The 144179-nt window shown below is 37.3% G+C and overlaps 3 long non-coding RNA genes across 5 annotated transcripts; 1 reads left to right on the forward strand and 2 right to left on the reverse strand.

Annotated features, from left to right (window-relative positions):
* Positions 1–13750: 13750 nt before the first annotated feature.
* On the reverse strand, positions 13751–74605 carry LOC132654687 (uncharacterized). 3 transcript variants are annotated; one of them, XR_009592367.1, is made up of 9 exons: positions 74353–74605; positions 29574–29993; positions 24066–24256; positions 23310–23464; positions 20214–20298; positions 19922–19968; positions 16116–16243; positions 14609–15728; positions 13751–14115 (listed from the first exon to the last, which is right to left on the reverse strand). It is a non-coding gene; the product is annotated as an uncharacterized LOC132654687 (long non-coding RNA). The 3 variants fall into 3 exon arrangements; XR_009592366.1 differs by lacking the exon at positions 29574–29993; XR_009592368.1 differs by lacking the exons at positions 19922–19968; positions 29574–29993.
* LOC132654688 (uncharacterized) lies at positions 66663–70667 on the forward strand. Its single transcript, XR_009592369.1, has 3 exons — positions 66663–66869; positions 67921–68157; positions 69231–70667. It is a non-coding gene; the product is annotated as an uncharacterized LOC132654688 (long non-coding RNA).
* Positions 74606–112051: 37446 nt separating the features above from the next.
* LOC132654510 (uncharacterized) lies at positions 112052–123341 on the reverse strand. Its single transcript, XR_009592145.1, has 3 exons — positions 123205–123341; positions 115649–115684; positions 112052–112256 (listed from the first exon to the last, which is right to left on the reverse strand). It is a non-coding gene; the product is annotated as an uncharacterized LOC132654510 (long non-coding RNA).
* Between the last annotated feature and the right edge of the window lie 20838 nt (positions 123342–144179).

The raw sequence follows: 144179 nt of genomic DNA on the forward strand, positions 1-144179 counted from the left end.
AGAACTTTTCTTGAGAATATACCTTGTTTTCAAGTGAACATGAGCATGTATGAACATGATCACAGTATGTTAACAGCCTGCAAAATTTTTATACATAGAAACACAAACAGCATTGATGGACTACAATATTATAACTATTCCATCAGTACTACTAGTAAAGAAAATATAATTTTCATCAGAAAGACTTCATTTTGTAACTTCCTGAATCAAAGGGATAATATCACTTTAAAAAAATCTCCAAATTTATAATAAAAAAATAATAGTGAAATCAATTGGCTACAAATAACTGTCATAAAAAGTTGAGCTTGTGTTTGAGAAAAGAATTTTTTTGTATTTGGGAAAGTCTTCCAAACAAAGCTGTCCTTAATAATTGAAGAACAAGAAATAGCTGTCCACGATAAGCACTACCCAAAGGGATTCATAACCACTAAGCCAGTACTGCAGAAGATACTTGAAGAAATCCTACCAACTGGAGAGAAGGATAAATATATCCATGAGGCCATTAAATAAACTTTGCTAGCATAGTAAACAAGGACATGAAGATTAGGCAAATACCAAACATGACAAAAACAAAAAATAACAAGAATTAATACATACCTTTCAATAATAACCCTGAATTCTGTCTCAATTCCCCAGTAAAAAGACACAGACTAGCACATTATAATAAAAACAAAACAACACAACACAACCCCAAGGACCTGTCTATTTTTTGCATAAAAGAAAGAAAACCCTCATTTGTAAATACAAACACAGCCTTAGGGTAAAAGGCTGAGAAAAGTTAATCCAAGTTAATGGAAATTGACAGCAAGCAGGCATTGCAATTCTAATTTCTGGCAAAATAAATCTTAAACCAAAATTAGTCAGAAGAGATTAAAATAAAATCACCACTGCATATTAAGGGAACAACCCACCAAGAGAATATTACAAATCTAAACACGTATACAAATTTTATAATACAAATTCTATGTGTGTAAAGATAGAACACATAATAGTGGGTTATTTTATATTCATACATAGATCATTCACACAAAAACACAATAAGAAAACATCAGAGTCTAATGACATTATATATCAAGTGGGCTTAATAGACATCTACAGACTACTCCATCTAAATACTTCAGAATACTCAGCAGCACATGAAATGTATAATGTGTTTTCGTATATTTAGTCTACTCCCTTCAAAATCTAACCCCCTTTTCTACCGACCCAACTTCGTATCTCCTTGACTTTTATATCCTTCAAGCCCAGTTTGTTCTGCCCATGTGTTCTTGAATGTATGACCTTCCAGTGGAGCACGGATGACTTACCAGGAGGTACATTTTTTTAAAGAAAAGTGACACTCTCTCTCCCAGTGGTTATCAATTGTCAATATCTCCTCAATGGGGAAGTGAAACTGTTGGGGCTGCTTTTCCGTTCCATGTATAGCTAACACATATTGTGCACGTCTTGTCACAGCCTCTGTGAATCCATGTGTAAAGATTCCTGATTTGTCCAGAAGACACTTTTCTTGTAGTCATCAAGTGCCTCTGAATCTTAACTCTTTCTGTCTCCTCTTCCACAATGATCAAGGCTTCTTAAAGCCTTGGCAAGAAGGGGTGTGAAAGAGATGTCCTATTTCAGACTGAGCATGCTGCAGTTTTGTTCTCTGAAACTTGACCAGTTGTGCATCTCTGTGTTAATCACCATCTGCTGCAAATAGAAACTCCTCTGATGTGGGTTGAAAAATGTATTAGTCTACGAATAAAACAATAAACAACTAGGAGTCAAACTATGCTCCTTTAACATAGTTTTATGTTCTACCCTAGGGCTCATGATCTGCCACAGGGTTTTGGCCTAATGACAGTGCCAGATATGGGCTTCATCTTGTAAAGAGGATTTAATTGCAAGGAAAAATAGTTGGTTACTCCCATGGTGTTCATAACTTTAGTGTACCAGTGGGCATGTCTTCCGGTGCCAATCATTACTGTAGTTCAAAAAGTTTACAGCTGATAAAGACTAATGAGTACTTTATTCCTCTGGTAGTATGCATAATACCGGCCTGCATTATGGAAGATAGCTAGGAGTCTGTAGGTTAGTGTCCTACCTTGATGCCTTCATGGTCTAACACACAGGCATGTGATGTTTTCTCTTACCATCATGTTCCAGATGGTAAACAGGAGTACTGGCAATAGCCTTTAATCTATGGAAGTCTAAGAATGTTAGAAGCCAAAAGATCCAAAAGATGTAATCCATTCTTGAAACCGTGCTTTTGTTAGTCTTCGGTGTCGAGGAGAGTCTTTGTCATTCCATTATAGGGTAAATCCTCTCTGTCTCTGTCTCTGTCTCTGTCTCTGTCTCTCTCTCTGTGAGTGTGTGTGTTTGAGTTAGAAAGTCATTAATATTACTGATCTCTATTCTTCTTCCTTCTCTCCTCCTATCCTCTCATTCTTCACCATAATGTAACCCTTTCTGTTCCATTAGCCCATTATAACACTGCATTCTATCTCCCCTCTTGAAAACCTTCCAAATTTTGCCCATCACTAGTACCCTGGCCTCAGTATTACTGCAAATGGAACACACATATCTGAGGATTCAAGACTCAAAGCTAGCGTCCACAAGAAAGAGAAACATGTGACTTTTGTCTTCCTGGGTGTGGATTAACTCACTCAGAATGATTGTTTCCAGCTCCATCAATTTATCTGTGAATTTCATAATTTTTTCTTTTCTTTACAGCTGGATAACATTTCATGTGGAAATGTATTTCATTTCCATCATCCAGGCATCAGTTGTAAGACACCTAGATTGTTTCTGTTTCCTAGCTATTGTGAATCGGAGTAGGAACGAACATGGAAAAGCTGCTATCTCTAGAGTCAGAAAAGCCCTCTTTGAGTTTATCTTTGGGAGTGACATGGTTGGATAATATGGTAGATACATTTATGACTTTTTGATGAACCTCTATACCAGTGGTTCTCAATCTTGCTAATATTGGGACCCTTTGCCACAGATCTTTATGTTCTGGTACCCCTGGTTGTAAAATTATTTTATTGCTACTTTAGAACTGTAATTTTTCTACTGTTATGAATCATAGCATGAGTATCTATGTTTCCTAATGACCTAGGTGACTCCTGTGAAAGGGTTGTTCAACTTCCCAAAGGGCTCATGATCCACAAGTTGAGGACCACTGCTCTGCACTGGTTGCCACAATGACTGTAGCAATTTGCACTCCCACAAAAAGTTTGCACACACAATAAAGTTCCCCTTTGTCATCATTTTTTAAATTTTTTAAAAATTAATTTATTCATTTTTACATCCTGATCATAGTCCTCTTCTTTGTCGTCCTAGTCCCACTCACCCTCCCTCTTCCCCTCTATTCCCACTCCCTAGTCCTCAGAATGAGGGAGCCCTCCTCCCTTACCAACTGACCCAGACTATCAAGTCTCTTCAAGACTGTCTGTATCCTCTTCCTCTGTGGTCTGGTAAGGCTGCCTAGCCCAGGGGAAAGTAATCAAAGAGCAGGCAACAGAGTCTATGTCAGAGACAGCCCCTATTCCCTTACTAGGAAACCCACATGGAGACTGAGCTGCCTATTGGCTACATCTGAGCAGGTGTTCTCTGGCCTCTCCATGCACGGTCCTTGGTTGGTGCATCAGTCTCCACAGGACCCTCTGGGCCCAGATTTGTTGGCTTTGTTGGCCTTCTTGTGGAGCTCCTGTCCTTGTATTCCCCCATTCCCTGATTCTTCCATAAAGACTGACTGTGCTCTGCCCAAAGTGTGGCTATGAGTCTCAGCATCTGCTTCAATCCCCTGCTGGGTGAAGTTTTTCAGAGAATATTTGTGGAAGGCTCCAATCCTGTTCCCTCTTTTCAACCACATCCAGTGTCTATTCTATTTGCCCTCCTGAATAAGAATTAAGCATCCTTCCTAGGGTCCTTTTTGTTACTTAGCTTCTTTGGGTTTGTGGATTGTAGAATGGCTATCCTGTATTGTATGACTAATCACTTTAAGAAATGTTCAGAGTCCTTAGTCATCAGGGAAATGCAAAGCAAAATGACTTTGAGGTTACATTTTACACCCATCAGAATGGCATAGTGCTTCCTCAAGATCCAGCCATACCACTCCTAGGCATATACCCAAAAGAGGCTCAAGTACACAAAAAGGACATTTGCTCAACCATGTTTGTAGCAGCTTTATTTGTAATAGCCAGAAGCTGGAAACAACCCAGATGCCCCTCAACTGAAGAATGGATGCAGAAACTGTGGTACATCTATTCAATGGAGTATTACTCAGCAATGAAAAATAAGGAAATCATGAAATTTGCAGGGAAATGGTGGGACCTGGAAAGGATCATCCTGAGTGAGTTGTCCCAGAAGCAAAAAGACACACACGGTATATACTCACTCATATAAACATACAACATAGAATAAACCCACTAAAATCTGTACATCTAAACATACTAAGCAAAAGAGAGGACCCTAACTAAAATGTTCAATCCCATCCTGAAAGGCAAAGAGGATGGACATCAGAAGAAAACGAAAACAGCAAACAACCTAGGAACCTGCTACAGAGGGCCTCTGAAAGCCAGAAGAAGAAAACAGGAAACAACCTAGGAACCTACCACAGAGGGCCTCTGAAAGCCTCTGCCATGCAGACTGTGAAAGCAGATGCTGAGCCTGATGGCCAACTGTTGGGCAGAGTGAATGGAATATTATGTAAGAAGTGGGAAATAGTAAGAGCTGGAGAGGACAGGAACTCCACAAGGAGAGCAACAGAACAAGAAAATTTGAACACAGGGAACTTACCAGAGACTCATACTCCAACCAAGGACTATTCATGGAGATAACCTAGAACCCTGACAATGTAGCCACTTCTGATGAGAACTGATAGACTAAGATCAGAAAGAAGGAGAGGAGGACCTCCCCTATCAGTGGACTTGGGGAGGGGCATGCATGCAGAAAGGGGAGGGAGGGTGGGACCGGGAGGGGAGGAGGGAGGGGCTTATGGGGGAATACAAAATGAATAAAGTGTAATTAATAAACGTTAAAAAAAAAAACCCTCAAGTGACAGCTCATGCTGGAGAGGTTGTGGAGAAAGGAGACCACGCCTCCATTGCTGGTGGGATTGCAAACTTATACAACCACTTTGGAAATCAATGTGGCACTTCCTCAGAAAATTGGGAACAGCTCTACCCCAAGAACCAGCTATAACACTCCTGGGCATATACCAAAAGATGCTCCAACATACAATAAGGATGTTTGCTCAACTTTGTTCATAAATGTTTTTTTTTTATACTTAATAGCCAGAAACTGGAAACAACCCAGATGTTCCTCAGCTGAAGAATAGATAAAGAAACCTTCCCCTGGGGCAGGGCAGCCTTACCAGGCCACAGAAGAAGACAATGCAGACAGTCCTGATGAGACCTGATAGGCTAGGGTCAGATGGAAGGGGAGGAGGACCTCCCCTATCAGTGGACTTAGAGAGAGGCAGAGAGGAGATGAGGGAGGAAGGGCAGGATTGGGAGAGGATGAGGGAGGGAGCTACAGCTGGGATACAAAGTGAATAAATTGTAATAAATAAATGAAAGAAAATTTTAAAAAAGGAAACTGTGGTACATCTACGCAATGATATTCTGTTCAGCTATTTAAAACAAGAATATCATGAAATTTGCAGGCAAGTGAATGAGATCATCTTGAGTGAGGTAACCCAGAACCAGACAGACATGCACGCTATATACAATTATAAGGTTTTTGTTTTTTAAATCTTACTCATTCTGACTACGGTAATATGAAATCAGTTTTCATTTCTCTGATGGAAATATGTTTTAAAATGTTTCTCAACCATTTATATTTCACCTTTTGAGATTTTTTTTGCTTCATATCATTTTTAAGAAAAATGTGTTATTCTTTTTCTTGATCTTTAGTGTTTTTCATTCTTTGAATATTCTAAATATAAGTTCTCTGTCAGAAGTACAGCTAAGAAATATTTTTTCCACTCTGTAGGCTGTCTTTGCTCAAATGATATTGTCTTTTGCTGTAAAAAACCTCTTTATCTTCATAATGGTCCCTTTATTAATTGCTGGTTTAAAAGTCTGCATTACTTGGGCTCCTCTTCAGGAAGTCCTCCCCAGTATCAGTGGGTTCAAGTGAATCTCCTACTTTCCCTTCAGTAACACTCTGTGTACCATGTCTTCTGTAAAAATCCTCAGTCAACTTTCAATTGAGTTTCATAAAGAGCAAAAGAATGGAATACTACTTCAGCAATTAAAAACAAGGAAATCATGAAATTTTGCAGCAAATGGTAGGATCTAGAAAAGATCATCCTGACTGAGGTATCCCAGAAGCAGAAAGATACACACGGTATATACTCACTTATAAGTGGATACTAGACCTACAATATAAGATAAACATACTAAAATCTGTATACCTAAAGAAGATAAACAAGAAGGAGGACCCAGGATAAGAGGATTAATTCTCACTTAGAAAGACATAGGGGAAGGACATTGGAAGAAGGAGAAAACAAGAAATAGGACAGAAGCTTACCACTGAGGACCTCTGAAAAGATTCTACCCAGCAGTGTATCAAAGCAGATGCTGAGAATCATAACCAAACCTTGGGCAGAATACAGGGAATCTTATGAAAAAAGAGGTAGTTAGTAAGACCTGGAGAGTACAGGAGTTCTACAAGGAGAGCAAAAGAACCAAAATATCTGGGCAAGGGGGTCTTTTCTGAGACTGATACTCAAACCAAGGTCCATTCATAGATATAACCTAGAACCCCTGCTCTGACGTAGCCCATGGCAGATCAGCAACCAAGTGGGTACCCTAATAAGGGAAACAGGGACTGTCTCTGACATGAACTCAGTGGCTGGCTCTTTGACGACCACCACCCCACCTCGCATGAGGAGCAGCCTTGCCAGGACACAGAGGAGGACATTGCGGCGAGTCCTGATGAGACCTGATAATCTAGGGTCAGATGGAAGGGGAGATGGACCTCCCCTATCAGTGGACTTGGAGAGCAGCATGGAAGGAGATGAGGGAGGGAGGGTGGGTTTAGGAGGGAATGAGGAAGGAGGCTACAGCTGGGATGCAAAGTGAATAAAATGTAATTAATGTAAAACAATAAAAATTTAATTTAAAAAAAGAGTAAAAAAAAGAGAGAGAAGACTGGGTGTATTTTTCTACAAGAAGCTATTCAGTTTGACCAGCGCTAAGGACTGAGGATGATGATTCTTTTCTCCAATGTGTGCTGTTGGCCTATTGGTCGAAAATCAGGTGTAGAAATGTGTTTATATGTCAGTCTTCATATCTCCTTCAGTCATCAATGATGTCTGAATGCCAGTAACATGCTGTTTTTATTACTCTAATTCTGTACTAAAATTTAAAATTTGTGATGATGAGACATCAGCAGTTCTTATATTGGTTAGGAATGCTACTCTCATGTGAAATTTAAGATATTTTTTTTTAATTTCTATGAAGATTTGCATTGAAATTTTGTTGGAGACTGGTGTTGAATCTGTAGATTTCTTGTGGCTATTTTCATAAAATCAATCCTGCCAATTGGGTACTGTTTTAGCGTTTTAAGGTATTCACTGTGTCTTATCACTTTCTGGGTTAGGTTTATTTTCAGATTTTTTTGAGGTTATTGTGAACATATTGTGAGGTTATTGTTAAAATACATTTTAACAAATATAAGAAATTTAAAATAATTTCTTGTGTAAAATCTGCTCTCAAAGTAATGAAGCTCATGTCAAAAGCAAAGAAAAGTATAAAACTTAAAGGAAAATTAGAAGAGAGGTTAAACACAGTGTGTTAAATGATGAATGGGTTAGTGAAAAAATATCAAAGAGAATTCAGATTTAGTCATTGAATGAAATCGAAAACACAATTTACCAGATCCTTTAAAATACAATGAAAATCAGTGGATCTTGGGCTTTCTCGTGGCCTGGGGCAACAGCACATATCACAGACACCAAGATGGCCTCCAGTGACATCACAGACTACACTGGTCCTTCAAGGATGTCCAGTTCCGAAAGTGAACGGTTCCTCATCTCGGGCCTCCATAGCTGCCCAGAGCCATGGCAATCTAGCAGCCAGGAGGGCTGATGGGTGGGATTGGGGGTGGGGGTTGTGAGTCTGTGTCTGACTGAACTCCAGGCTGCCCACCCTGCTGGGCAATGATAACATGACCTCAGCCCTCTCTCATACCTGTCACCGCCTTGGCATCTCCAGTTCTGCCTCTCTCCACATTGCATGTGCCCTATCTTTCCCACCTTTCCATCACCTATTTATTCACCGCAATGGTGCCCACTGCCTGTGCTGTGAGGAAGGGCATCCTTTAACTACTAATTTTAAAGAGAAAATGATAAACTAAGTATAATTTAATTACAAATTCAGTACAATTATAAGTATAAATAACAATATAGATTTTAATGTTCAGTAGGATTTGAACTTGAACCTTTTTCTTGAAGATGCCATTGGCTTTATTTCTGCATATTTACACTTACAGTTTTGTGGAAATGAGACTCTGTGAGCTAAATGGACACAGAGCTCCCAATGATTTATTAGTTACTGTACTTATAGTTTTTTTTATATTATATTTTATTTTGTTTTATGTACACGAGTATTTTGCCTGCATGCAAGTATGTGCAGCATGTGTGTCTGGTACCATAGAGGTCAAAAGAGGGTATAACAGCCTCTGCAATTAAAGTTATGAAGAGTTGTGAGCCACGAAGTAGGTGCTGGAAATGGAACCCAGGTCCTCTCCAAGAGCAGAAGGCTATCTTCACCATTGAGCCATCTCTCCAGCTCCTAGTTGTTTTAGCATCCTTGTTACTTTTTCAGTAAAATTATGTTGTGTCCAGGAGGCCCATTAATTCATTTAACTAAATTACTGAAACTGTAGCTTTTAGTGATATGTAGCATGTACATATCACTGTCAACAAGATATAGTCATATTTCTATTTAAGAATAATTTTAGAATACAAAGGCAATTAATTATGATAATGCTCCCATATCTTTAGGCGGGACGGAGGGAGTTTTCATAGTTTGAAATGAGAATTTGATGAGTGATGCATAAGGTAATATTTTGATTGGTATTGCGTCTATATTGAGTGAGCTGTTGATTTCTTGGCCAGCTAATTTTACTTAAAATCTCATTGTTAAAGTATCCAGCAAAGCATTGATACTGTAATGATGGCCAGGCTCTCCCATATGGCATTTGTATTTCATTTCTCCAGCAGGTGTAGAAGGCAGGAGGTAGTCTGTAAGGAAGGTATCATGGGCATTATTGTCCCCTCTTTCCCCTTCAGTGCTTATGACACTTTCTTATAAAATATTTGTGAAATAAAATTATAAAATAAAAATAAACAGCAACTGTATAATTTTACACCGATTTCATAGTGAGAAAAATGAGTAGAGCTTTTAATTGCATTCACTTTTTCTCTAATATTGACACATTAATAAAAATTAGCTATCATCTATGATTAACAGAAAATACATGCATTTGTATACTCACAATAAAAAAAATTGTAACTATATACACAAAACAATTACATAGTCACACACACATTTTTTAAAAAGTGGTATAAAAATGTAATGTCTTTTCAGAGCCCTCAATAGCAAGGAGATTTACCTCATACTAATCCATATTTTAGCTTTGTGGGGGCTAGATTATTTTCTTGCCCAGTGCATTAAAGGAGAAAAAAAAAGACTAATTTTCTCAGCCACATAGCCTGGCCCCACTCAACCTATTTCAGGTTGTAAAAATGCTGAATAGGAAAGACGAGAAAAAAATTTTGAGCACTTTCCTAGGACTATAAAATTTCTAATAGAATGTAGATTCTTTTCTTGAGGCAAGTATTCTTATATGTAGGTGTGGTAAAATTCACATGCATAAAATATCCATATTATAGAGTTGTATAGACCTCACTGTTTACATTATAAGACACGGCTTCGATATGGTCTTAAAGTAATTCTCTCAGTCATACACTCTTATTATATCTGAAACCATTATGTGCCTTGAGCACTCGGTTAATCTTTAGCTTAAATTCTGCATCAGCCAGGTGTCCTCCTAAGGTTCACATAAAAATTGAGCCTCGTTTAAGTGTGAAATAATCCTGTTGCTTCTATCTGAAAGTGAATGACCCCAGGATTAGATCAGATAAAACACACTCAAGCTAACGTGCACAAGGTGGATTATGCAAGAAAAGAGGATTTAGGGAAGAATGGATCCACAACTTTTTGTTAACACAGAGAATGGCGCCTTTTGTAAGCAACATTGGTGGAAACTCAACTGGAGCTTTAGAAGCCCTGCCTTTGTTGTGCATTTCTCTGCATACATTTGCTTTGTAGTTAGGCATGCTAACTTCGGAAGCCATGCTGGGCCGGGACTCACGCTCGTTTTGCCTAATGAAAGGCTGAGGATGTACTTTTGCTCACGCGTTCTTACTCTGTCTCCTTTGAAGTTTATTAAGCTCTCCTGCAAGACCTGAAGTTCATTCGGTTGTTATTATCATGACCACAAATTAAGTATCTGTTCCCTGGGGAGTGATAAGCTTCAAATAAGCTATACTTACTATAACATTTACTTAATTACTAACATACTGCTCCTGACTCTTCAGATAGAAAACATAGGGCACCTATAAATGTCTATTAAGGTACATCTTGAATGTAATGATATACTTGCGTGGTTATTAATGAACTATTGCACTTGCACAAAGTTACAAATTTGTAGATAAACCCATGTTCACATACCCATTAATAATGATAATGAGAAACAATTGACAGTTGTATAGGCAAGAATAAGCAGGAAATTATTTAAACATTAGAGCAATGTTTTCCGTTAGAATTTACATATTAAATTTCTATGTACCTTTCGGAGCTAAGGTTTTCCCAGTATTTAAGGAGTGATCATTCACCCCTGACCTGCCAGGTGTCGTGCTGAGATGACATTACGTGGTTATATTTGTTTAGGTCTACTATCTCTAACATATCAGTCTTTTAAGTGAAGAGCGAAATAGACTTTTAACTGTTTCTGTCGATGTCCGTTCGTAACACAATGACTCGGAGACTATCTACCTATCCAGAAATTAAAGTATTTTCCACTCAGTCACCTTTATCTTATTAGAATTAAGTTGTTGCCCAGCTATGTATTTCCGTATCTAACAAATTTCTCACTATTAGATATCAGTGTTAGATATCAGAGAGCTCCTCTCATATATGTTCTTTTAACTGTTTTTGAGAATATTGTAGTTGAGAGAAACAATATAGCAGGTATTACCAAAAACACAGGCAGTGGTTGAGGTCTTTGTACACAAACTACTACTTAGCTTAAGAAAAATTTTGTAGTACTAGTGATTGAACCTATGGCCTCATGGATGTTACACAATCACTCTTCGATTGAGTTATAGCCTAGCTTTTGAGCTAGTTAAGTTTTGATGGAGAATCTTTTATCACAACTGAAGTCTCAGTAAGAGCCTAACAAATGCAAACGTTTCAGAATTTTGTTTTGCTATAGTTTGTCACTGTGAAGAAAGATTAAATATTTGCCTTCCAAGAATAATTGTATGTGCATACACTGGAAGAGAAATTTCTGTACTATGTACAGAATAAAACATGACTCAAGATTTAATGAAAGATATAAATATGGAAAACAGCCCTTTTGACCACCACAAATATATAACTTTACCAATATAATATTTGATTTTATGTGTGCACTTTATCCCTTACCTTAAATGCCTTAACATTTGAGCAATAAACTTAAGATTTAGAAATTAAGATATTAGAGGATGATAACATAAATAATTCCTTCAAAGTTAATTACTTATTACATACAATATTTTATTAGGTAGAGAATAAATAAGTTTTTCAAAGGCATATAGAGATCTAAATGTTCATGTGTCTAATAAAATTTATAAGTATGAGATAGAAAATACGACCTGAGTTTGAGTCCCAGAGCACATGTGGTAGAAGGAGAGAAATTGAGGGAGGTGACATGAAAGTATGGCGAGGAAGACAAGCACCCCCAGAGGCAAATTGTTGCTTAACCAGAAAAGCTGAAGGGCCGACGTCTCTCTGTAGGAGTGAGACTGTGTATACATAGCACGTGGTGCGGAATGATTGTTTGTTTGTTTGTTTTGTTTAGTCTTCCCACATATATTACATCCCAACCACAGTTTCCCTCCATTTACCCTTCCAGCCACCCCTCCCCCATGTCAACTCCTCCTCCATTTCCCTTCAGAGAAGGGCAGGCCTCCCAGGGATATCCACCAAATATGGCATATCAAGTTGCAATAAGACAAGGCATCTTCTCTCATGAAAATCAGTAAGAGGCAAAGGCTCCCAAAAGCAGGCAAAAGGGTCACAGACAGCCCCCCTACACACACACTGTTAGAAGCCCCACAATAAAACCAAGCCATGCAACTGTAGCAGGTATACAGAGAGCCTAGGTCAGTCCCATGCAAGCTCTGTGATTTTCATTCTCTGTGAGACCCCGTGAGCCCAGGTTAGTTGATTCTGTTTCGTTTTCTTGTGATGTCCTTGACTCCTCTGACCCATAAAATCCTTCTACCCTTCTTCTGCAGGATTCACTGAGTTCCACCTTTTGGCTGTGAGATCAGTTGCTGGACTAAGCTTCTCTGATGACAATTGGGCTAGGCACCTGTCTAGGAGTATAGCAGAATATCTTAGGAATTGTTTCATTAACTCTTTTTTTTTTTTCTTTTTGCCACTCATGTTTGGTTCTATTTTAGGTCTCTGGGATGTCCAGCCTCTGGTTCCTATACTTCCAGGTAGTGCCAGGGGTGGGCTTCCACTTAGGCATGGGTCTCAAACTGGACCAGACATCAGTTAGACATTCCCACAATTTCTGCTCCACCTTTAGCTCAGCACATCTTGTAGGCAAGACAAATAGTAGCTCTAATTTTGTGACTGGTGTTGTGTCCCAGTCCCTCCACTGGAAGTCTTGCCTGGTTACAGGAGATGGCTAGTTCAGCCTTCATATTCCCCATTACGAGGAGTCTCGGGTAGCGTCATCCTCCTCTACTCTGAGGGGCTCCATTGCGCTAGGTTTCCAGCTCATCACGGTTTTTTATAGGATGGAAAAGGGGGAGTGGAGAAGTGGTGATGAAAGTCCACCTGCGGGTCAGATCCCCTGCCGTCCGAAAGCGGTGGACACCAGCGGGTTTCTGTGTGTGGAGCTCCAGGTGAGAAGCTCCCCAGGTTGCTCAGTCAGTTTTCCTGCTGAGAGCTTCTCCACCCACGTGAGGCTTTCGGTTGGAATTAACCCTTCAGACATGGCTTCTGCAAGTTGTCCACTGACCTCCACACGTGTTCTATAGCATACACACACATCCGTGTGCACATGGGCATGCACACACATCTATACAAAATGAATGAATGAGTATTAAAAACCATTTAAAGCAAATCCTGTATCAAAAAAAAAGAAATTAAAATATCTTTGAAGATTTATTGAGTGAAAATGGAAATGCAACATATCAAAATGTATAAGATGAAGGTAAATTTATATTGCAAAATATTTTATTTGAAAATAAAAATGTTCAAACCAATACCTTCGGTTCTTCTAATATAAAATAGAATAGAAACATGCTCTCAAAGAAAGCACACAAATTAAAATAAAATAGATCAAAGAGGAAGTCAATGAAGTAGGTAACAGAAAATCAAAAGAGAAAAATCAATATGACCAGAAGCTGCTTCAGTCTTGAATGATCATAACAAATGAAAGAAGACATAAATTAAATAAGTTAAATGGGTGAAAACAGTATTTAAAAGTCTAAAATGTCAAAATGATGGCAGAATATTGTGAGTAACTTTTTGATAATAAGATAAAAAGTAAAACGGAAGTACTGTATCAGTGTACAATGGCTCTGGGTGACTAAAGAAACGAATATTTCCCTACTAATTTTTGTGACCAATGGTATTTTGAAATTAAAATAACAACAACAAAAACAGAAAAACAAACAAAATTACAAAGGGAAAAAACCTACCAGCATCCTTCTTGAAAATGAATTAATTTTTTTAGAAAATGGAGTTCAACCATACATAGAAAGATTTTCTATCATATGACCAGTTAGGGATTACCCAAGCAATGCTTTAACATTTAAAATCCAATCGATGCATTTCACTGTATTAACAGAGAAAATAACAGAAGCCATATGATCCATTTTAATGAGCGCTGAGAATGTATTTCATATATCATCCCCTATAGGCTTAAGGTAGGATTGAAAAGAAAACTTTATCCTGAAATAAAATAAATAAGAATGACAGTTAACATCACAGTTAATGGTGAAGAGTTAAATGATTTCATCCAAAGTCAAGAAGTCAATGATATTAATTTTTCTCTCTCTCTTTATCTCTTTTAACCATTAAACTGGGTTTAAAGCAAAGGATCACAAAAAATAAACAAATCAATAAATCAATAAAAATTAATCAAGATTCAGAAAGAGAAAAAGGCTCTAATTTACACATCATATGACAATTATCTCTATAGGAACTTTACTATAATGTGTAGTTTAAAAACTATGTGACCAGTAATTTTTTTTTTCAAAAAATGAAAATGTGAAAAGTATAAAATGTTAAATACCAGGTTAAGTTGGTCTTGTTGATAGAGCACTTACCTAGCATGCTCAAGTTCTTGGGTTCAGTTACCAGCGTTACAAAGCAAAGGGTAATTTACTTTTTCTACATAGTAGAAATTACCTTTAAAAAGAATAATACAATTTTAATTACTTAAAGTATATAACACTCAGGAATTAATATTACAAAAGCTACAAAATACTGAAAATATTCCTGAGAAAAACTGAAAAAAAGAAAGTATTAAAAGGAAAAGACATTCTCTCCCCATAGATTAAAGAATTAATTTTTTATTCTGATGAGCCTGCCAGATGGTTCCGCAGGGAGGGATATTTTCTGCTGTTACAGAGGATCCAGCTTTGGTTTCCAGCTCCTACTTGGTGGCTCACCAAAGTCGTGCTATTGGCAGTCTTGTGCTTTCTTTTGGCCTCTGAGGACACTAGGCATCCACATGGTACATGCAAGTACATAGTTTCATGCACTTGTATACACAAACAAGCAAAATAAATATAAATTTAAAAAATTAAGATGTTGACTGTAGTTAGATAAATGGCTCAGTGCTTAAGAGCACTTTTCACTTCTTTCCAGAACCCATGTACAGATTTACAAACATCTGTACCTTCAGATCTAGAGGACCCAAAATTATCTTCTGGCCCCAATGGGGACTGCATATATGTGATACACAGACATTCAGTCAAAAAAACTACTCAAAAACATAAAATACAAAGAAATAAAATTTAAATAATGCTGGCATTCGGTTTGGTGCAATTACAGAGTAGGGCAGGGAATACAAGTATAGTTGTGGGAGAACTTAATAAGATTTCAAAGTTCTTAGAGAAGTGAAAATAATCATAGGTACAAATTCTTTTTTTTTTTTTTTTCAATGCAGTTTATTCAGGAACCTTGAACAATCCTCGGACCCTGGGGAAAGCCAGCCCACAGCTTAAATAGCCTCTGGGTAGCCAACCCAGGCGTGCCACGTGGGCAATGCAGATAGGTCCACATACATGGAAGCAAGCCAGATCCTCAGCCTTAGCCAAATGTGGAATTGTTCGTGACAGAGAGCACTCACCATCGGGAAGGTGGAAGGCGGAAACCAAAAGAGAATAACAAAATTTGAGCAGCAACATTTTCCAACTTCAGTGCTATTGTAAATCTGTTTCCCTGTCAACATCCCCAGACAAACACACAATAAAAACAGGAGACAATTGAAAGATAGCTCTTTACAGATACAGACATTTTAATTTCAAGGCAGGCACAAAAACAACTTAGTAGAGAAAGATGCATATTTTTTTTCCTTAATTAAACTGGACTCACTAAATTTCCACAAACAGAAATTTTAACTCAAATTCATATTTCATACTGTATGGAAAATTCAATTTAAGTGAATAATAGGCTTTCATACATGATCTAAAATTATATTTGAAAATATAAATATTTTTATATTTTAAAAATACAGTAGAGGATAAAATACAGTAGTGAGTAAGAATTTTTAGATGGAGCACTTAAGTGCTTATAGACAAAAATCAAACATTAATAAATTGTACTTACCAGCATTAAGAACATCTGTTCCTTGGAAGGGGAGGAGGACCTCCCCTATCAGTGGACTTGGAAAGGGGCAGGGTCAGAGATGAGGGAGGGAGAGAGGGATTGGGAAGGAATAAGGGAGGAGGCTAAGGCTGGGATACAAAGTAAATAACCTATGATTAATATAAAAAAATAAAAATTATAAAAAAAGAACATCTGTCCTTAAAATAGTCTAAGAGATATAAAACTTTAGCAGAATGTTTGTAAAATAAATGAAGACAATCATGGAAAGATATCCCTAAAGTTGCAATAGCAGCACTCATATCTTAGAGATAAGCAACAGCTCTATAAATGAACTGAAAGCCTGCTTAGCAGGAAAGAAATTGTTCCTGCAAACCGAGCTGGCCTAGTTGAGGTCATGGATTTTAGAGGAGAACTTACTATAATCACTTTCTTAAAGCAGCATAAATTGTAACTGCTATCAAAATTCTCATTTGAATACCCACAGATAAGTGTAGATGTCACCTCTCATCAAACAAACAAACAAACGATTAAGCAGAAAGAAACTTTTACGGAAATACACAACTAGTCAAAATGGAGAGAAATGATCATGGGGTACCCCACCTCATCTGACACATCTACGACACAACTCCTCCACCTAAGACTCAGGGAACATGATGGAACAGAGGTCAAGAACACAGTAAGAGCACAGCCCACAGAACCAACTAACCTGGGCTCATAGGGGCTCACAGAGACTGAACCAATAATCAGGGAGCCTGTATGGATCTGTCCTAGGCCCTTTGCATATATGTTACGATTCTGTATCTTGGTGTTCTTATGGGACTCAAAACAGTGGGAGCACAAGCTGTCTCTGACTCTTTGGCCTGCTCTGGGGACTCTTTTCCTCCTACTGGGTTGTCTCATCCAGCCTGGATATGAAGGTGTGTGGGAAGTCTTATTGTAACTTGTTACGCTATGTTTATTTGATATTCCTAGGATGCCTGCTCTTTCCTAAGTAAACAAAGGAGGGGTGGCTCTGGGGGAAAGGGAAGATGAGGGAGGACTGAAAGAAGAGAAGGGAGGGGAAACTGCAGTCAGGATGTAATATATGTATGAAAGAAGAAGAGAAGAAGACGACGAAAAAGAAAGAGATTGTAAGAGCCAAACAACTAATTGACTGGGAGACAGTATCTTCTAGCACAGGGAAACAATACCAATAAAAGCTCAACAACATGGCTTTCTAAACAAGGCTTGATCACTTCTGACACCAGTTGACATCCCAGAATATGTAGGAAAAGTCGCACAAGGCTCCTCTCCTAGCTGCTACAAGAAATAAACAATTGTGAGAAAAGGAAAATTCGTGTTCCACAGGGATTAGCCACGGACTAGTTATCCAACACCCACAGGTCAGTACTAGAAACACGCATACAGGCAATACTGCCCGGACTCAGCAGACTGTATTTATGTTTATTCATTGATTTGAAAATATAATAACATTTGAAGAAGCAAGGCACAGAGATTGGGGGTGGCAAACCTAGGAGGGTAAAGGTAAAAGAAAGGGAGGGTGAAATGATGTAATTATATTTTAATTAAAGAAAAAGGAGGGCTGGAGAGATGGCTCAGAGGCTAAGAGTACTGGCTGCTCTTCCAAAGGTCCTGAGTTCAATTCCCAGCAACCACATGTTGGCTCAGAGCCATCTGTAACGAGATCTGGTGTCCTCTTCTGGACTGCAGGTGAACATGCAGACAGAACATTGTATACATAATAAATAAATATTTAAAAAAAAAAAAAGAAAAAGGAGTAAAAGAAATTTAGAAGGATTGTGGATGGGTTAAGTATCTTGGTTATGGCACTGGTTCATGGGAGCATTCAGATGATATTTTAAGACTATTAACAATTTAATCTATATTGATTGTATCTGTCCAAGCAGCTGTCCAAGTTGGAAAATTCTTGCTGTCAATGATTTTCTAATCATGAATATTTGGGGTAATGGAGTACACAGTTCTGCTAGGGCCTTTAACCAAAAGACATTCTAGCTTAAACATTATGGCACTTGAGGGACATAAAAAAAGCGTTTCAGTGTTACAAAAGATCCATTTTCATTTACTTATGTATACAGTCTGTCAGAACCTTTTAGGTACATAGTGTTCCTAATGAAAATAGGACTGGTCTTCCAAGATGAGCATGTACAAAGGTGAAATCTGTGACATCATGCCCTGAGGTCAATTCTGACTTTTCCATAGGAGACAAAGTTCTGTGTGGCTCACCTCCCATGAATTTCACAGAAGACTTAACAATTGGCCTGTTGAGAATCTGTTATAGAACAAAATGTGACAATGTAGTGTGTTTAAATCAAGGAAGAACAGCAGATAAATTGTATTAGCTTATTGTGGATTTATATTCTATGTGGAAAGTCCCAAGTTCATTTCATCAAAAACAGCAACGTATTAATTTGCTTTACTTACTCACTTTTTATTTCCTTAATAAACTGCAAAAAAATATGATTTTCAACATCTCCCCTTGATGTCAGTTTGTGTAGAAATTTCTATTATTGTCTGTGGGTATTTCTGCCTGTTCTTAATCTCCCTTCACTTTTTTCTCTACTTTGTGGCCCTCACCAACATTGTACATACCATAACTGATTATGTAATGGGCAGTGCATGAAGATATGGTTAATTGTTGTAATATACATTGAAAAAAAATACAGATTCAGACATATCAAAGTATAAGTTTACTTTCAAATCTTATCAAATTAGTTTAAAATCAGTTCACTAAAACCAATGTTTTTCTCCCCTGGAAATACTCAGATCTGTAAATGTTCTTATTCCAGGCACAGTCTCCATTCTCTAATGAGACAGTGTCCAGCTGATGGACAACTGACACATCAATAGCTCTCCAAAAATGTGCCACTTTCCCCCTTTCACGAGCCAAATCCACAGTTAATATTTGCCTGCGCCATCGCACAAGGATGGGTCAGTTTCCTCACTTTTTTTCTTTAATTACGTTCTTCTTTAATGAAAAGCTGTGTTAGGTTATTTCAAGTTCTAGACACAAATGGAAGAAGGTGTGAGAGACAAACTTTCTCTAGTTCAGCTGAGCGGGTTTCCATCCTCTGACAGGTGGTTTAGATTCAGCCCTCACTAGAGGTTGAGAATCGTTGGAAACACCTATCAAGGACAATTCTAGAGAAGCTTTACTAAAGATGGAGACTCTTCTATACCTCCTAGTCCATTACAACTTGTTCTCCAGGCTCTGAAGGTTACATTGCCTCCAGCTTCACACTACAACCATTAGGCCCTTCTTTGGGCCAAAACCCACAAATGCACTGTGCTCATTCACTTCCTTGAAAGTTCATTGGAAGCAAGAGAAACTTTGAAACTGCTATGTGTTCCTTGAACCTATATGGAAAAAAAATCTCCCTTTGAAAAATTGTCTTCTATGCATTCTTCTCATATTTACTGCAGAATGTCACCTCTTCCATACAGGTTTTTGAGTTCAAATTTCAATATTGAAGCCAGTTTAAAAAAAAAAATCGGTTTAAAATTTTGTATGAGTATTAGCACTTTAGAAGTAATATGACATTAAGATGTTCAAATTAACTGATAAAAAATAAAATTAAAAAAAGATGTTCAAATTAATCTTTGACTGTATTTTTTCATCTTAATAAATTAAAAATGTATACAACCCATATACTCACACAGAGAGAGACACCAAATCAAAAGAAATGTTTTCTGGAAACCTTTCTACAAAGACAGCTTTAATAAGCTTTATGTGTACTGTTTATCCAAGAGCAGCTTCATAGGCTTGAAAAGTCAGTAAACTTCCTCACCTCTCCTTAGGATTCCGCTGGCCTTTAAAAACCATTTGTTCTTCACCCTTCAACAAATTATGGCATGAAACAGGTTATCATTTGACTTACCATTGTCTTCCTTGGAAAAAGGAAAGACATATCAGGTAGAAACAGAACCCTTATCAGAAGCAGGAGTCTCCATGTAGTAGAACCCCCCTCTCTAGGAGCATGGCATCGCCAATTGTCCCATTTAAGTTATACCAGCTTCAACAGTCTACACAAGAGCATGTCTATTAACATTCCCTCATAGAGTGGAAGGTGTTTGCCATACCTTCAGCTGAGACTTCGGACCCTTGCTCACTCTTGCCTCAATCTGTACGTGGCCCCGCCTCTGCGGCACGTGATCTGGGAGGATGCTGATGAACACAGGGGGTAGAATGCTGATGGAATCAGAACTCCAGTTACAACAGTTTTGAGTCGTTGCCCTTACTGTGGTGGAGCACTGAGTGAAGCAGCTGCCTGAGTCATCCATGCTCTTTTAAGTAAGTAACTTCAGTAATGTCATTGATTCACCAAATTGAACCAGACGGCACACTTTCTTTGGTTTATTGATAGCCTATCTAAAGTAAATAAATGTTTCTATGCATCTAGCCATTGGTAAAACCAAACAAAAACATGCCGCGTAACATTAATTGAGGGGATGGTAAGGTGACATTCTGAACAAACGTGCAATATAGAGCAGGAGATAAGACACATTCAGAGCCATCAGTTGGCTATGATTTAGACACTATGGTTTAGACACTAATCTTCTTTCGCATGCATATGGGATACAGTGAATCAAAATGAATATTTTAGAAGGAACAAAGGCTGGTTTCACACACTCACAGACAAATGTGAGAAATGTTGAAGATGACACGTGAAAGGAAAAAGATGATACAGAAGTCACTCAGTGTTCAAAGTTTCTGTTTAAGTAATATGTATTAATTAAGAGAGCCTTGTTTTGGCTCATGCTTTCAGAGTTTTCAGTCCATGACCACTTGTTCCCATCCCGTTGGCAAGATATCATTGTAGTAGGAGTATGTGGCAGAGGAGATCTGGCCACATCATGCCAGGAACAAAGTAGAAGGCATGGAAGGAAGTGGCCAAGGATAATGTACCCTCAAGGACTTACTCTCCCAGGCAGCTCTGACTTCCCAAGTCCCCACAACTTCCCAAAATTAGCATCTGTACCTATAGAAAAGGTTTCAAAGCATGCATATGTTGAGGAAATCTTTGGATTCAAATCATTATAGAGTGCTAAGTAATTAGCAAAATACATATCAAGAGCAGGGCTTTGAATTCTCGTTTAGGAAAAAGAAATCCTACTAATAGGCAGCTTTATAGTTATCCATCATTGTTGTGAACCAGAAGGAAAATTTAACAATTTATTCACAATAAGTTCATTTGGGCCAGCTGAGATGGTTTAGTGGGTAAAGGCTCTTGCCACTAAGGCTAACAACCTGAGTTCAATACGCAAAGACCACGTGATGGAAGAAGAGAACCAACCCCTACAAACTGTCCTCTGACTTACACACACACAAACACATACACACACAAACACACACACACACATACACAAATATAAATTATGTAAGTTCAATTGAATTACATCCTTAAGCGGAATATTTAAAATGTCCTTTCCAATTCTATTTTACTGGTTCAAATTTAATTTTTATTTAGTATTAGAAAAATTGAGAGGATTTTGTCTGATGTAAAATTGACAAAATTTTACCAATAATGCCCAAAATGTGTTAGCAGTGATGATTTGCAAGTTCCTCTATAGAGTAGAAAGGTGCCACTATTGTGCTGACATCCTTTGTAGATCAGTAAAAACAAGTACGGATAAAAAAAAAAATTAAAAAAAATGCTACCTAAATGGAAGTATGCTATATATGTTTAAATTATCCTAAGTATGGGAGATCTTTTAATGACACGTATGCTTTCATAAGAACTGCCTTAAACTTTTGAGAAAAACAAGGTTGGAGGAAGGTAATAAATTATTTTCCTAGCGTAGACCCTACTTATTTGGGAATCCCTTACAGAGCAACTTGCCAGACATTTGTATTCATTTTCCTACTGTTCTGGCTGCAGTCTGACCAGCCTAAGCAACTGGAAATGGCATCTTGTTTCTTGTCTTTTTTCCCGTTCTTAATCCAGAGCTAGACATGTACAAAATATACTATAAAAGCAGTTTTCCTAGTGCTATTGGAAGGTCAAGACAAGGACCCTACATATAAATACTATTAGCACTAATAAAGCATATGACTATAAAGTATGTAGTCCATTCCTTCCTCACTCTCCATTTCCAGTACTCAGTTCCTCCGTATTTCAAAAGCCAACCAATTATTTAAGTGGTCATGGAATGATTTGGACCCAAAGTTGAGTTCTAGAACTGCTGTATATTCTCTGTCTTCCAACATTATAGACTCAAAAGCCCTTCAGCTTAGTTAACACATATATTATGTGAAAGAAGAAACTGTGACGCCAAGGAGTGACGCATATACAAGAGTTCAGTGTAAGTACACATGCAGCAAAGCTTTCAATCCACCGGTATGTGGCCCTCCACCACATCAAACCCTAATTAGCCATCTTATGATACATGCAAAACATTCAAGACTACGACAAATATGATTCTCTGCATCTCTTTCCACTGTTAAAATTCTTGAAAAACTTTTCTGTAACATCTATTTCAAGCAGGTCTGGCACATGCATTGATTGTAAATATTTTTGGAAAATGAATGTAATATTTAAAATACAATTTCCAAAGGTCAAAAGCAAGCCACTGGATATTGAATAACATATCTGAAACGATCTTAAGAATACATATACTTAGGCACCACATTTTAATTTAGCTTCCTGTTATTACAGTAACTAGTCACAAAATGGCTCCCTATTTATGCAATATGTTAGCTGCAATGTTACTTAAATTGAACAGATGAATGTCTTCTAATAATGTATGTTTACTTCATGAACTTGTCGGCAATTACATTGTAATTATGCCTCTGTAGGTGCTTTTTACTGACATATAGAGCACCAGTGCATTTTAAATGTAATTGCAGTTCTCTGTACCATTTAGCAAGGCTGAAAATTGTTAAAGGTTTGTAAATTACCTACATTTAGACCATAGGCAACTAGGCAAATTAAGTGACACTGTCAGTAATGTTACAACATAAATTGGTACCAAGTATAAATTCATGGTACACTTTCTTTTCTAAATTGAAATGTGGGATATGGAATGCCTTCTGAAATATTTTTAAAAATAAATGGGTTCTTTTCTTTCATCGTAGTCACATAACAGTGGCCAGTCTAGAACAATTAAAACAGTGGAGCTGTTTAATGCTTGGGATTTGGAATGGTTTTATAGTACTCAGAAAAGATTAGTTCTTACCCTCGAGACACCCATGAGGTCCAAGAGAAGATAAATTTTGCATAGAAGTCACTTCTAACTGTGCAGCAAAGTGAGAATTTAGCATTTACACTTGAATATTATTCTCTTCATCTTCATGGTCTCATCCAAATTACTTAATTCTTGAGCTTTATAATCTAAAAGGTAATGACAATAATATCAGCCTAAAAGAGCTACTATAAATTAAGATGAAATGGTAATTGTGAGCTCTTAAAAATATGAATTTCCTTTGTGGCTTCCTCAACTGATGGTCATCTGGCCTATTTAAAGCAGAGACAAGAATTTGAAAAAAAAATTACCCCTTTGTTTGCACAGAGCAACCTTTGTAACATTGTATCAGCCAGGTACAGACTGCAGAACTTGTCTAGACTTACATTGTCCTGTGGGACTAAAGAAAGCCAGTGACAACTGTATATTGAAAAATGTTCACTTTTTCTTCTTAGGCAATGTTCCATAGAAGAGACCAGTCTCCAAAGACCAGCAATGCCAGTTAAGGAAATTAATTTTCAAAGTATTACTCTGTCACTTCATGCCTTCAGGCCAGACGCTTATTGATGGCGAGGGTTTAGGTTTAGATAAAACCATTTCACCCATGCAAGCCCTCTCCATTAAATGAGAAACAGGCAGCTAGGCCTGACAGCTCAGAGAAAAACCAGTCTAAAAGGCACATTTTTTTTTTAAGTTTAAGATGTGTTGATAAGGTCATTTTAAAAAGATGTTTCATTTTTATTTACATACATGTGTCTGCAGGTCTGTATCTGAAACTGTGTAGAGCACCTGAGGAGCCGGAAAAAGTCATCAGATGCCCTGAAGTTGGAGTTACAGGCAGTTGTGAGCCACCTGCCATGGAAGCTGGGAAACACCTTTGGTCCTCTGCAAGAGTAGCCAGTGCTCTTCACTGCTGATCCGTTTCTTCAGACCCTATAAGGCTATTAAAAAATAGCAAGATGGTAATAAAGTTAAGTGCATTTAAAATAATCTCATATGACATGCTCCTTTTACTAAGATAAACATTTTTACCCCGGGAACTCCTCTATCTGTGTAAAGAACAAGTGTCAGGTAATGAGAAACAGGTTCCTTTCATTCTGAGACACAAGTTCCTCTCTTACAGATAACAATAATTAAGTCGCCATTCTTCACAGCCTTAAGTTTATAAATTATAAAATACATCTGAAAAGTATCAAATACCTGCATGGTGTTGTGCTTTATAATATATGCATCTTTCTTAGATAATTGGAATAGAAATTTAAATTTCAGAATTTCGATTTCCGTTTTAGATGTTTTAGTTTCATTTCCCAAGTTATCTTCTTTTTTTTTTTTTTTTTCACTTAGAGGTGTCATCATACATTGATTTTTGTATTAGGAAGATCAAAGAAAAAGCCACTACCATATTCATATAAGCAAAGTGTCTGGAAGGTTTTTTGTTGTTGTTGGTTGCTTGGTTGATTGGTTTGGTTTTGTGTGTTTGTTTTTTATAGCTGACACCACACACAGCTTCTCCACACACAGAACCCAGACAGGCTTGGTTGCCTACTTAGAAGGCAGAGCACCTTGTGGGAAGAAGCAAAGACAGGTTGCAGCAAAGAAACGTCTCAGGATGACACAGAGGGAAAAAAATTTTAGAGCAGACTTGGAAGTGCACAGAGCTTAGAAGAACGGAGGATGAGCATAAGGGGGGAAAAAAGGAAAAGAAAAAAAAGAACGTCAGTAGAAAGTTCACTGGAGCATGACAGGGATTCACAGCTTAGTTAGACCAAGCCGTCTGGAGAGTCCCAGCAAGGGCAGTGGTAAGGGGGTGAACATAGGGGTTCAATGAGGGCACCAATCTGGGTCCTGGCCTGAAAGTTGTTCACGTTTGCTCAAAAAAAAAAAAAAAAAAAAAGAACAAGAACACAGGAACAAGATGTTCCAGAACGCTGGGAAGTCTCTGTTGAGTCGGGAGCAGTCCACATGAATGCCTCAGCAAGCAGACAGCAGCTTGTCCTGGCTCTGCCCGCAGAAAGTTCCACGCGTTTGATCCTGTTCCCACCTCGCACCCTGTTACAGCCGGCTTCGGAAGAAAAGCTACTAAACTGAAGTGAGGCTGCTTCCATAGGTGTGAAGTGAGTCAGTGGAGGACAGGAAGTGGGCGAAGAAAATAAAACAGTTTTCAACAACAGCTCGGAGACACTCAAATACAAAAAAAAAAAAAAAAATTCTTTTCTTTTCTTAGTGTACAACAAGAAAAGAAATTCACATTTTACAGAAGAAAAAACACAGGTTAAGAAAGGAAAGCAAGACAGGCCTAAGAGAGCTAGGGAGGACCTGAAGAGACTATTTCAGTGTTCCTATCTCAGTACTGAACAAATTGAACCATTGACCGTCATGAATTAAGCTGATACATTTCAGGTCTCAGAAAGAAGCTAGGACACACAGACCACCAGAAGTCTGAGGCCTACAACCATAGAAAATTGAGTTTATAGATGAGATTATTATTTGTTCAATTATAGAACTGGGCCATTCTTTGTTTTCTTAGTGTGTGTTACTTAAAAATCAAAAAAAAAAATCAAATATATATGCATACATATTTGAATTAGTCAGTTAGACCTATTAGATATTACTAAGGTAAAGGCTCTTAACATAAAAAAATGAATTCAATAAGCTCTTATTTAGATTATATATTCTCTTTTACTCTTTTTTTGAAAATAGATTTTCTTTCATACAATATATTATCTGATTAACCTTCCCCTTTCACTCCTCCCAGACCCTCTCCATTTCCTTAGGCACCAAAATCCACACCTTTCTTCCTTCTCTCGTTAGATCACAAAGAGGCATCTAAAAAAGTATAACGAAATAAATTAGAATAAAAACAAACCAGAGTAGGGCAAAACAACCGGACAGGGGGCTGTGGGGAAAGAGCCAAAGAAGAACTACCAGAAGCATATACAGACTCTGAGACACACACTTGCACACACAGAAGACCCATTTTAAACATTGGAGACCATAGTATGTAAGCAAAAAATCTATAAGGGTTTTTCTTCTTCCTCTTCTTCTTCTTCTTCTTCTTCTTCTTCTTCTTCTTCTTCTTCTTCTTCTTCTTCTTTTGTTAATTAAAGTATATTTACTTTGTATCCCAACTGTAGCCCTCTCCCTTGTCCCCTCCCTGATAAGACATTGTGAGACAGAACAACAACAACAACAACAAAAAAAAAAACTTCAAAAATACTATTGAGTCTATTGAGTCTATTTTGTCTCATAGACGTATGGAAATCAAATGCTACTGTTCTGGTAAAGAAATGTAGCCATAACACGACTCCTAATGACATTCTGCTTTTCTCGTAGATCAGTGTCTTGCTCAGCCACTATTAGAGGAGCTTCTTCCTGTTGTAAATGGGAACAAATACAAAGGCCCACAACTAGACATTGTGCAGAGAATGAGCCATCATAGAACACTCAGTCCTAAACAGGATGTCTCCATCAAATCCCGCCCCTCAGGACTCAGGGAACTTTGAGGAAGAGGGAACAGAAAGACTAAGAGCTGTGGGGTGGTAGATGCCAAGGAAAAAGGCCTTCTACAGGACCAAAGCACATATAAACTCACAGAGACTATGACAGCAGTGTTACTATTGCATAAGTGTGTGCATTGCATTTTGCCAAGACTTGCAACTGAATAAGATCACAGATGTCTTTTCTTTCCCCAACATCCTGTATGGCAACTTTTGGAACTGTGAAAAATAACTGGCAGAGAAAAAGGTCCCAACTCAATTCCGTCTTGGTTCCTTTATGGCATATAAGCAAGAACTGTGGAGTCTTCAGCAGAAGGGACTTACCATTTACCAACAACGAACTTCCCAGCTGAACCAAAAGGGATGTTAGCAACATTGATAAACATCTATCCTAAAGACCTTCTAAATTATTTATGTGCTTTAACTTCCTTAGCACTCTGCCACATGGATGTGTGGATTGTGTCCCAGAACCTTGACAAGGAGCAGCAAGGGAGTGAAGAAATTATAGGCACACATAAAAAAAAAAAAAAAAAAAAAGTGAGATCAGGTGGACAGAGAAGCTGCAGCATCCCAGAAGCTTAAAGGGTTTGTTTGATGCAGTTAGACTGGGAGGGAAGGCTGTCAAGTGTAAAGTAAATGAGGAGCTGGGGTTATTACATACAGATAAACCAGGAAGCCAGGTCATTACATACACCTGAAGAAGGAGGTAGGGTTATTTTATACATATGAAGCAGAAGGCAGGGCTACTACACACGCCTGAACAAGGAGGCAGGCTTAGGTAACCTCTGTAGGAGTAGTCTCTATGGGGAAAAGTTTTCAGGCCATAAACACAGGAGGTAGAGAGAAAGCTATGTACCCACGGTCAACATTTACCCTCTAGGCCCAGAGGAAGGCTTTGTCATCCCTCTGATTGTCACTAGGGAAACACTTTGCCACTCCCATTAGGCTGAGGTATTGGGGTTCTTGACATGCCTCTCCCCACATCAACAGCACACATTCACTCGGGATTTCACTTGGTCCCTACAGACCCAAATGATGGAAGTGCTATTTCCATCTTATGTGCAAGGAAAGTGAGTCATACAGAGTTCAATTTATCCACATTCATCTGTTTGAAACTCTATAAAGGAAAGACATGAGGCACAAAGGCCAGCATTAACCATTGTGTGATAAAAATAAGAACTAGCTATGGTGAGATATCTCAGTGGGTAAAAGCACTGGTTACCTGAGTTCAACTTCTAGGACCTATAAGGTAGGAGAGACCTGAGTCCCACAAACTGTCCTTTCAGTTCTACATGCAAATAGCAGTGCATGAACGTGCAAATACATACATGTACACATAGAAATAAACTACTGTAAACACACACAAAAAAAAACAAAACTGTCAATGCGTTTTAAAATAAAGTTTTATAAAATAAAGTTACAAAACTATACTGGTACATACAAAATTCAAGCAAGAAAAAAAACATTGTTGTCTTAGCAAGAGTTATTTAATGGAGGTTTAGTCTGTCCTTGAGTCTCAAGCGAGAGCAGTGACTTGTTTTTGCCAAGACATAGTTTCTGCTGGGACAGTACTGGGACAGACTGCTCCTTTCCTCATCTTTGTAAGTTTTGAGCAGAGATTACCTAACAGTAGTGATACGGCAATAGTTCTCTTATCTGTGCCTTCTGAACCCTTCCTTTGCCACAGTATGATTCAAACCATTTCCTTCGTCTTCTGGATTGTTTTGGAGTCTCTCGGCTGAGCTGTTTATGTACAGACTTCTGTTAAGTTTTAATGCTTCTCCTGAGACTTCCAGGGTGATTTACATATCGCACATCCAGTTGGGGCTGGTTTTCTATCAGTCACAATGCACCCTTCCTCTGTACTTTCCAGCTTTCTACCATGTTGGCAGATCATCATTACATTAGTACCCTGACTATATTTCTAATTCTTTTCATCAGCTACACCCTATAATTTAAATAAAGCTAATTCCTTTCCTAACCTGGTGGAAAGGTTAGGTTTTACTTTCTCTCAACTCCCCTATTTTTTTTTCTTTCTTGTGCAAAATAATCCATGATTCAAGGTTTAGCTCATGCTCTTGACCATGGCAAAACAATCTCCAATGGACAAGCCTGCAGTTTTCTTTCACTTGAACATCCATATTTCCTATAGTGTGAAATTAAATGTGGGGTTAATTAGATATTATAGAGTTTTGACTATGGTTTCAAGGTTAAAGATGTAAGCCCCTAACTCAGCTACAATCTCTTTGAAGGTAAAAAAGTTTGCTTGACTTTCACCCAATGCCACAGCTAGTCACAAGTCCTATCTACAAACCGCTGATTGTAATTAAGAACTGCATTTGGTTGCAATCATTAATGACTCTGCTATGATGATCTAAATCCATAAGAGCCAATTGTTAATGAAGAAGAAGAAATACAAACACAAAGGAGGGGACAATGGGCAATGGATCTGCGGCTGGTTGGTACCAAAGATGAGTTTTCTGAGGTTTCTGCTTCCTAGATTTTTCCTTGGGGTCTAAGAAAAATTCTGGAGCACCAGCCATTGTGTCTAATTTTCAAAGGAGGAAGAAGAAAGATAAGGAAACTAAATCTTAAAGAACTTCTTCTCAATCCCTACCTCTATTATGTTTGTTTCCTTGAACATTTCTCTTCATAGAAGTCCTCCATTATTAAAAGGAAATTACTAAGTCAAAATATATCAAAGAATAATTACAATTTACACACAAACAGGTTATAGCACAAACTTGACAGACATGCTCACCTTATACATGGCTTTCTCCTTTGTAGGACAAATTAAAAACTCTCAAAGAGTTACTACATCATTTCATTCTTAGCCCAAACACACTTTTCTTAATTGTAAGTCAAAATATCTTCTTTGTAATCAGGATTTTCTTTTCATTGTGCTCCTCATTCTTGGTTCTAAGTTTTCCCTACTGTATTGCTTCCTTCTTCGGCCCCCTCCACAGGAAACCTAAAACATGGCCACCCTGTGTTTGTGGAAATGTTCTTTAGGTATTAGGACCTATGGTTCCAGATGCCACGAGTACAGCTAGCAAATAGCTCTTAGGACTTAGCTCTTTCAAGGACTTCTTCAATAGTGATGGAAGTGAAAGTTGAAAAACTCTGGCCTTCTGGCCCTTCCTGGGGAGACTGGTATAATGTCGTTCCAGCTTTTGTATACCTGAAAGCATCAATGCAAAGGCTGTTATCTGACAGGGGAACATCAACATACCCCCGGAACCCTGACCAACACAACCCACGCCCGCTAAACTCATTCCAGTGATTATTGGAACGCAGGAAGTTGGCCATCCGAGTTCACTTTCTTCGAATTTGGTTACTATTTCAACATAAGCAAATATTTCGTATCAGGTTACTTATGAAAACAGGAATATTCAGTGTCCACTGGGTGGAACGCATTATGGAATATTTTTTTGAGAAAATACTTTTAGGAATGTGACAAATCAGAAATTAAAAGCAAAAATTTTGAATTATGATAACTCCTTCCTGTGGGCACAGAACAAAAAAAAAAAAAACTTACATTATAACTGCTCATAAAAAATGCTGTACAGCAATATAGGTTTCCAACAAATTTGATGACCCGTTTCTGTCTCCCCCTTCCTACATTAAATTGAACTCTCTGAATTATTCATGAGGGCTATTTTAATGGGATAATTTTTTCTTGCAAACGCTGACACTAATACCAAAGAATATCTCTAGGTATTCATCTTGGATAAATAAGGGTCCTCATAACTAGTTTTCTTGATGTTTCACCTTATTCAAATGAACATATATGGAAGAAACTAATGCAGACCATTTTTTAGCACTTAATGTTTTCAATATGTTTGTCTCCATATATGTACAGTCAAACATATGTTTACCCAGGAATTAGCCAGGATGTTGAATTAAATGAAAGTAAAGCAGAAAGTTCAGCAATTCTCAGGTGAACTCAGGCAGGGTATTAAGAGGAAATTTAAAGTCCACATCTTCCAGCTGTGATGACAGCTCAGAACGACTTTGGGGATTGCCCATCCCTCCATAGTACTTTGGCCATTCTAAGCACAAATCAGTCACTTGAATGTGTACATTAGAGGTTTTTAACTCAGAGGAGTGTGGTTTGAGGGATTTGGTGAATTCCTTAAAACCAACTTCCAAATTTTCTGTGTATACGTGTGTGTGTGTGTGTGTGTGTGTGTGTGCGTGCGCGCGCGCTCGCGTTTCTGAAAAGAACGATCATAGCATTTATCAAACTCCCAGAGGTGTGCTTGATTACTGCTACACCTCACGATAGTGAGAATTCATGTGTCACAGGAAAAGTAAGCTTTTTGTAGTCAGATTGTTCCAGACTTCTAAGGTGTGGAATGAAAGACAGTGGTTACTCTCTCTTATTATATTCACTGTTTTGAAATTTCACATACGCATTTACCAGCGTGGAGAAAATTTTAGTTTCATATACTCTTTCAATATAGACTTGCTTTATTGAATTAGTTTTTACCAATAGCAATAAATGTTCTCATGTGTCTGCAGTTTTGCTTATCTTTTCAAAGGATCAGCCCCCAATATTTTGTTTTCTATACAGACACACACTGAGGAAAAACAAGAAAGTACAGAAAGTTGGAAGGGGAAAAGTATTGAGGGGTGCAGAAAGGATAAAGCAGGAACTGGAAGAGAGGGGCTGAAAGCAGATTCGATCAAAACACGTTATATGCACCTATAAAATTCTCAATAAAAAGCAATGAAGTAAAATACTGAGATAACCCCCGTTTTATTTATTAGGGATGATGGTGTCTTCCCACACAGCAGTCAATAGATCAGATATATGGCAAACAAGAGCTGTTGGTAAAGAACTTCAGCTCCCAGACACACAAAAGTGGTTTGTTTTAGTCACATTGTAAAACACCGAAACACACCCCTCATTTGACTTGTAAGACAAAAACAACTCTAATAAACATGACTTTCTAATATTGCTAACAGTGTTCCAGGCAGACTTTCAGGGACAAAGGTGACTGTCACTGCAGGATGTATCCTGTAGGCTCTTCTGTCAGAGAGGATAGTGTCTCCTCCAATGCAGATTAAGCTGGTGTTTACAGAATTACTCTGGGTGTGCATTTTCATCCCGCTGTGATCAAGTAATCCTGTGTGACAAGTGTCAGACAGATCCTTGGATCAGAAAGCTGGAGTGCATCCTTGCATTGCACGGGGCAAAAGCTTTGGTAAAAGTCCGTTTCTTATTCTTTCACAGTGTTGCTGAATAACACTTGTGGGTACAATATCTTCACTCATTCCCTACTGTTTCAGAACAAGTATTGGGTGTGCATCTAAAAGAGGTTCATCATTGCTGTACTGAAACTTACAATATGATTCCAAATAGACAGACTCTAAGAACAAAATCAATCAGTATTAGGGCTTGCATTTGGAGATAGAAGAAAAGATTTATGGGTTAGATGAAAGACATCTAAAAACAAGTGAGTCATTTATTAGTTTCAAATGTTTTGTGCAGAATGTTCACAAACAAAACTTGTGAAACAAGAAATCTTACTTTAGGAGAAAGCACACCAAGTTACAGACTCCTGGAAATGTAAGTCAAGAAGTAGCAAGGTTTTGCTGCCCAGAATCCTCCCCTGAGAAGTAAGGGTCTCTTCAGAGTCCCAGCCCGAAGGGTCACACAGTCTCCTGAGGATCTGTCTGGTCTTTACCCAGTTCACTGGTCATGCTTATAGGAATCCTGTAGCTAGAGTCAGAATGATCACCAAGTTCTCCTATCTCCTCATCAGTTTTTTTAAAAAACATTTTTAATATTAGTAAAAGATAATTGGCTATTGTCATCAGAGACTGAGAGCTAGCTCTGATCATCTCAAATTCTTCCATAACTAAATATAAAATTATTTATTTCTCCCTCCTGACTTCCCACTTTCTGCTTTTCCTTTTCAATGCAGGAGCTACCTATGGACTTGAGAGTGAACAGTTTATTTGGAAAGAAAATAACTATGAGGTTGTAGGGGTCAGGCAAAGATGGGCAGTGGGAAAAGATGTATGTGTGATTGGGTTATTATTGTGAGTGCCTGCCCATCTCCAGAAGACATAATGGAATGTGTGTCAGAGCGTTCCGTTATAATGATGAGAAAGATGGACTAGTCATCAGCCAAAAAGCCCTGCTGATAGCTGCTCCCAAGAAGTGTTACTCACCGTACCCTGTCCATACACAGTGGTACATGCTGTCATCAAAGGAAACCACGAGAGAAAGAGTTGCAGGCATTTGAAGGAAAAAAGCCACAGTAGCACAGGAGAGGTGAGTGTAGGTGCTAGAGTGTACCTATGGCCGCCTACGGAGCTTTGGCTCCCACTTGGTTGGAGAGGACACCTGTTTTATGTGCTGTCTGAAGAGATTTATCTTACCAGTGTACATCACAACAAACATAAAGCAATCAGAGAATATCTGGACCTTTCTGTAGAGAAAAATAAATGTCTACTAGGTAGATAAAATAACGGTCTGGCCTGACCTAGATTGGGAGGAATTTAGGAGTCATGTCTCCTGGGAAAAGAAGTCTTACAGTGTTTACAGCTAGGATGAGATGAGAAAAATCGTAGCACTCTAAAGAATGGGGCAAAACAAAAAGTATCTTTGAGGCTGGAGCTAACAAGATTGAAAATATAACTAGGTTTTGGGGCAACGTGACAGGGGTTTGTAACAACTGAAAAATGAGAAAGTGAGAATGAATAAAATGTATATTTAGAATTTTAGTTTTCACTAAGCTCTAACTGTCTAGTTTTAAGCTATGTCAAAAAGTACAATTTAAGCTATGGCATGTTAGATGATAGAGATTTTTTTTAACTACATTATTTGATATCTGTAATTAGTATTTGAAATACACTCCAAACTGTAGTTTATGTTTTCATGATTTTGTATGTTATGTTGTTCAGGCAATTCCCTTAGGGACCTTTAGGGTCCTGACAGCATACTATGTCAGTACCTGCATCCTATGACATCATCTGGGCCAGGAACATAGTGACCTGTCGGCCACACCCACCTCCTCTTGCTCTCTTGCTCTTTTGCTCTTCCCTTCTCTTGCTTTCTCACCCCTTTCTCTGTCTGGGTACCCCCTCCCCTCACTCTCTCTAACTCTCTCTTTCTCTCTTTCTCCATCTCCATTCAATAAACATCATTGGATTTAACATTGGTTGTGTGCATGGCATTTTTATCTAAATCCTAACATTTGGTGCCGAAACCTGAGAAGGGCTCTTCTAGAACGTCTGAACATCACTTCTTTCAGAATTCAGCTAATTGAAAATCTGGTATTTAACGAGAATTAATTCACAAACAAAATTACATTATTGTATGCCTTCTTCATCAGGGTTGGGAAATTTATGATTTGTATACTTAAATACAGTTTAGGAATATGCAGATCAATATTGATTTTTAAAAAATGCATAATTAACAAAAAATCTCAAGGTGTGCAGTTAGTATTTTACATACAGTTTCAAAGCCAATCTCACAGAAATTTCCAAGCTTTAGCTGGAGTCACATTCACTGAAAGGCCACTGGAAAGAGCAAGACATAGCTTAACCCAGAATTAACAGATGAAAAACAATTAGAGAAGAGAGCAGTTTGAACAAAGAGCCACACAGAAAATGGAGAAATAATATGTAACACAGCCTTTGTTTTCTTTTAAAAAGTGTAGGGAATTTGGTCTAGTAAGAGAGTACATATATCTTGCTTTCTTTCATTTTAAATTAATTATTTTATAGTTTTTGTATTTTTCCCATTTTGGAATATATTTGAAAAAAAAATGGTGAAGCTGGAGGTTTCAGGAATAATTTGTTTAGCTTGTTCTCCCAAAGGTCAAAGGGTACAGTATAGGACACAATCATAATGAGTCATAATCACAACAGAAGAATCTGAAGATTAACATCAAGGCAGATTATAATTATGCACACGACATTTATTTCATTAATCAGAGAATGCAGCAACAGGTATGAGCGACTCAAAAGATTTGATCTGCTTCCCAGGGCTTCTGAGTTCCCTTGTATCTGTTAAGTCATGAGCTGCATAAGCCAATGCATAAAACATACAAGTCCTCCTATGTGAGAAGAAAGAGCAAGCTCTAGCGAAAGTGACAGGCAAAAAGAACATTGAGAGCAGAATTTAAATGGTTTTGATCCATGTTTGTCAAGCATTACACAAAGACAATGAGCTAAAAAGAAATTGGCCAAAGCTGACAAAAATGAAAATTGGAAAAATAATTTGGTCAAAATGACTTGAGAACCATTCTGCAGTGATTTCATAAGTGCCCAAAACACTGTAAGAAAATTACACACACACACACACACACACACACACACACACTTAAATACATGCACACACACACAAAGAAAGACAAAAAAGCTATATAGATGAGGTAAGCAAAGACTGTAAAGACATAAAACTAAAACATCATCCCAACAAAACTTGACATGTGTAATTATCAGTTCATGAAACATGCAACAATCAACAGTTTAAAAGCTTCCTCCACTCTGCAAACAAGTGGCTTCCAGACCTTTGACCTTGACAATTTCCCGATGTAAAGATATATATATATATACATATATATATATATATTAAGCCCTAGGTCCTCTTTAGCTCTTTAGCTCCACTGTATCTCATTTATTTTCATGGTTGTTTAATTTTTCTATGGATTTATTTCTTCTAAACTTAATTTTCAATACAGACCCCAACTAATCCCCACAGTTCTAACTGCATCACTCATATGATACTGGTAATAAAAATACCTTACAATTATCTTTCATTTTTTTCCCCTTGTCAAGGCTTACTGGCTTGTTCCTCGTGACTTCTTAGCCTACTCTCTTTACCTGTGGACCATGAGGACCTAGGAGGGACTTAATACTATTGGTTATCTAAATAGACATGACACTAAACTACCTTGTAAAAATTTGTGTTTTTTAACAAAAGATAAATACTTCTCTTAGCCCTGACTGGAGAAGCTTCTCTTTGCAACAAACTATAAGAGAATGTGGAGACACATGACTGCTTAAGGTAATGAGAATAAATGAGAGTTGAGGACTTGGCATTAAATAAGACAATTTTACTCCACTTTAAGACTTGAAGAACATTATGGGAGAGAGGGTGAAAAGAATGTAAGAGTCAAAATGTAGGGAGAAGGGCTGTGAAATGGGTTTTTTTGTTGTTGTTGTTGTTTTGTTTTTGTTTTTTGTTTTTGTTGTTGTTTTAAAAAGAGAGCCATTGCAGTTGTAAAGTCATAGCAGCTCTGGTTGTCTATAATGGAACCACACAAGACTGGACTTGTCAACAGCTGATAACAAATCAGCTGAGTATTCACGGGGCTCTACCCCTTTCAATTGACCATTTGGCTATAAGAGATGCTGAGAAGACAGTCATTCTTCAGTCATATATACACTGGTGAGTCTACCAGGCTCCAGTGAATAGCCTGAGACCCACGGTCACATAGAGAGTTCTAGTCAAACTCAGTGCTTCACAAAACCAAACAAGAAGACCTGAATGTGGGGAAAGGATTGGCAGGGAGGGTTTGGATTTGTCAGGAGTACATCGGAGGTAAGAGTGTGTGAGAGAGAATAATCAGAATGCATATAAATGTAATGACATCAAATATCAATTTTATTAAAAGGTATAACAAATTATTTAATTGAGGAATAGTCTTATAAATATGCTTAGTAAAATGTCATATTTTGATATATGTTTATATCATGTATAGAATGGTTTAATTTAGCTAATTTACATCTATAAAGAAGAGCTAACTTGAATTATAAGTGTGTGCATGTTCTGATTATGACAAGAATCCTATATTTGATGTGATAATAAGATATGGCTGACTTCACATTTGAGGAAAATTTGCTACAAACTGTCCATTTTCTGGCCCCTTGTCTGCTTTTCTACTGTGGCTTTGTGTTTGTGTGTCTTCCTTCTTGGGAACAATGTTTCAAACATGATTGTCTAAGTCAAGTTTTAGGATTGCCTGTGTGCCATTATGTGTGCTAGGACGTTCATTCATCCTTTTCCTAGAATTACTGCTAAATTTTTATCAAATGTCATTGCCTCCTTCGACCTTTGAAGAGTAGTCCATACAGCGTAAGTCTAATCTCTATTCTGTCCTTCTCCCTATTTTATGTGATATCATTTGTGATTAAGTATTGTCTAGAATTAAAGCACTATAATAAGGACACCAACCTTATTTGTTCCATTGGCCAAGATCTATCTTCATATGTGCAGAGTGAATCAATTAATCTTTCTATTATGCTTCTTCTAAATTACACAGAAAGGATTGTGTCGAGATACTTTTCAGTGTATTTTTTGAATCTCAGACATGAACAGCTATCTCAGTGATGACAGCCAAATCTGATCAAATAAAATGTCTCAGTATGTGGCACTGCCGTTAAGTAAAAGTAATCATTAGTGCAGCTGGGTGGAAAATATGCTTCCAGTTCGGAACCACATATCATTGTTTATACAGAAGATTATTTAGGACGGACTTCAATCGAGACAGGCTTTGCTAGCAGGAAAAGGAGGTTTGGGCAAGAGTGCACAATGATCGGCAGCGATGTCTCAGATTTTCCAACTGAGAGCAGCAGACCCCAGTCCACAGCATAAGGCCGTAAATGTCAACTGGAAGGAAAAGTGGGAGTCGAAGTGGATTACGCTTGTACAGATATTCATATAGAAGAGTTTTTCACTTTGTGATCACTTTTAGTACTCTATGGAAAGCAGTACAAATTTTAGATTTTCAATTAGTTTGCTCTGAATAATATATGAAAAACATACCTTTTCGCGTACTCTATTTTTACTCATCTACTTGAAGCTGTTCTCGAAGAATTATATTTTTTTCAATTAATCAAGTTATTAATTTACTTTACATCTGGATCACAGCTTCCCTTTCCTCCTCTCCTTCCCCTCCCCCCAAACTCCTCTTCTCATTACAAAAGGGGGGTCTCCCATGGATGTCAACCTTGGCATATCAAAGTTCCTGGCAATATCTTACCAACAACTCACTTCAACATGTCAACAAATAGATTTATTTTAAATGAATTATTCTTTTTCTAATAAAACTCGTGCCTCTTCTGTATTAAAATCTTAAGCAAAAGCAAGAGAGTCAACCAAAAGAAAAATCATTGATTTAGATTTTTCAATTGGAATAATATATATTTTTAAAACTGATTTTTAATGACTCTATGGATTTACTCAGTGTCTGTTGTAATGACTCTCTTTTCATCTCTAATTTTATTTGGTTCCCTTCTCCCCTTTTACTAGTTTTGCTAAAAGTTTGTCAATCCTGTGAATCTTTTCAAAGTACCAGCTTTGTTTAATTGATTTTTTTCAACCTTTATTTTAATTCTCTTTTTCCACATTTGGGGGATGTTGTTTTTGTGTATCTAGTTCCTTCAGGTACATCACTAAGCTACTAAGTAAAGAGCTTTCATTTTTTTTTTTAAATAGAAACAGCGCTACAAACATTTCTTATTATGATTGATTTTAGTGTGTTCTATTGGTTTTAGTTATGTCATATTTTTATAAAATTCTAAGAATTTTAAAAATTCTTTCTTGATTTCTTTCATTATGTTTTAGCTAGCTTTTCTAGCTTCCATGAACTTGTTTACTTTCTATCTTATCTTTATCTTTTGTTTGTTGTTAATAACCAGCTTTAGCCTATGGTGGTCAGAGAGAATGTGGGTAACAATTTCAATTCTCCTTTATTTGTTCAAATATGCTTTAAAAAAACTAACTTGTGGTCTATTTTTAGAGTAAGTCCCATTAGCTGATATGAATATTGTATATAATCTAGTATTTGGATGAAATGTTTTTAGGTATATGCTTAATCCATTTGACTTATAATATCATTTAACTCCAGTGTTTCTCTATTTTAGCTTTTTTTTTTTCAGATGACCTGTCTGTTTTTTAGAATGATGTATTGAAATCACCCAGCATGACCTTGTTTGTGTGAATCTGTGGTTTTAAGTCTAATAGTATCTTTTTTTTATGAAACTGAGTGTCCTCCTATTTGGTGCATATATGTTTATGTTTGTAACATTCTTCTTTTGTTTTGCTTTGATGTGGACAAAGAACTTTTTCTTCTATATCTCCCTGATTGGTTTAAGTTTGGAGTCAATTTTGTCATATATAAAAATAGCTACATATATTTGTTTCTTGGTTTCATTTTGAGGGGTAATACCACTTTTCATCCTTTTACAGTGATACTGCATATATCCTTGGTCATAAAGTATGTTTCCTGGAGACAGCAAAATGGATATAGGTTCCCTGTATTAGCTTAAGGGCCTAAGAAAGGGCCTGGCCTGGTCTTGTTCATCAGATTGTGTAGAGGTCATTTGGACTATTAGCCATTTCTGGACCTGGTTGTGAGAGCTTTGGGGCTATCAAGGTAATATAAGGGTCATTTAGACTATTTGGCATCTACAGTCACTGATGTGGGACCCTGGGAGAGCCCCTGCCTATACAGATAATGTAAGGGTCATTTAGACTACTAGCTATTCCTGGTACTGGTTGCAAAAGCTTAATATGACTTCACCCAACAGATAGCAGATCACCAAGCTATTTGTCACCCCCAATTCTCAGTCTTCTGTGCAGAAAAATGGGTTTTATATCTTTCCATAGAAAAGATAACCCTGCCTGCTTAACATTCCTGGTTTTGCTAAGACATCTGGGTGCAAAGGCCTTCATGCTCCCAACATTTTCCCACATCTTCATAACTGCTTTAAAGAAAGAATGGAAAATCCCAGATCAGGAATACTCTTTTATTAAAAACAGCAGTGATAGATGAAATTTTCAAGAGGAAGAAACTATATCAAGTCATGAAGATAGGTAGAAGAAGTAAACCAATCAGTGACAAAAAAAAATCAAATCAAAACAAAAACAAAAACAAAAATACTACCATCAATAAAATAAAAGAAAACGAAGAAGCAAACAAAATGAAGAACGTTCAAGAAACTATGGAAAACTATAAAATAATGACCTTGTATTGAACTGTTTTCATGGTCTTTGACTTAGCAACTGTTTTGGGACTGGAAAGAAATGCTTCAGGAACATCTTAAGTGTCCTCAATGACCACACAAGTTCTCTTTCTTGTTTCCTGTCTCCTTACACAAGGCCCAGTAAAGAGAATGAACATTTAAAAAACAAATACAAGAGCATTTCTTTGGTGAGTTTGCAAACTTAGGATGATATCTAATTCAGAGTTGAAATGTAGGATGTCAGGAATTAAGTATCACACAAGAAGTGTGCCCACACTTGAGTGAGCTTAAGACCTCTGAATGTCAAATGACTTTTAATGTAAACCCCAGAAGGCTACAAAATAGAGAAATGCTATGAAAATGTTTAAATATTATTGGAAATATAGTGATCTATTAAATGAACGTTTCATTTTTTTTCTACTAAATCTTCAGGGCACATGCTCACTGACTGTTTTGCTAATATCAAAGCCTAAATATGAGGTAACTCTCACCTAACCATGGGACTTTCCCAACACACACACATGCACATGCATACACACACACACACACACACACACACACATGAAACTGCACTTGAACAAACAATGTCTCTATATATACACTTATACTTGCTGCTGTGAAAGGAAAAAGCATTCCCGTATACTTCCTGCTTAGAGGTGTTAAAAATATAAAGAAGTGAAAGTTACAGCAATGCCCATCTTCACACATTTTACATCACACACTTGTATCAGTAAACAGGTTTTGAGCGCATACATCAAAATATCCTCACATATTACTGTATCATAATACAGCATGCTACTTTATAAAATACACAGAGAATTAGCATTCATATACAAAAATGACAAAACATGAATTAATTGTGATGATGAATCTTTCAGTTTGATGAAACTGAATATTGCTAATTGTATCATCCAAGAATGATTCCAAGTTCACGTAACAGCAAATAGCAAAAGTTATCAGCATATAAATGTAGGTGGTGATTAATAGTTACTAATAATTATCTTTTAGTAATGCCACAGTTATTCCTAAGCAGCTGTATACCCAAATCACCACACAGAGACTTAGTTAACCTAGAATACAATGCTAGGCAATAGTTACTCCATCCTAAACCTCCAAGCCCTCATAATTTAGATTTTACCCATTATGCTTACGTTTTATGAAATCTTAGGTCTGGTTCATTCTCCACATCATTCAAAGACCCCTCTCTACCTCTCTCCCACCTTTCCCTGTCCTTTTCTCCTCCTCTGCCTCCCACACCTTCCTGTCCTCTGGATCCTCCTTCTCATCCTGCTTACTTTCTGTTGCTCAACATTGTGGCTGGTTGCTTTATTTTGGCATGTTTACACAAATTTGAGACACGTGATGCTTAGAATAAGTATCACAATGCAATGTCCGGATTGAAACTAGAGAGTGGGGGAGAGAAATCAGCATTTGAATGAACAAGGGTAAAGTGTATACATTCCAAAAGAACATTATACCAACACATAAATAAATAAGTTTACATTTATTCTAAGCTATGATCTCAATAAATCTCTTCAAAGTTAACACTGAAACCTAATTTTCATTAAGTTGTGTATTAATTTGGTGTTATCATTAGATGTTACTGGAAAATTGTAAAAGTGTTGAGAAGCTACTGTGTTAGTAAGTGCAGATGGGTTGAACTGTCACTGGAAAGGGGCAAAAATGCAGAATCAAAGAGGAACATGTGCCGGTTTGAAAGGGCAAGACAGGGAAGGTGGAAGCAGGGAGATGTTCAAGAATCGGGTCATAAAAAAAAGAAAGAAAGAAAGAAAGAAAGAACCAGGTCATGTGATAGATGAGCATTTAGCAACCTGGGTGGGCGCCTGCCTGGAATATTTGAGTCGCTCCGTAGATCCTTAGCACCATGAGTCCACGAACCAATAGATATTGTAAAACCCTAATTAATACTGACAATGTTGGAATTTTACTTTCATTGTAAGGAAGAATGCTAATAGCATCTGAGGTCTGTTCTCCTCTAAAGACTGAACATTGATTTACTTCTCATATTACCCAAATCAACTTCTAACCTCAAAGTTTGGACTTAAATCAAAGCTTATGCTTACAATTAAAGAGAGTCTATTCTGTCAACAATAGCACATTTTTACTCTGAAATTTATGAAACAGGAACATACAACAATTCTATACTGACAATCAAAACCTTGTCATATTGAGAACATTCAAGAAAATGGCATTAGAGGATAATTAAGTGAGTTGACTGTACTTACATACTGTGACATATAAACTGAATTATTCTTTTAGCAGAATAAGTACAAATTTTAATTTCAATTTTTTCTATAAAGTAAATATTGAGAAGGGGAGCTCCCTTTCCCACCCACTCTAGCTCATCAAGTTGTATCAGGACAGAATATGTCCTCTTCCCCTGTGGCCTATCAAGGCAGTCCCACCATGGGAAAGTGATCTAAAAGCTAGCAAGTGAATCCCTGTCTGATGCAGTCCCTACTTCCCTTACTAGAGTACCCTCTTGAAGCCTAAGCTGCCCATCTGCTACATCTTTGTAAGGGACCTAGATCCAGTTCATGCATGGTCCTTGGTTGATATCAGCATACCTTGTTGGACCCTGGTTAGTTAGTTGGCTCTGTTTTTCTTATGGAGCTCCTGTCACTTCAGGGTCCTTTTCTATTTCCTCCTACTTTTCTCCAAGACTCCCTAAGCAAGACTCACCCAATGTTAGGCTGTGAGTCTCAGCATCTGTTTTGAGGTGCTGCTAAGAAGAACCTCTCAGAAAACAACTCTGACAGGCTTAGTGGAGAATCATTCATAGCATCAGGGGTTAGAACCCTCAGATAGGGTGGGTGTTTCATTGGGCCAGGCATGGGTTGGGCATTCCCTCAATCTCTGCTCTATCTGCTCCATCTTTATCCCTGCACATCTCGTAGGCAGGGTAAATTTTGGGTCAAAGTTTTGTGGGTGGGTTGGCGTTCTCCACTCTTTACTAGAAGACTAGTCTAGCTAGAGGATGTCCTCTTCAGTCTCTGGCCTCTGCAACTAGGAGTCTTTGTTTGAATTCCTCTCATTTCCTCCCAAGAGGCTACCCTGAATTAGGTAGGTCTCCAGCTTTATTCTTGAGCATCCTTGTACAATTAAGAACAATTGATCTCCAAGAACATAAGAGTAAACTATGTAGCATGTTAAGAAATGGGACTTAACGTTCTCAAGACTGGGTTAATTTGAGCATTCAGACAGAGTTTAATGGGGAAAAATGTCAAGAAGTAACAAATCTACCAAGATGAAGCTGATCATCACTAGCAGACATAAATGAAAAGTTAATCTGATCTTATGTGAAAGTTTTAGCTACAGAGAACAACAGAAGAGCAGAGATGGGTTCCCCCTGTTGCCAGACAGATGTGCTGGGCCTTCCTCAACTCAAGAAACCATTGACAGAAGCTACAGATCCAGAGAGCTGCCACAGATCTGAGAGTGTATGCATGGCGACTGCAACAATGAAAAACAGACTGAGAAATGTCTGTCCACAGTTTTACCCCCTTTGGTGTTGAAGGTATTAGGTATGGGAAGACTAGAAGATGTAAACTAGTTTATCTAACTAAAGCAATAAGATTCTCAAGCCTGTTATTAACAACCCATCCAGAATGTGTAGTTTGTAGTGTTTCGCACTGAAATGACTTGAAACAAAATACTTGAATATGAGCAGTCAACTAGAACATTGTATTGTCTAATATTTAGCATGTGTGTGTATTTATTATTTATTCAAAAGTAGGTTATTTTTGTGGAGGAAAACATGGAGTTAGTCAATTGGCATGGAGCACGTCTCGCCCCTGGGGGCAATGGTCTCCTGAACCTACTCAGACCTCGGACACCACCACTGCTAGTTCTAGAACTGACGCAGGATGTTCCAACGAGGGGGTTAAGGCTTCTCATAATATTTCCTATAAGCCCACACTTGTTTGTCTATATCCCCCATTTTTATTCATTATTAGCCAGATAGAGCCAAGTAATTATGGTAATGATACTTGCTTTTTTGCCCAATGCTGGAATGCTAGTAAATTTAGGTATGCCCGGGTTACTCGCATGCCTCGCTGGGTGCCTGTGCCCGTTGATGCCCTTCACGCTATGACTCTCTTCAGACAGAAAAGGGATCTTGGAACTACAGCCACCATTGTTACTACCATCTCATTGGCGGCTGTTGGAGCTACCACCGGGGCATTAGCCATGAGTCATACTGGGCAGACTGCTCAGACCCTGAATAATCATTTAGCCAATGTAGCTCATGCCTTAGTTGTACATAAAGGAATTAATGCTCAACTAAAAGGAAGCTTGATGGTGTTCAATCAGAGGATTGACCTCGTGCAGGAGCAAATTGATACCCTATGGCAAATCGCTCAACTTGGCTGTCAATGAAAATATGCTGGACTTTGAGTCACTAGCATATAACATGAGAATTTTTCCTGTGCTGTAAATCTGTCTAAACAATTGTCGAGCTATATTTTAGGTAATTGGACTGGAGAATTCGATACTACGATGGAGCAGCTGAGAGTGGCCATTGTCACAGTAAATTCTACCAGAGTGGACGCAGGACTAGCCACAGGATTATCACCATGGATTGCTGCAGCCATGAATCATCTGAAGGAATGGGTGGGCATGGGAGCGTTAGCAGGCCTTCTGGTGGTCTCCTTGGTTTGCCTGTGGTATATATGCAAGATTAGAGTCTCACAACAGTGTGATGCAGCCATGATCATTCAGGCCTTTACAGCCATTGAAGCAGGACATTCTCCCCAAGCATGGTTGGATACCATAAAAAGCTAAAATGTTATGCTCAGGATGCGAGGCTAAGCACTGCACTCAGGGTCAGCTGCTTTGGACCCAGAGAAGAGCATGTCTGATTGCATGCGGGTTGATGCCCCAGGTCCCGCCTCTGAGAAAAAGGTATCAGACAGGTCTGATGCTCTTTGGGTGGATGACACCTAAATGAACATCGGTACAAAGTCCCAATTTATTTCTAATATCAGAAATCAGACCTCTACTCTTGCCTGATGTGTCTAAAACAAAAAGGTAGAACTGTAGAGAGCTGCGGAATGCTATGCCTTAAAGATGGAGCTGGTTTCTACCTTCCACCTTCCTGATGGTGAGTGCTCTCTGTCACAAACAATTCCACATTTGGCTAAGGCTGAGGATCTGGCTTGCTTCCATGTATGTGGACCTATCTGCATTGCCCCCGTGGCACGCCTGGGTTGGCTACCCAGAGGCTATTTAAGCTGTGGGCTGGCTTTCACCAGGGTCCGAGGATTGTTCAAGGTTTCTGAATAAACTGCATTGAAAAAAAAAAGTAGGTTATTTTTAATCCATGAAAAAAAATATAACACAAGGTAAATTTGCTACACATAACAGAAAATCTCATAAGAATTGTTTCTTTTTTAATAACAAACAAAAAAATGTCAACAGAGAATAGACACATTTTAAGCAAGGTGTGATGATTTTACTTGTTCCAGCTCACATGAGTCTGAGTTAGGGGAACTGCTGTGCATTTGGGGTCAACCTGTACTATGTAATTTCCAAGCCAGTCTGAGATAGAGTGTATAGTCCTGTCTGAGAACTATGACATGAACCAAGTACTCCTACTACCTGCCATAGAAATGTTTGCAGAAGAAAACATAATCAGCCTCATTGCCAATCAACTGATGAATGTATGATAAAAATGTGATATATGTGTGTATACATATATATGTATATACAGTGAAAATATATTCATCAGTAAATAAAAACAAAATCAAGTGGAACTGGTCAAATAGGAAAGTTTTATGTTGAGTGAAATAATCCAGGCTCAGAAAGAGAACAAACCTATGTTCCTTCTCATATCTGGATCTTATATTTGAATTTTTTTAATTTCTGTATTTAAGTTGGAGTATCTTTAAAGACCATAAAGCAGCCATGAGGAAAGGGGAGGTTGTTACCTGCACTGGGCTGACACAAGACTAGCAACAGTCAATAGTCAGTCATGGATATGAAAGGTATTTATGGGGCCCTACATCTCCCAGCTGAACTACTAGTACCATTAGATCCTGGGAGGTACAGATTTACTGTTTACGTTGTGCACCCACCAGTAAACCCACAAATATGCTACTCTAAACTCATGGTCACAACAGATGGCCCTAGTTAAATTAAGTGGGTCATAAAACAAAAACTTGTAAATCTGAAACAGGAAATGGTAGGGAATTGGTGGGAACTGATAGGGATGAAAAGCAGATGGGAGAGGATAAGGTGAGAAAATAATCAGAAGGCATTATATCCATACATGACAATGTCAAAGAACAAAGAATAAAAATGGATAAATAAAAATAAAATTTAAAAATTGAGTCAAAAAATCAAATTCAAATTTGGTTAAACACCTCAATGTAAATCTAAAAATCTGAAACAACTACAGAAAAACATAAAGAAACACTTCAATATACAGGCATAGACGAAGCTTTTGTAAAAAGAGTTCCATTAACACAGGAAATTACTCATGCAACTGACAAATGGAACTATGTGAAAAGGAAACACAGCAAGGGAAACAATAAACAAAGGAAAACATAGTCTACAAAACTTAGAAAAAGGGTTTGCCAACTCTACATCACACAGATTAACATTTAGTGTATATAAACACTGTAGAGGTTGAGTAAGAATTGGCCCTGTGGGCTTATATATATTTATATATATGAATGCTTAGGCAGTGGTGCTATTTGAAAGTATTACCGAAAGACTCTACCCAGCAGGGTATTAAAGCAGATGCTGAGACTCATAGCCCAACTTTGAGCAGAATGCAGGGAATCTTATGGAAGAAGGGGGAGATAGAAAGACCTGGAGGAGACTCAAGCACCACAAGGAGAGCAACAGAACAAAAAAATCTGAGCAGAGGGGTCTTTTCTCAGACTGATACTCCAACCAAGGACCATACATGGAGACAACCTAGAACCCCCTGCTCAGATGTAGCCCATGGCAGTTCAGTCCCCAAATGGGCGACCTAGTAAGAGTAACAGGAGCTGTCTCTGAAATTATCTCAATGGCTGGCTCTTTGATCACCTCCCCCTGAGGTGGGTACAGCCTTACCTGGCCACAGAGGAAGACAGTGCAGCCAATCCTGATGAGACCTGATAGGTTAGGGTCAGATGGAAGGGGAGGAGGAACTCCACTATCAGTGGACTGGGAGAGAGGCATGGGAGGAGAAGAGGGAGGGAGGATGGGGATGGAAGGGCATGAGGGAGGAGGTTACAGGTGGGATACAAAGTGAATAAATCGTAATAAACAAACAAATAAATAAATAAATAAAGTGAACCATGAAAAAAGTAAAAACAAAACAAGAATTAGGAGGTGTGGCCTTGTTGAAGGAAGTATGTCACTCAGAGGTAGGCTTTGAGGTTTTCAGAAGGCCAAACAAGGCCCAGAGACTCTCTCTCTTCCTGCTGCCTTGAAGATCTGGAGGTAGGACTCTTAACTCCTCCACTACCGTGTCTGCTGAATGTCACCATGTTTCCCATCATGGTGGTAATGGACTAAACCTCTGAAAACGTAAGCAAGCACCAGTCAAACGTTTTTTCTTATGAGAGTTGCCTTGGTCATATTGTCTCTTCACAGCAGTAGAACACTAAGAACAAACACAAATCAAATGAATTATCTAATCAATAAATGGGCTAATGAACTCCAATAATCTCATCTTACTTGTGGACAAAGATCATACATGTGGAATTGACAAATATATGTAGGCAAAACACTCCTACACACAAAATAAAATAAGTAAACTTAAAAATAAAAAAAAACAAAAGTACAAATCCAATAAATATTGGACCAAATGTTCAACATCATAAACCATCAGAAAAATGCAAATTAAAACCACTTTGACATGCTATCTAACTCCAATCAGAAAGGCTATCATATGTATGTGGTTTGCATATATGTGTTTGCTTGAATCAGGCATGTGTGTATGTGCACGTATGTGCATGTGGAGACCAGAAATTAATGCTGGTTTCTTTCCTGGTCCTTCTATATTTTGTTTTTGAAGCTGGTTCCCCTGCTGAGCCCAAAGTTCACCAATTTCAACTGGTCTAGGTAGCCACCTTAAATACTAGGTAGCCACCAGAAATACTTCAGTTCTATGGGATCCAGTGACTTCTTATGATTTCCCAGCCCACCAGGCATACACATGGTGCACAGACATACATAAAGGTAAAAGGTGAAACATTCAAATACATACATATATATATATATATTTGTATATATATATATGTATATATATAAAGTTTTTTGTTTTTTTTTTTGTTTGTTTGTTTGTTTCTTGAGACAGGTTTTCTCTGTGGAGCTTTGCCTGTCCTGGACTCACTTTTTTCAAACAAGCTGGCCTCAAACTTACAGCCATCTGCCTGTCTCTACCTCCCTGAATACTAGGAATAAAGATGTGAGCCACCACTGACCAGCACTGAATAAATGTCTTTTAAGCAGTGTGGTTGGATCAAGTAGGCCTTCTCAAGTATTTCAACCAAGTCTGTTGTCTCTGATTATCCAGTTAATAAACTTGTCTGTTGTTTCTGATCATCCAGTTGATAAACTAGGGCTTTCCACCATAGAATCTAGTGACTCATCAATTACCGAGAAAATAGAGCCTCAACACACCACAATATTATAAACGTCTACTTCTGTCTCATTTGCTAATCCAGTTAGCACAATAATTCACAGGGCTAAGTAGAGATTTATGAGGGAGACATGTATTCTACCCAAAAATTGAAGGATCTAGTGTCTAGAAAGCACCACTTTTTAAAAATTATAATATACCACATAAGTTCATTTAAGCAAAACTGAATGGAAAGCGTTATAGAGGAAACATAGTTTTTACAAACAAACAAAATAATCCTTTTGGATAGACTGTTTTCATTCTCAAAAAGGTAGCACATGAGGAAAGTGACCACCAGTCATTCTGCAAGACTTAAAAAATGATACAGTATTAGATATTGTCTTGGGTTTTCTATTGTGATGAAACACTGTTGCTTTCTTTCCCAACCAAAGCAAGTTGGGAAGGAAAGGGTTTATTTGACTTATACATCCATATCATCGTCCATAACTGAAGAAAATCAGGGCAAGAACTCAAACAGGGCAGGAACGTAAGCAGGGTGGGAACCTGGAGGCAGGAGGTGATGGAGAGGCCATGGAGGATTGCTGCTTTACTGGCTTGCGATTGTGGTTTGCTCAGCCTGCTTTTATTTTTTTTTATCATAGTCTATATATTTGTTAGTTTGTTTGTTTATTATTATAATTTATTCACTTTGTGTCCTGGCTGTAGCCCCCTCCCTCTTCTCCCTCTATGTCCCTCCCCTAGTCCTCTGTTGGGGGGGTCCACCTCCCTTTCCATCTGACTCTTGCCTATCAAGTCTCATCAGGACTGGCTACATTGTCTTCTTCTGTGGCCTGGCAAAGCTGCACCCACTAGGGGGAGGTGATCAAAGAGCCTGACACTGAGTTCATGCCAGAGAAAGCTACTGCTCCCCTTATTAGGGAACCCACTTTGAGACTGAGGCTATGGGCCACATCTAAGCAGGGGTCCTCTCCATGCATGGCTGTTGGTTGGAGTATCAGTCTCTTCAGGGCCCACAGGGCCTAGTTTTTTGGCTCTGTTGGTCTCCCTGTTGGTCTCCTCCAGGTCTATCTGTCACATCTTGATTCATAAGATTCCTTGCACTCTGCCTAAAGTTTGCCTATGAGTCTCAGTATCTGCTTCAATACCCCAATCAGTAGAGTCTCAGCCTGCTTTCTTATAGAGCCCAGGGTCACTAGCCCAGTGATAGTACCGTCCACAAAGGGCTGAGCCCTCCCCCAAGAATCACTAATTAAGAAAATCCCCTACCGTTTGGCCTAGAGTTATTTTCTCAGTTGAGGTCCCCTGCTTTAAATGATTAGCTTATACCTAGTTAAATTAGACCTAGCCAAAGAGGCAAAGAGGATGGACACCTGAAGAAGAAAACAGGAAACAAGTTAGGAGCCTCCCACAGAGGGCCTCTGAAAGGCTCTGCCCTGCAGACTATCAAAGCAGATGCTGAGACTTATGGCCAAACTTTGGGCAGAATGCAAGGAGTCTTATGAAAGAAGTGGGAAATAATAGTAAGAGCTAGAGAGGACAGCAGGTCCACAAGGAGAACAACAGAAGCAAAATATTTGAGCACAGGGGTCTTTCCTGAGACACATACTCCAACCAAGTACCAGGCATGGAGATAACCTAGAACTCCTGCACAGATGTAGCCCATGGCAATTCAGTGTCCAAGTGGGTTCCACAGTAATGGGAACAGGGACTGCATCTGACATGAACTGATTGGCCTGCTCTTTGATCACCTCCCCCTGAGGGGGGAGCAGCCTTACCAGGTCACAGAGAAAACAGTGTAGCCACTCCTGATGAGACCTAACAGACTAGGATCAGAAGAAAGAAAAAGAAACCCTCCACTACCAGTGGACTTTGGGAGGGAAGTGTGTGGAGATGGGGGAGAAAGGGAGGGGTTGGGAGGGGAGGAGGGAGGGAACTAGAGGGGGGATACAAAGTAAATAAAAATAATTAAAAATTTTTTAAAAAGAATAAAAGAATTGGAAAGGAAAAAAAAATAGACCTAGCCAACATGAATATGTTTTGTGCAAGCCCAAACAGTGATTTATTCTAAATGAGATTATCAGGGAAAATGTCATGGTCAACACAAGAAACATAATGAATAAAAGATGGAATTTTAGATAAATAAATTAAGAAAATACAGGAAGCTTTCACATTAGAAATTATAAAGGTATTATTGACAACTATTTTACATTCTTGATCACAGCAAACCCACCTCGTCCCCACTTTATTATGAATGGTACTTTCTATCCTTTGTGTTATTTTAATTTACAGTGTTAATTTACAGGTATAATAAAATGTGATGCTTTGACATATGCATTCAATTTAGAAGGATTATGTTAAACTAATTAATAGCTCTATTACCTTACTTTTAGTGAAAACTCTTAAAATATATATATATACTCTCTTGGCAATTTTAAAATATTGTCTATCTTCCAATAGATATAGTCACCATAAAATACAGTATTAGATTTCTCATCTAATTGAAAATATTAGGTGTTCTTTGATCAACCCTCCCCATGTGCTGGGTTGTGTGTTGCCAACTTGGTGCTATCACCCCAATTTAAAATAGGATGATAGTTACATTTTCTAAAACATCTGGGGTGTATGTTTCTGTGTTAGAATCCCTCAAAAAAAGAGGCTTCAACAGACATTTGAAAGCTAGAAGGGTGATGGAGGTATTATTCTAAGACCACAGAGACCCCATACAGTGATGGACAAATATTCTTAAGGGGTCTCAAACTCTAATGACTTTTTTCTGATCCAGGTTGTGCCTGGCGTTCTGACTGGACCTGAAGAACAGCTACAATACCAACACTTCCTTTATGTGCTTGACATTACTATGGCACAACCAAAGGGTTCAGAACACACGATTCTGAGATGAGATGCTTTGGCAACTGAGAAAAACCACAGAAATAATTTGTTTCTGCCTGTTGGAGAGAGTTGTTAACAAATAATAAACGTCCTAATATTCCTCAGCTGCAAGTTTGTCCTGAGATCATTCCAGTCCTGTCCTGTCCTGTACTACACTGATTGCTTTTAACTGTCCGGTGGACATAAGATAGAATCACTTGGGAAAGGAGTCTTTTTGTTTGCTTGTTTTTGTTTTGTTTCATTTTGCTTTTCCAGACAGGGTTTCTCTGTGTAGCTCTGGCTGACCTGGAGCTCACGCTGTACACCAGGCTGGTCTCAAACTCACTGTAGATGATCCCCCTACTTCTTCCTCCTCAGTACTGGGATTCAAGATGTGTGGCACCAACACCCGGCTCAGGAAAGAGTCTTAATTAGGAATTATTTAAAGCGTGTTGGCCCATGGACATGTCTACGGAGGGTTGAGTTTTTCTTTTGTTTCTGAAAATACTTTTTTTTAACATATGATATATTATGATCACAGTTTTCCCAGCTTCACCTCCTCACAGAGTCTCCTTACCTCCCAGCCCATCCTACTCTATGTCTTCTTTTCCTCTTTCTCTCTCTTGTTAGAAAATAAACAGGCAGAAAAACAAAAGAAATTAATTTAAAAGAAAAAACATGAGAAACACATCAATAAAAGCACAAAATCATAAACAATAATATAAAAGCAAAAGACCAGTAAGGTTAAAAAAAATGCCCAAACAAAGAAATTTGATACAAAAACAAAAAACAAAACAAAAAAACAACAGCAACAACAAAACCTCCAAAAACACCACTGAGTTTGTGCTGGTCATCTACTGCAGTGTATGGACCTGTCCTTAATTGTGGTTTGTATACATAGTAAAACTCCATTGGAGAAAACTAATTTTTTCCTTTGCAAATGGTTGTCAGTTGGCAAAGGCTGCTTGGATAGGGATGGGACCTCATGTCCACTTCCTCCTTTCAATGCTGGGACCACATCTGTTTTGAACCTGTGCAAGCTCTGTGTGTGCTGTAATTATCTCTGTGAGTCCATATGTATATCAATCCTGTTGTGCCTGGAAGACAGTTTTCTTGGTGTCATTCAGTTCTCTGGCTCTTACAAAATTTCTACCTTCTTTTCAGCATAGGTCTCTGAGTCCTGAGGAAAGGCATTGATGACATTCCTTTCACTACTGAGTGTTCCAAAGTCTCTCACTCTCGGAACATTGTCCAGTTGCAGTTTATACAACATTAGTTTTCATCTACTACAGAAATATAATTAATTATTTTTACTGTGATTTGGTGTAGGGATAAAGAATTCACTGTGGCCTGGCACCATTCTCTAGGGTGGGCTGTAGAGCAATTTAAATCTAACAACCTGGCTACTTTTGCAAAGGATCACATCCAAAGATCTTCTAGGTCTATGTGATGTGGCTGGAATTAGACACACCCTTAGCACATACCTTTAACCCCTCTGGCTAGAATACATACTGTAATCCCTCTGGAAGGAATATAGACACACCTTTAATCTCAATGACTTCTAACTGAGGAGCAGGCAAAGTGATTAATCAGAGGTAGATTTGACAGAATAAGTTAGAGATAGAATATGCCCTACTCTCAGGAGAACAAATGGGAAAAAGAAGATAAAGAAGCTATTTAAGAGCAACACATACAGAGAGAGAGAGGAAAAGAGAGAGAGAGAGCAAGAAAATTTGTGGAAACAGTACAGTAGTGATCCTGAGCACAATACAGTTCAGTGCTGTTGAATTGTTAGGTCACAAAATTGCTGAAGAGGAAAGACCTCAGACTCAGGTAGTATGCAAAAACAAAAAGTGTTTATTCCACAGAAATTTCTAGCATGCAGAAGCCATCATTCTATAGAATGGTGACCCTGAAGTGAGCATGCAGGCTCAATTTAAAGACAGTTAGGGCATTTTCCAGTGTGGTTAGGGAATCTTTATGTTGATTGGTTGGTGATGATCTAGGGGGTATGGGAGAACTCATGATTGGTTCTGCAGTTGGGGAACTTCATGAAGAGTCCACGTAACAAATGGTGCCCAGGTAACAAAGTATTATTTTGATTAGCCAGACAAAGCATCTCTAACTGACCTTTAATTTGATTGGTCAAGTGCTTGGGGACTGATTTTCAGGGAGGTTATTGAGTTATTGTATTTGGTTTCCATTGTAGTTTTGTGTTTCAGAAACAGAAACTCAAGACTGTTCAATCTGAAGCCAATTATGAAGCCTGTCATGGAGTCAGAATGGTTTATTAAAAAATAATTCCCCTCAGAGTTGGCATAGTTAAGTTTGTAGAATTCAGAGGAAATTTTTCCAAGCAGAACAATTCAGTGAGAAACCAAAAGAAGCCAGTTTGAATCAGTCAGCTTAGAGAGGAGTTTTGAGCTAGAGGGGCTGAGTTGAATCAGCCAGCCAGAGTTAAGAAAGAACTAGAAAAGGTGAGATTATTCAGTAGCAAGTCTCAGAGACTGAAACATTTTAGGTCTGGATAGGGTCCCCCACTAGGAGCAAGTGATCAAAGAGCTGGCAACAGAGTCCATGTCAGAGACAGCCCCTGCTCCCTTTTTAGGTGACTCACATGGAGACTGAGCTGCCTATTGGCTACATATGAGCAGGGGGTCTAGGTCCCTTTCATGAGTGGTTCTTGGTTGGTGCATCAGCTTCTGCAGGTCCCAACAGGCCCAGATTTGTTGGTTCTGTTGGTCTTCTTATGGAGCTCTTGTCTGTTCTGGATCCTTTTATTCCCTGACTTTCTCTTATGACTCCTTGTGCTCTGCCCAAAGTTTGGCTTTGAGTCTTAGCATCTGTTTCAATACCCTGTTGGGAGGAGTCTTTCAGAAAAAGAATAGGGTACAGGCAGTCCTAATAAGACTTGATAGGCTGGGTTCAGCTAGGTGGGAAGGAGGGCTCCTCCTTTCTGAGGACTAGGGGAGGAAAAGAGGGAGGAAGAGGGAGAGAGGGTGGGACTGAGAAGAGATGAGGGAGGGGGCAACAATCGGGATGCAAAGTGAATAAACTATAAAAAATATAAATTTAAATTAAAAAAAACAATAAAAGCAAGATATATATATGAATGTATATATATATATATTTTTTTTTTAAACAAAATATTTTAAGCCTAAGTTAGCAGATGGAGGCTGGAAGATGAAGCCTTTAAAGTCAGGACTTGCAGAAATAGATTGTATAGAGGCTGGAAGCTTCTAGACTTAGGCCTAGGAATAACTAGAAATGCTCTGGACCCAGCCCAAGCCATGCTTTTGTAAAGCTTGGGTATGGCTCCCATCTCGTCCCCTCTTCTGAGAAAATAAAAAGAACACTTACAGTAAGCCCTGAACTATAAGAGTGAAAGAAGTTAGCAAACAATGTTGTACCCAGACAGTGAGACCCAAAAAGACCACCAGAAGTTGAGTATTGCAAAACACACGAGGGTTTATTCAATACAAGCACGAGCCCGGGTCGCAGCAATCTCCATGTTGAAGAGGAGGAATGCAGTGGGGATGTCTAGGAGAACAAGGTTTTGAAAGGTCAAGACCGCAAGCAGTGGGGGTGGGGGAGACCTCAAGCATTGGCTTCACATGACTGGGTAAGGGAAACTGACTTTTGAAATGATTGGTTTACTTTAGACACCAAGTCCATAAATGGTTCTGGCCTGGCCATCTGGGGGATACTGATCATGAGCAATGCCTGGAATATGCTGATTAGCTGTTGCTAGGGAAAGGGAACTATTGGTAGGGAGGGGGAGCAAGAGCTAGGGTCTATCAGGGTGGATTGTCAGGAGATGGTATCTCTTAAGTGTTTCCAGCCAGGTCATCTGGGCCAGTTTCCTAGCAACTGTATCTCTAGTGGGCAGGAAAGGAATGCAGTAAGGCTTGTTCTTCCCCTCAGGTGGCTGGACATGTCTCCACCTGGCTGGCCTTCCTTCAGGTTTGTGCTTTAAACTTTAATTCAATAACCCAAATAAAAATTAATTTTTAATTCTTTGTTCTTTCAACAGAAAAAGCATGTCAGCAAGCAAGGATTCAAAACATTATTCACTCTTTGCTCCTGACTGTGGATACTTTAAGTTCCTGTCTAGACATTCTGCAATAATGGATTATTGGAATTGTGTGCCAAATAGGTATTTTTCTTCTCTTGTGCTTACTTTTGGTCAGGGCATTTGCCATAGAAATCAAGACAGAACACCAAGGAAGATCTGAAAAACCTGCCCTTGCTGAGGACTTCTAACACATCACTCACTTTTGCTCACTAAAACTGATATAGTTTTTTAATTTAATTTAATTTATTATTTTTCTTGTCATTAGTGTGGGATATATGGTGCTGTGTGTGTGTGTGTGCGTGCATGCGTGCATGTATGTGGCTGTGTGTGTGTGTTTGAATGTGGCACATGTGAGTCTCACAACACATGTGGAAGTCAGAAGCCAGCCTTTGGGATTTGGTTCTCTCCACCATGGAATCTAGGATTGAATGAAGGTTGTTGGGCTTTCCCAATAAACTTGTTTACCCTCTGAGTCATTTCACCAGCCCATAATCTGTCCTTTTCAAATCAAATCTACCAACTTTCTATGTATGGTAAAACCTAAGCATACAAGCAGTTTCTCCTTAATCTTTGGGTCTTCATTTCTGAAAATTTAGGTGTCATGTCAATGCTTTTTTCTGTTATCAGAATGTCAACCATGACCCTTCTGGTAGATTAGGAAAAGAATTGTTTTTGCCCCTCATAAAAGCAACATGTGCTCCAGAAATTATGATTTCACAGACAAGCCCACAGATTTACTGGCAAATGCTTCTCTGCATGATCTTTCTTACATGCTCTTTTGTGTTTCAAGAGATCATTGCAGATATGATGCTTACAACTGGACCATCATTTCAATAACTATGCTCACTTTCATAACAGAGCTCGTTTCTATTAAATTCTTTGTTACCAAAGTACCAGTATTACCTTTATTTTCTTAATGGATACTGGCTAGTTAGACCTAATATTCTCTTAAGTCCTTTTTCCTTGACTGGAAGAAATGGTTTGTCTTATGTGACACACCAATGTGCTAGGTGTCTAGGGATGATGAGAAAGCAGGCAACTATATCTGAATACTGTTATTATGGTTGGCAGTGAGTCTTACAAAGCCTGTACTTCAGGGACACAAAGCTTTAACGAATTTCTTCTTATATAATCAGACCATGAAGAGCAAAGTCATTAATTATCCCAAGAAAGTGATCATTCATTTTAAAGGTGTAAAAGGAAGTGATTGATTTTAACTTTTCTGGTTTGCCCAATTTAGTCTTAACTTTTAGTTTCTTTTCTTTTCTAGACAGAATAAATAAAATGTGCCATTTCTATAATATTTCTGACCATATCACACCATTCCATTTCCTTCCAAACCAAATCTTTTTCTTTCACATCTGTTTATTTACATGTAAAATATAAGGAAAAAAATCTTTCAAAATCTTCAATCTGGTGAATAGCTATTTTAAATGGCTTTGGAAGTTTCTCAATTTAATCTTCCTGTTTTCACCTACATAAAGCCTCCTTACAGCTAAATATTACATACATATATCTATTAATTTACACAATTTTATTTCTCAGAATTCTTTCATTAGCAGCCAGATAACAAACCAAACTGAAACGTTATAGAAAAGGATCAGTTTTAACTTGAGCTTTTCCTCAAGGTTGAGCAGAGCTGCTCTGCTAGAAGCAGTTCTTTTTGTTTGTAATAAAGTATAAAATGGGGCATTCTAAAATGAATGCATCCTTCTTCATGGTGCTTTCCATCAATGTATAATTAAAAGTGGATTTCCTTTTCCTCTTTGCTTGGAGGGATGGAAAGGCTGATAAACCTGGCTAAAGACGGTAGAACAAAGAGAACTTTCATGAGTTCTTCCGCAAATAGTCTATCAGTTACAATTCCTACTGTTGAAATAGCCACACCATTCCAAAGAAGTTCTGAAATTAAAAAAAAAAAAAAAAGTCAAGCAGGGGGTCCTAGGAAAACTCAACCCCCATGCCAACTAGTGGAAAGAAAGGAAAAAGAACAGGGGGAAACCCCATCTTTTGTTGTAAAGAGAACTAATGAAGCTGCTGTTAGAACTGTCCACAGTGATACAAGGAGGCTTTCCACCCACACACATTGTTCGCATGCCAGTCACCCCAATAATGGGAAGGAAGTGCCGCAGTTTAAAAGAGGTAGTTGCATACATTGCCTTCAGTTTACCTCAGCGAGGGCACACTTTACCCATGTCAGTTCAAGAGCTGGTGCAAAAAATAGGGAGGGTTGTCTGCTTCTGTTTTAAAAGAGAGATGGGCTCATGGTGGGGGTGGTTAAAATCCCATTGTCATTATAAATTGCTAATTAAATAATTATCAATTAGTGGGGCAGACAGAACTCATTCCAGTGTATTCCTTAGAGAGCTGTCAATAAAGAAGGAAAAAAAAGTGCTAGGATTAATATATTGATATATTCTACTTTCAGTATTTTACATAGGCTACTGTGAATTACTGATTAAATATAGTACCAATTACAAGGAGACATGAATTTTCATTAACTGTGGTTTCATAAATTAATTTCTGGCTAACTGATTGACCAGGCTATTTTTTTCAATGAACAGTATACTATATTATGTATTTCTCAATACATAAAAATAACAATACTTAATTCTCAAAAATACTATATACAAAATCTTTTAGAAAACAAAAATATTGGCCATTTATCATTGTTTTCAAATTTGAGATTGTAGGCTGCATTTTTTAACTACAAAATGTTTTAGTTACAACTTTTTTGGCATAGACATTAACTAAAAGAGAGATAACTTAGAAACAGTCATTTCAAAAGTAATTGTGGAGTCTAGAGATGAAGTTCAGCTGTACAGTTCTTGTTTTGCCTTTGTGAGGCCCTGGTCTCAGTGTCTACCCTGTTAAATATGGGAAAAGGAGAAACAAAAAAATAACTAAATGAAAGTGATTAGGAGAAATAGAAATATTTAGTAATATAGAAATATGTACTGTAAACATATACATAACTGTCATATTTTGTATAAAAATTAAATACATATTAAACAGCATGAATTCACATGTTCTTTACAAGTTGATACGTTATAAGACCTTACTTAAATATAAGTATTGATAAGATTTTCACATTTTGCAGTTGGTAGGAGCAGTGTTCAGTGTCAGGGTCTGAGGTTTCTCTGAAGAGCTGTGCGTTAAACAAGGCAGCACAATGTGAAATCTGGGGAAGTGGAGGCTGAATCCCTAGAGGTCCACGTGGTTAGGCACGGCCTTTAGGGCATTCCTCCTGTACATGTAGATCCTTTCTGTCTTTGTAAAATAAATAAATAAATAAACAAACAAACAAATAAATAAACAAAGAGTTCTGGACCTCTCTAATCATTACTTTTAACTGTAAATTTGAAAAGGTTTGCAAACTCGCTAAAAAAAAAAAAAAAAAAAAACTTCAGAAAATGCATTAATTAGCAAGTTACAGAAAGCCACCAAGTAACTTAAAATACATTGGCTTCAATAGCTAGCAGGCATGGGGTGAGTGTGTTTGAGTGCGTATGAGAGAGAGATTTTTGTTCCTACTAAAATGTTGGCTACCACAAATATAAGCATAAGGTTCAATTTTGAATGAAAATAATTGACATTCTAATGTTTGAGTTTAAAAACAGCTATTTACACGACAAACATCTTGGTTACAGACACCCAGCCTTCATTATATTCAACTAATTACCTCACAAGAGATAAAGGGTGTCTCTGGCCAGGACCTGATACCCCACTAGAGAATGGTTGAGTTCAGCAGATCTGGAATCAATTGACATCTCAAAATCTTAAAATAAGCTTCATTATGACCAGTCCTTAATTTGATTTACTTTAGGGAATACTTAACCATTAAAAGTCCTTACTCTGTTGTTTTATTGGATTCTTGTTCACGGTTCAGGATTGATCCACTTCAGCCTTTCAGCAAGAAGCAGTTTTCCAGGGAGGCCCAGCAGGTTCCAAATCAATAAGGTTAATAGATGTGGGGCCACACAGTCAGAGGTAATGTGCCCGCATTTTTGATGCCAGCAAAGAAAGTTCTGATGTCACTTTTGTGCAGGCAACAATGTCATCCCATTACCTGGAGCAGACTAGTTATGTGCTCACAAGACGGTGAGTGGTCCATTAACCTGACTTATTTTAAGGAAACTAGCTAAAGGGCTATTGTTTTAGAAAACTTTCAAAATTACCAGTCTCAATTATTTCTGAGGTGCTCACTACTTCCGCTAAGTTCAAACTTTATGAACAGGAAAGTTTAACTTTATGAATTATATCCCCACCCCCCAAATAACATATAGTGACCAGAGTTTCAAAACTTCCTTTTGTGAAGGAAATGCTATAAGGATGGGAGGTGTAAATAAAATTTTGGAAAGCTAAATAGTTAATCCAGAAAGCTCTATGCTTCTTTACTAGTCTTCATAAAGCAACATGACAGACTGGAAAGCTGGTTAAGAATGGAGAACCAAGGTTTAGTTCAGTTACAACTTAACAGTGTGTCTTGTTTTAAAAGTCTTCTTTAGAAAGTTGGTGTTCTTACCCAAAGTCAGCGAAACCCTGGCATTTATAGCCAGGTAATTCCTGAGCTCATACAGCTACCTCTTTCAAGGTTCCACATTAATCAAAACTAAATTCAATAACTGAAACACATGCAAACTGTGCTGGTAATAGTAATTCATAAAATTTGCTCATATGTGCTTGAGAAAACTTTTACAAGGCACTTTTATCAAATAATTAATGCTGATTTACTGATTATGTTCTGCATCCTTTCAATGATTTCACTCACAGAATCACTTGTTTGCTTATTTCCTACTTTATGAACATATACATATATATATATTTGTTAAAACATACACATATACATATGTATACATATATATATATTTTTTTTTGTTAAAATTTTTAAATAAAGCTCTTATGTGATTTAAAATCTTTAATGCTCCAAGAATTTCTTGGACAAACAAACCAGTGTTCTTACTCCCATTGTGGACATGCACTGCCTTGTGCACTGGTCGACTGGTCATATTCTAAAACAATTATGATTGCTTAAAAAATAAACATTATTGTCTTTCCATACATTTTTCTTTTTTGATACTATATAATGTCCATTTGCTAATAAAGCACCACTGTGTTATTCTTTTTGTATTCTCCTGTACTCATTAACCTCTTAAATAGTAAAATATCCTAGGTTAACTTGCAAATTCATTAAGTCTGGAGAAAACCAGGGTTATGAAAAAGCAAGTAAGCAAGAAAGAACAGCTGTTCTGGATGTCTTGTTAATTGAGTTTTAACCAGTTAGCATTGATCTGGTAGTCCCTTCCTTATGATGAAGATGTTTGTGATCCTGGTAATGACAACTATGCAATGAACACAAAATAATTGAAATATACTCTATTAATATAAAGATTCATTATGTGCCAGCGCATCTAAATTTACCTGGTGGCCTTGTAACACCCACCCGAAAAAAAAAAAAAGGTAAGAGCGAATATTCTGAACTTGTTACTAATATAAAAGGAGAAATTTAATCTTGAATTACCTCTCTAGTTGACATATTTTAAATGCTACTGAAACTGTGCTGAAATGGAAATTAAGAACCCAAATACAATTATTTTTGTAAGGGCTCATTATATTTATCTTTCGAAAGAAAAGCAGTTCTTTTGCCAGCTGTATATTATTTTTAAAAAATCCTGTCTAATTTGAATAAATTAACATATTTACCTTCAAAAATTAATTCTTAGAAAGAAACCATAACTAAGAAAGCAATTTCAATTGCGTATTTTATAAGACGAGGGAAGCAAAACTTTCATTGTTCAGAATGCAGCTCCAGTCAATCTTATGTGCCTTGATACAAATTGGGAGGTTGCATTAATTTCAAAACATATTTTTTTTTCACTTAATAAGGGAGACAAAAGAAACTTTCAACCAGAGCCTCCAGTTTGTTATCCTGGAATGTTTTGGTTTCTCAAATGTGAGAACATGATTGTTTTTATTTCCAGGAGGAGATAATAACACAGAAGCAATAAAAAAGATTCAAGGCAGCTTGCACAGCACAGGAAGTTCACAGCCAGGGACTTAATTTCTCACACAATGTACTGTGCAATGGGCCCATTAACTTAGATGAATAGGCTCTTTAAAGGTTTTTTTCCCCCTTCTTCTTCTTCCAGATATGCAGCTGCCTCTGAATAGTGATATGTTAATGAGGCACACACTTGCCTATTCTTCAGGTACTCTGCATTCTGTACCTAGGCAATCTCTGTATATGAAAAGCTATCAGGGGCCTCTATCTGCCACCACACCTTCAATTATATTAACACCTGCACTGATAATCCGTGTAAGGTAAGCTAGTAGGGGGCCTATGGCCTTAGTCCACCCCTTTTCTCCCTACAATGTTACATCTGAGGCGGGAAAGGAAGAAGCAGGAGAGGAGAGAGAGAGAAGGGGAAAAAAAAAGAAAGTCACTTTTATTACACATCAGTGGGAACCTTCTGAAAGCTTTCATGCCTAGGAAATTGTTATTTCTTCAAACAGCCGACAGCCTGCAGAGGAAAGTCTTAATGGAGACCTAGCTCCTGCATTGTTATGCATGGCCCTCATGTAGATTCAGGGGGGTGGATTAAGTTAGCTTTAAGAGTCTATTGTGTGGAGCATTAATTTGCAGGGCTCTTGATATTTGAGGTTGAAGGTTTACAACTTCAGTGCTTACTTAGATTAAGCTACATCCAAGGCTTGTTTATTTCTGTCTGCAGACTCTTATTTCCTAGTAAACATTACAGTTATACTTGTTAAGAGCAAGATTGTTATGAATTTGAAAAAAATACATGCTTACAATATTCATGCTAAAGTCTTGGTTTAAAGACCCTGGTTTTCCAGGGTCACCCTTCACTGCTAGCTCTTTATGAGATTAAAGAGCAAAATTGATTTCTGAAGAATATTTATGCCACCTAGCTAAATAGCCACAAGAAGAATGAGGGCATGGTTTGTAATGAATGTTTAGTTATAACCTATCCAGAAATGGTAACTTCCTATGAAACGAACATAATTACCCCTTTCAAATTCCATACAGTAATAGACATGGCCTCCCAAATACCAGTGCCTTCTACAGATGAACAAATCTAGAAAACTTTCTTTTGTTACTATTTAATTTCTTTTAAAAGGTTCAATTTTAATTTTCCAATTCTGAGTTTCAGCAAGAAGTGTCTCTTCTAAACTGTTATTTGCAAATAATTTTATGTAATGCTTTAGATACACAAATTTGAAAGTCTTATCTTTCAAGATTAAATTGAAAACGTCCATTCAGAAGTTTTTCCTCGCCCCACTGTTTTCTTTTTATCTACTCAGGGTTGTAGAGTCAATTGTTAACATGAATTTAACATGGCTGTTGAGGTAGGGGGAGGAAACAGACCATTGGAAACAATTCCGATCCTAATCTGGAATGGGAGCTTCCATAAATAGAAGTAGATTATGTTTGAACAATGAAAGCCTCTAGTATTTTGAAACCTTTGCAATAGAAAATGATACCAAAAGAATGCTGAATATTTTATCGCATATTTTCCACATTGGGTTGGCATTTTATAAATTATCCAATATTTGCATTCCTATTTTCCAGGTCTTCTGATACTGTAGTAACATAATTTAATTTCTTAGACATCAGAGTCCAAGGCTTTTACCAACCTTGGATTAGTCTCTTGATCCTTCTTGTAGGTGTTTTTGACCTGTGCACATAGAATTATTAGTTGATTTCTAGACTCTAGGCAATAATGTTCTGATTCACACCAGAACAAATACTTCGCAGCCAACACACACAATACTATTGCAAATTACAGATATGGATATGTAATGTATATACACAAACATTTAAACATATATGTGTGTGTGAGAGAGAGAAAGAAATGGGTCCCACCTTTGTGCAGCTTATTTTGGGGCAGGGCCTCTCATTTTTGTATAGGCAAGTATAGGCAAGAAATAAATGCTTATAAAACAAGTAGGGCATGACTATGTATATGGACACATGCATTAAGTTATCTTTAGCGAGTGTTTGGTTTTTTACTAAGCAGCCAAGATAAATGAGTTCAGTCTACCTAATTTTAGCATAAATTTGTTAGTAGTGTTTGTGTCCCTAGTAGGACACTTGGCTCTGGCAATTTTTATGGGAGTAATAAAATATGGGAAAACATGTAGTTAGCATGGAAAAAAAGCTGTTCTATGTTTCATGTAATAAATACTTCTAAATAGATGTCAGGTCCAACTGCTGTGTGTTGAAGAACTGGATCCTGTTCATTTCATTGAGCATAGATTTGGCCTTGATCTTGAAGTTGTTATGGGAGTTGTCATTAATGACCGTAACATCATCACAAAAAGAATGCGAGAGCTTCAAATGTTCTTCATGAAGTGCACAACGATTTCCATGGCTTAGAGCACTGTGTCAAAGAAAGGAGCGAAAGACTGATTATTAGTAAACATTCAGCTAATAATAGTGATAATGGTCATACAGCTGACAATTTCCATTCATGCTGGACTTAGTAAAACACCAAATGCTGTCCTGAATTTATTCTATTACTAGATTGCATTTTCACAATGGACCATTGAAGTGGCATCATTATCTCCACCTGAGGGAAAAGCAACTTTAGCAGAGAAGGAGCATTTACTCAAGACATGCAGCTGGAAAGCATAGAACTGAAATTTGAAGTCAAGTCTTCTTTCCTCTTAAATTTCTTCTCTTAATAGCTGCATTATTGTTATTCTGTCCTGTGATGAGGTGCTCTAGCTGTTTCAGAAACCCAAGTGGCTAACTTTGTTCTTCTGTAATTCTTTAGGAGAGTGGGGAACAAGCATTATTTGAAACTTAACATAAGCAAAGCTTTTAAGTGCTGTCTGTCAAAATGAATTCTGCTAAGCTCTTGTCCAAAGTCTAGACATACATTTTTCATGGCAATAGCTGTGATAATTTTTAAGACTTTTAGTAAAAATGCAATGTAAATGCCTGCTTCTTAAAGCTAAGAGTGTGTGTGTGTGTGTGTGTGTGTGTGTGAGTGTGTGTGTGTAATAAGAGGTAGCAGGATGGCTCACCTGGGACCCATGTGGTGGAAGGAGAAAACGAATTCTCATAAGTTGTCCTCCCACCCTCATTTATGCCTATGGTAAAGGCATGTCCTCTGCCAGATACATAGACACACACACACACACACATACCAATAGATGTAATTTAAAAAATAGATCATAAGAATAAAAACAAGAAAGCAGTAGTGAATAAAAACTGGGTACAAAGAACTTGCAAAGTGGTCTGTTTAAACAATTACACCTACATGTCATCACTATAACAAGAAATGGGAATGAAGAACATAAGGAAACACACACTTTCCTTTTTCTCCCAGAAGGCAAATATAATACAGGCAGGAAGGATGGGGGGAAGCAGCTGCAAGTAGCCTGGGATTAAATTCTGATCCACTGTTTGACAACTGTAAAAACATATTTGATCACTGATGTCATTGCTGAGAAGCCCGATAAATGCTCTGGGGCTTTGTAGACAATGAAGACCCCCAGGCTCCATTGTGGCTATTGCCTATTTCTGGTACAAGTAGGATTTTATGTTACAGTTTGCATGTGTTCACAGCCACAGCGACAGACTGGTGGTATAAAAAAAAAAAAAAAAAGAAAGGCAGGGGGTGGGGTGGACGGACCTACTTTTGGTCAAGTTTTGATGAAGTTAAGTAAATTGATCCAGAATTTAATTTTAAATCACAAGTTAACACTTATAAATGATACCAAATATTTGATCATTTCTGGTTAAAGCACATTCAGACATTTAGATAATGAAATGTGAGGTCTAACTAGGACCAGGTGAGCATATTTTCTTCTATACATGACAAAATGACTTTTTCTTTCCTTCTTTTTTTCCTTTCCTCTGTTGAGGACCAAACCCTGGGCCTTGTGCATGCTAAGCAAGTACTTCACCACTGATCTACAAACACAGTCCACACCAAATTCCAGTTGGTGCAGTTTTTGTGTGTTTGTTTGTTGTTTGGCTTCAGGAAGTTTCGTTGAAGGAGGAGGTGATTTGGGTTAAGTAGCTCTGTGAGCCAAACCTTACTTATCACAGTTATTTACTCTGTGGTTTTCAGCAAAGACTTAAGTCACTGGGACTCTGTCACCTGTGTGTCAAATGAGAACATCCACCTTTTCAGCACTGCATGCTTTAAGAGCTCAGTAGGATATAAAAAAAATTTTGCATTCAGTTCTTATTCAAAGTGTTGAATCAATGGTAGTTACACTTTAGAATAATGAGGTGCCTAAGAGCATAAGACACCAGGGGCTGTTTGTGATAGGAAAGACTGTGCAAAAGTTGAGAAGATAATTAAAAAGGACAGAACAGGGAAAGAGAGTAAACACATAGACAAAAATCTTTAAATAAATAAATAAATAAATAAATAAAGCCACTTAGCAGCCAAGAAAAAAAAAAACTGTATATAATTCTACTCTGATTTTGGGAATAATGTTTTTATACAAGAATGAAAAAATACATAAAAGCAATATTATAAAAGTATGGGGAAATGAAGTGAAAAAAAACACAAGTAAATTAGATTAAATATGGAACTTTTGTCAAAGAGCAATTGAATAATGCATAGAGAACAATATAATAATCTAAATCTCTGGGAAGTCTTGAGAAGACAAAAGGAAAAACAAAGAAACATGGGGAAAGACAGGGGAAAAAATCAACTACACAAATAGACACTTGGCAATTTAAAAACACAATTGTTTAAGTCAGTAGAACTTTCCATGTTGACAGCAAAAAAGTCATTCCTGGATAGAGTAAAAGACACACAAGTTAGAAAGCTTTTTAAAAATTTCCAGTTAAGACAGTATGTTTATTTAAGCAATAGTGGTGAGAGAGAGTGTGTGTATGCACACACATGAGTCTTTGTTTTCAAAATGGAGAACCTACTTCACTTATTTCGAAACTTCTTTATCTTTATGTGATAGAAACTTGATGTTTATTCATCCACCTAATCGGAAAAGATAAAGATGAAACCAAGAGCTGTAATAGCTGTCTTTGCTAGTAAAAACATAGGTAATCATTTTCTGGCAGCCCAAATCAAGTATTTCCAGCCATTTATAAAGACCTCTAAAATTCACTGAGAGAATTCTTCCCCTCCTAAAACAAACTAGTGCATGTGCAGTGACCAGGGTCGAAAGGCAAGCACACTGGTTCCTACTCAAAGATTGCAAGGAACCAGCTGCTGCTTACCATTTTTCTTTATTGCTCTTTCCTCCCTTTTAAAATTCTACAGCGTCATGCAGCCACATGTAGCAACATGCAGTTACCACATTCCCTGAGTTTGTGTCTGTATGCCTTTGTATTGGAGGAATATCCCATGAGCCAACTTGTCATGCACCCCTAACTCTGAGCCCCGCACCTGCAGCTGGAGGCAGCCTCCTGCTTAGCTTGCTGTGCAGTGACAGGCTGGCGATACTGTCACCAAGCCGTACTCAGAAACAGACAGAGAAAACCTTTTTAGAACCGGGGCAAGCCATGAGGAGCAGAGGTAAAAACCATTTCTGTTTCTGTGCTTTGTTTTGCTTTTTACAAGAAAGATATATGTCCATATGGAAAAGATAGCTGGGCGAAGGGGTTATTTAAGTCTGTGTGTGTGTGTGTGTGTGTGTGTGTGTGTGTTCGTACGAGGGTGTTTCCGAATTTAAATGGGTAAGTCAGGAAATAAAATAATCTACTAGCTAAGGAAAAGGTTAAAAAATAGATGCAGACAGTTAATTGATAGATATATGTAATCTGTATTTTTATTGATTTTATTTTAATTCTTAAATTTATTAGTGTGTATGTGTGTATGTGTGCTAAAGTATGTATGAAAAGGTCAGAGGACAACTTTTACACTTTTTCCTGAGTTCGGGGGATCAAATATAGGTGGTCAGGTTTGTGAAATAAGTTTCTTTACCCTCTGAGCTATCATATCGGTCCAGTATATATTTTAAAAATGAAAGTTTCATGCAAAGTGAATGAAATATGTTTATGTTAGACATAAAAGTACTGTGCTGGTAAAGACTGTACAGGAATTGTTAAGGAATAATCACTAATAGAAAGTAGACTTTTTATCTTGTTTGAAACTCGAACTGTGTAGCATATCTGATGTAAATAATCACTTCTAATATTTTCAATTTTTAAAAAGAGGGTAGTTGGAAATTTTTGGACAAGATCTCTGCAGACAACTGGAAACACAGTGTACCCAGGTGGTGGGTCTCGTCTGTGGCAATATATTTTTCTGTCTGTCCAATTGAATATGGCCATAAAGGGAATAAAACCCCATGTAGTCTCCAGCAGTGACAATTTAATCAATTGTCTAAGACAGAAAAGAAACAGAGTCCCCTAATTTTAATATCTGAATATTTTTTCCACTGGGAAGTAGAGATTGTGTTTATCTATTGCTTTTCATTCTGTTTTTAACAGCTAATTTTTTTTATGGACAAATTTTTTACAATGGTAGGAATGATTGACAAAAACAGATCTAATAGAGAAGAACTCCTATTTCTGAAGGTAAGCATTTTATACAACAGCCTTTCTTATGATATCTTCCCCCACAGAGGATTTATGTGCCAACCATGGCTTGCAAACTCCCAACATGAGCACCTGCTGTTGACACTCGGAGATCCATCCTGAAAACAAATTCAAAGTGACGAGGAGTTCATCAGAATAGGAGCACGATTTTGTTAATATTTCTTAAAATGGTAACTCTGACCAACTACATCTACTTTTAACCAGGGTTTAAAAAAATATTTTTACATACACAAGGGCCATTTTTACAGTGCCATAGTAAAACAGTAAGTATAATTAAATTAATAAAATTCCATGTTTTCCTATAAGTGACAAAATACATTATTGCTTATGATGTAATAATACATTCTGGGGCAAATTTTTAAGATAAATAAGATGCAAGTAATTTGAACTCATCATCAGTGACTGTTCTGTTGCTCCTGTTAGTATATTAAAAATCTCATCAAAACAGTGTTCGGTTTGAATTACTGGAACATGGAGAGCTGTTTTTTTTTTTTTTTGTACCAATGCATGTTAGCCTTCACTTGTGAAAACCCCCAAACCTATGTTGAGTAATTTAAAAAGATAATGATAATGATACTACTCTCCTTGATCAATGATTTAGAATCTCCTAGTAAAAACTGAGTTAAGCTGACAGCTCATCAGAGGAGAAAAATAGTTATTTTAATTCTATAAGCTGTGAGGCAAATGCTTAAGCAAAGGGTTTAAAAGGATTTGTGTATTAAATTCAATTAAGGAATATAATTTTCCAAGTACATAGGTACATGTGTTTTCCAGGTATAAGTCAATGTGTTATAAATGTTGCTAACCAAATCCTATGAAAAATAGCCAAACATGGAACTAAGAAAAGATAGTCACACATTTTACTTAGAAAGAACAGCTTTTGTCCATGAAAAAGCATACCAGGAAAAGAATAGGGCCACCATAACAGAACAGGTATAAACTCCTGTGGGAGTAAGTTTAGGTTAGATTTAGATCCAAGCACATAATATGCTTATATTATAATATACTCTAACGTCGGTTAGAGTAAGTTCTTGTTTATATCTCTATTCAGATGACCATCCTTTCAAAGAGGTCACATGTGAATGGATATACCATCCAAGAGTTACATATTCAACTTAGCCTAGTTTCTTTGAATATCACATAATGACTAACTGATCCCCAGCATGGGGAAACATGGCCATAGGTCAGCATATTTTCTAAAGGCACACATAGGGCTGCATTCCCAAGGTGTGCCTTAGAGTTGGGCGGTTCTGCTTGTCCTTGAACACACAGAGTCTTTAACCATGACGACTAGGTTGACACCGAAGCAATCAACCCTATCTAATTCTTTTCACAGAAAGAAAGCCCAGCCTCTTCCTTAAACCAACAACACTAAATTCAGTCAGAGCCTCAAGCAGCCTCCACTCTCTAAGAGGTCCATACGACACAGCTACAAATGCAGACTAGGACTATGGATCTCCAACCCACTCTTTAAAGTTGTTATTTCAATGCTTCAACTTTAAATAGCCAAGATGAAATGGGCATTCCGTTGAAAAGGAAGAGTTGACCGGTGGTAGAATGAAGGTGGAGACCGCATCGGAATACTCATGTTGATCTAACGGCTTATTTATTTATTTGGGAGTTAGTTACCCATTCTGTTCTTTCAGAGTGGGACTGCATCATGATAATTTTCAAGCTTGAAATGATTGACTTAGAAAAGAAGAGAGATACCAGGTTGCCTAGAGAGTGATATGTGTACTTGGACATACAACCCTAGAGCATGTGTGTGCAGATACAGGTGTGTCTAAGCAGCAGCGCTGCTACCTCTCTTTTGTGATGTCACTGCTTACTGTTGGGCTTGATACTACAGACTAGGTGTGAACGCAAAAATTTTCAGCCTCCTTTTTTATCAGGATTTTTTACTGTTTTTCAAACTCAAAACACAAAACAAAAACAACAACAACAACAAACCCTTAAGAAATGTAGCATCTAAACCATGGAAGTTTTCCAGTGGAAATATTCTTTGTCCATTTTTTCAGCATGCTTTCTTACCATACAAATTATGCCTCACGACAACTAAGATGCAACAGACAAGGGGTCTATCATGCTTCGGTTGCATATTTTCCCATAAACCTAGTGGTATTTATGAGCCCTGGGAGTCTCGCTGGCTGAGCTGTACACCTGTTGAAATAAGAATGCAGGCTCCCAAGAAGATTCTCTTGATTTGAAAAATAACAGTTCATGCTATCATCCACAGTGAAGAAAATTATACTGTGACATTTTAGACTGGATGATATCGGGAATCCATGAAGGTAACAGCACTTGGGTGTTTACAAGGACAATATTTCTTCCCAAATGCAAACAGAGATTTGCTTTGAACCACAAAAAGCCATTAACCATGTTGGTCCAAAATTTTCTCTGAACCTTTTTTTTTTAACTTATTTTATTTTTAATAAAGTGGGGCAGGATGGGGAAGGGGACATATGCAGAAGATGCAGGTGCCCACAGAAGTTAAAAGAAGGTGTCTGATACCCTGGAGCTAGGGTTACAGCTGGTTTTGAAGCACCTCACACCAGTGCTGGGAATGACTTCCACAGTAGCCCTCATTCCTCCTTTTAAGGGGAGCAGGGGCTGTCTCTGGCATGAACTCAGTGGCAGCTCTCCGGTCACCTTCCCCTGAAGGATGCAGCCTTGAGAAGCCACAGAGGAAGACAATGCAGCCAGTCCTGATGAGACCTGATAGGCTAGGATCAGATGGAAGGGGAGGAGGAACCTCCCCTATCATTGGATTGGGGGAGGAGCACAGGAGGAGATGAGGGAGGGAGGGTGGGACTGGGAGAAGACCAGGGAGGGAGACACAGCTGGGATACAAATTGAATAAATTGTAATAAATGATAATAATAATAATAATAAATTAAAAACATAAAACAGAATGCTCTGAGAACCTACATCTGTTAAGAGTGTCTCAGGCACAAGAAGGAAGAAAATCGAATGACAAGGGAAAACACAAATTACTGAAGGAACTAAATTGTTCTACAACCTCTCTCCCTCTCTCTCTCTCTTTGTGTCTCTGTGGGTGTGTGTGTGGGTGTGTGTGAATTTTTTTTTCATCATCTCTGGTTTTGTTGTTTCTATGTTTTGTTTTTGGCGTATGTGTGAATCAAATTACTTCACCACTTCTAGGTTTTCTTGTTATCACTGCTGTTGAAAGAGGGGTGCGGGCATGCATGTATTTATGTGGGCTTTGGATTGTTAGCATGGTACCCTATCGTCAAGTGCTCTGTCTCCATGGTATATTTTGAGATGGATCTTTTATTGAACCTAGAGCATACCAGTTGAGATAGCCTGGCTGGCCAACAACCCCAGGGACCTTCCTACCTCTGCTTTCCAAGTGCTGGATTGCAGACACGTACGCATGTCTTGCTGGTGCTACAGTTTCAAATTCAGGCCCATTTCTTTGTATAGAAAGCACGTTATCAACCAAACCATCTCCCTTACCTTTAACTCATCACTGATGGCTAAGACCAACATAATCAACATAATAGAGTTCAGAACACATTGTTCTTCTGCAAAGGCTCTCCGTTTGTTTTCCCTATATTTGGTTTTATATATAAAAAAAGAGACACATATAAATAAATCAAAACGTAATGGCTGTAAAAAAAATAAAACAAAGAAAAATAAAAGAAAAAACTATTGGCAACGTGGAATGTAATTGCAACCAGTTCAAGAGATGATTAAAAAATAAATGTACTCATACCACGCTCTCAACGGCTGTGTCCCCCACAGTCCACTGCTTGCAGCTCCCTATCATCCTCCGGTCTATTCTTGGTTGTGGATTCCCCTGTGCTCTTTGTGCACTTTAAGTTTAATTTTGCATTTAAAAACTCAATTGGCTCATCTGTTAAGCATTAAGCAGCTCCCTTTTGAGCCACAGGGGGAGCCCTGGGAAAACCCACAGCTGCTAGAACATGGAAAATGGGTTTAAAAAACAAAACCATTTTGGAACTTTAAAGCATTTTAGCAGCCGTGAATTTCCCAGTTCTTACCCCCCAAATGGTTCATCTGTTTAACTTTTATCTGGTATTAGAGAGCACAAACCAGAGCATTAAATAGCCCTCAAATGAGTTTTTGCTTAGTGCAAAATGAAAGTAAAAGCTAAGCAAGCCATGTGGGAAGATCTCTGTGAGAGCTATGGACTGAAATACCTTCAAGCATATTCTCTCTCCAGTCACAGACACAATCCTGAAGCGCAGTCATGCCTGCTGAGGTGTAGCTTTTCTTCTATTCATTTAGACATCCACCCTCACCCCCTCCAAAGGGAAGGAAAAGTCAATCTAATACAAACAGCAAATCCCAGAGTATAGATGAGAATAACAATGATGCAAAGTTAATAGGCTGGGGGTAGTAATGAAATGCTCAATCAGGATTTGTAGTTCTGCAATGAATACTCATTGACTGAAAAATTCATGTTTTCTTACAGTTGGATAGGCTCTAGACAAACATAAGTTCCCATTTTTTTTGTACATATCCTCCAAATCACTCCTAACCAGCCCCCCAAAAGTCTCACTGAGTTACAGCTCCAAGTGTCCTTGTTAGAAGCAAATTTATTTCCATCATGATATAGCACTCCTTGTAAAATGAAAGTGTTTTTTGTTGGATGACGACTATAAAGCCATCATTTACTGTTGATAACTAATGCAAGTAATAGAAGGCAAAGACGAATCATGATAGCCTTGAATGAGCAGGATATGGAGAAGGCACTGGAATCCAAGACTCATAGAACATGCAACAAGAAGCTTAGTGGGATTCAGGAAGACAGACAGAGGTTCTGGGTTATAGAACTGAAAAAAGGATGCTTGTGAAGAGTTCCAATCAAAGTTTATCCTAGCTAAACCTATGTGAGAGAAACCCAAGTAATTCAACGGAAATGAGCACAAGGAATCTAGTAAAATGCCAACGAAATCCTTTAGTTCGTGTTTGTGGATCTGCCCCTGATGTGGCTCACTGAATTCTCCTATGTAATTTGCATTTTAAACTCATAGATACTTTAGTAATTTAAATTAGGTGCATAAATGGAATCTAGAATAAAATTCAGCCAATATTCTTCATCCTATCAACCAATAGCAGATTCAAGAATAAAACTGATAGTTCTTAACAACAGTCTGAAATGTCTTTTACGAGGTGTTAGGTATTGATTAAGGTAGAAGGGAGATAGTTTGTGAAGAATGTGTTCACAGAAAGTTTTCTATGAATTCTAAAATAAAATATACTTGCAAATTCTCTCAAGTTCAGTTTATTTCACTTTCTCCCTTCTTTAATCCTTTAAAGTCTCCAATATTTCTATGAACTGCTTGTATGTCTGAATATCTAGAGACATAGATATGATGTGATTGTGGAAGCATATGGATCGGCCACAACTTATGATGCTAGAAGATAAAATTCAAAATACTTTTTGAATGGTGCATACTAACAAAATATGAAAAATGTACAATGAGCAACTACTTGTATAACATTTTGCCCAAGTTAGACAATTATGAAGGCAAAAAAAATATTTTCATTTGAAAAGATCAGAAAGGAAACTGATGAGACAAGTCATTGGTTTTAAGCAGGAATTAAATCTCTACCACATACACATGTCATCAGCTAGTCAGTCGTTCTCAACTTTCCTCCTGCTGGGGCTCCTCATGCTGTGGTGACCCCGACCGTAAAATTATTTTCATTGCTACCTCATAACTGTAATTGTGCTACTTTTCTGAAATGTAATGTGTCTGTTTTCTCGGGGTTTTAGGCAACCCCTGAGAAAGGATAGACCCACAGGATAGACCCATTGACCACTAATCTAGAGCATTCAGGTTTGCTTCCCCAATAACCAAAGAAGGCAGCTCCCAACCACCTGCAGTTCTAGTCTCAAGGGGTCTGATGCCCTCTTCTGTTCTCTGCAGGCTCCTGCTTGCATCTGGTGCACATATACCCACCCAGCCTCATGCACATACACACTTAAAAAAGCTGAAAGAGAGAGAAAAACAGACACACACAGAGAGAGAGAGTGGTCAGAAAAGATGTCAGTTTTCCTTTTATCCAAAATCAAATAGTAAAATTTGAAAATGAAATGATTAATGACAAAAATATATCTACTGTGCAAGAGAAGGGATTGCCCACCATTTTTACTATTTTTTGGGGGGTGGTGGAAGAGGGAAAACATTTATGAAATATCTACTATGTATACTCCTGGATGAGTGTGCAACATTGTACTGAGTGATATTCATGGGGCCAAGTCTTTCCATTTAGTCCATGTGTCCTGAGACAGAACTGATTTTCCAACATTGGAGAATGAGTGTTCAGCACACATGCATCGATCAAAGAAGAATAAAGTTTAGTGTACCAAAATAAAATTTGCAGCTAGATCCTAACGTAGACACAAAGCATATTCTTCTTTTTTAATCCATTTTAATAAAAATACCAGTTAACACAGTACTTACTTTGAATTATTTCTTCACTTCATGCCAGTGTCTGTATTTTTCTGCTTCTTTCATGTTGCAAGTTCTCCTTTAAATGCCAGATGACCCATGGTTATTGGTTTATCTTTAAAAATGAGGCAAGAGAAGGTCAGACTGAGAGAAAGCAGGATCTGCAATGAGCTCTGCATTTCATAGGATCTACTTTGGAGAGATTAATGTCCTCTTTGGGATTAGGAATTGGTGGCCCAAGAGGAAAGCTCTCTCAGCATGAGCCTTTCCTGCTCCCCGACTCCCTTTTTCTCTTTTACCAAGTATTGATGTTTGGTTAGATCATCTTTTGGCTGTCCATCAAGCAACCTGTTTTATCTTGGTAGCAGCCCCAAACACATGCATCCCAGATTGTGTTTTGTTCAGTTCCAGTTAATTGGTAAACACTTCATTGGTTGCCCATTATTCAACATTTGTTCTGATTTTTTTCATGCCTTTCCCTCACATGCTGTTATTATTTTTAAAAAATTCTTACTCTTGGTTTTATTGGTGTTTAAGAGAAGAAACAGAACAAATAACTAGCTTGTATGAGTAAATTCCCAGGGTAATTTTTGCAAAATGATTAAAATGTATGATTCTGAATTCTAAAATTTGAGTTACACTCACATTTGTTTAATAAATTCAGTTGTTTGAGGTTGTGATAAACTACAATTACTTTGTGTTTATAACCTAATCCAAGTATTAAATTAAAATTTAATCACTTAGAACATTTCCACTTATTTTTAATACAAAATGTGATATATATATATATATATATATATATATATATGAACTGCAAACCACATACTAGCACTCATGTATCATTCTCCTAATGCTGCCAAATTAACATTGTACATGCTCCTTACATTATTTGAATTTGAACGCTAAAACCATTTTTTTCTCCAGAGATAATCACCATCTTGAATTAAAAGTTTATCATTCTTTGTCACGTATTCCTTAAATTATCACAAAAGAGAACAATTAAATAATGTTTTTCTAATATTAATATATAAAGAATCATAACATTTGAGACTTGCTTTTATATCAAAAGTTAAAAATTTTAGTATTTTTCACAAATTCTTATTTTATTTATTTAAACTTATATAATATACACCTATAAAAATAAACTGTTTATTTTTAAAAATCCATTTCCTTCTTGATAGGCATTCAGGTTATTTCCAACTTTTGCTATTAAATTAACCCTGCAGTGTTTGGGGGTTTTGCTTTGTTTTTTAATTTTAAAATGATTTGATTACTTCTTTTAGACTTTCCTACACTGTATTCTGATCACATTAACCCTTTATTCCTCCCATTAACTCCTCCCAGATCCACCGTCAACTCTTTAGTCTCACAGCTTAAATGTCCTCTTTGGTTTTGTTATTTTCCTTTTTTGTTTAATAAACTATTGGCTTCATTCTGTACTGTTCACAGACTTCTGGATGTGGAACCACCAACTGAAGTATGGTTGACCTACCAGGATCTGCACATTTAAAGAAAACTGACTTTCCTTTCCTCAGACGCCACAGCGGTAGCTCCTCAGTTAGGGGTGAGGACACATGAAACCTTGCCTACTCCATGTTACAATATTTCCCAGCTGACCACGTGGAGGTCACGTGCTGTAAGTGCATAAGTGCACCAGTCCTGTTTTGTACAGAAGACGTTTTGTTACTGTTCTCTCTAACCTATGGCTCTTGCAGTCATTTCGTGCCCTCTTCTGCAGTGGTCCCTGAGCTTTGGTGAGGGAGCGTATAATATAGTTGTCCTACTTGTGGGATGAGCCCTCCGCATTCACCTATTCTCCGTATTTTCAGAAGTTCAGAGTTTCTGCAAAACTACTGCCCGCTGCACAACGCAACTTCTCTGATGAGGTCTGAGAGCTACACTAATGTACAACGACAGAGATACAGATTTAGAGGACATGTTGGTATGATGCCCATTTACAAAATGATAGCAGTAGGTTCACTCCTGGAGCTTGTGATCTCCCCAAGCATGTGCTCTTGGCAAGGGGTGTAATATGTTTTTCCTCTCATGCAGTAACTAAAACCAATAAGAAAGCAGTTGTTAACTGTGCAAACACTGGTGCCACTTTGTGCCCATAGGCATATCTTCTATGATGGTTATTATTGCAACTCACAGGGGTTTCAGTTGGATAAGACTATTGATGTCCCCCACTCAGCAGCCTGTGAAAGCTAGTCAGCAGGGAAAAAGTCTGAAAAAAAAAAAGGGAGGCAACCAATTTGAGTTTCCATGACCTGTGAGCAATGTGTGCAGTGTCTCCATCAAGACGGTCTTACTATCAAGTTCTAGTGGGTCATCCAAGGGAAATTACAATAGCATGTATTGTTTTGAGAGTCCCTGGACACATCTACATATCTTACCAACAACTGAAGTTTACAAAATAGTAGTAGTTTTCCATATGGGTTTTTCAAACGTTTTGTTTGTTTGTTTGTTGTTTGTTTTTTTTTTTTTTTGTTTTTAGTTTTTCAAAAGAAGGTAGCACTGGCTTTCCTGTGAAGACTTTCAACTGCGAAGACTGGCCTTGAACTCACGGAGATCTGCCTGCCCCTGCCTCATGACTGCTGGGATTACAGGCATGCATCATAACTGCCCAGGTTCAAACATTCTTAGAGTTAGTCATTTCCCTCAACAATCCCTCCTTTGCCCTATCCTCCTAATCCTTTCCCCACTCACACCAACCTGCCCATTATTCCCAATTTCCCCTTCACCAGTGTTTTACCAAAAAGTAACTTACGTTTTAAACTTTTGTATATGTATACATTATATGTTGAATATATTGCCCCTCACAGATGGTCCTCAGGTGTTCCCCACCTCATTAAACACTTTGTTTATCAAGACAGTTTTACTACTACTTCTGTATCTACATAAATCTAGAAACTCCAAATGAGAAAAGACATGACATTTGTATTTCTGAGGCTGGCATAACTCAGTAAATACATTTATCTCCAGTTACATTGATTTTCTAATTTTGTTATTCTTTCTGGAGGAAAAAAATGTCTAGAGGACAGGAGCCTTCCACAAAGGGCCTTTGAAAGACTCTATTCAGCAGTGTATCGAAGCAGATGCTGAGTCTCATAGCTAAACTTTGGGTAGAGTGCAGGGAATCTTATAAAAGAAGAGGGAGATAGGAAGAACTGGACAGGACAGGAGCTCCACCAGGAGACAGACAGAGTCAAAAAATCTGGAACCAGGAAGGCCTGCAGAGACTGATGAATTAACCAAGGACCACGCATGGAGAGAACCTAAATACCCTGCTTAGAGGTAGCCCATAGGCAGCTCAGTCTCCAAGTGAGTTCCTAGTATGGGGAGCAGGGGCAGTCATAGTCATGAACTTGGTTGCCTGCTCTTTGATCACCTCCCCCTGGTGAGGTGGCCTTACTAGACCATAGAGGAAGAGGATCCAGACAGTAAATCAGATCAGATCTGATAGGTTAGGGTCAAATAGTAGGGAAGGAGGACCTCCCCTATCAGTGGACTAGGGAAGGGACAAAGGGGTAGGAAGAAGGATAGAGGATGAGACCTGGAGGAGATGAGGGAGGGGGCTACAGCTGGGATACAAAGTTAATAAATTCTAATAAATAATAATAATAATAATAATAATAATAATAATAAAAACCTTCATTGTAAGTTTGTAACACATTTTCCTTAGGCATTCATCTGTTGCTGAAAACCCAGTTTCGTTACATAATTTAGCTCCTGTCAATGGTGCTGCAATAAACATTGATATACAAGTTTCTCTGTGATATATTACTTCTGAATCTTTTCGATAAATTCCATGCAGTGGTATAACTAATCATGTAAAAGATCCATTTCTTAATTTTGAAGGCCCTCCATATTGACTTGCATCATTTATGGATTTGCTTATACTCTAACTAGAAGTGTTTAAAAGGCCTCTCTTTTGACCAAACACTTTCCAGCATTTATTATTTTCCTAAAGACTACCATAGTGTGTATATTTTAAGTAATATCTTAAGGATTTATTGTATATGATAGATTATTTTTATAAAAACACATTATTTGTTTAAAAGATATTAAATATATCAGAAAGGTAGTCTGTTCGCTCATTTGTTTTATCATAAATGAATTCAAAGTAGATGTAAAGTGGTATGAATCATTTTATGAAAAAAAATGGGGGGCTAAGAAGATATTTCAGTGGCTAATATCACTAGCTGCTATTCCAGAAGACCCTTGTCAGGCTCTCAGCACCGACATGGCAGCTCATAGCCATCAGTAACTTCAGTTTCAGTGGATTAGGTTTCCTCTTTTGGCTTCACGGGCACTAAGCTCGCAGTTGGTACACAGGCATGTGTAGAAGAGACATGTGTAGAAGCTGATGAAAGTTTCAGAGAAGAAACTTACTGGAATCATCTCCAGTGGAAGCATCAGTTCTTTTGAGTTTGGCTGAATGCCTAGGGAAATTTCAGAGACACCGAAGATGCGGAGAACCAAGACCAGAACAAAAAAAACAATACAGAAGCCTCTAAGACAGCAAATCACAGATATAAAAGCAGCAAGAAACAAGCTAGGAGTCTCTGAGACAGTGAATAACAGTAAGCCACCCCAAAAGACAATGTTTATTATATAAACAGACTTTTCCTGAATTAAAAAAAAAATGTTTATTATATGAAAGGACTTTTCCTGAATTTAAACTCCATTTCGGATCCCTTCAAAGCAAAGGTAAGACTTGAGGGGATAGAAACAGTACTTGAAAAAGCCCCTGCAGTATTTATTGCAGCTGTGATCACACAAGTAAGCCCCTCCCTAAATTCAATTGCAATCTTTATATATTTTCTCTCAAAAAAGATAGAAAAAAAATCACAGTACAACAAGAAAAAATTAGCTATAATAAGACAAAGGCTCAAGTGACAAGAGACAAAGGAAATAAAAAAAAAGGCAGTGCTTAATTGTGAGCCTATGGCACATAATAAAATTTAAGATCAAGATACACAGCCCATTGAACCCACAGCACCACCTCTAAAAGAAATTGGAGAAAGCGACCACCTCCACTGGTTTTTAGGTTACCCAGGAACAAAAGCTAGATAATCATAGAAATATGGGAACTCCTTAAAGGGGTTAGCTTGTACCCCAACAACAAACAACAGCCAGGCATTTCCTGTCAGCAATGAAATAACTCATCCAAACTTGGTATTGGAGACCGAATGCATGCTACAGAAGGAAGCAGTGCCTGAGACTTAGCTATAACTAAAAATCTCACGCTATCACCAAAAATTCAATGCATTCAATATGTTCAAAATACACACTGAATTTCAAGAACCTCTATCCCGAAAGACAGTATGGTATTAGGACAGTAGGTGTTAGACAGGAATGGTATTAGAAAGAAGTAGCCTAGCATCTCAAGGACTCATTGTATATCCAGGAATCACAGAGAATAATGAGAGAGAGAGAGAGAGATTATGGTTTATGTAAAGAAAAATATGCAGTTTAAAGTGAGAGTTAGGGTTGTTCAGCTTTTACTGTTTCCATATGTCAAAGGCAAAGCAGCTCTAACTGAAAGGACAGGAGGATTCAGAAGTACAGGAAGACAGGTTTTTGGCAAAATATTATCAATGATCAGAAATCAAAATTAAAATTAAAAGGTATAGAATCTTGGAATCCACATTGGTCCTTTTAGAAGGCATCTACACAGTTTTAATATTGGAACATTACCCAAGTTAAAAAAAAAAAGTATAAGACAAAGTAAATGTGTGGGACCAGAAGATAAAATAGAAGGATTAAAATTATGTGGCAGATATAGCCATAAACCTATGGGGAAGAGATCTAATTCAACAGTGGAGAGCTCATATTTTATTCTTTCTTAACCGAGATTGTATATTGACATCTTAAGTAATATGACGTGATTGTTTCTGTGTTTAAATGGGTAAGAAGCCCAGCTCACTGGCATTGAGTAGGGCATGGAATGTGAATGCTTATGTGTGGATTAATAAAGATCTAATTGTACCTTGATAAACAGAAAGGGGGACTAAGATTAGCTGAAAGACAGTGGATGGTAGAAAAGAAAACCTGCTAAATTAGATCAATCTGCATACTTTAAATATGTTTTAACATCAGAATGGAAGTCAGGGAATGTGTTCAATTGGGGAAGAGGTTTGCCTATATTTACACAGGTGATGAAAGACTATAACTTCCATAAAAAATTGATAATGATCCAATCTGAGTTATATAACCTTCCATATGAAAGCCACAACTCAAGGAAAAGACACAGAAAGACAGCAATGTAGATGATGCAGAAAGCTGATATCTCTGCATGGGGACAGTTCAACAAACCAGCTGAAGAAGGACAGATCATTCATCAGACTGGCAGACTGGAAAACCTTGAAGCTGAAATGGACGTTTGTTGAAGGACCAATGATGAGGACTGAAGTTAAGAAGGATCATCACATCACCAGATCTTCCTTAAAACATTCAGACTGTTAAATGTGTGTAATTGATACTTGTTTCTGTTATAATAGTCAAACCGTGTATGATTTTTAGCTTAAACAGGAAGTGGGAGGATATAGAGAATTTTTAATCCAGGAACATGGCTGCTATGGCAAGGGATCGCATCCAAAGACCTAGGTCTGTATAATCTGGCTGAAATACAAACACTCTTTAATCCCTTTAATCCCTTTAATCCCTGTGGCTAGAATATAGACAGGCAAACCTTTAATCCCTCTGACTGGAATATAGACACTCCTTTAGCACACACCTTAAGCCCAAACAATGACATCTCATTGAGGAACAGACAAAGTGATGAATCAGAGAAAGATTTGACAGAATGAGTCAGAGATAGGATATGCCCAGCTCTCAGAAGAGCAGGCAGGAAAGAGGAGCAATTTAAGAATAGCACAGAAAAAGTGAGGAGAAAGAGCACAGTACAGGAATACAGCAAAATTTGTGGAGCCAGTACAGCAGAGTTCAGTTGAGTACAACTGAGTCCATGAAGTTCAGTTTATGGAGTTCAGAGGGCAGTTTTTCCAAGCAGAGCAATTTGGTGAGAAGTGGAGAGAAACCAGTTTGAATCAGTCACGTTGGAGAGCAGTTTTGAGTCAGAACAGCTAAGTTGAACCAGCCAGCCAAAGTTCAGAAGAAACTAGAAAGGATGAGTTTATTTAGCAGGAAGTCTCAGAGGCTAAAAACATTCTAAGCCTAGGCTAGCAGATGAAGGTTGGAAGCTGAAACCTTAAAGGCTTAAGCTTGCAGAAGCTTAGATTGTATGGCAGCTAGAAGCATCCAGGCCTAGGCCTAGGGATAGCTAGATAGAAACACTCTGGAGACAGCCCAAGCCATGTATTCATAAAGTCTGGATGTGGCTCTCATCTCATCCCCTCTTTTGACTAAATAAAAATAATAATTATAGATATGCATCCAAACAAATATGCACAGGCATGCATATAAGCAAAACACCCATCCACATAAAAGTAAAATGAATAAATTTATTTTATAAAGATGGTTAGATGATCAAATGTTTCATTTTTGATGATCAAAACTCCTAAATGAATTTTTTTTCCTAAGGCTGATGATGTGGCTCACTGAGTATATATATATATATATATATATATATATATATATATAGAGAGAGAGAGAGAGAGAGAGAGAGAGAGAGAGAGAGAGAGAGAAGAGAGAGGGAGAGGAAGAAAGAAAGAGAGAGAAAGAAGAAAGAAAGAAAGAAAGAAAGAAAGAAAGAAAGAAAGAAAGAAAGAAAGAAAGAAAGAAAGAAAGAAAGAAAGAAAGAAGAAAAAATCTCTTGGAAGCTGCTACAGTGTGTCACAATGTGTCTGTCCCACAGTATACCCTTTTGTCCATACATATTTAATTGCAAATGTTCACTACAATGAGTCATTGGGCTAGTTTGAGGCTTCTGCAACTCTATCAATACTGGATCCTCACCAGGACTCTTCTCGGATTCCTATTATTGCCCTTTGTTATGATGGAGATCCTACAGCTTTGGATCTGCAAAAGCAGCCCTTTTACATGCTCCAGCAGTTCATAGATGAGGTAGATGATGGGTGGGCCAATTTAAAACCCTGGATTTGAGCCTGGGTGGTCACTGAATTGGTCAGTCCACCGGCTCTCTCACATCCACATTGCAGTGCAATATCCTCAGCACTGCTCAGGCTTGCTTACCCAATGTCACACTCAGCAAGAGACAGAGCCAGCTCTCCTGTTCTCATGCCCTTGGGGCCAGCTTACCCTTACCTTGACACCAGGGTCAGCTCTACTGTGCTGCCCAGGGGAGGTAAAAGGCCTGCTTTCCAAAGTGCTGCAGCCTGTGAGGGGCAGGAACATCTCTCCTTCTCTCATAACCTCTGTGCCAGTTCTTCCTTCTGTCACAGGAGGTTAGGAGCCTAAAATGTTTTTTTAAAATACCTTGTATGTCTTTCTGCTTTTGGGACAGCTCACTCAGGATGATCCTTTCCAGTTCCCACCATTTACCTGCAAATTTCATGATCTCCTTGTTTTTCATTGCTGAGTAATATTTCATTGTGTAGATGTACCACAATTTCTGTATCCATTCTTCAGTTGAGGGGCATCTGGGTTGTTTCCAGCTTCTGGCTATTACATATAAAGCGACTACAAACATGGTTGAGCAAAGGCCTTTATTGTGTACTTGGGCCTCTTTTGGTTATATGCCTAAGAGTGGTATAGCTGGATCTTGAGGAAGCGCTATTCCTAGTTGTCTGAGAAAGCGCCAGATTGATTTCCAGAGTGGTTGTAGAAGTTTACATTCCCACCAGCAATGGAGGAGGGTTCCCCTTTCTCCACAACCTCTCCAGCATGTTTTGTCACTTGAGTTTTCTTAGCCATTCTGATGGATGTAAGGTGAAATCTCAGGGTTGTTTTGATTTGCATTTCCCTGATGGCTAATGAGGTTGAGCATTTCTTTAAGTGTTTCTCTGCAGTTTGATATTCCTCTACAGAGAATTCTCTGTTTAGCACTGCTCCTCATCACTCATATAGACATATAATATAGGATAAACCTACTAAAATTCTGTACACCTAAAGAAACTAATCAAGAGGGAGAACTCTGACTAAAATGCTCAATCCCCATCTGGAAAGGCAAAGAGAATGGACATCACAAGAAGAAGAAAACAGAAAACAAGTTAGGAACCTGCCACAGAGGGCCCTGAAAGGCTCTGCCCTGAAGACTATCAAAGCAGATGCTGAGACTTATGGCCAACTCTTAGGCAGAGTGCATGGAATCTTATGAAAGAAGTGGGAAATAGTGAGATCTGGAGAGGATAGGAGCTCCACAAGGAGAGCAACAGAACCAGAACATTTCAATACAGAGGTCTTTCCAGAGACTCATACTCCAACCAAGTACCATGCATGGAGATAACCTAGAACCCCTGCACAGATGTAGCCCATGGCAGTTCAGTGTCCAAGTGGGTTCCATAGTAATGGAAGAGGGACTGCCTCTGACATAAACTGATTGGCCTGCTCTTTGATCACCTCCCCCTGAGGGGGGAGCAGCCTTACCAGGCCACAGAAGATGACATTGCAGCCACTCTTGATGAGATCTGATAAACTAAGATCAGAAGGAAGAAGAGGAGGACCTCCCTTATCAGCAGATTTGTGGAGGGGCATTCATGGAGAAGGGGGAGGGAAGGTGGAATTAGGAAGGGTGAAGGAAGGGGTTTATGGGGGAATACAAAGTGAATAAAGAGTAATTAATAAAAGTTAATATTTTTGTTTTCTTTTATAGGTCATTGGTCACTGGTGGTTTTATGAATTAAATTTACAATCTCTCATTCACTCAGCCACCAGTAGTTCATACTTTTTTTCTAGTTTGACATAAATAAAAGTCCCTTCCCTTCATCATTAGTGAGGTCTTTGTACGTGCAGATGTGAAACCCTGTATTCTCGTTTGCCTCAGATATCTCTGTCCACTGACTGCTGTATAAGGCTCTGAGGCTGCACAGTGAATGCTGAGCTCTGTTGGATATGGTGCCTACTCATGCTTTCTCTTATCATGCTTCTCTGTGATTACTATATTTAGCAAATTTCTTAAATTCCTTTGGGATTTTGGGTTCATATATTTGAAATATATAGAATACTTTTTGTATAATTGCCATAGCTGAAAAACTAAACTGCACTGCTTTTTGATTTCAGGAGATGTTAATGGTCCTTTCTTCTGAATAACCATGAGATAACAAATTAAGCTGCTAATTAAATATAGCTTATGTTATGTAAAAATGTATAGTCTGTTAAAAAAATCTTCCAATATACTTTATATAAAACATATACACAGCAAATGTTTTATTATTAAGGTATATCAGAACCCACCTCTAGCTTTTAAAAAAAAATGTTATAAAATGCTGAATATACAAGTCACTTGCATACTGGTGGCCTTGTCCTCATTTTGAGTGATCTGTTTACCTGATTTGTTATAAGAAAATAATTAATTCCTCAATGTTAAGCTTTTTCTAGCTGTCCTATTATTTGTAAAACTGAAAACTGTAACAGCTAAAGGGCTACAACCTTTTTTATATTACTTTTTAAATTATTTTTATTTTTATTAATTACAGGTTTTTTTCACTTTGTATCCCCCCTGTACCTCCCTCCTTCCTCCCCTCCCAATCCCACTCTCCTCCTTCTTCCCCACCTGTGCCCCTCCCCCAGCCCACTGATAGGGGAGGTCTTCCTCTCCTTCCTTCTGATCCTAGTCTATCAGGTCTTATCAGGAGTGGCTGCATTGTCTTCCTCTATGGCCTGGTAAGGCTGCTCCCACCTCAGGGGATGGTGATCAAGAGCAGGCCAATCTGTTCCTGTCAGAGACAGTCCCTGTTCCCAATACTATGGAACCCACATGAATACTGAACTACCATGGGCTGCCACAACCTTTTAATGATTAATTTTGGGTAAGTCAATGGCTTATGGAGAAGCTTAGTAGATTGGACAGCATTCAAGCCAATTTGACACTAAAAGGAAATGTTGTTGGGAAAAAGGGATGGATGTCAGTAAAATCTCAAGTTCTTTTTTTGGACTTGCTGATTCTGTTTATACATATAAATGGAAATATTAAGGGTACTAGATCCACGAGTTTTACATGCTGAGATGAATTGAAGAAACATATTGTATTCAAAAAAAGGTATTGAATTCAAAGTAGTCTAGTAGAATTTCTATATCAATGTCAGAATAGATGAGTTTACCTAAAGAGAAAATCAAGCCCATGAGAAATTGTTAAAATAATTATATCCTTTTACTTTCCAATACAACAACGTTGAAACTATTCCTATCCCCAGTTAATTATTAAACATTAGTACAATGCCTTTCTCCACTCTGTTCAATCTCCATCAAATTCACTATACCAGTGGCTTCGCCTTTATTTATTTTGTGTTCCAATTTTTTTCTGGATATTTCTACTTACATATTTGGAAATTCTAATCTGTGATTAAAAGAAAGAGCTGTCATTCTACTGCTTTTATGTGACAAAGAGAAAACAGTTCAACTATTTGTTATATTATTAAAGATCAGAAACAAGAAATGAAGGCCTGGATTCTAAAGTCTTTTATGTTGACCTCTGTTCTACTATAAACTTTAAAATCTCTTTTATATCAGGAAATAGGACTCAGAAACCATGAGAAAGGAATACATCCTGTTTTCTGGGTCTGAGGTTACTAGATAAACAATTCTGATGAGGGTTTGTGATATGAGTGAAATGTTTTGATGTCAATTTTAAAGAAAGTGAAAGATTTAGATTTTAGCAAGAAAATCTGCTTTAAAAAACATGGTTTGACCAAGATAATTTCCAAGGAGGAAATCTTCAAGGCAATGATTATAAATAGAACAATAGAACATGAAAATATCAGATTTATCCAGATTAATACATTGACTTAGAAACTTGACTTAGAAAATTGTTTATTTTTCATTTGTGAACCTGGGAAATGAACCCAGAGTCTTATTTATACTAGGCAAGTACTCTACCCCTGACCTACATTCCTACTCTCACACAAAATTGTATAAATTTTTATAATTTATTTGTGTGTGTGTCTGAGAGAAATGTGGGGAGAGAGAGAGAGAGACAGAGAGAGCACTTGTATAGTATAGATGCATAGACTAGTATAGAACACATAGTGTAGATGTGGAAGTCAGAAAACAACGTAGTGGAGTCAGTTCTATCCCTCTACCATGTAGGTTCCAGGGATTAAGCTCATGTCATCAGGTGATGATGGCAGCTGTCTTTAGCTGTTGAGCCATCTTCCCAGCCCTAAGGACTGTATTTACAAAAAAAAAAAAAAAGTGTTAAATTTAAGAAAGTAAGCTTTAAGCATGATAAACTGGTTTATAGCTTATTTTTGAGTAAATATTGTTTCATTGTTTTCAGATATTCCTATCTGTTTTATGAAAAATAATAACATATTGTCATCTAAGCTTCTGTGGCTATCAACGGAAACAATATTAATAACCCTTTCCTGCCTAGACTGAAAATATTAATTTAGCATTAGTTTCACTAGCTCTGGGGTAGTCAGGATTATGGTGAAGCAAAGCAAACAACTTTTGCTCACTTAAACTTGATGCATGAAGCACTGGTTCTCTTCCAGTTCTTCCATCATGCAATATACTCAACAAAGAGAAGAATGTCTAGGAGAAAAAAAAAAAAAGACAAGCCAATAGCCACTTACTTCAAATGGTACACAGTTTGATCCATTTGTACACTTTGTACAGTTTGATCCACTTTTTCCTTGAGGAGATGAGGTCAGTAAGAAGCTCACACATGTCTTCTTTTTTTTATTTTATTATTATTTTTTTTATCAGTTACATTTTATTAACTCTGTATCCCAGCCATGTCCCGATCCCTCATTCCCTCCAGTCCCTCCCTCCCTCCCTCATCTCCACCGTGCCCCTTTCCAAGTCCACTGATAGGGAGGGACCTCCTCCCCATTCATCTGATCCTGTTTTATCAGGTATCTTCAGGACTGGCTGCAAAGCCCTCCTCTGTGGCCTAACAGGACTGCTCCTCCCTTCGGGGGTGGGGAGGCCAAAGAGCCAGTCATTGAGTTCCTGTTAGAAATAGTCCTTGTTCCCCTCACTTTGGGAAACCAATTGGTTACTGAGCTACCACAGGCTACATCTGAGTGGAGGTTCTAGGTTATATCCATACATGGTCCTTGGTTGAATATCAGTCTCAGAAAAGACCCTGTGCCCAGATATATTTGGTCCTTGTGGAGCTCCTATCCTTTCCCCATCAGACTAACTCCCCTTCTTTCTTATGATTCCCTGTACTCTGCCAAAGGTTTGGTCATGAGTCTTTGCTTTGAAAACACTGCTAATTAGAGTCTTTCAGATGTGCTCAGTAGACTCCTGTCATACGTTCAATGCACATCCCATCTGTCTTTCTAAATGAGGATTGATCATCTTACCCCATGTCCGCTCAATTGATTATCTTTTTTAGGTGTATAGATTTCATTATGTTTATCATATCTTACAGGTCTATATAAGTTAGTATATCCCATGTTTGTCTTTCTCCTTCTGGGATATTTCACTCAGAATGATCTTTTCTAGATCCCACCATTTGTCTTCTTATCCACCTATTAAATCACACCAGAGCCAGTGCAATGAAACACGCCTATAATGCTTGCACTCTGGGAAGCAGCGGCAGGTGGATCTCTATGAGCTGAAGATCAGCTTGGTCTACAAAATGAGTCCAAGCCAGCCAAGGCTACACAAAGAAACCCTGTCTCAAAAAAAAAAAAAAAGTCACACCAGAGTATTCAAAGTTCAAGTCTCAGTTAGTCACCTGCTCTTATAATGGCCCCCTTCCTCCAAGTAAAATTGCGCATCCAGTTTGTAAAAGAGACAAAGGATGAGTCCAAATGATTCCAATTAATGTTTGAAGTATTTATTATATGTACATATGTATGTATAAATGTATAATGTGGGTGTTTGTGTGTGTGTGTGTGAGTGTGCATCCTTTAGCAAATTAGACTTGGATGCTTTGCAGGGACATTTCCATTGATTCTACATCTGGAAGGAAGCAAAACATTAGTCACCAAAACCCAAATAGAGCTGTATGCTTTGAATTTATGAATAAGACAAAATTAAAGTCGAGAAGAAATAGACATGAACGTATTTTAATTACTCAGAAGTCAGCTTGCACAAGATCTCAGAGAATTAGATCTTGGCTTTGTTTACTTGATATAATTCTAAATATTTTATTGAGAGAAAATGTGTAGGAAGAAAAAAAATCCACTGTATTTGTGAAAAATTCTTATGTGTCTTTAAATAGATCCAAATAATTTTTTAAAAAAATTCTGATGCTAAGATGATTTTGAAAACTAATCATCTTTCACGTTAGAAAAGTTTAAATTGCCAGCTTAATCCTGTTAAAATATTTTTATTGCATTCTTAGTAATTTCCCTTGGAAGCGTTTCTAAAGGCTCAGCAAAACATTTACAATTTCATAAAAACCTTTTAAATTAATTTATAACTTAGCTATGAAGTCTTTTGGGGAGACTCAAAACAGTGGGTGCCCTCATATCCATAATATGTATGCTTAAATGTTTTATTACAACCAAGTGGATTAGGATGGAATTATTTAACTTCAGTTACTCCATTTTATTTAACCACAATCTGGCCTTTTACTTAAACTGATTTAATTCCATTTTGTTCAATTCCATACGTATTGTTCTGTTTTACTTTATTATCATCCATAGTGGCTTAAAGAACTGAATATAAGAAAATACTGACCAATGAAGAAATTGTGGTTGGCATTTTATTGAATCATAATTTAGGATGATAAGTATTTCCTTATAAGTGCTCTGGGTGAGATGGAATGTCTTGGTTCTTTGTGTACCCACTGATGCAATTTCTTGGCCCACCTTTTAAAAAATCTCAGGTTGTTATGGCAACCAATTGTGTGCAAGCATATCCTGACAGCTCATTGCCTCAGCAGAACCTTTATTTTTTATCCTAAGGCATCTTAACATTTGCCTTTATCTATATTTGTTTTCTATAAGTGCTTTATTTGCTCTATGTGCTTTTTTCTGTGTTATATTTTTGTCATATTCATCCAACCAGTCAGATCATATTATAATTGCTCATTTCTAATTAGTACTTAATTGTACCTCTAACTGCCAAGTTAACCCAAGGGCTATGCAAGGAAGCCTTCTTAATATCTGAAAAAAAAGTCTTTATTTCTAAAAGTTATTTGATAATCTAACCTGAGTGATTTCTGATTGGCAGTCTTTACTCTCATCCTACAAAAGATCACATGGTGCTCTTCAGATTTCCATGGATTCCAAAGATGGTCCCTGTAAGAGGGTATTATAATTCAACTTTTTTTGCCTCAGTTATGGCTCAGATCCAAGAAATATCAGTGGTGAGTACTCTGACATTTCATTGTGGGAATCTTATGAACTTACATACTCATGCAAAAGAAATCTTGAACATTACATATGGAACATATACCCATTATCTACCTATGCTCTGAAGACCCAGGCATTCACACAATTTTCATTTTTCAATTTTCTCAGGAATTTTTGTGATACACTTGGAAATGAACATGGAACTAAGTAGAAGTCTTACAAATATCTCTATGACAGGATTCTTGCAGTGAATTTAAAGAACTCTTCATCTTTCATTAAGATTGGGATGGAGTAGTACTCGATACTCAGTACATCAAAAGTCAGAAATTCTTTCCAAAAGACTTCACTCATTATCTCTGGTCAAAGTGATGATGGCTGAGCAAGGCACTGATCTATGAATAAAACAGAATCTCTTTGGGAGTCATTTCACAGCTATGTGCTTTTAGTAGAAGAGTAGTATTTGGGTTTTTTCCCTATTATTAATCTTATTCTCTAGAGGAACAGAACTTATAGAATGAATGTGGGATATATATATATACATATTTTTTTTTCTTAGAATGGCTTTATAGGCTGCGATACAGCTAGTCCAAAAATGGTATCTATAAGAAGTTTCAAGATTTCAACAGTTGTTTAATTCACAGGCTAAAGGTCTCAGCTGGTTTTCAGCATACATCAGAATCCCAGAGAAGAAGCTCTAATGCAAATGAAGAAATGAATATGATATCCGGAGCAAAAACAAGCAGGCAAAGAGAGAGCAAGCTACCTTCTTCCATGTTCTTTTTATAGGCTTCCAGGAGAAAATGAAGCCAAGGTTGAAGGTGGATCTTCCCACCTCAACAGATCCCAGTTAAAAGTGTTTTCTTCTAACAGCAAATATCCAGATCAACAATGGGTTTTCCCATTTCAAAATATTTAATTAAGAAAAAAGTTCCTCTCCTATGTTCCCCATCATTTGGGTTTTAGTTAATTCCAGATGTAGTCAAGTTGACAGCCAAGAAAAGCCATCATACTCTAGGAACCCTACTATGTAGTCTTGGGTTCTTGGTTACCCAAGCAGCATCAGTAATGGGCCTCACACACAATTAGATATTGATTGGTTACTCCATCAAGTTTTGTGCCACCATTACACTAGCATATCTTGAAGGCAGTATACCATTTCAACTGAAGGGTTTGTAGATGGGTGGGTTTTTGTTTCTTTTTTGGTTGCATACAGAGTATCTTCCTGTATCAAATACACTAATCTGTACATGTGTAAGCTCTATTTAGGCACTTCTTTTCTTAAAAAAAAATATTTATTAACTTTATGTCCCAATTGTAGCCCTTTTCCTCTTCTCCTCCATGTCCCATCTCCCTCCCTGTTTCCTCTATCTCCCTTCCACTTCCCCTCAGAAAAAGAGAGGGCCTTTCCCCACCCACCCATCTCAGGACATCAAGTCACATAAGACTGGGTGCATCCTTTTCCACTGTGGCCTGGCAAGGCAACCCCAACAGAGGAAAGTGATCAAAAAGCATTTTGTCCTTGTCAGAGACAGCTTCTGTTCCCCTTAGTGGGGAACCCACATGAAGTCCAAAGTGCCCATTGGGTACATATGTGTAGGGGGCATAGATCCAGTCCACACATGGCCCTTGGATGGTGCTTCAGTCTCTGCAAGCCCCCATGGGCCAAAGTTAGTTGGCTCTGTTGGTCTTCCTGTGGAGCTTCTAGCCCCTCCAGGTCCTTCTATCCTTTCCACCACTCTTCCAGAAGACTTCCTGTGCTCTGCCAAGTGTTTGGCTATGAGTCTCAGCATCTGTTTCAGTCTGTTGCTGGGTGGAGTCCCTCAGAGGACCGCTATGCTAGGCTTCCATCTGCAAGCATAGTAGAGTGTCAATAATGCCACAGGTTGGCTCTTTCCCATGGTGTGGCCATGCATTGGTTATATATTCCCTCAATCTCTGCTCTATCTTTATCCCTGCACATCTTGTATCAACTTCTTTCTATTCATTGAGTTGTGTAGGTGTTATCTTCAGCAATAGGACTTTTCCATCCATTTGTGAAAAATATCATATTGTCTTGGCAACAGGCTGAGTCATTTTGGGGTTCTTGTGTGTATTGGCTGGTTCTGTGTGTCAACTTGACACAAGCTAAAGTCATCAAAGAGAAAGGAGCCTTTGTTGAGGAAATGCCTCTGTGAGATCCAACTGTAAGGCATTTTCTCAATTAGTGATTGATGGGGAGGACCCAGCCCATTGTGGGTGGTGCCATCCAAGCAGGCAGTCTGTAAGAAAGCCGGGTGAGTGCCTTTGGATTTCTTTTCCCTAGCTGGGCTGCCTAATTGGGCCTTACAGAAGAGGATGCGTTTAGTCCTGCTGCAACTTGATGTGCCAGGGTGGGCTGGTAGCAATGGGGGTGGCTCTTCTTCTCTGAGGAGAAGGGGAGGGAGAATGGGGGAAGGGGTGTGAAGGTAGAATTTGGAGAATAGGAATGAGGGGTTCAATCAGGCTGCAAATAAATAAATAAAGAAAAAATAGTTTAAAAAAAAGTTGTTACTGTTTAGAATGAAAGAAAAATTAAGAAAGGAAGAGAGAGAAAAGAAAGAAAGAAAGAAAGAAAGAAAGAAAGAAAGAAAGAAAGAAAGAAAGAAAAGAAAGACAGAAAGGAAAGAAAGAAAGAAAGAAAGAAAGAAAGAAAGAAAGAAAGAAAGAAAGAAAGAAAGAAAGAGAAAGCAGACTGAGCAAGCCATGAGGAGCAAGCCAATAAGCAGCATCCTTCCATGGTCTCCTAAACTCCTGCCTCTAGGACCCTGCCCTGTTTGAATTCCTGTCCTGATTTCTTTTGGTTATGAACAGCAGTGTGGAAGTGTAAGTTGAATAAACACTTTTCTCTGGCTTTTTGGTCATGGTGTTTCATTGCAGTAATAGAAACCCCTTTGTTCAACAACTCAATTAGATATAACTAATTTTTGGGACTGGAAGCTCCATTTGGGGACAAGAGATATCCAGTTGGGGCTCTGTCATGCTCATTATTTAGAATATCTTTATATAACTATATATTTTAAGAAAATTCTACTATATTAGATTTCCATACTACCAATTTCCTCAATTGGCCATTGATTTTACCTGGCTCTCCCTGTATTCCTATCCTCATCTCTCTCTTCCCTTACCCTCCCCAGCTGATCCTCCTGCTCCAGTACCCCCATCCATTCATAACTATCTATTCTACTTCCTTTTCTAGGGAGAGTTTCTTATTCTGTACCTTACCTCTATGGTTCTATGGACTGGAATTTCATTATTATTGACTTAACAACTAATATTCACATATAAGCAAATACACACTATATTTGTTTTTCTGGATCTGGGCTACCTCACTCAGGACTTTCTGTTCTATTTAGATTCATTTATCTGTGAATTTCATGATGTCATTTTTTTAGATAGCTGAGATTCCTTTGTGTAAATGTGCCACCTATTCTTTATCCATTCTTTTGTGGAGTGATATACAGGTTGTTTAGAATTTTGAGCACTGAGGAAGAGAACAGTAATGTATATGATTGAGCCAGTATCTGTGGTAGTTTGAAGAGCCCTTTGTATATATGCACAACAGTGAAAAGTGGAGATTCCCATTGTCTTGAGGAACAGCCAGTCCGATTTCTATTTTGGCAAGACAAATATGCAGTTCCACCAGCAATGGATGAATATTACACTCACTCCCATCCTCTCCAGCATGAACTGTGATTTGTTGTATTGATCTTGGCCATTCTGACTGGTGTAAAATGAAATTTCAAAGTAGTTTTGATTTGCATTTCCTTGATGAATACTGATGTTGAACATTTAAGTATTTCTCAACTATTTGAGTTTATCTTTTGAGAATTCTCTGTTTAGATCTGTAGCCCATATTTAAAAATATTATTATTATTATTATTACAATTTATTCACTTTGTATCTCAGCTGTAGCCCCCTCCCTCATCTCTTCCCTGTCCCACCATCCCTCCCTCCTTCCCCCCTATATCCATCCCCTAGTCCACTGATAGTTGAGGTCCTATCTAAATGACCTTAGCCTATCAGATCTCATCAAGACTGTCTAGATCCTCTTTCTTGGTGGCCTAGTAAGGCCACCTGATCTCTATCCAGTTTCTCTCTCCCTCCCTTTTTTCCCCTATTTCTCAGAAAGGAGAGCACTCCTCCCCTACTGTCTGATCCCATCCTATTAAGTCTCATCAGGACTGCCTGCATTTTCTTCCACTGTGGCCCGGCAATGCCCTCCACCCATCTATGGGGAAGTGATCAAATAGCAGGTAACCAAGTTCATGCCAGTGACTGCCCCTGCTCCTCTTGCTAGGGAACCTGCATGGAGACTGAGATGCCCATGGACTACATCTGAGCATGGGGTCTAGGGCCTCTCCATGCATGGTCCTTGGTTGATTCATCAGTCTCTGCAGGACCCACTGGGTCCAGAATTTTTGGCTCTGTTAGTTTCCTTGTGGAGCCCCTGTCCCTTCCAGGCTTTTCTATCTTCCCCTTCTTTAATAAGATTCCATGCATTCTCCACAAAGTTTGACTATGAGTCTTGATGTCTGATTCAATATCCTGCTGAGTCGAGTCATTCAGAGACCCTCTATTGTTGAATCTGGAAACAACCTAGACATCCCTCAACTGAAGAATGGATGCAGAAATTGTGGTACATTTACACAATGGAATACTACTCAGCAATTAAAAACAAGAAAATCATGAAATTTGTAGGCAAATGGATGGAACTAGAAAAAGTCATCCTGAGTGAGGTAATGCAGAAGCAGAAAGACACACATGGTATATACTCACTTATAAGTGGATATTAGCCATATCATATGGATAAATATCCTAAAATCTATAGTCTTACAAAAGCTAAACAACAAGGAGTACCCTAGGGAAGATGTAGCTGGTTTTTTTAGATTGGGTTATTTGTTTTCTTGATATCAACTTTTTAAAAGATCTTTATGTGTCTTAGATGTTAGTCTTCTATCAGAGGTGCAGCGGGGAAAATCTTTTGTAAAATGTGTAATGGCTGCCTCTTTGTCTAAATGATGGCTTCCTTGTTTTGCAGGAGATTTTCATTTTTATGAAGTTTATTAATTGTTAATCTTGGAGCCTGCTCTAATGGTGTTCTATTTAGGGAGTCTTATCCCATGTCAGTGAGTTCAAGGCTATTCTTTTTCTCCTCTATTGGGTTCAGTGTGATAAATATGGATCTATTTGCATACTTCTACATGCAGCCTTCCAGTATGAACAGCACCATTTGTTGAAGATGGTACCTTTTTTCAAGTGTGTGTTTCTGGCCCCATTATTCTTAGATTTGATCTTTTCATGTTTTCTCAGATTTCCTGGATGTTTTGTGCCTGAAATTTAAGTTTTACTTTTTTTAGATTTAACATTTTCTTCAACCAAGTTATCCGTTTCTTAAAAATTGTCTTCAATGCCTGAGATTTTTTTTTTATATCTTTTGTATTCTGTTGGTGAGGCTTGTCCCTCAGGTTCCTGTTTAAATTCTTCATTTTTCATTTCCAGAATTCCCCAGTTTAGATATTTTGTACAGATACTGTATTTCCACCTTCCCAGTTTATTACTGTTCTGTTTCCTTTGTGGTTCTAGAAACACTGACAACAACATTTCAGCTCTAGACTTCACTGCATAAAAGAATGGGTTATATACAGCAGCTACATTATGAAAGCAAGGAGAATTCCTTCTCTAATGTCCTCAATATATTCTTGTTTTTGTCTCCTCGCCCAGAGTGGGTGACCTGAATATGGTAAACTTTTGCAAGGAGATAGAACAAGCTGGTTATGTGTTATGTACCCCTGTCCTAAAAACACAAAAGGATTCATCGAATTTCTCAACCTAATGTGATGGACGTATGACTTCTATATAGATGCTGGTGTTAAAATAAAAGTTTATAGTAGATGAGTAACAAATGATACAGGAAATTCACATCTATTTCATTAAGTCTTTGCAGTGGCTTAAGAAACAACAGATTTAAAAGCCTGTCAGTTCCCCAGTAAAAATCAACAAATTTGGAGATTGCAACATCAAATTGGACAAGGGTTTTCACACATGATTTGGGGGAGAGGACTTACTAATATTTAAAATTTATTCTTTTTTATGAATCCATATGGATCTAGATCATGTGCATACTATCCTTATTAGTTGATAGTGATTTATAAAAATCACCATATTTCTGGTCCAAGTAGCTCACCATATAGGTGCTGACAAGCCAGGTTCTCATGAGGAAAGTCATCTAGATTTGCTGATGATACCTTCATTCTAGCTCCAGCATAACTCTCCTCGCTCTTCTTCTGAGGGCACTAATTCCATTCCTGCAGCTCTATCCTTATGACCCAGTTATTCTCAAACTTTCTACCTGAAAACATGCATCTGAACTTTATTATTTAGCTGAAATTTAGAATATAAACATTATACCTAAATAACTCACTAATATAAGATTATACCTAAGGTTAATGATACTGAAAATAAACCCAAACTGTATAAGTGAGAACTTAAAATATAATATTTTACTTAAAATATAGTATTTTACTCTATTGGTATGTTTTTGGTTGCTGCTGAATACATTTAACATAATTAGCTACCTGCTCACATAAAATTTTTTAATTATTTTATTTATATCATTTGTAAAAATAAATTGTACATGTTAGAGCTATAAATGTAAATATATAAAATGTTATCAAAAAAGATTATATTGAATAGCTAACTATATAGTCGATGAATCTTTCAGAAATAATAATCAGCCGATACAGGAAATAATTATCTAAATTGCAAAAAAAAATTTAAACTTTCCAAATAGAAAAATGTACCATAAGTAAAACCTAAGACTGAAACAAAATAAGTGTAATTTGTGTAAAATCAATAATGTTATTTATTAAAAGTACAGAAGCACTCAAGCAAAATTTGGCAGAAATATGAACCAGCAAGTCACAGCAGAAGAAATATTATTGATTGGTAGAAAAGTTCATGAAAACATGTTTAACTTCACTAGCAGTCAGGAGAATAGAAATATAAATAATAAGCAAGGTTAGTTATTGTGAATCACCGTGTTGTCAAAAGTAAGCATGTCTGTGCTTAATAATTCCCAGTGCCAATGAAGAAGTTGTGGAAAATGAGAGTGATATGCACAGGCTGAAGCATGAAATGCTATGACCCCTGTGGTATAGACTTGCTAGTATCTATTAAAATGAAATATATAGAGTGATGCTTATATAAACATATTCATAAATGTATAGAACATATACACACATATACTTCCTTTAATCAAGTAATTTTAGTGTTTAGAAAATCCATCAAGCAGAAATAAAATTACAACTATACAAATAAATATGTATAAGGACATTTATTATAATTATATGAATGTCAAAGATAAATCAGCAAACCGTAATGTCAATTAATAGGAGACAAGTTTAATAAATTAAGATACCTCCATGCTGAGAAATGCTATGAAATTATAGAAAAGGTATGAGCTTATTTATTATTCATTCAACAAACATTTTACATATACCAACAATATTCATGTGCTGTTTTAGGTATTAACATTAAAACAAGTTTGAAAATAAAGTATATCTTTCATTGTGCTGAGGACAGAAAATAAATAAAACAAGATATGTTCAAAGGGTGATAATGTACCAAGAATAAAATAAAACTTGGTAATAAGATGGAAAGTGATACAGAGTTGAGCTGGGGCCTGAGGAAACAAAGAAATCCTTGAAGAGAGCAGGGGAAACACTATTCCAGTCAGGCAGCATGGATATTTTCCTTTATCCCCATCCAGGGATTCGGAGGAATACAGAGACTATATTTAACAAAAACCATTGCGTTTCTTGAGTTCTGAATACTCATACCACAGCACTGCATTTTCAATTTTATTTTTCTCTCAAAACCATTTGTTTTCAACAAAGGCAGACATGATTGTTAAGAGTCTGGTAACCAGAGCACTGAGTGTTTGGGGCTTTTTTTTTTTTTTGTCATGTTTGAACCAGATCCATTTATTTTTAATGAATTTTATGTTTTATTCATCTATATAAGCTTTTCTTCCAAAAAATGATTTTTTTAATATTAAAGAAAAACAGGTAGTCAAAAATTCATGAGATTTATTGTATTTTCTTCCACACAGAAACCTGAGAGGAAACACACTGTGTCTTTGTTAGTTTTCTTTTCCTTGATGGAGGAAAAGATGTCTTTCTAGATGAGTGTTCTTTTCCTGAGGCAGAGGCCATGGAGGGGTGCTTCTTCCTGGCTTGCTCCTCATGGCTTGCTCAGCCTGCTTTATTATATCACCAAGGACCACCAGCCCAGGGATGGCACTGTTCACAGTAAGTTGGATCCTCCACATCAATGATGAATTAAAGAAATGCACAGCAGGCTTTCTCATGGGCCTATCATTTGGAAGTATTTTCTCAGTTAAGGTTCCTTCTGTCCATGTATGTTTCTAGCTTGCATCAAGATGGCATAAAAAGAGCCAGCACAGATGTCTAGGTGAATTATACTTCCCAGATCTTCTAAACATGGATGTGCAAATATCATTACAGTAGGATATAAATCCCATTGGATACCCACCCAGGAATGGTATGGCTGGCACATACAGCATTCCTATTTTAGTATTTTGAGAAACCTCCAGACTGATGTTCAAAGTGGTTGCACTAGTTTAAACTCCCTGCAGCAGTGAGGAAGGGTTCTTCTTTCCCCGCATACATGCCAACATTTGCTGTCTTTATATTCTTGATAATGATCATGCTGACTATCATGAAAAGAAATTTGAAAGTATTGTCAATCTGTATTTCCATAATGGCTTAAGGATGTTGAAGAATCCTCTACGTGTTTTTGCTTATTTTATTTCTTCTTTGAGAACTCTGTTTAGTTCCATAGCCCATTTTTTAAAAATTAAGTTGTTTGTTTTATTATGCTTAGTTTTATGAATTCCTTGCATATTCTAGATACTAATCTGTTGATGTATAGAATTTTAAAGAATACTAACTTTGTCTTTTTCCTGATCTTAGTGGAATGCTTTGAGTTTTTCTCTGTTTAAGCATAATGTTAGTGTCATGTGCATAGCCTTTATTATGTTGAGATGTTCAATGTCTGTCTTTAGCCACTCCATGGCTTTTATCATAAGGGGATATTGGATTGTGCCAAGGGCCTTTTCTGCATATATTAAGATGATAGTGTGATTTCTTTATTTGAATCCATTTATTTGATGAACTGAATGTATTGATTTGTATTTGTTGCATCAATCCCTCATTGCTACAGCTAATTATTTTTTAAATTTATTTCCCTTTTCTTTTTTTATTTATTTTACATCCCAAGGATGGTCCCTTCCTCCTCTCTTCCCATTCCTTTGTTTCCCATCCCCACTTTCCTTTTCCCTTTCCCCTCAGAAAAGCAGACCACCCTCTTCTCCCCCATACCAACCTTCCCCAGCACATCAAGTCACATCAGGACTGAGCATATCTTCATCCCCTGAGGCCAGGCAAAGCAGGCCTGCCAGGGGGAAGTTATACAAAAGCAGGCAAGAGAGTCCATATTAGAAAAATCCACCCCTCCACTCACCAGGCAACCCATATGAAGGCCAAGCAGCCCACCAGCTACATGTGTGCAGGGATCCTAGGTCCAGATCATGCATGCTCCTTAATTGATGTCTCAGTCTCTGAAAGCCCCCATGAGACTGGGTTAGTTGTCTCTGTTGGTCTTCTTGTGATATTCCTGTCCCCTCCAGGTCCTTCCATCTTTCCCTAACACGACCACAGGACCCCCATAGCTCTGCCCCATGCTTGCCTGCAAGTCCCAGCATCTGTCTCTATCCATTGTTGTCTGGAGCCTCCCAGACAACAGTCAAGTTAGGCTCTTGTCTTAATTAGATTACAAAAATTTTATTTGGAGTATTTTTCATCAGTCTTATTTACTTTTCTATTACTATGACAAAACACCATGAACAAGGAGACATATAAAAACAGTGTTTAATAGGCTTATAGTTCTAAGTTAGAGTCCATGATGGTTGAGGAAAAAGAAAATTAAAAGGTAAGATCTTATATTGCAAACTAGGAGTAACCTGAGTGTTTTGAAAATTGAAAGCCAACCTCATGACATACCTTCCCCACCAAGGCCACGCCTCTTAATCATTTCCAAATCATATTGCTAACAGGAGCCAAGTAATTCAAATCTGAATGCCATTGAGAGCCATTCTCATTCAAACCACCACATTCCATTCCCTGTCCTCTCTAGGCTCATTACTATATCATAAGGCAAAATGAATTCATTACAAATTCAACCCTCCCTCCCCATAGTTTTTCATCTCAACACTATTAAAAAATCCAAAGATCAATTTTTAATAATACTCAAGGTAATCATTTAATTGTAACTTCCTGTAAAATCTACATATTATAATTTTTCAACATATAATGGCACAGAATATATATTACTATTCCAAAACAGAGAAATCAGCATAGTGAGGAACTACGGAACCAAAGTTAAGACGAAAGCCTAGAAGAGCAAATTCCAAATCCTATATTTACATGTCTGGCATCAGAAGGCTTAGATAGCTCTGTCCTTCCAGTTTGGCTGACTATAACACACTTATCGCTTTTAACCAGGTCTCACTTCCTGAATGGTTCTCTCCATTCAGCTTTCCTTGGCAGATATTTCACTTCATGAGGTCTCCATTGACGCCCAGGTTTCACTTTGAAAACTTTACAAAATGGCTGCTGGGGGTCTCTTGGCCTTTCAAGGCCTTCATGTAGGGACTTCCCTGAGACCCACTAGCTAGACTCCACTCTTTTAACCCAGGGTGGAAGATTTTACCAAGAAAACCCTTATGCGTCTGGCCTTTATGACTCCAAAGCTGTAACAACATGGATATTACGACCAAGTTAAGCTACTTACTTAGCACAGAGCCTGGTCATCTGGAAACATACTGGCAGCAACTTTTCTTTGCTGCTGTTTTGTAGGAGCAGAAAATTCCTTAGGAAATTTTCTTTTAGATTTGAAAGGTTAGTAGGATAGGGTCTAGCCCTGAGGGCATCTTCCCTGTATTCCATTGCCTAGTTGGCTGGTACTTGCTGTCATCTCTCTGCATATCCTTTAGCTCTAAGATTAAGTTTTCTGGAGCTGTTTTCTTTGTTTGTTTGTTTTTTCTCTCTAAGATGTACAATTTGTATTCCCTTTTGTCCCACTTGCTGTATTTTCATTGCAAACCTTTCATTAAGAGTGATTTATAATGACCATAAAACAGACTCAGTATTAGGCTGTCCTGAATCTTTGCAAAATAAATTAGTCTAAGTTTAAATTTAGCTTTAGGCAAATTCTTAGGATAAGGGCAGAAACCAGCCACAGTATTTGTAATTATCACAAGAAGGTTCTCTAGCACAGCTGTATTGCTCATCCTGGATACCTCTTGAACTGGACCTCTACAGTCCCCCTGTCCCTCAGCATTATCTGGGCTCCTACTCGGATAGCTCATTGAGCTTTGCTTACAGCATTCAACTGCTTTCCCAATCCACATTCCCAAAGTCTCTTTCTTACTCAAAAAACAGTGTGGTCAGGCCTGTCATACCTAAATACCCCACTTACCCACTTAACGTATCAACTTCTGTCTTTGTTTACTTTTCTATTTCTATGATCTAACTCCACAACCAAGGCAATTTATTAGGCATTTACCAAGGCATTGAGGGAGTATTGGGTGTATTAGTAAGGATTCTTTAAATTAAAAAAAATTCCGGACGGACCCACCGGAATCTGTGCATCTAGAGAGGCCGAGCAGGAGAGAGGACCCTGGCTAGAGTTTTCGATCCCCATCCTGAGGGGCGCGGAGGATGGACATCAGAGGAAGAAGAAAATAGGAAACAACCTAGAAACCTGCTACAGAGGGCCTCTGAAAGCCAGAAGAAGAAATCAGGAAACACACTAGGAACCTACCACAGAGGGCCTCTGAAAGCCTCTGCCCTGCAGACTATCAAAGCAGATGCTGAGCCTGATGGGCAACTCTCGGGCAGAGTGAATGGAATTTTGTGTAGGAAGTGGGAAATAGTGGGAGCTGGAGAGGACGGGGTCTCCACAAGGAGAGCAACAGAACAAGAAAATTTGAACACCGGGAAATTCCCAGAGACTCATACTCCAGCCAAGGACTATTCATGGAGATGACCTGGAACCCCTGCACAGATGTAGCCCATGGCAGGTCGGTGTCCAGGTGGGTTACCTAGTAATGGGAAGAGGGACTGCCTCTGACACAATCTGATTGGCCTGTTCTTTGATCACCTCCCCCTGAGCGGGGAGCAGCCCTACCAGGCCACAGAAGAGGACAATGCAGCCACTTTTGACGAGAACTGAGAGACTAAGATCAGAAAGGAGAGGAGAACCTCCCCTATCAGTGGACTTGGGGAGGGGCATGCATGCAAAAATGGGAGGGAGGGTGGGTCGGGAGGGGAGGAGGGAGAGGCTTATGGGGGGGATACAAAATTAATAAAGTGTAATTAATAAAAAAGGAGGGATTTTAAAATTTCTGCTGATGGAAGTTTTAGAACCTTATTTGGCTGACTTTACTCACATATAGATCTAGATCATTATATCAAATCAATCCTGGTCACTCCTGATCCCTCTACCTTTGCTCTCACTCTTTTCTTCTATCCTTCAGCCCCTTGTTCTTCTGCCTTGCTACACTGTTCTTGCCCTTGACAATTGTTTCTTTCACGCATATAATGCTACAAAGAATTTTCATAATTATAATATATATAAATTTCTAGGAAATTGATTAAATGTAACTTCATAAAAAATGGTTCAATAAAGATTTTGTTGTGCTGATGAATATTCACTTAAAAATATGAGTTGGCCTGCTTAATAAGTTACCACATACATTTTGCACTTTTAGAAAATTCTTCTTTAATTTTTGGAGGAACACTATTTTTTGTTTTTATTTACTTATTTTTATAAATATTTATTTATTTATTTTCTGAGACGAGGTTTCTCTGTGTAGCCTTGGTTGTCCTGGACTCACTTTGTAGACCAGGCTGGCCTTGAACTCACAGAAATCTGACTGCTCTGCCTCCTGGAGTGCTGAGATTAAAGGTGTGCACCATCAAGCCTGGGTGGAGCATTACTTTTTAAATTAAAATATTCTCCTTTTTTCACATTTTGATATAGGAATTTCTTTCCAATGAGAAAATTTAAGCAGAATACAAAAATTGAAGAGAACAGCTATTCTTTGTACAAGAAAATGATGGACCTGATCTTTAATCTACCAGGGAAATTTATAGTTGTTTTTAAAACCCTTTTTAATATTGGCTTTCATTTTACGTGTCTGCGTATTTTCTTTCACGTACTTATGTACATTATATGTATGCTTGCTACCCTCACAACTGGAAGAGATAGTTGGAGTCCTTGGAACTGGAGTTAAGGGGTATTGTGAGCTGCCATATGGAGACCCAATCCCTGCAAGAGCCACAGATGCTCCTAACAGCTTAGCCACCTCTTCAGTTCCCTGCACTTGCTGTTTATATAAGTGTTTCTAAATCCATCTGCCCTTCTTCTTGGGCACCTCCGAGTCTTGAAGACAGAGAGCATAATCAGTGGCCTCAGCAGAGCAACGCTAATGAGGATGACCCTGACCTCATGAGAATGGTGCTCCGACCTGCTGACCCAAACAAAAAAAGAGAAGCTTGAGCAGCACATTTAACAGTAACACTGGGGTTAATTCTATGACTATAAAGGTCAATGTAAAATAAACTAAACTCACTCAACTCTTTGAGGAAGGGACTACAATTGGGATATATAATGAATAGATGAGGAAAAAAAAAAAACACCTCAACTCACAAGTTGGAAGATAAATGTAAAACCTAAACTGAAAACTATCACATTAGTAAAACAAATTATGATACCATTCCTTCTAACATAAGAATTACCTTTCTTTTAATGTTTTCTTAGTTAATAAGAACCACATTTCATTATATTAATTAGAGCTATTAGATGTTTTAATACTCTTTCTTTTTAAAAGATGTGTTTATCTATTTGTTGGGTCTTTTTGAACCATACTATGAAATTGTAAGCATTCTAAAATATAATTTTGTCATATTAAATTTAAAATTTAGTAGTTTTAGAGAATTTTTATCCAATGGATATTATTAAGAAGCTCTTCATCTGTAATTAGACATCTAAATATATGGCTTGTTTTTATTAATACTTGTAATTCTGATTCATTACATTAAATCTCAGGTACTACAATGGTTGTATGATAAACTCATTAGTATTTAAATTCTGTTACGTAGATATATTTAGATCTGTAGTAATATCAGAAATTTAAAATTAAAATGTGTTATCACAAACTATAAGATATACAGAATGAAATGATTGTTCATATTTTTCTTTCAAGTAAAGAACAAATGTATTTTTAATGATACAATATTAGCATTCAGATGCAGTATCTTTGTTGGTCATTGACAGAAGAGAGGGACTACATGGGCCGGCAAGATGGCTCAGAGGATTAAAGTGCGTGGCACCAAGCTTCATGACCTGAATTTGGTTCCTGGAACCCACACAGTGGAAGATAAGAACAGACCCCTCCATGTTGTCCTCTGATTTCTACACATGTGCTATGATTTGTGCATGAGCATGCACAGACATACTAAATAAAATAAATGTAAAAGTGAAAAGCTACATATAAATACGTGTTATTTTTCCTTTAAAAATACAAGCCAGTTGAACCAATGAGTCTTGATTTCACTCATCCAGTCTTTGTAGAAATTATTTTCTTTCCCCACAAATGGCCACCTGAGCTCTGTTTACCCAATCACGCATGAATGCAAAGTATTCTTTTTAATATAGACACCAATTTTCAGTTAAGAAATAAAGCCAGAGTCCTGGTGCTCTCTGGAAGAATGGTGGCACAACCAACGACCCCCCCATACACACACACACACACACACACACACACACACACGCCTACCAGCACCTCCTCCCCTCCCAGAATACTGGCCAGATTTCAATTTAGAAAATTGCATTCTGCTTCTTCTAACGGCCCTGACTGGTTCAGTTGGATAACAGTCTCTTCACTTCCTACCTGAACAGGTATGGGGGTGTGCTTTGGAAAATTGCACTGAGCTCGCACTTTAGACAAGTTCTTGTCGACACTGGAACATATATGCACACACAACCAACCATATGCACAGTGAACTGAAATCTCCATATGAAAGCATGTAGCTGAACATCTCAGCCTTTCCATAAAGCTATATCCCATTTCCTAAGTGGGAATTCTACTGTGTTATTGTAAGAAATATTCCAGTTGATAATTATACCATTTTAAAGATTAAATTCTATTCTAACCACAGCCATAATAGGTAAAGGGGGAGAATAATTTATTAGAAGTAAGGAAATTATGCTCTGGATGTTCCATTTTGTGGCTCTTGTGCAATTGATAAATGCATTTTTCTGACTTACATTATAAAAGCATCAACACACGCACGAATTGTTAAGGATAACTCCAATAAGCTGTAACTACTCCAGGTTACAATTCACAATAAGAAGAGTGGAATGTTAGAAGTCTCCCTGAAGAGAGTAATAGCAGGGCTTAGTTCCTAGTGGATTACAGGCCCACATTATGAAACTACTGCACATTTGGCACAATTATGCGCCACTGGCAGCTTTTTCCTCAAAGGAAGCCTCATGTTAAATGAACACTTAGAATCATTTTGGAACTCATGCATCTTGCAGCTAACGCTGTGCTAAGTTAAGCAGCAAATGCCATGCCTGTCTGGTGGAGAGAGAATATCAGGCTCCAATATCATCAGTCCTTTCCCCCTTAAAAGCTTTGATTTCATTAAAGATGACCTCTAAAAGTGCTTTAGAAAATGAGATACTCTACAAAATGCGCTGAATAGAAAAGAGGGGCATTCAGTATATAAATTACTGTCTTTCCTATTGTTATTTTAAGGTTTGCCAGGATCAGGCACGTTGGCTGTTTTTCCTCCTTTGGTGTCCAATGAAGCCATTCTCAAAGGCACTCATTGGGTACCAAAGAGTAGGCAATGCGTCTTTCCAGTAAGATGCAAGCCACTGCTGTCCAGTGTGTGACTAAGGTGGTGGGTTGTCAGCAGAGAATTTGGAAACCGTCGGAACAAAATACAGTCTTAGATTTGCTGCCGGAACAAAACCCTTGGGAACTGAATTTCAAGGGCTAGATATTAACACCACTGCTATTCCCACCTGGTAAAAATGCTTTAAGAACCCTTCCATAAATATTTTATCAGAAAAGGAATCACATATTATGAATCTGGGTGGAGTCACTTCAAAATAATACCATGAACACAAAAATAAAACTCTAATAAAGAAAGTCAATTAGGCAGAGTTTAAATTGACTACTGTTTCTCAAAATGCTTCAGGAGCCACAGCTCAAAGATTATTTATTTATTTATTTATTGAAATGATTTAGTTTATATAATCCATGGAACCCTAAACTTAGTTATTCAGCTTCTAAGACAAATTTAGAAATACCAAATTACAACAGAGGCTGTCTGCACCAAGGTTATAGGTATTAATAAAAATGATAACATTTGACATTTCACGAAAAGCAATACACTCAGTGTCCTGATCTGTTTCACCATTAGCAGATTTCTGACTGAAATAAAATGCTCTTTACTACATTTTATATTCTTAGGTTTATTTATCTGTTTTCAAGATGCAAAGTTAGACTTTCTATGCAGCTTTACATAAATTATAACTTTTCACATCCTTACTTAGGCTCGCTGACTTTTAGAAGCCTGTTCAGTAAAAATGTGAAACTCTTGTTTCATACATGAAAATAAAAAGCAGGGTTAAAATTCATGTTTTGAGATGCTGGATTTAGCAGAATCTTACACGACCCTAACCAAGCAAGGCTACTTAATCTCTTAAAAGCATTTTTGTTTGAATTGGCTCAGTGTAAAGCGGTAAATAGTGTATAGTGCTGCCCTGCGAATGAGGTTATGCACACACCACCACCTCACAGTCCTCAAGGCTCTAAACGCTATACATGATGTTCCACAATTTTTTTTTTCAAGAGATGGTTTCTCTGTGTAACCTCAGTTCTCCTGGACTCACACTGTAGACCAGACTGGCCTCGAACTCACAGAGATCCACTTACCTCTGTCTCCTGGAGTGCTGGGATTACAAGCATGTGTCAGCACACCTGGTAGTAGTCACAAAACATTTTGACATTATTTATTAGACACTGTTACAGTACAAAGAGGAAAAAAACCCAGCATGCTTCTCAAAACTTTTATTTTCTATTAATTTAAAAATACATACTGAGAAGAATAAGCAGGCTTAAATTTGTACTTTATTTATAATTCATTATCACTATTTTATTACAAATATCATAAATTTACTTATCATTCCCATCCAAAATCTATGTGTTTGAATCATGAATTTTATTTTTGGTTGATGAATAATAGAAATAAAATTTCATTATTATAATTACAAAATTAAGCCATAAATACATGCTTAGCATAAACATCTTCTATACTAGGAAATTAAAAAGTAACAAATAGGAATTGAATTTAGTCTGGCCTATTACCATTAATTAGCCCAACTGGGTGTTTGTATAAATCTCCACATGTGTTACCTGCATTTCTTTTATATGAAGACATGTACATCTTATATGTATTTATACTAACAATTCTTTAACTAAATTTTATTACACATTTTATACTTTAAAATACTTTTGAAATTTGTATGTGGGTGTGATTGCATGACTTCATATGTGTATGAAGGTAATTATAGGCTAGACAAGGGGAAGATTCCCAGAACAGAGGTTATAGGTGGTTTGAACCCACACTGTTCGTGTGGGTTCTGGGAACCAAACTAGTACTTCTGAAAGAGCAGTGAACCTCCTATTCAACCCCTCATTTATTTTGTTACTAACATTATGACAGACATTAAAATGAAATTATAATGGTATTTATAAAGAGCTTTCCTTTCACAGGGAAAAGGGTGAAATAACAGTAAGGATGCCTAAAAATGTCATAAGAAATCATACTATTAACTATCTTGCTAAAAATTACCTACAATACATTTAAGTTGGTGTATAAATAGACTATATAATTTAAATGAAAATTTCCCTTTCGGGCTAATAAAGCTCCCTTTCTACAAAGAGCCATAGACTATATAACAAAACTGCCAATAATAGGCTTGAGAAGCCCTTCTTAGCGTTGGTCAGGGTTGTACAAAAAAACTTCCAAAACATTACAGACTATTACTACTATACTTCGTTGTTAACCTCTGAGGTTGAAGGTAAGTCCTTGTTGTTAAAGACTTCATGCACCTTGGATACAGGGTACAGAGTTCCCTAAACTAGAACTGACTGGAAAGCATCACCTGGGGACTAGCTTTTATGGTATATGAAGCCACAATGTGAGATTTCAAAGAGGGGAAGCAAAGAAAGCCTTATCAGCCATGATGCCTATGAACCAAATGATTGCCATGGCACAACACTACTTAGGGTATAGTAGTGACACAAATGCACTGGTGGTAACAAATAGCTTTCTAATTAGACTTAAGACCTGCTCAAAAAGAGAGAAATCATGTCTGGTACTGGAAACCTAGTCAACCACATCAGCACTAATGAAGTCTTGGGAGAGAATCTACAGCTACCACTTTATTAAACCAGCATAATTGCAAACAGCATTCTAAATATTTATCCTCAAAACTGTAGGCAAGTGTAGTCTTTGGCTTTCATCAACAAAACTCTTTGCAATAGCTAGAGATCATTACAGAAAGACACACCCAATAAAATACAGTGGTTGGTCAAATTCCCAATGGAGACATCTACAACACAACTCCAGCACCTCAGACTCAAGGATCATTTTGGAAGAGAGGGTAAAATGATTGCAAGATCCACAGGAATATGAAGTTTATTGTGAGATTTCATCTCCTAAGTATCTCAGAAACACCACAAAGTCTCACCAACATAAGTTACTAAACATGAACTGAACAAAAACAGATATGCTAATATGGACACTGGAAAGCTTACATGGCTTCAATCATACACAAAGAATTACAGGTGACTAAGGAATGCTGAGGGTAGGAGAAATGTCCTTCCTTGGGGTACACATATTGGTTATCTAATACCAAATTATCATCCCTGAAAACATGCAAAAAAAAAAGCAGAATTATACAGACTAAGTGGGTTGTACTTACAGATATATATATATATACTATGTATACACACACACACATAATTAATAAAAACAGAGACCATGAATTTGAAAGAGAATAAGGAGAGGGTATTTCAAAGGTTTGGAAGGACAAAAAGGAAGGATGGAATTATATTATATTATATTATATTATATTATATTATATTATATTATATTATTAAAAATAAAAGAATAATTAAAAATAGATTTCTTGTAGGTATAGTTAGAGTCAATAGCCCTCTCTTACAGTAACATCTTCTATGGGTAAAGAAGTTATACTTTAACATTGTTTAAGTGGCTACAAAGATTATTCCGCTGGGTACATGTAGTTGGTAAAAGCAGTATGAGGATTTGAGATGACTGACTACAATTTCAAGAAAAGTTGTACAGAGGGTATAGTGTTGTCATACAACATTGTATATTATGGAGAAATACTTCATAAAAGGAAGCATGAAACAACACAATAAACTTTGTTGTTGTGTTTAAAATAAAGCTATCTGAACTACCACCCAACACCATAAATGTTGAGGCAGGTCCTATGAGGCTACAATGCCCTGAAGAGTCAGATGAATGGAAGTTTGCACTGTTTATCAACGGAATGATTTTAAGGAAGGTCTGAGCAATGTTTTCTCAGAGTTCATGCTAGTTCACATTTAGGAAAGTAAAAGACAGTGTTAACATAACTCAGGTTTACACAGAAATACCTAAATTTAGTTGTGATTTGTTTCATTGTGATCTATAATTTAATAACTATTCCCCTTTCCCTGTTGTTTCATCCTCACTATTTTGCTGGGTGCTAGGCAACCATTATTCCACTCTCAGCTTATAGAACAGCAACATTATCTCACATGCAAGTGGAGCCACTGTGCTATTTCTCTCTCTGTTCTTGGCTTATCTCATTTAATAAACTGTTGGCCAGTTCCATTTGTATTTTGTAATTAACGAGATGCCATTCTCTTTTACAGATGAAGTTTGTCCCATGCTGAAAATCACCACATCCTTTGTGTCAATTCACCACTTGATGAAAAGATGTCCTTACTATTGCTTGCCTATAGTGTGAGAGCACAAGTGTTCTCTTAATGTATTGAATTCCCTTGGATGTATAACAGTTAGTTGTTGTCAAATTGACATAAACTAGAGTCATCTCAGAAGAGGAACCTCAATTGAAAAAAGAGTCTTCCTTCAGATTGCCTTGTAGGCAAGTCTGTAAGGACATTATTTTTCATTAGTGATGGATGTGGGAGGGGCATGTTGACGTCTCTGGGCATGTGGTCCTGGGTCGTAGAAGAGAACACGTGGAGCACATCACCAGGAGCAAGCCAGTAAGCAGTATTCCTCCATGGCCTCTGCTTAAGTTACTGCCTTCAGGGTTTCCAGCTGGCTTCCCTCAAGGATGGACTGTAACCTGTAAGCCAGGTAAGCCTTTCATCTCAAGCTGGTGGTGGTCAGTATTTCATCACATCAATAGAGATCAAACATCTGTACAGTAATGAACACTATCACTCAGACAAGGTGGCAGGCTTCAGAATGGGTAAAGACTTTTACTAACTGCACAGTTTATAGAGGGCTAATGTCTAAACATATATCTAAAAGAAATTGACATCAGGAAAATAAGTAAATGGGGAAGTTAAATGGGGAAGAGGGTGCAGATCTAAGCAGCGAATTCTCAAAAGAGAAAAAAAAAAAGGCTGAGAAACACCTAAGGAAGCGTTCAACATTCTTAGTCCTCAGGGAAACGCAATTCAAAACTATTTTGAGATTTCATCTTATACCAGTCAGAATGGCCAAGATCAATAAAAAAAAATGACAACACATACTGGTAAAAATGTGGAAAAAGGGGAATACTCATGCATTTTCGGCGGGAGTTCAAATGGTACAACCACTGTGAAAATCAGGATAGCACAGAAAGCTGGGAATAGATCTATCTCAAGATCCAGCTATGCCACTTGTAGGCATATGCCGAAGAGGTGTTTTATCCTACTACCAAAATACTTTCTAAACCATGTTTATTTCTGCTCCGTTCATAACAGTCAGAAAGTGGAAACATTCAATAGATGACTGGGTTAAAAAAAATGTGGTACATTTACCCAATGAAATATTACTTAGCTCTTAAAAGAAATGACATCATGAAATTTGCAGTCAAATGGATGGAACTGGAAAAAAATCATCCAGAGAGAGGATGCCCAGACCAAAAAGGAAAAATAAAGTCTGTTGTGGAGAGCCGGGGTTTGGTCGCCATGGTGCTGGCTTCCACCCTCAAAACTGGTGAACAAGTCCTAGAGCGCATGACCGTTCGGCAATAGCGGGCCAAGTCACCAGGGTGTCATATGGGGTGATGGGTGAGCAGCCAATCAGGGGATGATACATCATCTCACACCATGGGTGAGCAGCCAATCAGGGAATGATACGTCATCTCACACCACTCTGGTGTGAGCAGGGCTTATATAAACAGCGCCACTTCGGGGCTTGGGGTCTTCCTCCTTTCATCGCTTGACTGCAATAAAGCCTGCTGCAGAAGGATCCTGTTGTCCGCGTGTGTTCTTGCTGGCGAGACGATTACGCAGGTCGCAACAGTCTGTATTTGTATACATGTGGATATTAGCTGCTAAGTCAATGCTAACCAAGCTAAATCCATTGAACCACGGAACTCAGGTATAGAGTAAATGACTTGCAGATGGAGGCAGATAGATCTCCCCGGGAAAAGGAAACAGAATAGATATGAAAGAGTGAGACAGAGTACTGGAATGGGAGGAAGGGAAGAAGGAGTAAGGGAGGAAATACAGAGGAGACAGCTAAAACTAAGGACATTTGAGCGGTCACAAGGAAACCTAACACAGTAGAAGCTTCTTAAAATAAATTCGTGTATGAAGTCAGTCTAAATGAAATTGTCAAATAACAGGAGAAATAAAGCTCCAACTAGACATCTCTTCTTACCAAATCAAGCTTCCGTTACCATGAATGGGTTAGATTTAATCGAGTTGTAGTATATTGCCAAGGTTGTTGGTAGCTTTCTTCAAACTGACAGGCCCTGAAAACAACACCACACAACTCATTGAACATAGAGAAATCGAGCTGGTGTTTAACTAAAGCCTTCATTCCTACGAGCTAGTGTTCATGATACTGGAAGGTACTCTGCAGGCTACCAAAGGAGAAAGATAAACACCATACCAGCTGCAAATCCTTTGATCTACAATGATGACCTGCCTGCAAGATTTGTGCAATAGTGGCACCAATCTTAGGGGAAGAGCCAACTGTCTTGCTCAGCCATAATCAGCAAAGCTTCCTCCCACAGCAGAGGGGAACAAATACAGATACCCACATTGAAACGTTACGCAAACAGTGAAAGACCTTGGAACACTGAACTCTAAAAGGGATGTCTCCATCAGTCAGTCTCCTCAAGGCTCAGGGAACCCTGTGCAAAAGGAAGAAGAAAGACTGTAAGTGCCAAAAAGGATGAGGAAGCCCAAGGAACCAAGCTTTCTAAATATAGCAGCATACACATGCAAACTAATACACATACAAACTCACAGAGATTGTAGCAGCATGCACAGGGCCTGCATGTGTGTGCTCTACATGGAGTCCCAGTGCAGAGAGGGGAAGTGGATGCAACTCCCATTCCTTACACTGAAGCTGTCTTTAATTGAGAACCACTCACAAGTGAAAAATTAATTTTCTCCAAGTCTCACTGAGGATACAAACTATTCTTCAGAGCAGTAGATATTCAACACAGAGTGAACTCTATGGATATCTTAGATTGTTTATCTCATTATGTTTTTTTAACCTTACAGATCCTCAGCACACACACATGCATGCACACACACACACACACACACACACACACACACACATGTCTTCCAGTTTTGTGTTTTTATGGGATTCTTTTATGTATGAACATGTGTGTTTCTACAGCTATATGTGTTTCTTGGCTATTTTTCTTCTGTTTGTTTGTTTGCGTGGTTCTATCTGGTTTGTTTGTTTTTGTTTTATATATATTATTATTACTCTTTCTTTAGACGTTTTAATGAGAGACAGAAAGGATTTCATTGGGAGGGAAGAAGGGAAGGATTTTGGGGGATTTAGGGGAGGGGAAATCATAGCCAGGAAATATTATATAAAAATCTATTTTCAATAAATAATTGCAAAGATAAGGATGACTAAGGAGTCCATTATTAATATCACAGACATTTTTATAATAATGTAATAGAAGAATAATGTTGCTAAGTGTGCTTCATACCTAATTCTTCTTATCTTTGCTGTCAGAATTTTGTTGACTTGGTTCCTACCAGCTCTATAAGGATACAGTGTCGAGAAGATCCTCCAGCAAAGAAATATGTCAATGAGGCCTTTGTCCATTAGACCAAAATTCCACGATATTCATAGACCATCAACAAAGGTTTAAGAGGATCTAACGTGAAAGCTATTTTAGCCTGAGCTAAGAGAGACAAACTAAAAACTGGAAGGCAATAGGAATGCTGAGCCACAATAGAGAGAAACTTACTGGGAAACTTAGGTTACACCTTCTGGAAGTGTTAATAGGCCAGATGATGGAGGCAGAAAGCAACACTCATGGCCGACAGACGAGAGTGAACAGGGAAATCACCTTCCCCTTAGGAGCAGGAATTTTTAGACTCAGACTAGCACACAATGGAGCCCTAGCAGTGTTAGCAATCTTGGAGGCCAGCTGACCTTTCAACTGGCAAAGATGAACATTTTTTTTGGTAGTTGGCATCTGCTGCCTCTGGCCCCTTGGAATGAGGGACCACATTAGTGCAAGTTCTTGGACTTTTGAACCTTTGCACAATTGTTAGCTTGTCTCAGTGTTCTGTGTTGAACTTCGTCATTATTACCAGACCTTTAAGCTGATCTTAATGAAAAGTTTTCTTTTGATCTTTGTCCTTCTGAACCTTTGTGAACTTAAGGAAAAATACAAGTTCTGGGCTGAAGAGAAATAGATAAGAGATAAGAATTTGATGCCTAAGGTGAATATCAATTATCTCCAGTGACAAATGGCATCTAGCAGAGCAGCTGACTGTCTCAGAAGGTTCATTAGAGACAAAGGTCCTTGAGGTAATAATTTAATTTAAAATGTATGGAGAAATTAATATAATATATAAATAAATTTATTGTACATTAAAAAACTTACCACATATAATTCAGTAACTTTGTCAGCATTAGCTTGGCATTAGATGAAAATATGCTGCAAAATTATAATTTCCTAAGATTACGTTTATCACACACAGCACTAATCAGTATTTTATTTTTCCTCTGTCTTCTTTTCTGTCTGTGGGAGTCTAGAGTTGGATGAAGGTGGAAAGTGAGTCCAGATATCCAAAAAGCAGTTTCCCCTTGAACCACTGTCTGAGCCTATCATGAAAAGAAATGGTTGCCTTGGCAACAAGAGCAAAATTAATTTTTTCAAGTCCCGACTTCTACTCAGGTAACCTCTTAGTTCCAAAGTTTTCAGATATATTTTGATACTAAAAGTCAGGCTTCTTATTACCAACAGATATTCATCAGCTAAATGGCCCTTTTACATCTTATTCAAAAGTTGAGTCTCTCATATTGTAATATCACTTGAACCTTTGGGCCCTATGACAAGACTCAATTATCACAGCTGAGTAACTTTCAATGCACTTAAATAACAATTTAATCTGTAAATCAACGTACTCAATGGAAAATGCGAAAATTTATCTTCTGTATTTTATTCCACTCCTTTTTTTTCCTGATTTACAAGGTAGCATAAATCCCTTGTAAAAATTAAATAGAACTTAGCAAAGTTAAAGAAGAAAATAAAAATGGTCTAAGATATAACAATAACTATTTTAATTAATTTTGTTCTTTTCTGTATATGTGGAAGTGATCTCCATTTTTTTTTTGCTCTTAACCATCAGAAATCTGTTGCTTAATAGCATATCCTATCAATGTAGCAATTTTTCACAGCAGCCTTATATCAGGATTATATATGAATTGCTCTACTAGTATTAATTTCTATGGCTTTATAAATTTAATTTAAGTTATTGTAAAACCCTTGCATACAAATATTTTTCTTGTGTCTGCATTTACTTCTTTAGAATATATTCTCTTAAGGAGAGTTTTGTATCATTCAATGTGACATTTTGAAGTTTTCTCAAACTCCTAGAGTTATATTTTTGGAGCCACAACTGAGAATATTTACAAAAAATAATAACAACCTTTTCTTTAGCTTCTGGAAAATTCCTAGATTGTTGGAAAGTTTCAGCCAGCTGTGTTTCCTTCTACCAAGTAAAAATGCTTCAATGTCTTCAAGCTCTATCTAGAATTCAGATTTACCAATATGTAAATTGCTAAATTTGGTCTCGTGGAAGCACCTTACATTTGTTTGTTTGATGGTGAGCTTTAAGAAATTTTTTTTTTTTACAATTCACTGAACATACAAATAGATTTAAAAAATTTATATTAATTACAATTTATTCACTTTGTATCCTAGCAGTTGCCCCCTTCCTCATTCCTACCCAATTTCTACCCTCCCTTCCTCATCTCCTCCCATGCCCCTTCCCTAGTCTACTAAAAGGAGGTCCTCCTCCCCTTCCATCTGAACCTAGCCTATCAGGTCTCATCAGGACTAGTTGCACAAATAGATTTTTTTAAACAAATTTTATAAAATTAAACCTTAAGTATTTCTTTGCTTGATGCTTTCACTCTTCTTATTTATTTACTCACTTATTTGTATGCAAATACACATGCATGCAGGTGTGAGTGTATACACATGCAAAGCCAGGGGTCAGTCTTGAGGTTGGGGATTTGGCTCAGTGGTAAAGCACTTACCTAGTAAGTGCAAGGCCCTGGGTTTGGTCCTCAGCTCTGGAAAATAAATAAATAAATAAATAGATAAATAAATAAATAAATGACAAGAGTCAGTCTCAGCCCGTCCTTGCCTCTTAAGAACTATGCAGCTTATTTTATTTTTCAGATAAGGTTTTTGCATGAGGACATGGGTCTTAACTATGAGACAGACAAGGTTAGCTGTTTGTCTGCCTATATCTGAGAATAAAAGTGAATGCCACTATACTTACTTTCTTAAATTAATTTACTTTTAAGTTTTCTAACATATTTTTTCTTTTTAATTTTATTTTTATTAATATCAGTTTATTCACTTTGTGTCCCAGCTATAGCTCCCTCCCTAAACCCCTCCCAATCCCACTCTCCCTCCCTCTTTTCCTATGACCCTCCCCCAGTCCAATGATAGGGGAGGTCCTCCTCCTCCTCTTCCATCTGACCCTAGTCTATCATGTCTCATCAGGACTGGGCTTCTTTGTCTTCCTCTGTGCCAACACCTCTTTTAAGAGGACAATGATTTAAAATATTCCAAATAGTTATTGTAATGCATGATTACCAAATGAAAAGTTGAATTGAAAACATTCTAGAAATTTGAGGCTAGAGAGATAGCTCAGTGGATAAGGGTTCTTGCTGCTCTTGGCAAAAAATTAAAAAAATAAAATAAAAAGTAAGAGGACCCCAGCTTGGTTCTTAGCACACAGCTTATAACTACAGATACAGAGAATCTTTCACCCTTCTCTGGTCTCCTCATGCACCTATGGCATAAACTCAAACAGACACATATAAATAAAAATAGGAAAAAGTAAATCTTTAAAATAAATATTTCTCCCTTTCTGCTTTTTAAAAAAGCCTAAAGAAATCATATTCATCTAAAATTACACATGCATGCACACTCACACACGCACACACATATGCACATGCATCAAATGAGGTTACTCTACTTGAGATGATTGTGGATCCCATAAGAGCTATAGGCTGTCTAAGAAAACTCCCAGTACCAAGAATGAAAACCCCTCTTTGAAGTTCTTGGAATGGGAGATTCAGTGGAATTCCCTGATCACAGGTCAAGAATCTTAGAAGAGAACTTACTACTGACACTTTACTAAGCCAACATGATGCCTTACTGCATTCTAACTCTCATCTTTACAACCACAGGCAAGTGTAGTTCTCACCCACCATCAAATAATCTTTTTGCAGCAGGCAGAGACATTGCAGAAAACTACAGTAAGAGAACAATCATTGGATTGCCAAGACCCAATAGCTATGTCCACACCACAACTCCTGAAACTAACTAAGCTCAGGACATCATTAAGAGTGTCATCTTTAGAAGACCAGAAAGTCTGTTGTGAATTGGTGTCCCCTAGAAATGACCAGGGAATCTAAACCCACAGTATCCCAGCAGTTTGGTTGCCTAAGCCAAGACCTGAGCAATGTCAGCACCAACGGATGTGTCAACGAGGAAGAGGGAAGAGGTATCCTTTTGGATGAAGAACTATTGACAACTAATGACTACTAAGATCATTAGAATTAGTATTTCCCAAGGATAAGCCCTTTAACTGGTTATTTAACATCAAATAATCAGCGGTGAAATCACATACACATAGGCATCACTAAATAAACTTAGTAGACTATATTAATATATTTTTGTGTATATATTTGTGACAAAAATTGTCAAAGAAAAAAAAAGGCCATGAATTTGAGATGGAGTAGCAGGGACATAAGAGTAGTTTGAAGAAAGAAAGCAAGAGTATAAATATAATCATTATGTAATTATACCTTAATTAAAATTAAAAATAAAAAACAAAAAATCATTCTAGGGTAAATACATAAACAAACTTTCTAGAATTTTGAAGTTGAACACACCAAGCCTTTCATGTAGCTTAGATTATATCAAAAAGCATTTGAGAGTAACAAATGTTCTTAGTTATATTTCCAAGACACATTCTGTAGGCATAAACATGTATTTTTTTACCTTCTCATTCAGTGACTATTTTTCATATATAAAGAACCAAGATACAGAATATATGAAATAATTGTATTTATGAACAAATACTGAAATTTCGGTGTGAGTTACAGAAAATCAAATGTTTTATTATTCTTTTATTCTATCCAAGTAAATTGCTATTGGTTCAGATGAGAGATAAGCATGGTTGGAATATTTAGAAGCCTGAGAGTTAGTAGCCTCTGTACTATTCAAGCTTATCAAAAAGAAAAAGCTTAAGGAAGTAAGAGAACGTAAAAAGACAAAAAAGTGTTCCCACTTCCTGGCCTCTCAAAGAAGACATCTTATTAGCAGGACTGTAAACTCAGAGTTCCCTCTTCCTGACAGCATAAACCTAGTAAGAAGCTTTTGTCCTCTCTGAACCTCATTTTTCTACATTTGTATTACAGAAATAATGAGAATTCCAATTATCTTCAGAACAATTAATTACTTGAATAAAATATTTAAAATTGCTTAACATGAGCACATATAAAAATTGTATCGATTTTTTAAATAATTACCAGTACTAATGAGTAATTTAAAATGTCAGATAAGAAGATTTCTACATTGGATTTCTTATCTACTTGCTCAGAAGCTGAACAATAACAACTGATTTACATCTATTTATCATAGGCAATGAGAAAATTCTTTTAAGTGTGTACCATTGAAATAAGGAAGTCAGCTGAAGTAAAAATTCAGGCCAGGCTCTCACAGAGAGCCTGGAGCTGTAGTTCAAGGGTGGAAAAGGGGGTTGGGTGTTTTCCTGGTGTTGATTTCACTGCTTCTCAATCTAATAGGCAGGAGAGAAAATAGAAATGTCTTAAAAAGCAATTTTTTAGTTAAAATGCTATATTTTAAAAAAATGATAGCATAGAAGTATGTTTGAAACTGATAAAAAATGACTACAGATTTAGGAGTCCTTTTATGCCACAAATCTAAAGGATTCTAGAGGCTGTATCAAGTGTGTGATGTAAATTGACTGGCTAGAACCCACTGGCTAGCTCTGGTTTCTCAAAGTCTTTCTTGTCCTCCGCTTTTACTATGCCATGTGCTCATCAGCTTTGACCTTACACAGAATCATCTGAAAGATGTGATATGTTGGTATTTATATTTGTCAAGGGACCAGGAAGACGAAACTAGACATCACCAAAGGATGTAATTTTTGGTTGGTAGATCCCCCACATATTTCTTAATTATTTCTGACATTTTGTCTATTTCACTATAACCTTCCTTGGAGGATATAGATAATGAAAAAAAAATGTTCTTCATGACCCAGAAGAAGAAATACATCTTCTGTTAATAAATCCCAGCTGAAATCATATAAGAGTTCACATTTATCATTTGTGCTGTTTTGTTTGCTAAACTATTCTTGGAACCTGAAAAATAGTTTCATTTCACCATGGCAGAGATTTGATATAAAAATTGAAGGTCTAAGAAAAAAAATATTTAGATAACCATATGAGGTTATAAGCCAGGAAAACCTGAAATATGAAAGTTGCTTTCTCTGCCTACCTGCACCCTAGGCTCTCTGAGGATGAAACAATCTCTTATCAATTGGTGTGTCTTTAGCACTTAGATAGTGGCACTTTTAAGCAGTAATTAAGAGTGCCACCAAATACCTGGCATTAATAATGACATTTGAATTACAATACCACAAATCCTTCCAGAAACAAATATGTGGAACCTGAAAGACAAAAATGCAAAGTGAAGATGAAGTCAAGTAGAACAGATCTATGTCATGCACTCACATCTATGCCTAAGATAAAAGTCACTTATGTGGTATATGATAAAGCATGTTGGTAAAAACAGGATTTCAGTTTTTAAATTATTAAGAAAATATTAAGAAACAAAGACAAAAGATTTATCTTGTTTAGTAGAAAGTTGGTGCATTTTTCTACATTTCAGAAGTTAGAGATTGTCACAACAAACCAATGTCTTTCAGCATTAGTAGCTTTGTATATTCCCACCCCATGTTGAGTCTTGGCATGGAGATGCAGACACTAGAATTCAGTAGAAGTTATTTTAATTGACTTTCAGGGTCAGCGCAGAAGAAGCCTGTCAACATTCTTTTTGCTATATTAAAAGACATCTTTTGGGAAGTTGGCCGTTATGCAAGAAGACCGAACAGCCTGGGACTGTCATACTAGAAGTCCAAGCTGGACACCTGGAACATAACTGCATAAAAAGGTAGAGATGACCATCTTGGCTTATAGTATTCTATCATTCTTTGATGTATCACCAAAAAGCTAAGAAAAGAGGCCGGGGGATATCCAGTCCAAGCGAGCATTTAAGCTATTCCATTTAATAACTGACATGCTATAAAACTGTTACCACTCAGCAGCTTCCCCGACAAAGTAACATGGAAAAACTCCAGAAAGAAGCGCAGAAGAGACCCACAGAAAGAACTGCGTGGTAGATCAATAGAAGTAATCATCTCATAGACCACCACAAGAAGCAACTGACCGAACCTTCAAGAATAATACGACAGATCCCCAGCAAGAACCTCAAGACAAATTCCTTAGCAAAACAGCTTGCCAGAACCCCAATCAAGGACTATCTGGAAGTTACCCATATAGAACCACCCAACAGAACCATAGAAAGAAGGACTGGCATATCCTCCATGAGAACTACCTGTCAGACCCATGCCTAGCGCCTCATGCAGACTTGTAGCAAGAACTTCATGGAAAAGCCCAGAATGAAACACCTCACAAACTTGCAACAGACCCCACTAGATTGATCCCACTTAAGAATTATATGACAAGCTTGCAGTAAGGACGACTTGGCATGCCCAATCCAGACCAAATCCCTACCTGGAAATAGCAGTGGGGCATCCAATTCCACCCTACGCCACAGAGATGTGAATTGTTAACTGCAGAGCAAGGACAGGCAGTTTCTCTAAGAAAGTAGCCCTTAGTAAATGAACCATATTTCAGTAAAAGGCAACACATCAAAGAAGATTTAGACAGCACAAATTGATCTTGGGGTGTGTGTATTGAAGAACATCAAGGAAATTTGATGATTAGGAAAGAGGAAAAACATCTGGGAATAGTTGTGGGGGGGAGGGAAGGCTAATATGACACGAACATGTTGTAGGAAACTCTCAAAGAACTAAAAAAAATATTAATAAGTACATTTTATATAACAAAGATTTAATATATTTCAAGATTCAAAACAAAACATTGATTTAGACAATTGTGAATGAGAGGAAACAATTCTGTTTCATTTTCTAGTCATGGAGGAAATACTATTGTATCCAAAGAACTCATACATATATCCTAATGTTGGATAAAGATTGTTATCAGACAGCTTCATGTGAAAGAAGCATTTACAATATATATATTTTAAAATTTCATCTCATTAATTAGAGGTACATTCATCAAAATAAAAATATTATTTTCATCTACCATATGATTAGAGACATTTTTAAAACTTTATAGCATCAGTGTTCCTAGAATGTAGGTATTCCCACATGACGAAGCACATAAAACAGAATAACTATTGCAGTATGTCATTTACATGCCTGTTAAAATTTTTTAAAAATAATTTACATTGACTGCCTGTAATCCAGAGTTTTTCTTCAAGAATTCCACAGAGTAATACTTGTACACATGAGCAAGGAAACGAAACATCATTTCCTGTATTTTTATAATGTCTGAACTTCGAAAGATGCCTTTAATATACAACCAACAATAGAATGTACAAAATTATAAGGTATTCTAAAACATTTAACTAGGAATAAATGATATCTGTAATGTTCTATCTTTAAAAATAGTTGTAAGAGTCAGATTGTTAGAGAATTTGTTGTGAGACTGTGTTTCCCAGTAAAGGTCAAATGGAACACCCTTAAAGTCTCACCAATATAACAGTCTAAAAATGAACTGAAAGACAACAATAGACATATTAAAGTGGACAGAGGAAAGGCTACAAGGCCTCCACCCTACACAGTGAATTATAGGAATTAAGTAAGGAATGCTGAGAGTTGGAGGGAAAAAAAAAGGGTATAGTCTTTCCAGGAAGAGTATACCAATCAGTTATCCAACACCAAATGGTAATCATTTACAAAATACACTGAGCAGTCTTCAGCATTTCACTTTCCTGAATCTCTGATTTTGCTGTCGTTACTTTTAACTTAACAACATCCTTATCTCCACTGCCACTTCTTAAGGCATGTATTTTCATTCTCTCTACAACCTTGTGTATGGTGAAAGTATCTTTAGACTAAGTATTAGCAGAACCACTTTCAACCCCAAACTTTCTGAATGCAACATGCACTCTGATCAAGGCTGAGAAACACATTTAAAATAATACTCCCTTCTGTGAATAAAAGACTGTATAACCAGGCCACCATTGCCATATAGAGAGAGAGTTCCTAGGGTTTTGTTTCTTCCTCCAACAATGACTACAGAGTCACTCTTTCTTAGGCAATTATACATCAGTGAAATTATATTTTTTAGTAGATCAACTCTTTATACTCAATTCTAAGAACACAGTCTTGTGTTTTTAGTAGTGTTGTTTTATGGCCAAAGTCATTGTCCATATTTTTGACTATCAAAAAATTGGCTGAGTTTGGACAGCTTTAAAAAACTGTGTATTTGGACAACATTTTCAATATTTTCTGTATTCCTCTGTGTTTCTTTTTATCTTCCCATATCTATTTCATTTCATGCCATATTTTAACAGATTGGCCATATTTTAAAAGAAAATAAACAGAACATATTGAAAATAAAATATGGCTTTATTTAAAATTCTAGAAAACAGAGTCATCACAGTAAAACATTTAGTGACAGATTTTAGGTTTTAGATACCATCTTTTGTGTTCCCTTTGAATGATGTCATGTATATACAATTACCAAATTTATGAAATTATAAATTCTTGAAAAAAGAATGTAAAATATCTTTGTTCTTGTGTCTGAGGCTGTAAATTCACAGACAGAAAAGTATCTTTCTGCGTCTGTGTATCTCTATACTAAGAGATGCTACACATATGTTGTTCATCTCTCTTCTCAAACTGTTCAGAGACAGGTAATAATTTTAATCAATTTAAGGATGATTTTGAGACTAGATAAGACCTTAATCATTCCATTACACAAAATAATAGTTAGTTGAATCAAGTAAATATCAGAATAAAATTTAAATCAAAATATCAAAAGTTGAGTAACCATGGATCTTTTAGCCAGTTCCACAACAGGATTTTAAAAAAGAATTGCTACCCAGCTTTTACTCAGACATCCTTTTCACACTGTTACATCTTATATTCGTTTTACTACCTAAATTAAGATAACTTTTAGCACAGCAATGTATTACAAGCAGTCAGGAGTAACACATTAAGCAAACTGACAAACCCAATGCTTAATTTAAAAAAATTCAAAGTAGATTTAAAAAAAAAAACATGCAACTGGGAAAATTATACCAATTAAAGACTATATTTAAATGAGAAACATATACCTTTAATCCAATCTGAGTCAATACTTTTAAATTATTGCTAACTGTTTAGAATCACTTTGTATACCCCAGAAGATTTAGTCTGAGTAAACTTAATTCTTTTAAAAAATCCTCCACTTACAGGCAAATACAGTAAGAAGTCCCATAGGTATGGCAGTAAAATAACCGTAAAGGCAGAAGCATTTAAATGTTGTGAGAGGAAGTCTTCTCCCATAGAGGAAGAAAAACAGTATGGTTAAGGATGCAAGAACAAAACACGAAACACAGTTGAAACATTTAAGATGACTGTGGAAAAAGGTTTATGCTCACTTGTTAGAGAAGTGTTTGAGCAGACTGGAGCACATGAATAGATCTTTCACAGGTCATAGCCTCCATTCAGCTCATGACATTGTTACCACTTGACAGGAATAGATGGGCTTAATTAATATTCTGACCATACCTGAGACAACATTCTTAAGGAAATTATCCTCTGGTAGTTTGGACTTTTAAAAAAAAAAGGAAAGTAAGTAAATAGGAAAGAAAAAATATATAGTAAGTATTAAAAATTGGATGTGATAGCAGAGTCTATGGCTCTCAAAATTTAATGCTAGCTGTAAGCAAAAATCTTGTTTGTGTATGTTTCTGATTATAATGGTTGTATCATGTGAAATAAAGTTCAACAGGAGCTTGAACTTGCTAGTCATGATATTCTTGGTAGTCATTGAATAAAAGTAAAAGAAAACTACTATAAAAAGGTTTTCATAATATTTGCAAATTCACATAGTAATGAATAGTGAAACATGTTCATGTATCAATATATATAGCATATGTTGTAAAATATAATATCAGAATATTTTTTAACTCTTAATGAAAATGTTGGAAAATCCTTGTTGGAAAAATAATCAACTGCCTACAAAGAATATGTGATATTTTAGAATATTTTCTAGGTAATATTTAGAATATTTAGAATATTTTCTAGGTAAACTGTTGTTTTAATAGAGCTGTTCAACATATGAATAAATCTACATTTTCTATAGACAGTTATGATACAATCACTTATGAACTTTTTACATCCTAATTTTGAACATTTAGAATATTATTTATACCAGCTTATTTATAATTGTACTTACAAAAACTTTCACTATTGCAAATAGATACATAAAATTATGTTTGAAATAAGGAAAATACTTAAATCAAAATAGGAGTCTAAAATAAGATAAAGGGAAAATTTAATAAGCTCTACCACCATCTCATTATTAGAACCACATATGTATATTAACAGAAACATACTAATGGAGTAATAAACATAAACTAATGGAGTAGAACATAAAGTAAGAAAATACTTATTAAATAAATTAATTATAAAAAAAACTATCTTTTTTGGATTATCTACATCTAACCAAGTCATTGATTCTGAATCTGGAGTCAGGTGTTTTATACCAAAACTTAATAGGGCACATATAAAACAAAATCTCTACTTACATGAATGGAAACAGTCATTTTTGAAAGACAAAAAGCTGTACTTTCTTTGTCTTGCTGTGTGATAGCCCCTTGATGGTATTTTTCCTTTCTATGGTGCCTTATGAATAGATTCTCTGTTTAAAATACACACACACACACACACACACACACACACACACACACACACACTATAAGCCACAATTGCATTGCTATGAACCATATGTGCAGCTGACCTTTGGGAGGAATAGATTCGGGACAGTTAATGGTCGGCATAGTCCTACTGTGTTTCCACGTGTTCCTATCGTAGGCACCTGTGTAATGCAAATTCCAGGTTCAAAGGCAGCCTAGGAAAATCTGAGTCCTTACTTTTCGTAGCTGTCCTTGTGAAAGGAAGAGTAAGCGATGCAGAAAAGCCATGGGTGACTATGACTCAAGGGTCACTTATAAAGTGATCTGTCTCATAGCTTTGTCCGGTTGTAAGGATACTGTGAACTGGAAGATCAAAGTAAGATCTTAAATACATTGAGAGTGCTTGGTTGCAAGGGGTGCTCTCATTTACATCTTAATTCAAATCAAATATAAAATTATGATGAAAAGTTAGTCACTGATTATTTTATTATAATGAACAAGGGTTTTTTGCTTTGTTTTTTTGCTTTGTTTTGATACAAGAATTACGCTATGATTTCTATTTTATAATATGCTTACTTTGTAAGGGTTCATATTTGAGCGTTTGTTGATTAAAACGGCGTGCTAGTCTGGAATTTTTTTCAAAATACTTGCAATTGTGAGTAAAAACTGGATAGGGATACCGTGGTGGTTTAAAAGCGTTTCTAAGAATTCTTTCTCACTGCTCCCAGTGTCAGCTCAGGATGGAGAGATGGATTCCTCTGGCCGTTGTATGTATGGACTGTTCAGCAGCTCTCATCTAATGGACAGAACATGGAGAAAGTTAGCATACCTGATCCAAAGCATGTCACAGACAGTGCAATGCCTTTGAGTTTCCTCCATTTCATGGGCCCCTGCCCTTGGGAAGACAGAAGCAGGCTGCAAGGGTATTCCAGCCACCCTGTGCAGTGAACACAAAATGCATCAAACCGTCTACACACCAGTTGAGAGACACACCTGAGAAGGTATCGCTCTGCCCTGACCACCCTTCAGAAAACCACAGACGGAGCAAACTTCTTCTGCAGCTTGTTTGTTTGTTTGTTTGTTTGTTTATCAGTTACATTTTGTTAACTCTGTGTCCCAGCTGTATCCCGCTCCCTCATTCCCTCCGTAACCCCACACTCCCTCCCTGGTCTCCTCCCTACCCCTTTCCAAGTCCACTGATACTGATAGGGGAGGACTTCCTCCCCTTTCATTTGACCCTGTTTTATCAGGTATCTTCAGGGCTGGCTGCAAAGTCCTCCTCTGTGGCCTAACAGGACTGCTCCTCCCCTGGGGGTGGGGTGGGGGGAGGTCAAAGAACCTGCCCTTGAGATCCTGTTAGAAATAGTCCTTGTTCCCCTTACTTTGGGAAACTACTTGGTTACTGAGCTACCACGGGCCACATCCGAGCAGAAGTTCTAGGTTATATCCATTCATGGTCCTTGGTTGAGTGTCAGTCTCAGAAAAGACCCTGTGCCCGGATATATTTGGTCCTTGTAGAGCTCCTATCCTTTCCATATCATACTAACTCCCCTTCTTTCATATGATTCCCTGCACTCTGCCGAGGGTTTGGTTACAAACATGGTATATACTCGCTTATATAGACCTACAAGATATGATAAACATAATGAAATCTACACACCTAAAGAAGATAATCAAGAAAGCAGACACAGGCGAAGATGATCAATCCTCGTTTAGAAAGATAAATGGGATGTGCATTGAACATAGACAGGAGTCTACCGCAGAAAGCATCTTAAAGACTCTACCTAGCAGTGTTTCAAAGCAGACACTAAGACTCAACCGTCTGCAGCTTTTTGCAATGAGTGTTCTGGAAACATCCAGCTCGGGTTAACCCAGCAGGAAGAGAGGGAGATAACGTACTTTTATTGCAGTGCATCACATTTCTTTGAAGTTCTTCTATTACATTTATTGACTGGTTGATTGATTTTTTGATTGATTGATATGCCACAGAGTGTGTACTCTGGGAACAATTGCAGCTTGTTGTCTCCACCTTGTAGGTTCTAGGGATTGAACTCACATAGCCAGACTTGGCTGCAACGGCCTTTACTCAGTGAACAGTCTCACCTGCTCAGCTTTACATTGTTTAGCGCCTTCATTTTTTTTTCTTCTTTCCTTCATTTCTCTCTTGTTTTGTTTCTTTTTCAGCAATGGTAAAGCTTGATTTGCTATATATTGACTTTTGAGAAACAGTAAAACCACTACTAATTTCATTTATTTATTTATTTATTTGCTTTTTTTGTGCAAAGTTTTTTTTTTTTTTTTTTTCTCAATGCAGTTTATTCAGGAACCTTGAACAATCTTCTCACCCTGGGGAAAGCCAGCCCACAGCTTAAAATAGCCTCTGGGTAGCCAACCCCGGAGTGCCTCGTGGGCAATGCAGATAGGTCCACATACACGGAAACAAGCCAGATCCTCAGCCTTAGCTAAATATGGAGTTGTTTGTGACAGAGAGCACTCACCATCGGGAAGGTGGAAGGCGGAAGGCGGAAACCAGCTCCATCTTTTTTTTTTTTTTTCAGTTCTTTTCTTTTTTTTTTTTTTTTTTTTTTTTTCAATGCAGTTTATTCAGGAACATTGAACAATCCTCGGACCCCAGGGAAAGCCAGCCCACAGCTTAAATAGCCTCTGGGTAGCCAACCCAGGCATGCCACGGGGGCAATGCAGATAGGTCCACATACATGGAAGCAAGCCAGATCCTCGGCCTTAGCCAAATGTGGAGTTGTTCCTGACAGAGAGCACTCACCATCGGGAAGGTGGAAGGCGGAAACCAGCTCCATCTTTAAGGCATAACATTCTGCAGCTCTCTACAGTTCCCCCTTTTTGTTTTAGACGCATCAGGCAAGAGTAGAGGTCTGCTCCATCTTTAAGGCGCGGCATTACACAGCTCTCTACAGTTCCCCCTTTTTGTTTTAGACGCATCAGGCAAGAGTAGAGGTCTGATCTCTGATATTAGAAATAAATTGGGACTTTGTACCAATGTTCATTTAGGTGTCATCCACCCAAAGAGCATCAGACCCGACCGATACCTTTTTCTCAGAGGCGGGACCTGGGGCATCAACCTGCATGCAATCAGACATGCTCTTCTCTGGGTCGAAAGCGGCTGACCCTGAGTGCAATGCTTAGCCTCGCATCCTGAGTGTAACATTTTAGCTTTTTATGCTAGCCAACCATGCTTGGGGAGACTGTCCTGCTTCAATGGCTGTAAAGGCCTGAATGATCATGGCTGCATTGCTTTTTAAAACTACTAATTTTATTTATCTTCATGTACATTTGAATAAAAACAAAAACTCATTTGTGTTTTTCATCGTATAAGATAAACTTTAAATGATATTCTACTTGAAATTTAAGAATCTTAATTTTCTTCCCATCTCTTCACAAGCCTTTTAACTTAAATATTTCGATATAATTAAATCATTTTTACTATTTTCCAGCAACTTTTCAAAAAATAAAAGTTTTAATGGAAAGACAATACTGTCAAAATCATGCAAGATTTTAAAATATATATTTTGTACAACTCCACTCCATACTCTTTATAATATTTTAGATTATTATACTCAGATTCCAGAAAAAAATCCTTGAAATATATGGCAGCAAAATTATATCATAACCTTAAATTGAAATATATTTCATTTTTCAGAAAAATCAGAAATGGTCTTATAAATTCATTCTAATGGAATTTATTTTTAAGACTTTGAATTTTACTTTTTAAAAATATAAATGATTTATATTTGCACATTACATAATATAGAAAATGTGTGGAAATTTTTCTGGTGTGGAATATAGATGGGCATTTTTAAAAGATGCTGTGTATTAAGAACTGAATTGAACAGCATTATGCTCCTTACATTTTTTGATCTGGAAAACTCATACTCTCCATGTAAACTTTTTAAGTTTTAACACATTGATAAGGAATAAATAAATATTGGGGAAGTAAAATCTCCTGATTAGAATGACAAAGTAAGGAAGTAATGGCTCCTGATTTTAGATTTGATTTTGCTTTAAATTAATACACCCATTGAATTCAAATTAGCAACAGTTGGAGTTCGCATGGACCAGCGAGGTTTGAATGCAGCTTTGAATATAATCTGTATGGTTCAGAAGAAGGAATACAGATATTACCACTTGTCTCTCTTCTCATTCCCAGACCCCATTCTGTCTTAGGTTAGTTTGTCAACTTGACACAAGCCAAGGTCATCTGGGAAAAGGGAACCTCAACTGAGAAGTGGTCTCCATCACAGTGACCTGTGAGCAAGTCTGTGGGGGCATTTTCATAAATAAAGACTGGCATGAGAGGGACCAGCCCACTGTGGGTGGTGCTAGTCCTGGATTATCTAAGGTGGTGCTAGGATGCAAAAATAAGAGACTGAGCAAGTGTGGAGAACAAAAACGTAAGGAGCTTGGTCTCTGCTTCAGGTCTTACCTCCAGGATTCCTAGTTGGCATCCTTTAAAGATGGAATATAACTGTAAACCAAGTAAGCCCTTTCCTCCCCAAGCTCTTTTTGGTCAGTATTTAATCACAGCAATAGAAATAACATTAAGACAGCTCTATACTTATAAATAAAGAGGAAAACAATAAAAGCATTTGCTACATAAGTTATCTATTACAACCTGAGTTCAACCACCACAACCAAGTATAAAGGCAGCTACATGACTGTAATCACAGTGATGGAAAAGTGCCAACCTGAGAATCCCTGATTCTTGCTGACCATCCATTCTTTCTGAATCTGTGGAGAGAGAGAGAGAGAGACCTTGTCTCAAAAAACTATTTTATAGTGCAATTAAGGAAAATGCTTAATGTCAGTCTCAGCTCTCCATGTGCATGTACAATACATATGTGTGTCTTCACCAAACACATGGCTTCCAACATGAACAAATACAAGATAAAATTATACAAAATTACAGGTATAAATGACAGAAAAATTAACTATCCTTATTTTTAAAAATCAGCAGGAAAAGAAAAGACAGATGAGGAAGAGCAAATTGAGAAAGATATGTAAAGAGGATACATGTTTCTCTTTCCTGCCCCAACCTCCTGGAATAACGACTCATGAGACTCAAAATATATTTACAGATACCTAGGCCGTATAGCTAAGTTCTTCTCTGACTAGCTTATAACATAAAATATTCTGCCACATGGCTGGTTACCTCTGCTCATGTACCATGTGTCTGTTCTCCTCAAAACTTCTTGGATGAATCTCCCACATCTGCTCTATTCCAGAATCCTTTCTGTCTACGAGACGTCCTACCTTCTATTCTTTACTTTCCAATAGGTCGTAGATTTTTATTGACAGGTGTTGAATCCATACAATATGCAAGATATTCTCTCTACAAGGAGAAAAAGAGCATTAAGAAGACTGATTTGAGACTCAGAAAATTAAGATATCATTTCTTGGACTTTTGTCTAAGATCAAGTATAGAAAAAAATAGTCAAGTAAGCACAGGGTTAGAATTAAAGAAAGATCCTTGTGTAAGAAGGTTCCTGTGACCCATGGGATAGGAGTTTGATTAAAGCAGTCAGGGCAAAATACCTGCAATCCAAGACTAGGGTTATAAATGGAGGTAAAATAGGGGATGTTCAGAAGAAACATCTAGAACAGGGGATTCACATTCAATTGCCCCAAAGAATTAACTGCCATAACTGGAGAGAGAGTGAAAGGAGTGTCAGAGGGTAGAAAATATTTACTCTTCTTAGGGCAGGTTTAAACTATGTAGATACTGAAAACCATGAACCTTTTAGGCTTAAAAGTTGAATGTGCTGTCTAAAAATTCATTTGTTGCCAAATATTGTAGTAATTTAAGGACTTGGAAAGCATAGAAAGTGGGGTACTAAGTTGGAAGGCAATGTGAGCTACGTAGTCACTTCCTGACTCAAGAAAACAGCAATAAATAAATAAATAAATAGATAAATAAATAAATAAGTTCTTTTTCCTCATAACTACAGATATTTGTTTATTCAGTATTCACCTTGCCCGAATTACATAGAATTTCTTCAGTTTCATGACTGACTTGTGAGGTTAATGTCAGTTTTTGTCCATTTTCGGATAGAAAAAGTGAAGTTCAAAAAGTTTAGTCAGCATGACTACCAAGCTGATTCAGAGGGTGCCTGCAGAGATGTGAGGATGTGAGGTTGAAGCTCACAAACCACCATAGAGCACCACATACTTTGAATGTCCTTTCTCAGAAAATATAAAACTCATATTGGAATTTAAAATCCCTTACTTCATATTATTCCTCCATGTCCAAGATTTTCCCCACCAGTTGCAAACACAGAAAAAAAGTCCTAGACCTCTAATTCAAAAACATAAATTAAAAAAAAAAAACTGAGTTATTCTGTATCAAGATGTTAGTTGCTGTTAAACATTTAAAAGCCATATTACAATTTTGATGTTGTACAAAGATTTATAAAATCTGTTCTATCCAAACTTTATAGTAATTGGTATGAATGTGTTAATTCTGAGAAAGTGCAAATATTAAGCTTATAATGAGTAAGTTTTATCATACTTTTAAAGATCTACAAAAGTTTTATAATATGCTCAGAAAAAAGTCTTTTGTTCACAGAAAAAAATTAAATGTATTTCACTTATGTCTTTATATCCAATTTTATGAGATATAATTATTTGCTATCTACACCCTAGTCATTATAATACAACATCAGAAAGCTAAAAATCTATATCTTATTATCATAGCTTTCCACAAAATTACCTTTATAGGATTGCATATAATAATTTGATTTTAAAATTATGCTACAACTTGCATCTAAGATCTCTGTTGGAAATATGAAAAAATTTCTGCATTAAGGATTAAAATGAAAACAAAGACTGGAAGAAAAGGGGCAGCATGCTATATATTATTCATTATCTTTTAATTATGGTTCATGTGATTAATCCATCTTATGAATTTTTACTCTAAAATAATGAAATGGAGAAAAATCATTAAAACGGTTTCAAAAGATGTGTGTTTTAGATTTTGCTTTCTACCTTTAAATAAAGAGACCCTCTGTCCTGATCAAATGAGCATTTCATCACCCATCTTCTTCATCCTTCAATTTTGAGTCAGTAAACTCAACATCTGGTTGTCCAAATAGCTCCAATGTTAGTTTCCATGAAGCATGTAACTACTTCTACATTTGTTTACACTACTTAGTTTCCCAGTTTCTTGGAAGTTGTTGACTTGTTGAGAATTCTACATGTATTCAGTGTCATCAATTTTCTTATATCTTCTTTGGAGATGGGCAGAATTTAAGTGATAAATAATGTATTATTCCATTTTTAAAATCACAATATAAGTCAATAGGTAAATACTTTTTAAGAAAACTAGCAATAAGTCTTTTAAAGAAAACAAACTGCTTTCCACTAATTATTTTATCAAACAAATCTAGCCTAATTCAAATATATATTGTCATTTTATGGTATTTATGTTTATGTGTGTGCAATGGATGTGTCTATTCTTATAATTACTGTGGATCTCAATGAGTTACATCACTAAGAACGAGCACATGTGACGTGTGCCACCCTCCAGCCCTCCTCATAGTTCAGGCTAACTGCCCTTCTCTGACATACAAGCACACCTTACCTTTTGATGGCCTAAACACCTTCACTTGGACATTTCTTCTCTAAACATTTCATTTTATCTTTTCAAATTTGATTCTCTCTTGTCTTTTAAATCTTTTATTTATTTTTTTGTATTGCAAATAGATTTTTTAACCATACAATATATTCTGATGATGATTTTTCCTCTGTTGTATCCTTCCATATTCTCCCTTCTCCTTACCCACCCAACTCCATGCCTTCTTTCTTTCTCTCTTTAGAAAACAAAAAGGCAAATTAAAGTAAACAAGCCAGAATATAGCAAAACAGAGTAAACAAAACAGAGTGCAAGACACATAACACTCAGAGAAACATACCACAAACATAAACACATGCACACACATACTCAGAGACACATGCACATGCTCAGAGTTAAGTGCACACACATATACACACATACATGCACAAGTACACACACACAAACACACATGTGCACACATGTAAACACACATATACACACAACATATAGACACAGAGGTACATAAATTCACACATGCACAAAGGTATGCAAATACACACACACACACACACACACACACACACACACAGATCCCCCCCCAAAAGGAAAATCAGAAACCATAATATATAAGCAAAACACCAGCAACAAAGCATTTTGAAACAGAAAAGAGGAGCTCCCTTTCCCACCCACCGCAGCTCATCAAGTTGCAGCAAAGACGAGCGTGCCCTCTTCTCCTGTGGCCTGGGAGGCAGTCCTGACAGGGAAAAGTGATCAGAAAACTGGCAAGTGAGTCCATGTTCAATGCAGTCCCCACTTTCTTTTCTAGAGGACCCATGTGAAGCCTAAGCTGACCATCTGCTACATCTTTTTAGGGGGTCTAAGTCCAGTCCATGCATGGACAGTGGTTGATGCTTCAGTCTCATCAAGCTCCTCTGGGATTTGGTTAGTTATTTATGTTGGTCTTCTTGTAGAGTTTTTGTCACCTCTAGGTCATTTTCTCTTTCCTTGTATTTGTCCATAAGAGGCCCTATGCATCACCCAATATTTGGCTTTGAAACTCAGCATCTGTTTTGAGGCACTGATGGGTAGAGCCTCTTAGAGGACAACTCTGACAGGCTCCTTTCTGCAAGTTTAGCAGTTTTGTTCATAGTGTCTGGGGTTGGCATTCTCTGATAGGGTGGCTCTTTGTTTGGGCCAGGCATTGGTTGGGCATTCCCTCAGTCTTTGCTCCATCTGCTCTATCTTTATCCCTACACATCTTGTAGGCTGGGTAAACTTTAGGTTGAAGATTTTGCAGATGACTTGCTGCTCCCCTCTCTCTGCTAGGAGACTAGTTAGTGGGTGTCCTCTTTGATCTGTAAGGCCTCTGCTACTAGGAGTCTCTGCTTGAGTACCCCTTATATGCTCCCAGGAGCCGACCCTGACTTAGGTCTCCAGCTTGTTACAGAGATACCCTCACCATCAATTTCTCTTTTCTCTATAGGCCTTCTACCCTCTCACCCTTGCTCTCATCAGGTCTGTTCTTCACCCCTCTTAACTCTTTTCAGCTACTACCTCTGTCTATTCTATCTCACTTTTTGAGTGAGATTTGTGCATCCTCCCTTGGATCCTCTATGTTACTTATCTTCTTTGAATCTGTGCCTTCAAGTATTCTTATCCTGCATTATATGGCTAAAATACACTTATAAGTACATAATATGTGTGTCTTTCTGGGTCTGGGTTATCTCACTCAGGATGATCTTTTCTAGTTCTATCCATTTGCCTGCAAATTTCATAATTTCTTTTTTATTTAATAGCTAAGTAGTATTCCATTGTGTAAATGTGTCGGTTTCTTTATCTATTCTTCAGCTGAGGGATATATAGGTTGTTTCCAGATTCTAGCTATTATGAATAAAGCTGCTATGAATATAGTTCAACAGCAAGTGTCCTTGTTGTATGATGAAGCATCTTCTGGGTCTATATGCAGGAGAAGTATAGCTGGGTCTTGAAATAAAGGTATTCCCATTTTTCTGAGAAAGCACCAGAGTGATTTCTAAAGTAGTTGTACAAGTTTACACTCCCACACTAGCAATGGAGAAGTGTTTCCCATTCTCCACACCCTTACCAGCATGTGCTGTTGCTTGAGCTTTTTATCTTAGCCACTCTGACTGATGTGAGATGGAATCTCAGAGTCCTTTTGATTTGAATTTTCTTGAAGATCAAGGAAGTTGAGCATTTCTTTAAGTGCTTCTCCACCATTTGATTTTCCACTGTTGAGAACTCTCTGTTTATTTATGTCCTATTTTTTAATTAGATTATTTTGTTTATTGGTGTTGGAATTCTTGAGTTCATTACATATTTTTGATATTATCTCTTTGTCAGATGTAGGATTGGTGAAGATATTTTCCAATCTGTAGATGGTCATTTTGTTCTATTGACAATGTCCTTTCCCTTACAGAAGCTTTTCAGTTTCATGAGGCCCCATTTATTAATTGTTGATCTTAGAGCCTGAGCTGTTGGTGTTCTGTTCAGGAAGTGTCTCCTGTGACAATGAGTTCAACGCTCTTTCTCCCTTTCTCTTCTAATAGACCTAGTGTATTTGTGGTTATATTGAGGTATTTAATCCACTTGGATTTGAGTTTTGTGATTAATAAATATGGATCTATTTGCATTTTTCTACAGGTAGACATCTACTTAAATCAGCACCATTTGTTGAAGATGCTTTCTTTTTTCCATTGTATGACTTTGGCTCCTTTGTCAAATATCAGGTGTACGTAGATATATGGGTTTATTTCTGAGTCTTTGATTCGATTCCATTGATCAACTAGTCTATTTCTATGCCAGTACCATGCAGTTTTTATTACTATTGCTTTATAGTATAACTTGAAGTCAGGGATGGAGATAACTCCAAAAGTTCTTTTATTGTATAGGATTGCTTTATTGATTCTGGATTTTTTTGTTATTTCATATGAAGTTTAGAATTGTTCCTTCAAGGTCTGTAAAGAACTGAATTGGTATTTTGATGGAGATTGCATTTAATCTGTTGCTTGCTTTTGGTAAAATGGGCATTTTTACTATGTTAATCCATCTGATGCTAATCCACGAGCTAATCCACGAGCATGGGACATCCTTCCATCTTCTGAAATCTTCACTTCCTTTCTTCAGAGACTTGATGTTCTTGTTACACAGGTCTTTCACTTGCCTTGTTGGAATAACACCAAGATACTTTATGTTACTGTGGCTATTATGAAAGGTGTAGTTTCCCTAATTTCTTTCTCAGCTAGTTTGTCATTTGTGTACAGGAGGGATACTAATTTTTGTTTAATTAATCTTGTACCAGCCACTTTGCTAAAGCTGTTTATCAGCTGTAGGAGTTCTCTGGTGCAATTTTGGGAGTTGCTTACATACATTAACATGTCATCTGCAAATAGTGATATTTTGACTTCTTTCTTCCCAATTTGTATCTCCTTGATCTCCTTTAGTTGTCTTACGGCTTTAGGTAAAACTTCAAATAATATATTGAAGAAGTATGGAAAAAGTGAGCATCTTTGTCCTGTCTCTAATTTTAGTAAAATTACTTTGAATTTCTCTCCATTTAATTTAATATTGGCAATAAACTTGCAATATATAGCCTTTATTATGTTTAGGTTTGAGCCCTGTATCCCTGATCTCTCCAAGATTTTCATCATGAAGGGGTGCTGGATTTTGTCAAAGGCTTTTTCTATGTCTAATGAGATGAGCGTGTTTTTTTTAAATTTGAGTTTGTTTATATGGTGGATTACATTGATCGATTTTCATATATTGAACCATCCCTGCATCCCTAGTTTGAAGCGTACTTGGTCATGGCAGATGATGCTTTTGCTATGTTCTTGGATTCGAGTAGCAAGTATTTTATGGAGTGTTTTTGCATCTATGTTCATGAGTGAAATTGGTCTGAAATTCTCTATTTTGGTTGAGTCTTTGTGTGGTTTACATATCAGAGTGACTGTGGTTTTGTAGAATGAGATTGGCAAGGTTCCTTCTGTTTCTATTTTGTGGAATAGTTTGAGGAATATTGGTATTAGCTCTTCTCTTATGGTTTAAAAAGAGTAAACATACACACAAACACAAAATTGGATTGAAGGGAAGGGAAAATAAACCTAACAAAATCATGAAAATACAATAATTCATACACCTTTCAACACTAGTGTTGAATATTAATTATCTCAACTCTATAATAAACATGGGCTACAAACTGTATTCGAAAACACAGTTCATCATTTTGATGTCATTAAGAAATACATATCTGTTGGTCTCCTTGTGGAGCTCCTGCCTCCTCCTGGTTCTTCTATTGCTCCACTCTCTTCTGTAAGACTTCTTGTGCTCTGCCCAAAGTTTGGCTGTGCATCTGAGCATCTCCTTCAAAGAAGATGCAGCCTTTTTGAAGGTGTGATAGGCTTGGGTTAGTTGGTTGGAAGGGGGACTCTCCCCTTTCGAGGACTGGAATAAGGGAATAGGTGGAAAGGGGGAGCGAAGGTGGGATTGGAGTGAGACGAGGGAGTTGTGATCAGGATGTAAAGTAAGTAAATTAAAAACAATAAATTTAAATTGGAAGAAAGAAAGAAAGGAAGGAAGAAAGAAAGAAAGAAAGAAAGAAAGAAAGAAAGAAAGAAAGAAAGAAAGAAAGAAAGAAAGAAGGAAAGAAAGACACCATATCATCAAAGATGGACACCACCTTAGGGTAAACAGAAGGAAAAGCAAGTGGAACTGGGAAGTAACCACATGAGGGAGTAGGGTTAAACTGAGAATGAGACTGTGGTTTATAGGCACATCTGACTGCCTGTAATGCCCAGGGGAAGCGTGAATGCATGACCTTAGAATGACAGCTGTAGATAGGGACCCATTAACCAGAGCGGAGAGCCACCATACACCATGAAAATGAATTTGTTATGTACCAGAGTAAAATCCTCTTCATTAACTCTTGGAGATATTGGATAAATTCGTACTTTACAAGCCCAGAGTCTTGTACATGCAACTGAGGACACAAAATTATAAATGTTAGTGATATATCTTTTTTGTTTTTTTTTTTACAAGCTTGAGTGGACTGGAAAATTTGTGTTTCCCAGGAGTATAACGGGAACCTTTAACTTTTAAAAGAAGAGGATTCACATACTGAAAACAATATTTTAGAAACATTAAATTTTATTATATGGGGAAAGATAAATTACTACAAGTGGTAGCCAGAACTTGGAATAACTCAGAGAAGTCTACAAAGCTATTGCTAATAAAGGTCAATAAATTTATCTTGAAACAAAGCATACATTATGAGTGCTTGTGTGTGTGTGTGTGTGTGTGTGTGTGTGTGTGTGATACCTATCACTTCTGATCACTGCATATTGTTGGGTTTATCTTTTTCAAGTCTCTTTCTGGATGTTACTATTTCTACACAAATTAAAAGACTTCATTATGAATTATATAGAAGAAAACCATTTACTCAGATCTCTGTATTTGGAAACTATAGAATAAATAAAACAGTGTATGACTAAATCCTTAATTGGGCCTGAATACTTTTTTAAGCTTTATTTTTAGTTCTAAAAAAATTCTTTTAAATATATAAACATTTTAATAAAAATGTGATTATATAACTTTGAATAATATTTGATAAGTTATAAATTTGTTTTCTCACCTTCGTTTATATGTTAAGTTAAATGGAATAGGGAACCTTGTGAATTTCAATAATGACTGGTATGTCAAGATATGCTTATAGATGAAATAGTGGCATGAATGTTATGTGGGTGACAAACTATTCTCTTATTGGATTTAGGGAACACATAAAACAGGAAGCACATGCCTTGTATGTTAGATACCCAAACCCCATAGTTGGGTATCTCGCATTCTCTATGGAACTAACTTACTGATATTATCCTGATAAATTGTCATAATATAAAACTGACATTTAAGTGTATATCTCTACGCATAGATTAGTGTAGGTCTCAGACTTTATAAGAGAAGTCTCTTTTTGCAGGGGCAGGTGGATAATGCAGAAATTCACAACTGGTCAAAGCTCAGAGAATAAGTATTAATAAGTACTAAGTCACAAATAGAACACCCCCTCCCAAGGCTCAGAAAGCACTGTAAAGGAGCTAGATGTAAAGAGAGACAAGTGAAACAGTGTCATCTGGACATGAAAAGATCGCTGCACCCATGAATTGACAGAAGCTATGGCTTTTTACATAAGATCAAGCCAGATAACCATTCTATCATGGACTGAAAAAAAGTTTGTGGACCTCTGTCTCTAACTGAGGAGCTATGGATAGTTGATAGCTTCTGGGTAAGTGAGAATATATTGTAAGCATAAGGTTATTGTGTAGTTAAAATGATGATTTCTGTACCCCCATGTCTGCTTGCAATCCTTGTTCTGAGAGCCTCCTATCTCAGCATGTATAAACATTGTTCTCCAATTGTCACCTGATATGCCAATAAAACAGCTGACAGCTAATCACTGAGCAGAGGAGAGAATAGACCTGGACTTCCTGCCAGACAGGGGAGGAGGAGTTACCAGAAGAAGTAGGGGATTGAGCCGCTAGAGAGGGCCTGGAGGAACCAGGACAGAGAGCTCAGCAAGAAAGCTACAAAATACAAGTATCTATGGGATGTAGGCTGGGAGAAAATTAGATTAGTTTAGAGAGTTAAGAATGTAGTAATAACTGCTCAGTTATTGTGTTGTGAATCTTATTATTAAAAAAAATATAAAAGTCTCAGTTATTTGTGTGATAGCTGTGTTAATAGAGAAGGTGAGAAACAAACACAGTTTTATAAAAATAACATTAACAGTATACATACACACACAGAATATATGGCCAACACAAATTGTAGCTGATGGATCATTGAAGTTGGGAGAAACAGGGAGGTGCGAATAGATCTGGGAGGCATTAGGGAGATTTAGAAGTAAATATAAAAATAAACAGCTTTTAGGTTTTAGAAAAGGGAGCAGGAGAAAGGTAATATCTACATGTGAATGATGAACCAATCAATATTCCACAAGGAAAATTCATCTACTAAGAGGGACCCAGCCTCTGGGGCTACATATACACAGCTATAGAGGAATTTTAATCCGGCAACATAGTGACTTTGGTAAGGGATCACATCCAAAGACCTAGGTCTGTGTGATCATTTAGAATACAGACATGCCCTTAGTGTACATGGCTGGAATACACACTTTTAATCCCTCTGGCTAGAACATAGGCATGCCTTTAGTACTAACCCTTTTTCCCTAACAGTGACACCTGTTTGGATTACTCAACTCTTACAAAGACAGGTAAGAGAAGCTATTTAAGAGCAGTACCGAGAGAAAAGTAGGAGAGTTCTTGGAAAAGGTACAGTAGAGAGTTTGAAAGTACGGTAAAGTTTGGTGCAGTTGAGTGTTGTTGAGTTGGAGCAGTTCAGTTTGTGGAAAACAGAGGCAGTTTTTCCAAGCAGAGCAATTCAGTAAGAAGTAGAGAGAAGCCAGTTTGAATCAATCAACTTTATGAGAAGTTTTGATCCAGAACAGCATAGTTGCACCAGCCAGCCAGAATTATGGAAAAAAAAATACAAAGGCTGAGCTTAATTAGCAGTAAGTCTTAGAAGCTGAAAATATTCTAGGCCTAGGTTATCAGATGAAGGCTAGAAGTTGAAACCTGCAAGGTCTGGGCTTACAGAAGCTCAGATTGTATGGAGGCTAGAAGCTTCCAGGCCTAGGCCCAGGGATAGTTAGATAAAAATGCTCTGGGCTCACTCAACCCAAGCCTTGTATTTGTAAAGCTTGGGTAAGGCTCTCATCTCATCCCCTTTTTTGAGAAAATAAAAATGACATTTACACATAGCAATTATGTATTCTGTTACTATAAATATGTATATAAATGTGTATAGTTGTATTTATACATCAGAAACATGACTAATAGTCTATATTTTACTACTTAGCATCATGTCTATCATAGGTTATTAGATATTCTTATTAAATTTAAATATAGTTGAGACAACATAGCAGAATAATTATGTATCCTGTGATACTGAGAACATGAAATAAGCCCTTTAAATGAACTTCTTCCCAACATTCCTTAGTCTAATGTAAATTCAGGAAATTCTAGCAACGTAAAAAGGCCATTTCAATTCTCACTTAGTAGAAATTATATACACATTTTAATATATGTGGAAGGATTGCATAATTAGCTTAACAATACATAAAGAAAATTTTAGCACATATGAATAGGAATTCAAAATATTTATGAATCATTTTATATTTCACCACGTACATCCTATTAAACATTAAGCACCAGAATATTGTATAGTACCTCAGTGAAAATTATTCTGCAAAAAGGAACAAAAGAAAAAAATACAAAAGATGTAAATACAAAATATGTCAGAGTGTTGGTGCAAAAAAAAGCACTGAATAAATATTTGAATAAATGATAAATCACATCTTAAGACCACCGTGTTATACATTAGAAAACAATCCACTTTATTCCTAATCATCCTTTTCTGATAATAAAATATTTTTTATATTGCAAAATATATTCTTTATTATTAAACAAATAAATGTATATGTGAAAAAAACGGCCCCATGTCAGTGAGGATAGGCTTGGTTCTGCCAAGGTAACAAAAATCCTTTTCTTGAGTTTGAAATAAATGGCTTTTTTCATGAGTGCAGCATTTCCTCTACACATTGTCGCATTAGCCGGCTTGGGCTGCCATGATAAAGTATCACAGGCTTTCCTAAGTTATACAACTTTATTCCCACATTTCTTAAAGCTAAAGGCCCAAGATCAACTTGCAGTTGATGTTTGCTTCTTCTGATGAGGCTTGTTTTTTGATGTGTATGTTTGACATCTGGCTCTATTCTTACATGCACGTCCTTTCTTCTGTGAATGCATGAAGGCAAGGAGCAAACAAGGTAGGGTCATTTTTTATTTTTGATACCTCTTCCTCATTTTCTGAGGTTCTGGACATGAAACTCAGAGCCTCTACCACTCTGAACACAGTGTCTACCATTGAGGTCTCCCTCCTGCCCCTACAGCTCTAGCTTTATCAATCTTCCTCCACTTATAGTTCATGGATCTTACCATGTTAAAGATCCACTATTATGACCTCCTTCAGTTTTAATTTTTTTCTTTGAAGGCTTGATCTTCAAAAGTCAGAGCTTCAACATATAAATGTAGGCCATAATGAACCTGACCACACTCAGCTTCCAGGAGTGGGAAAGAGCAGGGGGAATGTTGATAAAGACCTCAAAGGTCTATCACCAGGGGCATACTTTTCTATTTTATCATATTTTTTTGTAACAAATCAAAACAGTTACATATTATAAAGGCAACCATGTAGAACTTTCTAAAGCATGTTCTTTTATTTTCAGTTTCTTAAGAAGTCTTTTGAGAATGGAGTATTTTAAAGAGCTTGGAACATTTTCAACATTTTATTGCATTTTGTTAAATTTCTTTTCTGAAAAATACTGTGGAAACTTTAACTTAATTTTCTGAATCCTTGCAAAACACTTAGCATTTGTTTGAAGTAAGAGAAGAGGACTAGAAAAAGAAAGAATAGAAGGAGAAAGCCCTCGTTAAATACACTGTGTGAAAGCACCACTTCAGGGCTGGCAAGATGGCTCAGCAAGAAAGTGCTTGACACCAAGCCTGACGAACTGTAGATCAAGTGTCACAGTCCATGTAGTACAAGGAGAGGCAAACTGGCAATCTGTCCTCTGACCTCCACACATGCACCATGATGCACGCAGAACCACACCACAAACATACAGGGAGCAAATCAATAAAATACAATAAAAATCAAAGACCACTTTGTTATTACCGATGAAGCTTATTACTTCCTGCGTATATTTTGATGATAAATTTTGATCTCTATTTTGCTTACTTATTTTTTTCTCAAAGAAGAATTAATCCTATGGCCACAAATATTTTAGGCATTCTGTATTATTCAATACTTCCAGTAAACACTCAGTTCTTATATATATATATATATATATATATATATATATATATATATGATGAAAAAACACAAATAGGTAGATGATTGATAGATAAAAACCTTTTTATTCATGTATATAACAAAGATCCCAAATAAAGAAGAGTTATTTATGTATTCTTTATCCTAACAAAATCCTGAGATCAAGGCTAGAATCTCATGCAGGTCTAGGGACATAAATCATTGTAGATAATTTTGCAAGAATAAGCAAGGCATAAGCAAGGCTGTGGATTTAATAATCAGCATCACAAGAGCAATGATGATGAAGATAAATAATAATATTATATATAATGTTATGCTTTGGTGAGCCTAATTTTATCTTAAAGTCAGAGTCACATGCCATGTCTGAGTTTATCATTTACATTAAGACTAGCTTTTTTGAGGTACAGGATTAGTAGAACTTGGCAGCTGCAAGAAGCACATCTCAACTTTGCACAGTCTCTTTGTCTCTCTGCCCACCAGAGATCTGAATTGGAGGTTGGTGGCCCCTAAAAAAGACACTAGTACGTGAATCCACTGAGTGCTGAACTTGCTTCTGGCCCTCCTGTGCCTGGTACTCTTCCGCTAAATGTGAGCTCTTGCCTCAAGCTATTTACACCATGATCAGGCTAGTAATTAGCAAAATGTTTAATATAATATGGAAGCAATTAGGAGGTGCTAACATGCAATTAAGATGTGTTTTCAGATTAAAGATTTTATAGTGTTCTTTTTCTTGAAAAGATAAAGTGCCTATCTCAAAATGTCAAACAGCAGTGATTTAATCTGAATTATTTTCAATTAATATGCATGTATTCTTGTGATGTGTTCACCGTTGTTATTGACATTGATATATTAAGCTCATCCCAGCTGAATTTATACTTCAGTCCCTCTATATTTCCTGAATGTCAGCTCTTCACTTGTATTTTTTTTTTCCTTTGCCTACAAGCTGTGCCTGATCTAACTCTAGGTCCCCTGATTCATCCCTGGGATTACAGTGATGTGTCAGTCTACAGGAACAATAATCTGAAAGGGCATTGTTATAAATAGAGTGTTAGAATATAATTGTTTGTCATGTAATTTCTCCCCTTTAAATTCTCTTGAGTCTCGTTGAAGTAATTTAGACAGCTAAGATGACAAGAGCCTTGAGACTGTACTTATAGAGTTATCCAACACATCTTTAGCCTCCATTGCCTTTTGAGACTATCTTGTCTACAAAATAGAAAATGCAAACATCAAATGAGTTTTGACTGCAGTGTAAATTTAATTTGCGAGTTTACATAAACCACTTTTTTATACAATAAAAGCATGTCATGAATTCATCCATATTTTTTGGACAATAGCTATTAAATGGCATTTAAAATTAATTAGAAATTGTCATGAGTGAGCATGGCAGCAATTGGAAGATAACTTACAGGAATTAAATATTTAATGGACACGATTGTTGAATTGTTTTTGTAAAGACATTGTGTAGATGAGCAAGTGAGGAGTAAAATGTTTAACCTTTAATAACTGGGAATGTTATTTTATCTCATTGCTATTTGTAAATTAAGAATAATGTTAGTGGTGATTATTGCAGTAATATAGAGTATATGACATTTAATATGGTAGTAAAATTGTAAACAAATGTATTTCTCAATGAAATGCACAAAATGCCATAACTTTAAATTACTATTTTATGAAGAAGCACTTCCTTAATAATAAAAAAGGAACTAAAATTCCTGATTTTATAAATTAAAGGCAAGTGGGTTTTGAAAAAATAGTAAATAAGCAATAACCATGTTCCCTCAATGATACATTTACTCTATTTGTGAATGTAACAAATAAGAACTTATTTTAGAGTTTACAGATTTGTTTTAAATTTTTGAAGTGTGTGTGTCTATGTGTGGATGTGTGTGTATTTGTGTGTGTTTATTAATATGTATATCTGTACATATGAGTATATATGTACGCATATATATTTGTGTGTATGTATAAGTTTATATGTATGTATG

The sequence above is a fragment of the Meriones unguiculatus genome, chromosome 6 (genome assembly GCF_030254825.1).
Source record: "Meriones unguiculatus strain TT.TT164.6M chromosome 6, Bangor_MerUng_6.1, whole genome shotgun sequence".
Lineage (NCBI taxonomy): Eukaryota > Metazoa > Chordata > Mammalia > Rodentia > Muridae > Meriones > Meriones unguiculatus.